Source organism: Echiichthys vipera, assembly GCF_963691815.1.
Source record: "Echiichthys vipera genome assembly, chromosome: 11".
NCBI lineage: Eukaryota > Metazoa > Chordata > Actinopteri > Perciformes > Trachinidae > Echiichthys > Echiichthys vipera.
In genome coordinates this window covers 26017007-26131264 of record NC_139836.1, presented here as the reverse complement: position 1 = coordinate 26131264, position 114258 = coordinate 26017007, and the positions used below count along the sequence as shown (strand labels likewise).

At 43.2% G+C, this 114258-nt stretch overlaps 3 protein-coding genes across 3 annotated transcripts in view; 2 read left to right on the top strand and 1 right to left on the bottom strand.

The window, feature by feature from the left end:
* The window catches only part of ehbp1 (EH domain binding protein 1), a 173861-nt gene extending 142968 nt beyond the window's left edge, over positions 1–30893 (top strand). Inside the window, 4 exon segments of the mRNA XM_083923469.1 lie at positions 18035–18134; positions 20016–20089; positions 29208–29322; positions 29749–30893. Of these exon segments, the coding sequence (XP_083779595.1) occupies positions 18035–18134; positions 20016–20089; positions 29208–29322; positions 29749–29839 (380 nt within the window). The 3' untranslated portion in view covers positions 29840–30893.
* Positions 30894–37417: 6524 nt separating this feature from the next.
* Positions 37418–41241, top strand: otx1 (orthodenticle homeobox 1; the record flags this gene model as incomplete). Its single annotated transcript, XM_083922554.1, has 3 exons — positions 37418–37514; positions 38587–38738; positions 40495–41241. 3 exons carry the CDS (start codon positions 37418–37420, stop codon positions 41239–41241), a joined length of 996 nt encoding a protein of 331 aa, XP_083778680.1.
* Positions 41242–50276: 9035 nt separating this feature from the next.
* Positions 50277–113839, bottom strand: wdpcp (WD repeat containing planar cell polarity effector; the record flags this gene model as incomplete). Its single annotated transcript, XM_083923379.1, is given in 20 exon segments — positions 50277–50622; positions 53949–53980; positions 55283–55374; positions 58169–58286; positions 67456–67555; positions 77876–77939; positions 79514–79637; positions 79950–80138; positions 84270–84858; positions 92696–92733; positions 92736–92753; positions 92756–92834; positions 92836–92886; positions 95130–95266; positions 101725–101839; positions 102338–102397; positions 103887–103957; positions 106784–106834; positions 111008–111052; positions 113779–113839. Coding segments are annotated over 20 exon segments (2085 nt in total). The 3' UTR covers positions 50277–50571.
* Positions 113840–114258: the final 419 nt, after the last annotated feature.

The window sequence follows — 114258 nt, the reverse complement described above, 5'->3', positions numbered from 1 at the left end:
CGGAGACTGGTGACATTGGTGACACTCATCTTGAAACTATGCTGGTTGTTTTGATCTTTTCTGCTGCCGGGACAAAGATGTGTGAAGCATCCACGTTTCACAATAAATATACTTAATACAGTTTATCAAAATTCCTTCAAAGTCTTCCCTACATTTATTTTGTGAGTCTGGACAGTCTAGATGTAAACTGCAACTTTGCTGTTTCTTGGAGGTGTACAACAGCAAGGCAGTAATTCTAGTTAAATGTCCAAAACATATACGATCTTAATATACATAAAATAACCTTAAACTGCCATTATTTTGATTTAAATCAAGAAATATCCCACTAAAGAATAAGTCGTCCGCCTCGTCTTCACTGAAAGAATGTTGTCATTTGATACCTAACCCTACTGTACCTGTGTGTATTCCCTTAAAGCCTGTTAAATCTGACTCCTTGCGGCAGATGCATGCCGATGTTTGTGTTAAGCCGTCCCAATTAACACCATCAACAGGTACCGAGGTTTACACTAGCACTAAATCAACTCATGTTCCTCCGCCCCTCTAAGCTCCCCAAATGGTTCACACCTCAGTGTGTCTGTAAACACATACTCAGGGAGCTAAACCACCTGGCTTAACCTTAGCTTAGCCCCACCGAGCCCCGGCTTATCTGCACATTTCAACAGTGCTTTTAGCTCTGAGGCTGCATGTGGCAGAGAGGAAGGCCTCCGCGTTTAGAGGCGTCTGATAGAAATTAGCTGATCGCAGAAACAAGTCACGTCGGTTTCTTTAAGACAGATTTTTTTACACTCTTTGTTGCTGTTTATAGCAGATGTTGCTTTCAGGTCAGAGCTGTTATATTAAGGTACATTTGCACCTTTATGTCACACATGTATCTACTTTTTTCTTTGTCTAGAATAATCACAGTGTGACCGCGGCAGATGTCATTGGTTGTAGCTATTTTCAGTGTAATTCAATAGGAGTCAGACTCTTTATTTTATTTTATTTGAGTTTATTTTAGTTTATTTTATTGATGATGGTGATGAGGTTAAATTTAGGTCAGTAGAGATTCACAGTGTCGATAGATTGTGTTTATTTTAAGTAGATTTATACATTTCTGCATGAAAATATCAAGACACAAGTTGTTTTTTTTCTGGTTTCCATGTACGACTGAATTCAAGTCAAGTCACTTTATTGTAAATTCTGCAGTGTGCACCGGACAAACAGAGGAATGGAAAATACGTTTCTCTCCGACCCACGATGCAATAAGTACAAAAGCTAAGTAATATAAAGAATAAATACCGTATGTTCTAAACGTATGGCAAAACCAAACGGTATAGAAAACGAAATACCGTAATTTCCGGACTATAAAGCGCACCTGACTATAAGCCGAACCAGCTAAATTTAGGGTAAAATACAGATTGCTCCATATATTAGCCGCACCGACTAAAAGCCGCAGGCGTTTTGATGTGTAATTACCGTAGTATATAGGGGTTCCTGCTACCACGGAGGGGATTGTCGGGACAGAGATGACTGTTTGGGAACGCAAAGCGTCCCATTTATTAACAATAAATCTTTCAATCATTCAATCAAACTTTCACATCTTTGACATGGCGAACAGCATTCGTGCAGAGTACAAATAATACAACGGTGCAAAGTAATACAAAGTGCTCGCCTGTAACACGGCAGTAAAAGTGCAGTCGCGCGGCCGTTTACGTTATCAAAATAACCAGCCTACTACCGGTGAAAAGTCAGTTCTTCATGCTGCCTTCTCCAACGTCTCACCATTGATTCATTGATGTCAAGGGTACGTGCAGCAGCTCTATTTCCTTCTTTGACAGCCAGATCGATTGCCTTTAACTTAAAAGCAGCATCATATGCACTTCTCCGTTTGTTTTCCATGTTGAGGGTGTTTGCATGAACACTTCCTTCGCGCAAACTGTCGCTGACGCTCTCCTACTCTTTGTTTTGCTCTCGTTACCTGGCGCCAGATGTCTGCCTCGGTCTCGCGCATCCTCGGTAGTGCGCGCCCCTGGTTACCGTAAGCCGTAGAAAAGCCGCACCGTTGAATAAGCCGCAGGGACCAGAACGAGGGAAAAAAGTAGCGGCTTATAGTCCGGAAATTACGGTAAATTGAAAATGTACAAACTAAAGGACATAAAGTGCTAATAAATGTAAAAGGCACTGATGAAAGTGAAGACAGTGTTCCTGAGAGTCTTTCTTAATCTAGTGAATTCACTGTCGTGGTACTAAGGCAGAACGGTTTCATCATATTCTCTGTTTTTGTTGAGTTTAATTGAATTCATCAGTTGTTTGTGTTTTAACTTAAAAAAAAAAACCTATGTCTCAGTTTAGTATTTTTTTGTGGCAATCAAAACAAACAAGGTTACACATTTCAGCTTTCTGATCAGCATTGTAGACCCCCTCCACATGTGTCTCTTCTAGCTGTACTGATTATGTAAACCCCCCCCCCCCCCCCCCCCTCGAGCACGGCCACACTCAAGCAGAGCAGTCAGAGGAGAAAACGAACCCAGGGCCTAACAAATACATGAAGGTTCGGTTTAACTAAATCCCACAGATAATGGCTACTGTGTCAAAGACTAAAGATAGCGGGAGGGGTGGTGGTGGATGGTTGGAGGGGGTGGGATTTCTCTGGCGTTTTGCATCAGTTGCTTTCAGCTGGGTGGCCCTGCTTGTCAAAAAAAAAGAAGGGAGAGACGGAGGGAAAGAGAGAAGGAGAGAAAAGCATTTAACGCGGCACATTGAGAAGAAGAGGGCTCTTAATGCCATCAAAGCAAGGGGAGAAATCAGCCATTAATTTATTCTGGCCCTCACGGACACACACACACACACACACACACACACACTAACACACACACACACACACACACACACACACACACACACACACACACACACCGAGTCTGTTGTTCCCTCCAATTGTAGATCATTTCAGTAACATCTGGTCCACGCCAGTCTTGGACGCCCACCAGGACCATGGTTGACAAAATGTTACCACTGATCCCCTTCCCTCTGCACGTGTGTGTGTGTGTGTGTATGTGTCTTTGTGTGTGTGTCTGCGCGCACACCTTTTATGATTTGTGTGTGGATTGAATTATAGTCCTGACGTGTGGAGAAATTTTTCACCCTTAGATTCAGGAGGAGGGGCAGATGACTGGGCTATTCATTGGCCGATAAGAACTGATGGGGAGGTTAATAAGCTACACACCCAGGTCATCACAGGCTTTTTACTGGGCTACAGAGGAGAATGGAAGACGATGGTGTGTGTGTGTGCGTGTGTGTGTGTGTGTGTGTGTGCGCGTGTGTGCGTGTGTGTAGCAGGTTGTCAGCCCGTGGAGTTGGAGGGAGTGCATCTCTTTCGTATCTGTACCTTTTAAAAGTCCCTCAAAGTTTTTCTCTATCACACTAAATTAGCTACAGTCAGACTTTATGCAGATGAGTGAATGCGTGTGCGTGAGTTGGTCACGCAGCACACCCGGTCTTATAAAAGCATCTTGAATCTCTTAAGAATATTACCTTTATTTAAATTGTTTATTTAAGGGTGCACCTGTATGAGCAGTGGGTTTGGAAATAAGGGAAATATATGGGATTTTGGGGCTGATACTGATTTTAGACGGGGGAAATTACCAATATGGAGGCCAATATAGTGTGAAAATAGTCATTTTCTGTGGGGATTGTGCGCCAATATGAGTCCGCAGAGGTACATTGATATAATAGACTTATAGGCTGCTTTCTCAAGCAGATAACCTTTATTAAAAATATTTTAGGTATTATATATTTTAGATACAATGTATTCAATTGGCAACAGTCAGTACCAGTCAGTTGAATTTAAATAATATATGTAAAAATATATAAAAACATTCATTATATGTTCTGTAAAAAAGGTTTCATATTGGAAAACACATCACAGTAACCGATACAGATATGTCTCTGATAAAATATCAGCCTGGCTCTACCAGAACGTTCTCCAGTTTGAATCAGAAACAAACGCTTAAAAAAAAATTATAAAATCACCTTTAATACCTTTTAAACAGAGTAAGGAGAAAGTCTACGGTGGTATAATCATGTCTAGTATAGTACGACCTAAAGCATTGTTCCCAAACTCACAAACATACTGTACATCATGAAGAAGTGAGGGAACCTTACCCCGTATTTAAAATGTCATGTTTTATTCCAGTGTGTCTGTTTAAACGTTTAAAGCCACCATGTGTGAATAATATCAAAGAAGGAATTTTAGGATTTTTGTGTTTTAACCATCAGGCGAGTTTTCAGAATCTTCACGTTTTTCACGAATTAACCTCCGTCTAAAACGTCCCAATGGAGACACGCTTGATAATTCAGTGGTCTATTCGTGTGTGTGTGTGTGTGTGTGTGTGTGTGTGTGTGTGTGTGTGTGTGTGTGTGTGTGTGTGTGTGTGTGTGTGTGTGTGTGTGTGTGTGTGTGTGTGTGTGTGTGTGTGTGTGTGTGTGTGTGTGTGTGTGTGTGTGTGTGTGTGTGTGTGTGTGTGTGTGTGTGTGTGTGTGTGTGTGTGTGTGTGTGTGCGTGTGCGCGCGCGCGCGCGTGTATAAAGCAGCATTATCTCTATGGTCATTGTCCAGACGAACCTCGGCTTTGCACTCGAAGCTGAGAAGGACGTCTATTTATGTGTTTTTGATCAACTGTGGGACGAGCTTTAATCTCTATGTTGCCAATTTCTAAATCAGACACGGTCAATCAGTGAAATGAAAGGTCCTATTTCAACAAAGTTATCATTTAAGACACTGTAAACTAGAAAAACAAGTACAGGGGAGGGTGGAGAGTTTTCTAACAGAAGAGTTATTTATGAATGAGATGGATTTCAGTGCCAGGAGGAACTACTTTTGTCCCCTGTGTGTATTTTTGTTACATTAGCTTTATTATCATTATTATGTATCGCACAATGAGATGCAGTTGTAGTCTAAACACAGACAAACACATAATCAGATCTTCAAATATTTCAATTATAACGCAACAATGAAACAAACAAAGTATATAAAAGTTGCACTTAATTAATTCTACGTTACATTTGTATTTATTAAGCAGCTTCACCTCTTCAGCGCGTTTTAACACCAAGCCCCTGCATTGCTGTCATTCACAAAAACAGCTCAGGCTACTTTTTTTTTTTCCCACAATCCCCCTGTGTAACCTGAGGCTAGAGGCAGGCACCCCCACCGAGCTGAAGACAAAACACTCAAACAGAAAAACACACTAATCTCTCTTCCTCTCACTGGTCTCTTTTCCCTCCCTGACGATTTCAGCAATGCTCCTGTTGGACACTGAGCTTAACACAAACATGTTGCCCCGTCGCCATTTTACATTCTCCAAGTCTGTTTCCTTAACTTTTATACCCGTCGAATTCGTTCACGGAAATCGAAACACTGACACGTAATTGCTTCTGTCAAGTTTAATTTTTTAACAACGTGGTGGCGCAGAGCTAACGTGTTTCTTCACGTATAAACGAGCCACAGAGACACGGGAGTGGATTTATCAACATGCACACTCAGTGTTTTTAAGTTCTGTTACAGCTGGAATAAACTACAGTACGGACAGGAACCTGCACAGTGCAGTGTTTATGCTTTTTGATTCATAATCATTCAATTATTTATGTACACATCAGCCATCAAGTGTGTTGCACAACAGTAACGCGCACTGCCATGGATCAACTGTTGTGCTCACGTGTAGGAAAACAGAAGTTCTCTACGGTTGAGAAAATGTAGTCCCAAAAGAAAAGGGCTATGAAAAGATTGAAAATATAGCGTGCACTTACACTTACACTACTCACTTACACCGCCTTTTTCCGTGGCTAAAATACGTTTTTGCCGCTGCCTCCGTCCCCAGCCGTACATCGGTCGACATTTACTGTAGGCACATAGCCGAAATATTACTTTTTTTGTTTTAAGAATATGTTTTTTTTTTTTTCTTTTCATGCCTTTATTCGATAGTGACCGCTTTGAAGAGTGACAGGAAACAGGAGAGAGAGGGGGAGACATGCAGCAAAGGGCCACAGGTGGGAATCGAACCCTGGCCGCTGCGTTGAGGACTTTAACCTCTGTATATGGGGCGCTTGCTATAACCACTGAGCCACCAGGCGCCCCGAAATAGTACCTTTTAATATAATTTATATGTGTGTTAATTTAAAATGTACCCCCTCCATGCAGTAGTCATGTAGCTACAGAGGCCAAAACTGTTTTGTTGGGCATTTTAACACAGCGGCCTTTTGGAGCCAGCCTCAATTTTAACAAACTGCAGTTTTCCACGTTCACTTTATTTATTTATTTATTTTCTATAACCCTGGAGGTTACTGCTTGAGCTCGACCCCAGTACAAAATGAAGGTAGAGCAGGCAGCGCTGCAGCTTCACTTTACTTAAAATCAGAATCCCCTCCATGGCTGATCCCTGACATGTTAACTTAGGTTGTAGCGGTGCAGTTTAAAAAGGTGGAGCTGCGGATGTTTTCCCATCATCACACCGGCCGTTTCGAGGGGCTTGATTGAAGAATCTCCCCCACCTCGTGTTGTATCACTGCAGCCTAATAGAAGCCAGCCCCCACAGGTCCAAGCAAAGGCTCTCGTTGTGAAGAATAGAAAAAAAGCACCTAGCAGGAACCCTAGCATGGGGTCTCTCCTCTCCCCCTCCATACCTACCGTTGTCCCAGGGCTAATAGGGAGGCGCCTATCACCCACTCACCTTAATAATAAGAGAGAGCCCCCTGTGGAAAGGAGCTAGCATGAGCTGGTGAACATCACGCTGTTAATAGGATGATGCCTTTTTGCCTTTTGTCATGAGATTATGAACGGGGATAGCCTCTCCTCGCTTCTCCTCCACTCTTCTTTGCTCTTCCCACACACAGCCAAAGGCCTCCTGGAGGGCCCCGTTGAGTTGGAGTGGAGACAGGCGTAACCGAGGCTTTGTTCCTCTGCTTGTATGGTAAAAGACTCGCTAATGAAATACCTTTTAGGGGGTATCGGCAGGTGAGCTCCCCAATCAGGCAGTTCAGCAAAAACACACACACACAGGCGCACGTACACTCTCACATATTCTCCATCTCCTCTTCTCTGCCCCCTCTCGCTATATTAATTACCTGAAGTGCTCCGGCCTTGTGAAAAAAGCTCTCGATTCTGACGCTCTCCTTCGTCTTTCTCTTCATCCAACACGACAGCCACGGTGGCCTAAAGTGGGAGGGGGGGGGGGGCAACAGAAAAGGGAGGATGATAATAGCAGTAATGAACACGGGTGACAATAATGAGAAAGGTAATTGAGAAATGGTGTATGGCAGGGCCCCCTGATTCTCCTTTTCCAGCCCCGAGCTAAGTGGGGACAGGTTGAAAATCATCTTATTTAGAGCTCAGTTAAATGGTTCTCGTGGAGCGTCTGAGGATTTCTGACGCTAAGGCTAAAGCGAGCTGACAAGCGCAGAGCGGCGATGCAGCGGCCTAATGGGTTAGGGAGTGTTTAAAGTCGCATGGATTTTCTTTTTAATTTCTTATTGACGTTGGAGCGGCGCGGTCAAAACAGCCCGTGCTTTACCGTTGAGGTTATTGTTAAACACTTTAATGCTTCACTGCTGTTTCTTTGCTTTTCCACTCCGCTCACTTTGATTGTTTTCCGTGTTTTCCGTGTGAAAACGCTCCCCATAGGACCGCACGTGCATCCGAGACTCGGCGTTTGATCACCGAGCGTGTCTGTTTTGTGTCCGCATGTATTCTGCTTTCATCTTACCTTCGCCGCGAGTCCTTGTTGCACTGTTTTTTTGTGTTTGCGTGTGCGTTTTGTGTGTCGTTGTGTTTCCTCCTGGCCTTCTCACCCAGGCTGTGATAGAGACAGGGCGGTCTGGGCTTTAACAGACAGAGGCTGCCTCCACCAGCCCATAGTCTGCCACTCTCTGATAATGTTTATTGATTTGTAGCAAAAACACAATTTGATGGAGTGGGGTGAAGGGGGGAGGGGAGGAGACGTGGGGGAGAGGATTGTATCTGTGTGATTGTCACAGCTTGGATGCTTCTGCTAGACAAATAGAAAAGCACAACAGAAATTACTTTAGTTTTTTTGTTTTTGCTGCTTTATCCAGGCTGTCTTTATTCACTTTTTTTTGTTCATACATTACGGAAACGAATGCACTCTAATTTACACTCCGTGGATTTATTTCTGCAGCAATTACGTCTGGAGCAAATAAGGACATCAGGTGACGTAGTTTAAAACCCAGTTCAAACCAGGGTTTTCGCGACAAGATTAAACGTCTCGACTCGAGCCAGTTGACGGTGTTGCCTACGACAACTCAGCTTGTGAAGTCAGTTGGTTTAAGACCCCCGTCACTTGTTTCAACAGCAAATCTTAGCAAAGTCCACTGTTCAGGTCTGTTATAAATTGTCAGATGGTATAAAACGGCAGAGATTTGGTTTGGGACGAAGCCCGACGAGCACAAGACACAGAGAGAGAGAGGGCGGGTGAAAATAATAATAATTTTTCCACAAATGCAGTGTGTCTCGCTTCCTCTGTTCTCATTCACATTAAAATGTTGGAAATTATCGCTCAGAATTGATTGAAGGACAGAGTGTCGCTGCTATGGAGAAGATACATCGTCTCGGCTCGTCTAGTTGGTGTAAACTGGCAGGTTTTAAGCCGCTGCAGACCTGCACATCAAGAGTAGTGGCAAGTTTCAACTCTTTGGTCTGAACTGGACTGAAGAGCGCTCGTCTCCACGCAGGGAGGAAGGTTTGGACCAGTGTTCGTGACCCAGAAGTAATTAGCCAAACCACAACCAAACAGGTCGTTTTGGTGCTTAAGCTTAACCATCACAGTTACGTACGGGTTTCCGCTTCAGGACGTGGAATAGGACGTCATATTTTGTAAGATATACGTAACGTTGAAGAATCAGATCCTTTCTTATAGACACACATTTACTCACAGTTAAAACGAGAAGGTAGAGAAAGGTTGACAGGGAAGAGAGAGAAAGCTGCATGAGTTACTTCTCTTCACCCCTCTGTACGAGCAACAGAAAGCGTGTGTTTGTGCGTGTGTGTGTGTGTGTGTGTGTGTGTGTGTGTGTGTGTGTGTGTGTGCGCGCGCAAAGTGAAGTCTCCCAATATGAACATTTCATCTCCAGAGTGAGTCTATTATGTGAACTCTGTTTGCCCGAGCTCCCACCTCTTCTTAACCCCTAAGTTGGAGGAATGAGAAGTGTCTGGAGGTCGGTCTACTGTTAGCTCTGAGGTCAAACGTGTTTGCCCAAGTGTGTGTGTGTGTGTGTGTGTGTGTGTGTGTGTGTGTGTGTTTCTGTATACGCAGAGGAGAGCATCGAGGCGTGTGTGTTTAAGAGCGAAGAGGATGAGAGGAGGAAACATATTAGCAGGACAAACCTATCGTCTGTGTTTAACGCGGTCTCTGAACACAAACGTTCAAACGGTGACATGAGAGGCGCTTCGTGTGGATTCTCTCCCCCGCTCATTAAAAAAGGCTTTGGCAGTCCCACCGTCCTTAGTTCATCTCCCCTTTGAAGCACGATCAGGGCTGCATGAGAACAGCTCAAACTGTCATGGCGCTTATTTTTGCAAGATATTCCAGAGCACCAATCATTGTCGTGATTATTAAGAAAGGCTTGTCTCTACGTTTGTACGATAGAAAATACTTTTTGAGAGAAACGTCCTTTGTTGAGACAGGGACACTGAAGGTTTCTGCGGTGTGTCCCTGCCACATTGGCATTAGTTACTGAATCAGTGAGCCGTTTTTATTTTCTCAAGATAAATCTTTAGAAGATTTCGATAGTCACTCTATTTTTTCATTTTACACACACAGGCCCGAAATACACACACATGCACAAACAGGACCTATATATATGAAACTAGTGGAGAGATGTCCGAGCGAGGGGGCTGCCAGTGACCGGCGCCCCGAGCAGTTTGGGGTTCAGTGCCTTGCATAACAGCACCTCTTCAGTGCCTTGCACAACAGCACCAGCGACCCTCCATTTCCCAGCCAAGTCACCTATGGACTGAGCTACTGCCGCCCCTACTTATATTTGATTCACCGTTAACGCCTCAACAGTAACAGTTGTCATCTGCAGCCATTTTTAGAAAATTGCCAAACAATTTTCAGCCTTTGTTTGCATTTTGTGTCGACTTTTTTTAATGCATGAACCCCAAAATACATGTATTTTCTGATATTTGTCAGTGATATTTAAATATTTCTGTTAATATCAGCTGCTCTTGCATCTCTTTTTTCGAGACAAAGGTGAGAAATGAAAGAAAGTTTCTTAAGAACTTAAATTTTATTTCAGTTTCTGTAGTTTTTATTCTTGTATTTTAGATCCTATTTTCATTGAAGCTGACTTGTGACTGCAGAGTCGCTGTTATTTAAAATCTAAGGTGACTAAAAATGCCAACCTCATTTTCAGTTTCCAACCTGAAAAACGCTTTTAAAAGTTAGTGTTGCTTTGTTTTATTGGACTTGACTTTTCCCTCAGCAGTCTACTTTTAATATTTTAACATTTGAGTCCTGCAGATTTCCTGTGATTATCGATCATGGAAATGTAAATCACGACACACGATCTTACATCATAAATTCAGACGCTCCGCTTGTTTCTTTTCCAGCGTCACCATAGTGACTGAAAGGTCGACCTTCAACATTAAAGGTTCCACATTGGGCTCATTTTGTCGTTCGTACTTGTATTTTAGGTTCACATCCTTTTGTTTTTTAGGAAATAAACCTTTTTTTTTCTCATCTTGTCTGAATGTACCTGAATACACCCTCCGTCTGAACTTCCTCCTGTAAAAGCCAAGTCTGCTCTGATTGGTCTTCTGCATCTGCAATCCCTGCACTGTCATTGCAGCCGGGGAATGACCGTAACGTCACTGTAACTGCGCCTTTTACCTTTCTCCTGACGGCTCGTTTACAGAGTGTGTTTCGATACTTTCGCGGTATTTATATATTTCTATAGCAACTCGAGCTGCTTGTGGGCGACACGGTGGTGTGGTGGTTAGTACTGTCGCCTCACAGCGAGAGGGTTCCTGGTTTGAATCCCGGCTGGGACCCTTCTGTGTGGAGTTTGCATGTTCTCCCCGTGTCTGCGTGGGTTTTCTCCGGGTTCTCCGGTTTCCTCCCACAGTCCAAAGACGTGCACGTGTTCGGTTCATTGATGACTCTAAATCACCCGTAGGTGTGAATGTTTGTCTGTCTCTGTTCGTCTCTATGTGCCCTGCGATAGACTGGCGTCCTGTCCGGGGTGTACCCCGCCTCACGCCCGATGTCAGCTGGGATCGGCTCCCGACAGGGACAAGTGGTTGAAGATGAATGAATGAACTCAAGCTGCTTTATAATTTTAAAAAAAAGACACAGAAATCTCATTTTTTACAGTATTTTAATACACTTTTTTAATTAGAAAACAAATAATTATGCAACCCCACTTATGATTATGGAAAAGATCCCATTCACCCCTCTGCCAGTCACACCCCACTCCTGCCTCTCTACCTCCACTTCCTTTATAGGAGGTAAAGCAAGCAGTGGTTGACAAATGACACCGGTGGAAAAGGCAGTCATTGTGCCTCATTGAGAGAGAAGGTTTTTCCTTTTTTATCCCCTCTTTCTTCTTATTTTACTTTTCTCCTTTTTCTAGCCGGGGAGGAGGGGGGGGGGGGGGGGGGGGGGGGATAGGCAAAGAGGTGAGTGTGAATCGGTTAATGTGCTCCATTCACCAGACATTATGCACAGGTTCAATAAAGCAGGAATCCGCTCTATACGCTGGGACCATTGTGCCATTGAGGGCGGCTAAAAAGGCTTCGAACAAGCCTCTCCCCCCCCCCCCCACCCCCGGAAAAAATAGCCCTCAGCACCACTCCAGTAGAGAGGCGAACAGAAGAGGAGAGAGCAGGAGGACTCACATGTGAAATGTAGAGGAGTCGGAGGTGGGGGGGGGGGTCGATTCTTACACATTTCACTAAGTGTCGTAATGCTGCTGAACTGGAAACTGCTGCGACTGCTGCGCTCTGTTTATTGCTTTTTAAAAAATGTGATTCTCTGACGGGAGCACGCTGTTGAATCTAATATTATTAAATTCATGTTAAATTTAGTTTTGACTGATTTTGGCTTTACTGCAAGAAGCTGCTGCAGGTTTTAGGTTATACTTCATGGCTGAAGCTACACTCTCCCTGTGTCTCCTTCCTAACAAGACACTCCTCTACTCACATTAATTAAATCAAGTCTCCAGTAGGCTACTTACGCACAAACACCCCCCCACACACACACACACACCCCCCTCCGGTCCTCGCCACAGCCCTCTCTGATTAGGCCGGCCCCTGTCATGCATATTCACATCGCTGCAGTGACGGCCTTTTAACGAGCTCTTACCTAATCACAGGAAACAATGTTCATCCTGTTCTTTTTATCCCGTCTTTTTTTTTTTAACCACGTTTCCTTTCATGCGTCTTTGGCTTTCATCTTCCTCGATCCCCGCTGATATCAGACGGACGCGACAGTCGGACGGAGATAACGACGGGAGAGACACAAGTGCGGCTCGTCCCTAAATAAACAGCAATTCAGAAAAGTGACTTGGACACAGAAGAGAAGTTCGGCTCCACGTCCTCCCTTTTCCTCTCCCTCCTCCTCCTCCTCCTCTTCTTCTTCCTGCTCCTCTTACCCGCCTTTTTACATTTACGATAGACAAATTGGATTAGCAGCTATTGGATTAAACGGCAAAATGGTGGGATAAGAAATGAGTTGAACGTGCTGTGATCTCAGCTTTTAATGTTTTTCTCTGTGTCTCGTTCATTTCTCCCCGTCATCCCTCCCTCACAGAGAAAAGGAAGTTTCTGTAGGGTTTCCTGCTCATCCACTCACCATATGTCATGTAATGATTATTTATGTTTAAACAAATACCTGTAGTTTATAATTGGACACGTGGTCTAGCGGTGTAAAGGCTATCCCGCACTGGAAGGTCAAGGATCGACCATCGAACGCTGTGGTGCCCCCAGAATCGACCCATTGACCCTGAAGCAATAAGTCAATTTATCTAATTCATGTGAGAATAAATTAACAACAAGTTTTATAATCATTTAATCATTTAAGTGATTTATTAAGCAAAAATTCCAATTTTTTGCGATTTCCCGCGTCTCACTTGAAGATTTGAAGACGCCACCTGGACCCCTGGAAGGCATTTATGAAAATATCAATAAAACAAATGATTAACAGCGTATATGATGGTGAAAATAATGATTAGTTGCAGCCATCTTGCACCATTTGGTGGCTGCTGGAGTCACTAGGGGGGTAACTCACAAGTTTTATCACGATAAAATATTAAATCGATTCTTTGGACATTTTATCACTGAGCTCTTCCAGACATTTAAATGACAACACAAACTTTCAAAATAGAGGCGTATCTTAAACATAAATATCAATATTTTCATTTTGCATCGATGATATTGGATCATTAAACCGATGTATCGTTACGTCCTTATTGGTCACCGGGCAACAACCACGTGTGTGCACCTTTAGAGGCAATACGACCCTTCAAACTTGTCGTGTCGGCATCAAACTCAACCTGCTCTACAGACTCCCAAATACGTTATATCGACAAATATAATTGTTTCATGTGTGCCTGGCAGCTTTGAGCTCAGCAAATGAAAAGAGTCCATTTACAAGAGTGTTTACTCACTAAAACTACCTCGTGCATGCATGTAGTGAAACCTAGCATCACACACTTAATTAAAAACCAGAGCAGGCCACTGCCAGCAGCAGCAGCAGCAGTCTGACCACCTCAGGGTGGGTTTCATTATTCCTATCTACACTGAATGGAACAGTGGCCAAGATAGTTATCTTAATCTTATTTGGCTATAGAGGCTCACACTGTCTTTTCACCCCTTCTACCTGTTTCTTCCTTCTGTTTCTTACTCTCACACGGACGCATACAGACAGACACTGACCCTTGCTAACCAGCTGTTTGTTTTTTTTTTATTCCTCAAGGATAACAGTGCACACGCAGCAGTTCCTGTAATCGTATCCCAGTTGTGTTTGTGAGACAGAGAGAACAAGGAAAAAGGGAGACAGGCAATCAGATAGAGGGGTTGTCAGGATGTGTGTATCACTTGTATCTGGGTGTGTGTGTGTGTGTGTGTGTGAATTGATTGTATCTTGTGTGTTTTTCACCATCGCAGCCACACTGATAGCTGCGGTAACACCGAACACGATATTAATGACGATAAAGTTTCCTGTAGGTAGGGAAACCCTGTGTATCTCCGTCAGACATATTTCACTAATCCTTTGATGTCCTGATCAAACATTATACTGCTGCCAAACTTATTGTCTCAGTAGATGTGTTTCTTGCTCTGCCCCTGCTCTGTGTTGAGCACGGAGAAATGGCTTGTAAGGCGAGCAGCGAGACCCAGAATGCAACCTGCCAAAGCGCCAGATGCTTTGATCCAAGATGGCCCCCTGAGAGCCAGCATGGATCCACAGCTTCTCACAGCCAAGGCTGGATTCACAGACACAGTGTCAGTGGGGCTTTGCCAGGGATATTTATACCATTTGTCTTCATACGACAACATTCACCCGTTTTATTTTGTCCTCTGTTGTTGTTGTTGTTGTGACTCACATATGCCATTTGGTGGTTGTGGTCATCACAGTACAGCGGGTGAGACTCAAACCCCCAACCCTCCATAATTAATGCATCGAGTATCTGCTCTTTAGTAATCGTCTGCATGTAATAAACTGAAACAGACATTAGTATTACCTCATTTCACTTCATTTCCTGGTCACTTTCAGTAACACAATGCAGTTAAGACCGTGAACTGATAAAATAATGTAAACATCAGTGCAACTAATGACAATAATGACAAACGTTCTCTGGTACCAGCTTCATAAACGTGAGCATTTTCTGTTTTTTGTGGGGATTTGTTGCAATCTCAGTAAACATAGCAGTTGCTGTCCTTACTTAAATTCTTTGTATTGTACCAGTGTGTATGTTTTGAATGCCACTCCCTCTAATTTCCCCATTAGGCGTCTTATATTTAATGTAATGGGTATTAAAGACGTAAAGGTAGAGCCATTAAATGTGAAAGAACTGCAGCCACACCTCTGTCTCTTTAAGAGTCAGGTAGTATCTGGAGGTCGAGTTCAACTCTGGAGAGGTTGAGTGAAGGGAGGAGGATGCTGAGCAGCTGTCAGGCGTCCTGCGCCACTCGTCCTCCATCCCCTCCTTTCTCTTCTTGGCTTTGAAACCGCTCACCTGCTCGCCCTTATTCCCTCCGTCACTCCCTCCCCTAGTCGCTTCCACATTTTCCCTCTGTCCTTCCCTCCTTCCTTCTACCCTTTCTTCCCTCCTCTCCTACTTCTCCTCCGTCCTCCTTTCCCTCCCTCCCCTCGCTTCCCCTCCCTCCCTTTCATAAAATGCGGCTGGTGGTTGGCTGGTGGCTGCTGGCTGGCTAGCGGTGGGGGATATAGCTTTATAATCCCCCCTCGTCTTCCAGCCCACCTCGCCACAATGTCACAGGAGCTTAATATTTGCCATTATTATTTGCTTGTTTTATTTGACTTCGAGGCAGCACAATGACCTGTCAGCGCTCGCTTTATCCCCCCTCCGAGTGTCGTCCGTTTCAAAGTTGACTACAGTAATCCACGAGCCCCCGATTCCGCTAAATCCTGAAGCTTTTCTTTCATTCGTTCTTTTTTCTCTCTCTCTCTCCCTCTCCCCTGCTTCACCCTCCTAAATGAAATTACATACATCTGCTGGCTCAGAGTATCACAAATGTCCACACGCTCACCGGTGTCCGCGCACACATCCACGCGCCTGCCTTTTGTCGTCAATGACGCAGCGGCCCACTACTCCCTCTCCTCTGCAATGATGTGTGTGTGTGTGTGTGTGTGTGTGTGTGTTTGACTGGTTTTCTCCTGTCCTGAGAAGCTGAATCAGTCATTTACGCGCACATTGTGATGATATTAGGCTCCCATTCAGCGTGCGACATATTGTTTCTTAATTGCAATTAAAGCACAAGTAGAATCAGTGCAAAGCAGCATTTTAGAGACAGTTCTTTTCTATATGGAAGAGACTCCGCGTGCATGTTTTTCCTCCATCACACGGCGCACCAGTGCCTTTCTTCTTATTCCAACCAGCCCCAATTAATAAACAAGTGGTATGAAATGTCTTCTTAGTGTTAATTCTGTTATGATGCCTGTCGTAGCTTCCATAGCTATTAAACCTTCCTCTTGAGAAAAGGTGAAAGAGAAGAAGAAAAAAAAACAGCGAGAGATAATAACATAAGCCTTAAGACCATCTTTCATCTGGCGTTCTCCGTTCTCATCCATTTCTTCTCTTCACAGACGCGCTGAGTGTCAGATTAATGCCGCCGTCGCTGTTTAAATGGCCTCCAGTGCCACAAAGCTTATATCCCAATTCCAGACATAAACAGCGCTAAGTGAACTGACCGCAGCAGAGTTTATTTACACGGCGACGGGGAGAGAGGAAGACAAACACGTAAAAATAAAAAACACATTTGTTATTTTGTATAATCCATGTGTCATCTTCAACCACGCACATTTCTACGTCTCATAACAGCATTTACTCCGCTGTCCTTACTCTAATTAGGTCGTTATTGCTTTAAATTGTATAATTAATTGTAGGAGACTGTTAATAACACGGTATTCAAAGACACAATCCTGTCACTTTAACCCTCCTGTTGCCCTCAAATTTTACAAACACAATTTAAACATCCGGAAAATGATCAGAATCACAGTTTTCATGTCAGGTTTTCTGTGTATTTGATGAGAACCTAAATAGCCTTTTAATTAAACACAAATCCCCAAACATTATACATCCAGAACACCCTTAGACCCACTTTGATTCCTGTTGCAGTGAATGTAAATGACATCAGCTGACAGGAAGTTAACAAGGACCCAGGTTGTTGTCTAGAAATGATGAAATGTCTTTAACGTGACTTTGAAAATATACGATCTTAAATTTGATCGAGGGATATGTGTTTGTGTGTTTAGTATATTTGTAATTACTATTTTGTGTTATTTATAATAAACGTCCCCATAAAATTAGGAAAAGTCGTTAAATATGAAGCAAAAACACGATGTTTTTAGAGAAGTTCAACATTGAATGGGGTCAAATCGACCCCAAGCATAACGGGAGGGTTAACTACTTACATTTATTTTATGTAATTGAATATTTTATATATATAAACCTGAGTTTTTGTGTTTGTCAAGGGATCATATTTGAATATAAGGGGCTCAGTTTACTGCTGTTGTTGTCTCATACTAGTCTCTGCTGTGAGATAACTCCTCCATGATGTGTCTTCATATCACTGAACCACCTTTAAAAATCACCACGATCGTCCCGGCTGATGTCAGACTGACGGGCTCCCATAAGTCTTTCACTCACGGTCGAACACGAGCGACGGAGGCTCTTCCTGTGCCGAACATTTGAAGGTTTTTCCGTTCAGTGTGCTTTGTCGGTATCAGTAACCCTGTAAGTAAGTTACAGCACAGAGCTTTAGCCCCAGGCGTGGGCGAAGCTTACATTAGCCATGCATCTGAGCCTTGCTAGCTCTCCGTGTGTGTGTGTGTGTGTGTTCAGCAGGTATTACACTACCTCAGACGTGTTTGGTTTTTTTTGAAGGCCCGCTGAGTGATTGGTGGGATATGTATTGCCCTACAGTGAGAGGCTCCACTCTGTAAAGGGGCTTGACGGTAATCGCTGAGTTAATCCCGCCCCGGTTGAAGCCGTATTGACGTTGTGAAGACATGGTGTGAAGTATGAATGTTTACAGAAGGAACATAAGAGAGCCGTGTATTTACACACATAAATATCTGACGGACATGCTGTATAGACTCCGCAGTGGCAGAAAGAGCGAACAGAGTTGATTATCTGCATCATCTCTCTCATGTGTGTATCTCTGTGTACACTGTGTGCTCCAATTTACCGACCAGAAAATGACCTTTGACCAATCTTTACAGCTTTAAACTGGGGGATAAATGGTGAACTGCCGTGTTTTGTAACTCTGCTTGTTTTTCTGTGCGTTTGTTTGCTTTTTCCAGGCAACAACAAGGAGGAGGAGGAGGCCATGATGCAGGAGTGGTTCATGCTGGTCAACAAGAAGAACGCACTCATCAGACGACAGAACCAGCTTTCTCTGCTGTACGTATCACCTTTTTCCTCTAAAATGAGTGTGCATGTGTAGGGTTTCCTCTCCCGTTGCCAGTAGCTGAGTGTTTTTTTCTGGTGCGTCACGTTGGGCATCACAGACGTCGCAGACACAGCATGGAGGCGAGTGGCGGTGTTATGGCGATTACTTCATCAGTCACATATTGAGTCTGACTTTCAAACTCTGTGAAAATTAATTTGGAAAGATGGTCGAGGGATGCTGTAGGCGGGGACGAATTTGTGACTGAGGTGGAGATTAGTGTGTCCACAAGCGATAGACCGATTAATTGGTTGGTCGATTAATGCCTTTTTGAGATGATCAGCATCGGTCGACACCTGCGCTCACGAGGCCGATTAACACAAATGTCTGCAGACACAAGCAGGGCCTGAAAAACTATTAAAATGGCGTCCGCAGACCCCACTCCTTCTCCAGACGAGTGAAACATTCATCAGATTTGTCTTCTGGGACGGTTGTGGGACAGTGTCCACATGTCAGCAGAATGTTTTTGCAAAACTTTGCTGCGTGTTTTAAGCCTAATACTGAACAGAGACGATGCAAATCCACAACAGTTTTACATGAATGTTTAAGTTCAGCAACGTTGTGTCTAATTTGTTGCGTTTTATCTGATGTAAGAACAAACAAACATGATATTGGCGTTATATGTCAGCTGCCCTGATCTCTAAATATCAACATTAACCACTGAAAAAAACACAAACGCTAGTGGTCGACCACTAGCGTCCACCCAGGTGTCATGTTTCCATCACAACTGATTTCTGCAGAACATTTGGGACTGAATGCCCATTTTAACATTTCCCACTAAAGGACAAAAGGAAAGACACTGTCCTATAATGCCCTGTTTCTAAGTCGCCATTAGCACCTTTCCTGTATTTTTTTGTGCACTGAGGAGCGTTCAAAACCTGGAGACGTCGCGCCTTTTCTATCCGAGCGTCGCCTCAAACTCGTCCAAGCTACATGGGAGTGTACTCTCTCCACTCCATATACCCCCTTCTGTCTATGCGCTCATTGATTTACATGCGGACGGGATATGAAATCAATAGAAATGTGGCGATCATCACTCTATCGCTAGTCTCTTTGTATGTGGTCAGCTGCGACAGGTGGACACACACACACACACACACACACACGTTCACGCTGCCTTTTTTCTTCATTTGCGGCTGTTGGGATTTCACCGTGTGCGAGTGGAGGAGAGATTGAAGTATTCATAATCACATTATATCGTGGGAAAGGGGAGGCTTTTAAAGTGGCCAATTGACAGAAGGGCTGATTATGAGCCCTTTCTGTTCTCTCTTTGTGGAGGCGAAGAGAAAAGGCGCCTGTGAAGGACAAATTCTATTAGGGACCGAATAAGCTCATTTTTTAATATGGCTGAAAGAGGAAAGAATTTAATTTGTGCTGCACACACACACACACACACACACACCACATCATGCATACACACATGCCGACCACACACACTCGTAGCATTTCCATAGATGCACATTTATTCCATTTTCTTTTCTCCTGCTCCTCTATGCGTCCTTTCTTGTGCATTTTCACCCCCTTTCTTCTCTCTTCATATTCCTTCCTCTCACACACACACACACACACACACACACACACACACACACACGCATTCACCCAGGGCTGTGTGAGTATGTGTATCAGTTATGTGCAGTAGATTAATGCGAAGCTGGAGAAGGTCCAGGCGAGTAGCAGAATCGATGTTTATTGCAGGTTTCTTTAAGTGCTTAATGATTTAGTCATTAACATATTGATGAACTTTGTTGTGTGTGTGCTTTTTTCCCACTCTCTCTCTCTCTCTCTCTCTCTCTCTCTCTCTGTCTGTCTGTCACTCTCTTTCTAACTTGCCACAGGGAGAAAGAGCACGATCTGGAGAGACGCTTCGAACTGCTGAACAGAGAGCTGAGAGCCATGCTGGCCATCGAGGGTAAGACACTCACACGCACACACACACACACACACACACACACACACACACACACACACACACACACACACACACACACACACCCACACACACACACACACACACACACACACACACACACACACACACACGGGAGGTCTCTGGATAATAGTGTCTGCAGGTATCAGGATCAGGCAGTAGAAATGTGTCATTTCTCCTCTGTTTCATAAACAAAATCTAACTTTCAGTGTTTCCAACGCTTAACTTTGTGTCATTAGATGGATTTTGACAAACCAAATCATTCCACATAAATTCATCATGAATCACCACTGATTGAGAATAATCTTCTGGATTTTATAAAGCGAGATAACAGGGCTGCAACTAATGATGATTTTCATCATCGACTGATGTTTTCCCAGATGAACTGATTAACCGTTTGGTCCATTAAATGTCAGAAAATAGTGGTTAATGTCCATTTCTGCCTCTCAAAGCCCAAGCAGACATCTTTAAATGTCTTGTTTTTCCCCAAAAACTGAAATCTCTGTTTAATAAGATATAAAACAGAGAAAAGCAGGAAACATCTGTATTTGAGAGGCTGAAAACAGTATTTAGTCTGCGATTATTTCCACTAAATGATTAGTCATTGCAGCTTTACAAAGGGTGACAAACAGACAACAGGTCCTGGTGATGAAGAGGAGGTAAAGCTCCTGTGAGGCCGTCTCTGTGCACCTGTACGGTTTCATGAGTTTTGTCCGGCCTTCATCGAAAGCCCTAAAGCAGGTTGATTTGAATTCTGCGTCGGCTTCTTGATGAGGATTAAGATGCGAAGCTTGTGAGGGATTTCACTCCCTGATACTTGATCAATGCTATCTGTTTCCTAGCTGGACCCCGGCTAGCCGATGCCTGATTTGAAATCCAGCCACATTGAGAAGACTGTTGGCGAGGTTAAAAAAAACAAAACAAGAAAGAACGATGCGGTTTTATTATTGAAAGCTTGTTAACTCTACCGCTGCCAGAGAAGCAGCCATTGTGTCGTATCAAAGTTGTCAGGAGGCCAGGGAAGTTTAATCCCCTTCGACTGCGTCCTCTTTGGCAAAATGAACCTTTTGCCAATCAATGCTAATTGATTTTGCCATTCGACATTGACCACCGCCGCCCCCTTTCCACAACCCCCCTTTCTCCTCACAGCCTTCGGACACCCATTGTAATTTCACCGGGCACCTGATAAGATACCTGGTCCATAATAAATCAATTGTAATTAGCAAGAAAGGAGGTGGGGCGGACAGGGGGGGGGGGGGTGGTTGGGAGCAGGAGCTGCAGATGGTGCTACGCTGCCTGCGTCCAGCTTGATTTCTTCTGTCTTCACGCGGCCGTTTTATTTATTTATATTTATCGAGCTGCAGCTCCAGTCAAATGGGAGGATTTCACATTCTCTGCTGTGTGTATGCGTGCGTGTGTGTGTGTGTGTGTGTGTGTGTGTGGCTGCTTTTGTCTTGTTGTGCCTCTGTAAGTGCATATTTCTTTATATGTTGGGTGTGTGTGTGTGTGTGTGTGGAGGTGAGAGAGCAGAGATAGTGTGTGAGGTGAGGTGGAGAGGTGGTGTGTGTCGTGTCACCGCGCTCCTCTCTGCCTTCATGTGGACTTGTTGGATTTGCAGCTGACTAACTTATCAGCCGGCCTTATTTTCCTCCCTAAGGGAGGCACTTAACATTCACAGGCTCTACCTTTCTGTAGCAGCCACAGATAGTTCTGAGCTGCTGGGGAGAGTGTGTGGGTGTGTGTGTGCGTATGTGGGTGTGTGTGTGTGTGAGAATGTGGGTGTGTGGATCTGTTGGTCAGGTGTGTTTGTGTGTCCACCTGTGTGTCGTTCTTTCTACATCTGTGTATATTTGTAACCGTGTGTGTGTGAGAGTGTGTGTTCGCCGCCCATCTCCCCAGCTCTTATTTGGTGCTTGGGCAGGTCCATTGAGCGATGGTCGGGCGTGCGAGTAATTGCTGATTTGGTTGGCCAGTCGATGACACAGAGAGAGAGATGCACCGTGAGTTCGAGCAGAGGGGGGAAAAAAACGCACATCACTAAGATACACCTGCCCTAACACACACCCACACACACACACCCACATACACACACACACACAAACACACACACACACACACCTCCTATCTCTCTCTCTTGGTCGTGTGTCCAGACCAATGTGTGCTACAGCTAACTAGCTAACAATGCTAACAGTTCCTGTGTGTCCACACTGGTATAAAAAGTTATTCAAATAGCAGCTGTCTATTTGCAGCGGACGTGTATGATTTTATAAACAGACAAAAAGACACATCTTGCGAACAATCTGCGTATTAGTGTTGATGAGAGAATAAATTAAGAGATATTAACTATCAGCTGCTCGACTCACTCCCCTCTTGATGCTGCAGACCAGAACACAGTGAGAGAGAGAGAGACGGACAGAAAAAGTTATGACGTTTTATTCTGCATTTGTGTTGCTGACTTGAGCTGCGTGACACATGAGAGGGAGGATGAGAGGAAGAAAGACCAGAAATGCTTTGAGGTGGAAAGAGGAGTCAGGAGGAGAGCGTCCCTCTGAAATCAACTCTGGAGCTGATATTCTGCTAAAGAACACACTCTTCAAAAAGTTTTTTCTCCGACTTAGAAGATCTCTACAGTCATTTCTGGTGTTGTGATAAAGCACACATTTCAAACACTTATAGAAGTCGCAGAGGGGAAGAGGAAGAGGAGAATCCTTCAGAGGTGCAGGAGCAGAGAGGAAGTTCTAATCTTACATTCACTGCTGTACAACGTTTAATCATTACTAAATGGCAATAATACTCTAATCAACATAAACTACACTGAAGACTGAAATGCGTACAATCTCACTTATAGAGAACACAAATATGACTTTAACACCACAGAGCCTCCGAGCATTAGTCAGGAAATATTCATTCATTCATTTTCAACCTCTTGTCCCTTGTCGGGGTCGCGGGGGGGCTGGAGCCGATCCCAGCTGACATCGGACGTGAGGCGAGGTACACCCTGGACAGGACGCCAGTCTATCACAGGACACATAGAGACGAACAGAGACAGACAACCATTCACACTCACATTCACACCTACGGACAATTTAGAGTCATCAATGAACCGAACACCTGCATGTCTTTGGACTGTGGGAGGAAACCGGAGAACCCGGAGAAAACCCACGCAGACACGGGGAGAACATGCAAACTCCACACAGAAGGGCCCCAGCCGGGATTTGAACCAGGAACCCTCTCACTGTGAGGCGACAGTACTAACCACCTCATCACCGTGTCGCCCACAAGCAGCTCGAGTTGCTATAGAAATATATAAATACTGTGAAAGTATCAAAACACACTCTAACTAACTGACAACTACCCTAAAGCACTGGACACGGTACGGACTGACAGTGTGAGTGCGCCCTTAAAGACCAGATAGACCAAACAACTCATCAGGAAATAATCAAGAATGGAAATAATTGTTGGTTGATTGATTAGAGCCGCGAAAAACTACAATGTGGCCTCGTTTGTTCGCTCCAAACCAGTCGATGGAAACACAGCAACGTGTTTCTCGATCATCGTAGTGTTAACGAAGAGTTTTCTGATTCTGCTGAAATGTGCAGATGTTGCAGAATGGCTGTTGGGACGGCGTTGATGCTGCTTATGAGCATGCTCCGTGATAACCACCTCGCCTGTTCCTTCTTGGTGTGATGCCAGGCAGGAAAATGCCATCTGTATGCCACACTCTCGTCTCCCTGCCACAAAATTGATCCACTATGCCCTCTTTATCTGCTTACGGATTCACACCTATGTATGCACACACACAAAACTGTGTCTTGGCTCCCTTCGAGGGCCTTAGTGTGTGTGTGTGTTCGTGTGTGTGTGTGTGTGCGTGTGTGTTTAAAGTGGACGCCCTCTCGCCATCTAAAAGGGATTTATGCATAGCCGGGTCCCAGAGTTTTTCCTGTTACGGTTTGATATGATAAGCTTTTTTATATGTTTAAAATCAATATGTAATCCTATGCAGGAGCTTATCCCTCTCCACACCCCCGACACACACACAAACACACACACAAACACGCACACACTTCCCATTTGTAAATCTATTTGGGCTTTGTAACACATCGGGGCGGCGTGCTACAGACCCTGATTGATTAGGTGCACTGTGGAATCCTATCACATGGGCGACTTTTGATGATGTCGCCGACTCTTTCAGGGTTGCTAGTTGACTGGAACCGCTGATAACAAGTAGCTTCGTTCCACGAGTTGTCGGACTTGAGTTTTTGGGAGGAATTAAGTAAATAAAGTATTTATTTTGTTTATGTTTTTGCTGCGAGACAGTTTGTGCTGCTTCATTCAGGTGACACAGAAAACGAGGATGAAGTACTTTAAGGGCGCACTCACACTGTCCGTCCGTCCCGTGCCCCGTGCTTTAGGGTCCTTGTCCCCCCCTCCAGGCCCGTTTGTACTCACACTACCTGGGCCTCGGTGAATGCTTCTTGCCGCCTATACGTCATCACGCCGTAACACGTCACATGCATTGATCGCGTGTGTGTGGCTTTGTTTACAAATCTTTCCATAGACCTCTGAGTTTTTGTGCGTCTTATCGACTGTTTTTGAATCTTTTCATCGACCAAATCTGCAGTAAACACTCCACCTCCGCATCACACCAACGTGAACCTTTCACCGTCATTGTTTTTTGGACAAAAATGGAGCTCAGAGGAGGAAGATATATCAGGAAACACAGACAGTACTTAAATAGGAGCGTTATAGTAGCACCTGATAACTATAGAGTCCTAAAACCCTGAAGTGAGGTAGAGTTTATGCACTTCTGTTTACGTCATGCTTAAGAGATTATAATGTCTTCGTCTCTACAAGATAAAATACATCAGTAAATAACTCACTTGTAAATGTTGAAGCTTGTTCGTGTCTTTGAAAGATACGGCTGCTAACACTTCTCTAAATGAGACTACAAACGTCATCACGGCGTACAAGAGAAATCAGTTCAACGCAAGCTTTTTACTTCTGGTGATTGCGTTTAGTGGCGTTCATTTGTGAAGATTTTCTTCATCTCATCTTCAGCCTCTTATCCAGGGTCGGGTCGTGGGGGCAGCAGCTTTAGCAGGGGACCCTAAACTTCCCTTTCCGGGGCCACATTAACCAGCTCTAACTGGGGGATCCCGAGGCGTTCCCAGGCCAGTGTGGAGATCTAATCTCTCCACCTGGTCCTGGGTCTTCCCCGAGACCTCCTCCCAGCTGGACGTGCCTGGAACCCCTCCCTAGGAAGGCGCCCAGGGTTCATCCTTACTAGATGATCCTGAACCACCACAACTGGCTCCTTTCAACACAAAGGAGCAGCGGCTCTACTCCGAGTTCCTCACTGATGCTGAACCCCCCCCCCCCCCCTCTCTCTAAGGGAGACTCCAGCCCCCCTCCTGAGGAAACACATTTCAGCCGCTTGTACCCGCGACCTCGTTCTTTGGGTCATGACCCAGAAGATTATCTTGCTAAAGAGAATTAATCGTAAACTTTTGTTCTTATTTTCTGCAATAATCAAGAATCCAGTGGAAAAATCCTGTTGTCTTTTTGAAAGTTAAAGTTCCCTTTAGTCAGATAAATAGTTCTATGGTAAGGACGTCTTCTTACCTTTTCATAAAACACGTCAAACCCGGAAGAAAACGGCAGCTCTGAGGAAAAGCTGGAGTTCAAACGAAACTGTTCGCTAAGCAAAGGTGAGATCTGTCTGTGGACAGTTAAACTAGCTAGCCCTGGAGGCGAGATATGCTCCGAGTGAGAAGAGGTGTTTGAATGAGGCGGTGCCTTTCACCAGCCAATCAGGATTGGCGTAATGAGATAAATGCTTCTGAGGGCTGCAGCGAGGCGTGCATCCCATAGTGAGACATCGAACGACATATTATGAAAGAGAACTAATCTGTCTGACTAGAAGAAACTTTAACTTTCAAAATGGATGATGAAGACATCAGGAATACAATCGATCAATCCTGTCTTTTTGTCGTGGGAGCCGGGGCGACGCTAACTTCCGGGTCGGCCCACGGGACTCGGCCTCCCTGCAGCGCCGCTAAACTTCTTGATTTGTTCTTTCTGTTAAACTTTAGCTTCAGTTTTCAGTGTTTGCGTGCAACGTGACAGAAAATGAGATCTCTCGGCTGCTGTTGAGATAGATTATATCGTCAGCCTCCCACCCAACGACTTTCTTCTTCTCTGGTGACGCTTTTTGTCTCTTGACTCCACTTGGACGTCAGCCAAAACCAGCTTTTTTTACACGAGAACAAGAGGCAGAGAGGACGAGGAGAAGAGGAAAGTTTGTCGTCAGAAATGTCTGAAGAACATTTTCTCTCAACAAATGAAGCTGTGGATCAAATCCTTTCATGTCACGTGTCGTTGTACCGTGTGTGTGAGAAAGAGAGAGAGCGAAAGAGATGGATGCACGTAAGACCGTCTCTCCTCGCTTTGAGAGAACGGGGCTCTGGACCAGTTTGCTCTCTTGAATAAATTTAGCGTCGGAGAGAGACCGGGGCGGGGCGGGGGTTCATGGGGATTTGAACCAGCGCATTCTTGTGTGCCTTGTGCAGACTCACATGGTTACCGTTGGCGTGCACGGCGAGGGTTATCTGAATACGCACCCACCATGTGAGTTGAACACACTCCTCCAAGTCTTTAACCTCTTTCTCTCTCTCTCTCTCTCTCTCTCTCTCTCTCTCTCTCTCTCTCTCTCTCTCTCTCTCTCTCTCTCCATCTCTCTCTCTCTCTCTCAGGGGGGAGGCGGGGTTTACGTGCAGGGGGGGTTTCTGAGGGGCTGCAGGGTGTTTTGTTTGTTCCTGGGTGTCTGGTTACCCAGCCTGCCCCGCTCTGGTGTTGCCTGGTCACGTCTCTCATCGGCTCTCTTTATTGTTTACCTTCCTAATGAGGGGGGCGGGACTCTGAGACATGTGATTGACAGCAGTGTGCTCGCCCCCAATACCCCCCACCTCCCTCCCTCCCTCCCTCCCTCCCTCACCATCACTCCCACCCTTCGACCAGGACTTTGGCTTCTTGGCTGAGATGTGCTCTGGAGGATAAGGAGGGCAGGATCAAGAGGAAAGATTTTTTTTTTTAGTACATACCTCTCTGTGTTTTTGTGGGAAGCCCCCCCCGTCTTGAACCCTCCTGTGGGCCGGCCGTGTCGAGAGAGAGAGAGAGAGAGAGAGAGAGAGAGAGAGAGAGAGAGAGAGAGAGAGGATTGTGGGAGAGTGTGGAGTTACGGCGGATACAGACACATTCCTGTCTCATAATTATCTAAAGATGATGACTCACTAGATGACTCATCTGCTTCTTTTGACACAGTTTGTCTCGTTCGGTTTCCCAAAGTCACAGAAAAAGAAAAAGGGAAACAAAGTGCGTGCGGATTGAGGTTTGGACGAACTGTATGTTATCATAAAGTATTTGTCGACCCCCCCGCGAAGCTTTCAGGAGAGTAAATTTGCTTCACTGAGGGGAGGAGGAGAAAAAGACTGAAGGAGAGAAAGGAAGAGAGAGGGAACGTAGAGAGCCAAATATTGGGACTGTGTTCATTTCGCTCTGTGGTCGACTTCAAAGGGACGAGCGGGGCCAATGAAGAGAGCGCGGACCTTTCAGGACGAACACACTGGGCTCAGCGTGACACACACACACACACACACACACACACACACACACACACACACACTGACTGCCGCAATTTGACTCAATGAGGGGGGGATATTTATTTTTAATAAAGTCACACTTATTTTGGGGAGTGACATTTTACAACATTCCTTTTATTCTCGAATCAATAGGCGCTTAAATATTGATGCAGGGGCGAAGTTGCACACGTCTCTGCTGCGTTTGAATCCTCTCTCTTTTCTTTTTTTTAAAAATGAAACGACGGCGGCTCTTTGAGGGGGACACGTTCTCACACTGAGCCCAGGAGTAGCTGGAGACTTCCTGCCTCTCCTTCAGCTGTCGGAGACTTTATTTATCAGCGTGAGGCGCTTCACAGAGGAGCGAACTCGCCGCCGTAACAATAAAGTTGACTCTAACTTATACCTGCACACCTGTTTTCACTGGATTACTGTTTAAATCGTGCAAAAGGGAAGTTAAACAAATGAAGTGTTGTAATGATGTCAGCGTTGAAGCACAGTTTGGTGTTTGGGGGTGAGAGAGGGAGGAGTGCTGCCCCGGTGTTGGGTGAATGTAGAGCCAAGGGCGCCAGGCGGATATTTGAGCCCCAGGGGGAGTGAACGCTCTCCTGTGGGCAGCCCCCCCCCCCCCCCCCCCCTCCCCTCCAGGGAGAAGCTGAGGGGATTTGGATCGGGGTCCCACCTGGACCCTGTGGGGCCCTGTGGGGCCCCTTCCTGCAAAGACCCTGGAGAACTGAGAGTCAGGAGCTCACCTGTTTGTTTGTTTGTTTGTGTTTAGCTGAGGTCTTAAATGTTTGTGTGTATTTAAATGTTTAAATGGAACAATTTCTCTCTTTATCCAAGTTAATTTTACTTTAACCTCGGAAATGGACCCAAAATTTGAGTAGTTTCCACCTTTTTGGGGCAAAAATATGAATTAGAAATGCTTCGTACAATATGGTTGTCCGTCACTTTTAATAGGAAATCATTTTTAAACATGAAACAAAAATCAAATAATGATTGAGGACGTGACACAAGCGGCGTTTTCCCGTGAGAATGAGCTTCTTCATACGTCCCTGTGTGCATCATGAGGCTGCAGATTAACACGACTATATCCTTCAAGTGTGTTTGCTCGGGTCAACACATCGTGACTGTGCACACACACACACACACACACACACACACACTCGTCCATACTTGGAGCTGCTGGTCTCCAGTGGGTTCATGAGAAGATGAACTTTTACCAAAGTGTCCGTCACTCCCAAAACAAGTGAAGCCACAGTGTTCAAAAGAGTGCGGACCTTTCTTTTCCTGGAGGGTCCGAGTTTACGCTGTACAGGTGTTTAATCTCTGCTGTCGTCGTTCCTGACAAAAACAAAACGTTTCATCCGTGTGACAAAGAGTCTGGAGCTTTTTTTAAAGTTATAAAAAGTCCTCAGCGTCTCCTCCTCTGACCCAGTTGGTTCCTCTGGTGTCGTTTGTTGCAGACTGGCAGAAGACGGAGGCCCAGAAGAGACGGGAGCAGCTGCTGCTGGATGAGCTGGTCATACTGGTCAACAAGCGGGACGCGCTGGTCAGGGACCTGGACGCCCAGGAGAAACAGTAAGTTACCCACAATCCTCCAGCACCACACACACACACACACACACACAACAAGGCACAGTGTAAAAACGTACACGTGAGATCTGGGAATATGCGGTGGATCCTATTTTGGTGAGTTTGTGCGAAGGCGTTTCAGAGGTCCTCCAGAGAACCGTAGTCGGAACACATCGTGTTGCGTTCAAGTCCGCAGTGGTCCTGCAGCAGCAGCAGCAGCGGCGGTGCACCTGCACGGGCGAATCTGCGGCACCGTCCGCCAGCAGGGTGCCAGGCGGGTGAAAGGTCGGAGCTCGGCCCCTGGCGCTAGGCCGCTCCAGAGGAGGCACGGCGAATACTGTTAGTGTGGTGCCCACTGTGTTACCTGTGTGTGTCTGTGTGTGTACCCCCCTCCCCCGACACACCTGACCTTTTGACCTCTGCCCTCCGCAGGGCCGAGGAGGAGGACGAGCACCTGGAGCGGACGCTGGAGCAGAACAAAGGAAAGATGGCCAAGAAAGAGGAGAAGTGTGTGCTTCAATGATTGTCCGTCATTTCAGAAACAAACACAACCAACAAATGTAGCCGATAAAAGAAATGTACCATTATTATTATTATTATTATTATTATTATGAATATTATTATTTGATAGTGGCTTTTCCCGGACATTTGTATCAGTCAGCGGAGTCCTGATGTGGTGGTTGTTGTTTTGGTCAAATGAAGCGTCAGAACTAAGAGGCTCTGATGTCTTTGCACCAACTTTATAGCGACTCTGACTCTCCACCTTATACTCTTTATTTTTAAATTCTCCTTTTCTTTACCAAGAACGGTACTTGATATAAATGTGTGAGAGAGGAGAGGAGAGCAGTGCAGCCCCCTGTGTGATATATGCATGAACCCATGCAGCAGCCTTCTGTGTGAACGCGGGGACCAGAGGGTCGGAGGTACAGCACAAACTGGTTTAACGGGGACTTTTTTTTCTCTTTCTCATCCCGTCGAGAAGACGACGACGCGTCTGTCGGACTTTTGAAAGGGATAAAAAAAAGAGTTATAATATCAGTCTTTTCAAAGCTACTTCATTACTTGACTGTGTGTCTTTTAATTATTTTTCATTTTACAGTTTTTACTTGTAAAATATCTTAAATGGGGGGAGGGGGGACAACATTCATCTTAACTTTCCTATTGCTTTGTTGCTTTTTTTGAATTGTCCTGGCTTGAAAGCAGTTTACCAAAAGAAAGATCATGTTTAAAAGAATAAAAAAGAAGTGTCATGTTGTATATTTTCACCACGGTTTAGCTCCAAACATCCTCCTGTGTGTTTGTTTCTCTCCATGTCAGGATCCATGCAGTCAAAAACAAAAATATATATATTATTTATTGCCGTTTGTCCTTTTTAAAGCTGCTTGTAAGTGACTCTACCATCACGTTTCCATGTGCATTTCTCTTCTTTTTTTTCTTTTTTTAGCTCAACAACTTTTAATTTCTATTTATTGTATTGTGAAGAAGAGAGACATGCTTCCACGTGCATCACTTAATTAGAGCTCCACATCCGGTGCAGTTTGTCCTTTTTACGTGTTGAACATTTATCTGTTTATTTATTCCAGTGTCATAACCCTTCAAAATAAAGTCCTTTGATTTCATACTCCACAAAGGCCGCGTGGCGTGTTTTTAACCCTTCACTTTGCTGCTGCAGGGGTTTCATTTGCATTTGGAGCCTTTTATTCTCGTTATAATATTTTATTTAATACATTTTAACGCAATCCGTGGTTTTAAAGGCTGTTTTTCATTTATAGAATCGCGCGCACACTCGTTAAACTTGTAATCCCAAACACTTCCACTCGTTGTGTCCATTTTACCTCCAATCCCACTTGATCCACGCCGTATTCCTGATTTGTTTCCCCTTTTTCTTTGAACACAACAAAATCTTATTGAAATGCACGCAGGCCTTTGGCTCCGGAGCTGCACATAAGTGGCCCCTATCACTGCTTCCACCGGCGAGTGCTGCTCATTATTCCGCGCTCTGTTCGATTCCCCTGCGACTTCTGCGCGTTTAGAAATTAAAATTGGCGTTGGTGTGTTTTTGTTTGAGGTCGGTGCTGAGCGGGTTCCTCCGAGGAAGATTAGAGAAATCACTTTGTACCGAGCAGATGTTTTTTTTTCCTCTCTCTCTCTCTCTCTCTCTCTCTCTCTCTCTTTGGGCCGCTTCTGTGCGCGCCGGAGACGGGGGGCAGAGCTGGAGAGGCTCGGTCCCCCGCAACCAGGTGTGGAGAGGGGAATAAAAACAGTAGGAATTTTCACATGTAGAAATAAAAAACATTTCACCATCTTAAATTAGTCGGTAATTCTCATAATTTCGCAGTATTGGTGTCAAAGTGAACAGTGGAAATCAAACCCGGGTGTGTGGTGTGTAGCCCTCCGCGGCAGCAGCCCCGCAGGCAGCCTCCCATCCCCGATTAAAGCAGGGAAATCGGTTGTGACAGCAGACGTCCTCCCCGGCCTTTCTAATACTTTCAAATTAAATTGCTGATTCGTTTCTTCTCTGCTTGGGACCGACTGTACGTGCACGTTACGCACTTTACGTCCCCCGAGGCGCTTTGTTTTAGTTTGTGTTACAGCGCGTTTATCCCGGGGTCTGTGAGCTCAGAGCCTGAGCAGTGAAGGACGCTCTGCCCGGTGCCGTCAGAGAGCTGCATGTGTGTGTGAGAGTGTGTGTGAGTGTTATTGAAACCTTTAAAAATAATAACATTACCAATCACTTCTATTTGTATTTAAACGTGTTGTTTAAATATTTTCTGTATTATTTTAAAAGCTGGTTGAGTTTTAAAATAAATTCATGCGTAAAACTTTGACTTTAACTCCTGAATTACACTAAAGTTTGTATGTTTCTTCCTCTGAGCATCAATATTAGTTATGTTCCTCCTCTCGAATCACTGCAGATTTACCGAAAACGACTTTAACTCCTAATAAAACAAATAATTTCAGTTGAAAAATCCAATATTTCAACATTTTGCCTGCGTTGTTTGGCATCCAGAGAGAATAGAAAGCGCCCCTTCTTACCTCCGCAGCATCACTCTGGTGTCTCTGATGTTCCTGTTGAAGCAGAAGGAGTAAAAAAAAACATTTGGAGTAACTTTCCTATTTTTCAGTGATTGAGAGCGACGCGCTGCGTAAAAGGCTGCGGTGCCTCGGCGCTGCTGTGCAGCTGAGGATCCTTCAGCTGAATGGATTATCTCCTGAGCTTTGATGTCTCCTGGCCTCACCTCACAGGTGCTCAGCGCCGCTCGGCCTCTGCTTTACTCCCATTCCCCGCCGCCGTCCAAAAAACCTGCACCTGAGGGAGCCCGGGTCTCTGTGTGCAGCGCCGGGGCTCCGAGAGCACTGTGTTTTTATGCATCATCGTTTTAATAAGCACCGACAACATCCCCGCAGATCCCCGCTTCCAATCCTGCCGGCTGAAGGGACAAAACTTTTCCCCCTCCTCTCCTCGCCGCCTAATCCCAGGCTTTACCAGCTCAGCATTAAGAAAATTCAACTGCAATTTGGGATTAGACAAAATACTCTTATTACAAAAGGTTGGTGCAACTTGATAACTTGATACTTGTTCAGGGGTTTATCTCGGGGTCTTACTCACATCGAGAGAGGAGGGAAAAAACAAGAAATGTGGGGGAAATGTCAGAATAACCCGACTCTTTTGTGTTGTGAGGGCCATATTTGTTGAATGGCCTTTTGCATAATTTAACTGTGTGTGTGTGTGTGTAGAGGAGAGGAGGGGTGAAGGTATTTCGGTCAGACCCTCCGCGGGCCCTCTGGCTGCTCGGACTTCAGATGTGGTGGAAATAAAAAGGTGCGTAAAAGTGTTTGACCTCCAGTCAGCAGCCGGGCAACACAGACCCAAATCAATTAACCGCCGAAAAACGTCACTTTACGACGCGTCTCCTCTCTGCGCATCACCTCAGTCACGCATTTGACCGCACAAACTGGCACCGTCAGCCTGATTTTTACGTTTAATTCTGACCCCCGTGCGTAAATACGTGGATTCATTCATTCATTCATTCATTCATGTATATTAAGGTGCGTTCAGGTGCACTCATCCTCCACTGTGTCTGTATTCAGCAGCATCACTACAACCTCCAAACATTACTTGGTTTACTTTTTTGTGGTCGACTATTGATGTCTAAAGTGCTCTCGTCGATGACTTTTAAGGCCTCCGCTTTAATACTCCTCCTCCACACACACACACACACACACACACACACACACACACGCACGCACACACGCACGCACACAGACGCACGAACACACACGCGCGTAAAATGTAATTTCCATCCCTGCAGCTTCTCTCTCTGAACATTAGCTCGCTTTCAGCTCAGGCCTCATTTACAGAAGTTGCTGTTTTTTTTTTGCACAGATCCATAAAAGGATAGCCGGCCCTCTCTGACACACGGGGGTAAAAAAAGAAAAACAACAACCCCCAAAACAAGAAAACGCAGTTTGTTGTGTGTGTGTTGTGGTTTAAACCACATTAAAAACATGGAGATGTGAAGCGCAGGATTTGATTCAGTGACCGCAGATTTTTCTCCTTCTGCGGATTCTTCTTTTTCCTCCGCGGTGAGTTTAAGGTCTATCCCTATTAAACTTTACGTCAACCATCCTCAAATGTAATTCTAAATGGGGATTAGAGCTCATTAATATTCATGAGGACTGGTGTGTGTGTGTGTGTGTGTGTGTGTGCGTGTGTGTGTGTAGAGAGGGAGAGAGAGAGAGGAGGGGGTGCATCACAAACAAAATCAAAACGGATAAATTTAACTTCTTTCCTTAAATTTAATCACAACAGTAATAAAAGGAGGATGCGTAAAAAGCTGCACGGGCCTTTCAGGAAATGTGTTTAACGGTGCTGATCAAATAAAAACGCGGCTTTCTGTCACAACTAAAACATTTAAAGCCTCAAAACAACCCCCTTCTCTCTTTTGCAATAATCAGAATCGTGATTTTTATTTCATTTAACAGCCGATTGGAGGTTTTTGGAGGGAACAGTGTGACGCTTTACGCACCGTGAAGAGCAAGGAGGAAAGAAAACGGGCCGATTTTAATGGAAATAATGTTTAAGATGGGAACAGATTTAGTTTCGTGTGAGCTGGAAATAATAACATAACAATAAAAATAATAACAGCCTTGAAAACTCCTCCTGCAATTCGTTTTTTACGCGCTTTTTACGCACAGCCGAGCTCAGCGTCTCCGTCTCTCCTGCAGGCCTGAGAAACATTTCCATCTTTTTTAAAAAGCCTCAGTGGTTCTTCTGGTCTCGGGACCGGGACCGAGAGGGGGAGGAGGAGGAGGAGGAGGAGTGGGGGTGGGAGTGGGCGCTCCCCGGCTGCCTCTGCGCGCCCATAGGCCGCCCCCGCCGTCCGTCAGCCGGAGGACGCGCGCCTATTGGCTGGAGGAGGCGCATCCGCAGGTGTCCTCCGCTCATAGAGGCGCAGGGCGGAGAGAGGGTGATCAATCTCCATCCGTCTCCATTAGAAATCACCTTAACACTCTGACAGACAACGACAAGCCCCCTGAAAGCAAATGAGTTTGATTTATTTGGCTGCAAAAACACCCGGAACCGCACCGAGGACGAGGCGGTGACGCCCGCGTGTTGCAAACGGCGTGTTTTCCCTCCGTGATGCCGCTCGGGCTTTTTGCGCACGGTTGTTTGTTTTTGATCAAGTCTGCCGCAGTTTGAGTTTTGTGCCCTGCAGACTTCCTTGCTCCCTTGCTTCCTTCCTTCCTCCTGCTGCTGTTGGATAATTTCACTGCTGCTGCTGCTCGTCCCTCTCGCGGCTCCGAGAGCTCGGGAGAAGGAAAGAGGAGGAAAACTCAAGGTAAAGTCCGTTTCTACTCATTTAACGCAGTTTTTTTTTTAAAGTTTGTTTTTACTTTACTCCTTTAAAAAAAGACGTATTTTGGCGTTAAATCGTGACGCGCTGAGTGCATGGATTAAACTCGCACTGCAGCTTTGTGCGCTTTTTTATTTGAATTTAATTGTATTAGCGGGGATATCAATGAATCCGCCCCGGGGAGGACTCCGACCTGCGCAGGGTAAATTGACTCTACTTCCTCCGGAGTAGATAATTTCCATCTTTCTATTTCAGTTCATTCCTACAAGTTTTTATTTTATTGTATTTAATTTGAGCGCAATTGTCCGTTAAAGCGTTTGCACCACTTAGTAGATAATTGGAGAGGCGTGTTTTTGGTGTTTGGTTAATTTATTTTGCAGATAAGAGCCCTACCCTTCCCTTCCCTTCTCTCCCCGGAGCTCTAATCTAAATTCTAATTGAGTTCATTTGCACCGGGATCTCGGTCCTTTCTCTGCGGCCCGGCAGGCTCCAAACGCGGCTCTGCAATACACGTTTGGTCGGTTCGGGTTTGGTTTGGTCAGTTTGGAGCTCTTTGTTAAAATAATCTGCTCCTCACACGCGCTAATTTAATTCACACCTCCTTTTTTTTTTTTACTGTGGGGAGAAGTTTTTACTTTAGAGGTGAAAAATACAAACTTTGGGATTAGTTCATAAAAATCACCTTTTTTTAGGTTAATTTAATGTGTTTTAAAGAGTTGTTGATGAGCGCGTTAAGAAAGGTTTATTTTTTAGTGTTTGAGGAGAAGTGTGTGTGTGTCTGTGTGTCTGTGTGTGTTGCCTTTAACTTTAACTTAATTTAAATTCAGCTGTATTTACTGAGAGAAACAAACAAAGCAGGAAGGTAAATAAGCTGTAATTAAACAGGCGACACAACAAAATAAAGCCATGGGGAATAAGGGGAATAATAATAATTATAATAATAATAATAATAATAATATAATTTAATAATATTATAATAATGGTGCTGGACTGAAAATATAATGGTGCAAATGAAAAAGTGTTTACGTTTGCGTTTGGTTATTTCCCCCTGAGTTAAAGTAAATAATAAAAGTTAATTTAACTTCTAAACTAATAAATTAAGATCTGATTTAAGCTGCAGATGTTTTATTTTTATTGTTTTTATTGAGTTTTGGCTCCAGATCCACGGGAGCCCCGTTGGGTCAAAATACACACAAAGTTTGAAGCAACGAAACAAACAGAAAGACTTGAGACTGAGATTTTTATAGATTATCAAAACCACATAATCCATCTTTTTATACACACACACACACACACACACACACACACACACACACACACACACACACACACACACACACACACACACACACACACACACTTTAAACTCTGCATTTAAAACGTATTCAAACACAAACGCAGCAAAACAAGCGACAGAACAATAAAAAATTATAATAAACATTTTTTTTTCATTTAAACTCTTTAAACTTTCATTTTAAAAGTTACATATTTTAATATTTTTTTGCATGTGTACAAATGTGCATTACATCATAAAAGCAAATACATTTAGCTTTGTGCTGAGAAAAATAGTTTAAACATGGGAAAATGTTTTATTTAAAATAAAAAAAAGACTTAATCTGCAAATGAATGTGTCCTCTGATATTAAGCATTTTTATTTGTTGACATAAACTCGCGGCGTGAAATGACTTTAATGTAGTTTTTAATTATTATTTCAAGTTAAAAAGGTTGAAAGTGTGAATGAAAAGCGCGTTGGGGTGGTGAGCTGGAGCCGTTTGACCCCGTTACCCTCTCACTAAAACAAATCCAATATCGCTGAAGGGATGTAATCTGCGTTTCTGCTTCTAATCCACTAATTCATGCTTTTATATCCCAGCGTTTACTAAATAATGGATTTCAGGAACTTAATTTTGAGAATGAGGCTTTATTTTCATCCTTAATGTTCAGTCTCACTTTGAGTAAATCTGAAAATAGGTCAGATTTCCATCCACTTAATTACAAAAAAGTAAAATATAATGGGAATAAAAGCATGTTTAGAAGTCATGGTTGCTTTAAAATCAACACATTTATGAGTTTCTCTTGATTGTTTTTATGGTAAAAATAGTTTTTTCTTCCTTTTTTAAATGTTTCTAATATATTTGTCCCGTGTGCAGTGACTTGGATCGGCCCCCTGTCCCGTCAAGCTGCAGCATCGGGGGAAACCGAACCACTGGCCTGAGCTGGGTGGAGCAGTGACCGCCTGTAGCATGATGTCCTACCTCAAACAGCCCCCCTACGGCGTCAACGGCCTGGGGCTCAGCGGCGCTGCCATGGACCTGCTGCACCCCTCAGTGGGCTACCCATGTAGGGACCCCAACACACACTTTATACAAACTTTATTAACATGTAGGGACCCCAACACACACTTTAACACACTTTATACCCATGTAGGGACCCCAACACACACTTTAAAAACACTTTATACACACGTAGGGACCCAACACACACTTTAACACACTTTATACACACACGTAGGGACCCCAACACACACTTTATGAACATGTAGGGACTCAAACACTCACTTTGACACTTTATACACACGCAGGGACTCTAACACACACTTTATACACACGTAAGGACCACAACTGAAACTTTAGCACACTTTATAAACATGTAGGAACTCAAACACACACTTTATACACACATAGACCACATCACACACTTTATGAACATGTAGGGACCACAACACACACTTTATGAACATGTAGGGACCACAACACACACTTTAACACACTTTATAAACACTTAGGGACCCAAACACACACTTTATGAACATGTAGGGACTCAAACACACACTTTAACACACTTTATTAAACATGAATGCACCTAGTTTGGGGCAGTAACTGGTGGCTAAGACATGAGAAAATTGCCAAAATATTTAGGTCTATTCAGTTGAGATGTTTTTGGATAATATTATAATTAATAATAATAATAATAATAGTCTAATAATAATAGTGATTGTTTGGGGCTTAAGTGGAAACAAGTAAACTACATTTATATTACGTGAAAATACAAATGAAACCAATTTAACACTAGCATTATATTTTTATTTGGCATTACTGTTTAAATGGTAGTTTATTCATTTAGACGTTTTTCTTCAGTCCTATTTAAAAGGACATATTACACATGTCTTTAAGTAAACGCTGGTGCTCTTTTATTAATGTAGACATTAAATAAATAAATTATTTATTTTATTTAATACATTATCTTGTCACCACAGTAAAATTAAACAGGCCTACAAGACATTTCTCACGTAAATAATGAGATAAAAACAAACAAACAGGTGTTTTTAAAACCAAGACCTGATGTCGAAATAAACATTTATTTAATGTAAAATATTTTATTTACCTTTCCGGTGTTTTTCCTTTTTCTGCAGCGACTCCCAGGAAGCAGCGGCGGGAGCGGACCACCTTCACCCGCTCTCAGCTGGACGTCCTGGAGGCTCTGTTCGCCAAGACCCGGTACCCGGACATCTTCATGCGGGAGGAGGTGGCGCTGAAGATCAACCTGCCGGAGTCCAGAGTCCAGGTGAGCCGCGGCGGAGCTTTTTCAAACGGCCCCTCGGTGCGTCCATGTTCCCCGGGCACACAGCTGCCCGGGCCAACGGTGCTCACACACGCCGGCTGTCCGCTAACATTTAACAGATTTGTGTTCACACCAAACCACCGTATTACCAAACCACCGTATTACCAAACCACCGTATTACCATGGCCTACCATTAACCAGCCTGCTAACAGTCAAAGAGGACCTCAACTGAAGCTTTTGAACTGACGGACGTTTTTAAACTAACGTTTTTAAACTGACATTTTTAAACTAACGGACGTTTTTAAACTAACGTTTTTAAACTGACGGACGTTTTTAACTGACATTTTCAAACTAACGTTTTTAAACTGACATTTTCAAACTGAGAGACGTTTTTAAACAAACGTTTTTAAACTGACATTTTCAAACTTAGGGACGTTTTTAAACTAACGTTTTTAAACTGACATTTTCAAACTGAGAGACGTTTTTAAACTAACGTTTTTAACGGACATTTTCAAACTGAGGGACGTTTTTAAACTAACGTTTTTAACGGACATTTTCAAACTGAGGGACGTTTTTAAACTAACCTTTTTAAACTGTGGGACGTTTTTTAAACTGCCGTTAATGTCAGTTGAGCTAGCGTTAGCTGTTTAGCTAGGAGCTTGTGTTGCACTTGTTACACTGCAGTCATTAATGACTTATTTATTTTTTAAACGGGGATAGTTACACGTTATTTCGTTGCTTCCCGCTGTTTGAGAGCAGGATTTCGGTGGATTTAATACTAGCTAACTGCTAGCTAGCTAGCTATATATGACTCAGGTGTTCAGTAACATTATGTCGACAGATCAGATTAAGATTAGTATTTATAGTATATATGTGAGTTTCTATGACTAAAAAACGACTTTATGTGTAATGTAACATGAGGATTATATAAATAACCTACAAGGAAAATACTGTGTTGACTTTTACACCTCATAGCTGGTGATTTTAGTGATTTAAGCCCCTTTTTAAGGAGGATAATAACTGACATATGGATAACGGTGAGATTATGACTGGTGTGTTCATTATTGCTGCTGGAGTAAATGTAAAGTTTAAACCGGTGAGGAAGGGCAGTTTAATATGGATGGTTGCCTTCAAGTGTAATTTAAACAATCAATATTTTCAGGCAGGCATCCATTAGGATAAAACGACTTTCATTGATGCGAACCAAACTACATTTCAGATTAGAAAAGCTTATTTTCAGACAAATGGGTGGATTATTTCATTATTATTTGATGCAGCCTCACTGAAGGTTGTGTCATTTGATCTGAAATACGGGATTTCTACCAAAGAGGTGAGGATGTGCCAGCAAATACTCGACAAACAACTCACGGTGTTGAACAAATACTACTCTTGAAAGGCATTAGGGGGAAACCAAGGCAGGCCTCTCTCTCACACACAATTTGAGTTATTCTCAGAATGTGTGTGAAACAAAATGCTCTACATGATCCTACCCTCTCTGCGCTCTAGAGTTACCCTACTGTGTGGGGAAACCCAATAGCCTGTTATCTTAGAGCCGTCTACCAGGTATGAAATTGGACCCCTGGCTGGTCCGAGCCAAGGGGCCGGGTGGAAATGAACCTTGATGGCTAATAACCCCCAATTTTCCTCCATAATGTAGTCCCAGCTTGGCCTGGGAGTATTTTTATTTTTTTATTTTATGAAGTGCTGAGGTTGTTTGTGTATACGGTTTCTAACTCCTGGCCCGTGTCCTCGCTCGCAGGTGTGGTTCAAGAACCGGCGGGCCAAGTGTCGCCAGCAGCAGCAGAGCGGCAGCAGCGCCAAAGCCAGGCCGCCCAAGAAGAAGTCTTCCCCGGCCCGGGAGAGCACGGGCTCCGAGAGCAGCGGCCAGTTCACGCCTCCCGCCGTCTCCAGCACGGGCTCGTCCTCGTCCTCATCCTCCTCCACCAATCACACGGGCCCGGCGGCGCTCAGCAGCACCTCTACCTCCATCAGCACCGTCTCCTCCATCTGGAGCCCCGCTATCTCCCCAGGAAATGCTCCCGCTCCGGCCGTGGCCCCGCTCCCAGAGCCCGGACCTACTTCTAACGCTTCCTGTATGCAGCGTTCAATGTCGGGCTCCGCCACCGCCGCCACCTCCTACCCCATGTCCTACAACCAGACGCCGGGCTACGGCCAGGGCTACCCCGCCCCGTCCGGCTCTTACTTCAGCGGCGTGGACTGCGGCTCCTACCTGGCCCCCATGCACTCCCACCACCACCCCCACCAGCTCAGCCCCATGACGGCCTCCTCCATGTCAGGCCACCCGCACCACCACATCAGCCAGTCGTCGGGCCACCACCACCATCACCACCACCAGGCCTACGGTGGCTCCGGCCTGGCCTTCAACTCCTCCGACTGCCTGGATTACAAAGAGCAGAGCGCGGCGTCCTCGTGGAAGCTCAACTTTAATACCACAGACTGCTTGGACTACAAAGACCAGGCCTCCTGGAGGTTCCAAGTCTTGTGATTTTTTTTTTCTTCTTCTTCTTCTCCTCCTCCCTGCTCGCCTGCTCCCTCTTCTTCTTCTTCTGTTTTTTGTTTGCAGATTAGCATATCGCTCGTTTTTAAAAGACAAAAAGAGTTTATGAACCATAAGATAACATGACAGCAGCAGGAACGCGCAGCAGCAGCAAATCGGACTTTGTTTTGTTTTGGTCTCCCTCTCGTCCTCCACGTCTTTTTTTAAAAACAGTTTGAAGAGAAAAACATCAGGAGCCGTTTCCTGACGACGGAGAGTGGGTTTTTAAGACGCCCGTTCTTTGGATGACCTTAAGAAAAACTGTTTTTCAACAGTGCAAAAAAAAAAAAAACAGAGTAATTTCAAACCAAACTCCTTTGACACCAGCTCTCTGGATGGGAGGAATATTTTCCCCTCTGCTGCACTCGACAGGAACTGCCTGCAGTGACCCCTCGTTACCTCCGACCCCCCCCCCCCAAATCAAACCCTGTATAGTTTTTATTTCTGAAATTTGTTATTTTAGGATGACAGAGATTTTTAGTCAGCTTACGCCGAGCAGCTGAAATATGTAAATATGTATTTGGGTCAGTTACAGTGACCATGTTTAGTTGGTGTTTGTTTTTATTTTTCCGAATTTGAAAAAATTGTTTATCACCACTTTGGGAGAGAGAGATAAAAAAAGAAAAGAAAAACCTGTATGTAAATCTTTCCAAATATTCCAAAGAGAACAAATTGGCCATAAAGTTCAGCTTTTTTTTTATTATTATAATCGTTGTTTTACTCAGAAAGGTTAAAAAAAAACATGTTTTGGCAAAATTGAAATGTCTTGGGGAGGGAAAACTCAAAAACACAGAACGACTCTGGACCTTTCGTCCAGGTTACAGTTTGTTTTCCGGCTGATATTATTATTATTATTATTATTCTTCTAAGCTCTATACATTTTCAAATCCAGACCTCCTCTCTCGGGCATTTGTCGTGATATTGGACATGTTTGAACCGCAGCACTTGGCTTGATATTGGAGTCAGAGCGTTTTAATTTTTGTTGGAGAGGAAAATGTGGATTTCTAGCTCCGAGATGACAGTAAGATGTTGAATGTATCTTTAAGGCGAACCACCCTTACATACATGTTCATCCAATAAAGATCCGTTAAGTCATATTTATCCCCCTCAGTGGATTCTGTGTTCGATTCCCAACCGGGAGTCAAGTTTTTGTTCCTCTTTTATTTTAAGAAGCATGTATTACAAACTCAAGATTCCTGTTTCCTCTCATTTGAATTAGTCACACTTTTATTTAAAGGCTTGTTGAATGTTTGTATTTCTAATTATAACGGGGTAAAAAAATGCAAATGAGGCCATAATTAACTGTAAACCGTGACCGCGTGTAGGCCCCCTCGCGTTTCCATTTTGGAGCAGCCAGTTTTAATCCTCTCTGTCTCTGACTTGAAGTGAAACACTAACATCTTTCTTCGCTTTAGGGAACTCCAAGTGTCTTTTCTGCGTTAAAAAAAAACAACTAAATATTGAGCCCGAAGCTCTTTTATCCGAGGCGTAATTGAATGCATCTCTGTAATGGCGTGATAATTACTCCTGCGCCCTGAGTTGGTTTGCTCCAAAATAACCTGCAGGAATTTCACTGCCTCTGATGCGGTAATTACGTAGGTGGGGCCAGGTTAGGGGGTCAGATGTAAGTGTGTGTGTGTGTGTGTGTGTGTGTGTGTGTGATGCTTGCAGGCATAAACGCATTATAAAAGAGGAGGAGGAGGAGGAGGGGGAAAAACTCGCGTCAGTTCTCTGGCAAGGTTGTTTTGGACGCGGGTGTTTGTTTGTGTTGCAGTGAAGGCCGCACCGAGAGCACAGGAGCAAAAACAACCAAAAACAGGTTTTAATGCAAATTTACTGCTCTAATTATTTAACAAACGGCCCTGGAAACGAAACACTTGCACCTGTTTTGTTGGTTTTCTAAGACAAACACGAGTTTTTCCAAATTATTTCCAACAAGAAATGAAACAGAAACAGGTTTTTGGATAATTATTATTTGCTGCATTTGTTGTTTTGTCAAAGGGAAGAAATTTAAAACAGAAAAAAGCAATAAATCAACTATTCTTTAATTCTATAATGAGAATAATCTACAGTGCAGGAGGAAACAAATGTGTATATTTGCTTTTTTCTATTTAAATATGAAGTAGTTTTACTTCTCCAGGCCTTTTAATAAAAATGTGTCACAAGACAAAACGTGTAGATGATTAAATAGATGTGAAATAGAGTAAAAAATACGCTAAACTCAGATTATTTTGTTTTATTCCCCTTTTTTTCCTGCAGCGTGCGTCTTTAAAAAGCCTAAAATGATCGATACATGTGCACGCACACCCCTGCCCGTGCACAGTTTCAGCCCCTCTCTCTGTGTGTGTGTGTGTGTGTGTGTGTGTGTCTGTCTGTGTGTAAATGAAGCTTCCAGCAGCTGAATAAATATCTGCAGACCAGGGACATTAAACATGTTTGCGCCAAGACGCGGCGCAAACAGCGCAGCGAGCATCAGCGGACAGCGGCGGATTTGTTCGGATTTGCATCAAACAAACATTTGCCACCAAATCTTGTGGGATTGTTGAATAAGGAGGTTTACAAAGACACACGCACGCACACACGCACACACACACACACACACAGCTGCTCACCTTCAAACAGCGACGGCGCGGTGGAAACGTTTCTGAGATATCCGTTTATTTAATGTTTCCTCTGCAGCCAACATGGCACACGTGCACGCGCACAGTATACCTAATTAAACAGTGAAATCAACCACGAGTGCGCGCGTTTGGAGATAACGAATAAAAGGCTGCACCGTGTTGTGCGGCCGCTGAACACGTGTTTGCAGCATGAACGCGCACAAAAGACACATGTAATGTTTGTGGGTTTGTTTTGAGTTAAATGTGTTTTATTTTTAAAGAGGGAACGTTTGAATCGCGTGATGGTCTTGTTTTGAACAGGTAAATGATTTCATTACCATCGCGATTTCCTGCAGCTGTTTGTGCAGCAAACACTTTCTTGGAGTCAGTATTCAAATCTCTCTGCAGCCTATTTGTCATCAAACATGCTATCAAAGATGCAAACGTGTGTGTGTGTGTGTGTGTGTGTGTGTGTGTGTGCGTGTGTGCGTGCGTGCGTGCGTGCGTGCGTGCGTGCGTGGCAAAGGTGAAAGAGGAGCCTCGCTTTAATTTACCTTTGTTGCTGGTGAATTTACTTTTTAGGGGTTAAATTTACTGATTCAGGTCAAAATAAAAGTCTGAAATGTGAGAGAAAGGTGAATGAAACATGAAATTAGTTTATTTAAACCTAAAACTACAACAAAACAACCTGAAAAGACCATTTTAGCAATTAAAACTTTGTCTTTTCTTCGCATAACACGTAAAATATTTAGCGGATTTTTTGCTGCATTTGATGCCAAATGTGCCAAAATGTAGAGTTAATTGTTTTAAATCACAATAATCATGAGAGCACAGTCATGTTAGTAAAAGACTGTCAGCTTTATTTACCTTTAGGCACTTTCTTTATTAAAACACCTTAAATCAACAGGTAAATGATCCCTGAATCGAATCCTGACAGATGTTCAACACGAGACACAGACATTTAAAGTTATTAGTTCCTGCTGAACTTCCTTTAAATGTGCTGAACTAAAAGGATAAATATGTTAAAACCGAAGTGTTTACGGCTTTAAACCGCAAAGAGAAGAAAACAAAAATACACCTTTAAAAACAGAGTGATTACAAGTCGATGATACGATTAAAAAAGTTTCTCTCTTTGTTTAACACACTTTCTTTAGATCAGAGTTCAACCAGCGCACGTTTTTATATATAATATTATATAAATATATAAATTCCAAGTCCCTTAAAACCTAAACGCAATCAGTTCTTTCTTTAAATCCTCTAAAACGAGCCGAGGTCGTAAAATAAAACACATAAAAGTATAAAAATCTGGATTTCTTCTGCAGCTGCGTTCAAGAAAGTCCGTCACGGCAGATACTTAATAGCTCATCACTTGTGTGCACGAGTGTGTGAGGAGTTGTCGTGTCAACCTGAGCTGAGGGTCTTCACACTTTAGTTCAACGGGATGATCGATCTGCGCCGTGTCCCCCCCCCCTCTGATGTCGACCGTTGACCTTTTGGCCCCTCGCCTGAATGTGGGTGGACTGGAAACTGTTGACTTTTTGTTCACACTTGTCCAGGAGATGAACCGGAACCGAGCTGGACTTCTTTGTTTTGTTTTGTTGACGTTGCATGAGCGGCTGTGATTTGTATCTAGACGCAGAGACAGACGGGACAGATAAAGACGGTGTGAGACCTTTACGAGGCCTCCAGATTCGAGGGACCAGCAGATGCGGCGATAGCTCGCCTGCATGCTGGGGCTGTTTTCTGTTTCCATGCAGGACAGGGAAGGAAAACTCGTCTCGTCATTGGCTGCAGAGTGTCGCCAGACTTTGGCATCCCCGTGTGTTCATAGGCTGCGGAGAGGTGATACAGAGGAGGATTATATTTACCCGGGAGGTTAATCTGGGGTCAACTGTACGCCGGCGACATGGGTGGAGTCCAGGTCAGTCTCCGGTTTCTCTGCTTTGTCAGAAAAGGCTTTTTTTCCCCTTCTTGTTGCGTCTTGTTTTGTTTGATATCGAGTCTAAGCACAGGAAGCGGGTGGTTGCAGTAGGTTTTCTTTGTTGCTATGTTGTTTTTGTGCCTTAATAAAAGCCTCCAACGTGAATCCAGACTCACAGGAGGGGAGAGCGGCGTTCACAGTGGAGTCCAGGCGGAGTTAAACGCAGGTCACTCATCCCTTTAGGCTCTGAGAGGTTTTAAATACTGGAGGTTTAACGTGTCAAAATCATCACAGGGTCTGTTTCAGCACTTACACACATCAAATAAGCATCAAGGCAGTTTTTTGTGTATGAACTATTAACAGAGAAATCCAGGAGTGTCGCTAACAGCCGGACGTGGCTAACAGTGATTAGCTCGGGGCAGTACGGTGAAGGCATTCAAAGGTCTTTTTTAACGACTAATGCAGCTGAAAATAACAGCAAACCTCTGCAGCAGCATGAGAAGAGTCCCTACACAGAAAACAAAGCACCAATGGGCTCCTTCCTTTGGGACTGACTTTGGTAATCCACTTGAATGGACTTTACTATGAGAGGAGCTGGTACAGGGGCCAGTAGGTAAGTCTTTAAAACACTCTTAATAAACTCTGGGTTCACTAACTACGCTGTTGCTGCTTTGTTTGGTGTGTAGGGACTCTTCTCATGCTGCTGCAGAGGTTTGCTGTTATTTTCAGCAGGATTAGTGGTTAAAAAAGACCTTTGAATGCCTTCAACCTACTGCCCCGAGCTTATCACTGTTAGCCACGTCCGGCTGTTAGCGACTCTCCATGATTTCTCCGTTAATAGTTGTTACACGAAAAAAACTGTCTTTATGGTTTATTTGATGAATGTAAGTGCCGAAAAAGACCAGGGGAGGACTTTGCGCCAGAATTACACTTAACGTTGAGGACAGAGGACGATGTTGAGCTCCTTTCTTTCATTTTCTTCTGTCCTGAGTCCGTGTGACTTTTGGGGGGACTTGTCTTATTGGACGGCTGACCAGACCTGTCTCTACATGTCAAATAGACTTCTCTTGTCACAAACCGTATGACTATGATCACATCTAACCCCGTCAGGCTTTGGAAAAAACGTGTAAAATAACTAAAATATAATAAAAATTGACACAATTTAAAATTAAAGCCATTTCAGAGCAGAGGAGTTTACATTTTCACATAAAACTACTTACTTTAAATCCATAAATCGACGGCCGAAGTTCACTTGTTACTAATAATTAATCTGCAACATGCTAACCGCGAGGCAGGTGACGTGAACGCTAACATTAGCGGCTAACATGCTAACAAACAGACAAAAACAGCTGCAACAATCGGACCATTAATGATTAACGGAAAATTAATTGTAACTTTTTAATTGATTAATCATTTAAGTTGTTTTAAAGAGTAAAAACCTTTTGTTCAAGCTTCTCTAACGTATAAATGTGCTGCTTTTACTCATCTGAACATTTTATATTGTTGTGATTTAATGACATCACCTCAGCCTCAAAGGCATTATGAACATAATCCTTAGTTGCAGCCTTAGTGAGAACCAACGTCGTTTACCGCGTTCAACATCTCAGCGTAGCGTGTTAGCATGCTAACATCTTCTAGTTGGCACTGAACACAAAGTGCAGCTGAGGCTGAATGTCATTTGTTTTGCAGGTATTTGATCAGTGGGTCGAACTCCCACGATTCAATGAAGTTATTTAACAGTAAATCAGTAAACTAAAGGACCTGAAGCTGTTCTGAGGTCAGCGGAGGGCACTCACTTCCTGAAGTTGAGGGGAAATCAGACAAGTGGTGAAAGCACTGATGTCTTTCCTGACGGCGTCCTCACTTCCACGCTCCTTGTGAGTCCGTTGCGTCAGGGTAAGGAGGGACGGAGTGGGGAGGTATTTGAGGAGGGCTTTATATTATCTCATGTGGAAAGGATGCAGCAGACCCTCGTCCCAAGTCACAACTTGTCTTGTTCTCCTTAAGCCCTCCGAGACGTGGGGAAGCTTAATGGAGGCTCGTCGGCCTGCAGGCTTTGGCGTTTCCCACCGAGGACGTCGTCTCCATTGTGTTAAAAGATCGCTGTCTGACGCGTTGGTCACATTTCCTCGTCCATTCAGTTTGTTCCTCACTGACAAACTTCTCTCCACACACGGAGCCACAGGGCAGCAGCTCAGAAACATCCGTGTCCGTGAGTCACACACACAAACATCTGAACCGTACCCGTGACCTTTAAAAACGTAAACTCAGGTCAACTGTTAATGTGTAAAAAAAAAAAAAAAAAATCAACCATTCCCCCTTTTTTTCTACGACCTCATTAAAACCCAATATGTAGTAAAGTATTGAAGTGGTCGGCCATATCTTAACGTGCTTATTTATATCATAGAAGGCGACAAGGACACACTGCTGGGGTCTCCGCCCCAACTCCAAAGACTCCAAGAAAACGTCTGAAACCTGTTATTGGTTCGAGATCAAATCGTAAAATCAGACAAAGTCAAGAAGTATCGGTGTGATAAACAGTGTTGAGGGTCCGGCGTCTCCTCGACTCCCACCAGAACATTCGTGTTGAGGATATTCGACCAAAAGTCGACTACAAATACGACTTTTATCTCAACGTTATTCTCAGCAGAGTCCGTATGTTTCTGTCTGAGGTTGTGTTAATCACAGTATCAAATTCTAATGTTCAATACAGATACGCTGAGCCGTAGTTAAGTAGTAACAATTGTAGTATGAGAACCGAGAGAAACTCACACTACTGTGTATTTTTCCCTGGGAATAAGATCTTTGCCATTACCCTCAGTTGTAAGTTATCGTGTTTCTTTGATTTCTGTAATGGTCCCGGACATATTGGTCTATAACAGGGGTGGGTGGCAATTCTGGTCCTGGAGAGCCACTGTCCTGCATGTTTTAGGTTTCTCCCTGCTCTAACACACTTGAGTCTAACAATAATCAAACTGTGACGAGCTTCAGCTGCTTGATAATGAGCAAATCATTAGACTCAGGTGTGTTGGAGCAGAGAGGAACCTAAAACATGCAGGACAGTGGCTCTCCAGGACCAGAATCGCCTACCCCTGTTCTATAATGCTGTGGTGGATCTGGCTTGTGGAGATCAGCGAAACAAACCTATAAAATATACAACATCCCCTTGAGGGGAGAGCGTATCAGTCCAATCAGAGCCATCATTAGATGTGATCAGGCCTCTGCAGAAACACTGCACAGCAGTTGCACAGAGGAGAATAAAAAAAAACCCAGATAACCGGGATAATAGCGAGCGCCGGAGGGTTGATTCATTTCCAAATGTTAACAAGGCCGTTTCTCAGCTCCAGCATGCAGCACAGTATGTTAATGCCGCTAATAAGCCTATCTCCGCGAGTCATCTCGGATGGCAAAGATTTGAGCGTGAGGCTGTGTTTTACATCAAGCTGCCGGCCACATTTGAAATGAAGCATCACTATTTATGATTTCACAGAGCTGACATAATTGCTTAAAGGGTAACTGAGGAGAGCGTTTGGTCTCCTACTTTGTTTTCTGTATTATGGGAGAGGAGATTTCTCTGTTTGCATGTCAAAAAGGCTACTGTGTAGGCCATCGGGGAGATAGGAGGGACTCGTGCTCGCCTGTTAAGCAATTTTGCAGCTTTTTATTCAAGCTGTCAAGTCAGACAATCAGGAGATAATGCGGCCTTGGTCTGTAAATTATAAACGTGTCAAGAGATGCACTAAAGGCAGCGACAGATGCCACTTATCTCCTGCAGTGTGACTGTATCATCAGAGGGGAAATATAACATTTTGATGTTTACATAAGAGAAGTATTAGTATCAGTCAGAAATGTAATTCCTTTCACCCGTCCCTCTCGCAGGGGATTGACTCCCCGAAAAACATACAATGATGTTTTTTTTTTAAAAAGCTAACAAAAAAAAAAAAAAAAGAGGAGCAGAAAAGCATCCTCGCTGATCTTCTGTCCATTTCCAACATCGCTTCTTGTATATTTTTTGGTGGAAATCCTCTTAGAATGCAAAGTAAATAGATTACGATACAGTGAGGGATTAGGGCTCGCGCGGTGCTGTCAGATTAGTCGGTGAGCGCAGCGCGTCGACAGCTCTGACACGACCATGGCTGCTGTTCAGGAAAGGGGCTCCGCGCGATGCTTTAAAGACGCTGGCTGGCTCCTATTCATGAATAAAACTGTGGCCCGTAATCTCGGCCAACACACACACACACACATTTATACAGCACACACACACACACACACACACACACACACACACACACACACACACACACACACACACCAGACGCACGCTCACACACGCACAGGATGGAAGTATAATACAAGTCTTTATTTTGTTCGGGCTGATTGATGGAAAGCTTTAAAACGTTCTCAGTTGTGTTTTAAAGACAGAACCCGGTGTAACCGTTTTCCTTTAAGGATCATTTGTTTGACACTTCACCAAGACAGGAAATAACTTGAATTTACATCAAAATATTACAGATTTCTTAATTATGACAGGTCTGAAAAATAAAGGCTTTCGGTTTAGCCATTAAAAATGTGCAATTTACAAAGTGTTCATACAAAACGTATGTATTTATGTATAATACGTGTGTGTTATTCCACTTTTATCAGACATCTATACCGACGTGTACTGTTCTGTACAATGAAAAGCATTTAAGTCCCTATCCTGGTGATGTGACAGGTGAGTAGCTGCTTTGTAAATAAACATATAGATGTCTTGTTTCTTCAAACCATCCCTAAATGGACCACATGGAGCACCCCGAGGTCTTCATCGTCCTGAGAGAGAGGGAAAAGCCGAGTGCAATGATTCATGAACACGAAGAACAGAGTCTAACAGGGAATATGCAGAAATCTTTGCGTTCAGTGTGAGATGGACTTGTAAGTGTAAAGCATTTGGGGTTCAGTGTCTTGGCCAGGGACACTTTGACATGTGGACCTGGAGGAGCCGGGGATCGAACCACGAACAGGACGACCCGCTCTCCCTCTGAGCCACAGCCACCCCAGGACTGTTCAAGACCTTTTTCCAGACCTTTTAAACCTCATTGTTTTCTTTCTGTTCTGTGAAGTTCTTTCAAAGCCCTTGGTGTATGAAAAGTGTGTTACACATAAAGTTGCCTTGACTTTTAATGACTTTTTACGACATACTATGACTTTTCGATATTCTATACTATGACTTTTTATGACTTTTCGATATTCTATACTATGACTTTTTATGACTTTTCGATATTCTATACTATGACTTTTTACGACTTTTTCGACAAACTAAACTAGGAATTTTTATGACTTTTTCGACAAACTATGCTAGGAATTTTTATGACTTTTTACGACTTTTTCGACAAACTAAACTAGGAATTTTTATGACTTTTTACGACTTTTTCGACAAACTATACTAGGAATTTTTATGGCTTTTTACGACTTTTTCGACAAACTATACTAGGACTTTTTATGACTTTACGACTTTTTCGACATACTATACTGGGAATTTTTATGACTTTTTATGACTTTTTAGACAAACTATACTGGGAATTTTTATGACGTTTTAGACAAACTATACTAGGACTGTATGACTTTTTAGACAAACTATACTAGGAATTTTTATGACTTTTTGCGACTTTTTCGACAAACTATACTAGGAATTTTTATGACTTCTTACGACTTTTCCGACAAACTATACTAGGAATTTTTATGACTTTTTACGACTTTTTCGACATACTATACTGGGAATTTTTATGACTTTTTAGACAAACTATACTAGGAATTGTTATGACTTCTTACGACTTTTTCGACAAACTATACTAGGACTGTATGACTTTTTCGACAAACTATACTAGGAATTTTTATGACTTTTTACGACTTTTTTGACAAACTATACTAGGAATTTTATGACTTTTTACGACTTTTCCGATAAACTATACTAGGAATTTTATGACTTTTTCGACAAACTATACTAGGAATTTTTATGACTTTTTAGGACTTTTTTGACAAACTATACGAGGAATTTTTATGACTTTTTACGACTTTTTCAACAAACTACTAGGAATTTTATGACTTATTACGACTTTTTTGACAAACTATACTAGGAATTTTTATGACTTTTTACGACTTTTTCGACAAACTATACTAGGAATTTTTATGACTTTTTACGACTTTTTCGACAAACTATACTAGGAATTTTATGACTTTTTACGACTTTTTCGACAAACTATACTAGGAATTTTTTACTTTTTACGACTTTTTCAACAAACTATACTAGGAATTTTTATGACTTTTTACGACTTTTTCAACAAACTACTAGGAATTTTTATGACTTTTTCGACAAACTATACTAGGAATTTTTATGACTTTTTATGACTTTTTCGACAAACCATACTAGGACTTTTTATGACTTTTTACGACTTTTTCGACATACTATACTGGGAATTTTTATGACTTTTAGACAAACTATACTGGGAATTTTTATGACGTTTTAGACATACTATACTAGGACTGTATGACTTTTTCGACAAACTATACTAGGAATTTTTACGACTTTTTACGACTTTTTCGACAAACTATACTAGGAATTTTTATGACTTCTTATGACTTTTTCGACAAACTATACTAGGAATTTTTATGACTTTTTACGACTTTTTTGACAAACTATACTAGGAATTTTATGACTTTTTACGACTTTTCCGATAAACTATACTAGGAATTTTATGACTTTTTCGACAAACTATACTAGGAATTTTTATGACTTTTTAGGACTTTTTTGACAAACTATACGAGGAATTTTTATGACTTTTTACCACTTTTTCAACAAACTACTAGGAATTTTATGACTTATTACGACTTTTTTGACAAACTATACTAGGAATTTTTATGACTTTTTACAACTTTTTCGACAAACTATACTAGGAATTTTTATGACTTTTTACGACTTTTTCGACAAACTATACTAGGAATTTTATGACTTTTTACGACTTTTTCGACAAACTATACTAGGAATTTTTTACTTTTTACGACTTTTTCAACAAACTATACTAGGAATTTTTATGACTTTTTACGACTTTTTCAACAAACTACTAGGAATTTTTATGACTTTTTCGACAAACTATACTAGGAATTTTTATGACTTTTTATGACTTTTTCGACAAACCATACTAGGACTTTTTATGACTTTTTACGACTTTTTCGACATACTATACTGGGAATTTTTATGACTTTTAGACAAACTATACTGGGAATTTTTATGACGTTTTAGACATACTATACTAGGACTGTATGACTTTTTCGACAAACTATACTAGGAATTTTTATGACTTTTTACGACTTTTTCGACAAACTATACTAGGAATTTTTATGACTTCTTATGACTTTTTCGACAAACTATACTAGGAATTTTTATGACTTTTTACGACTTTTTCGACAAACTATACTAGGAATTTTATGACTTTTCACGACTTTTTTGACAAACCATACTAGGAATTTTTATGACTTTTTACGACTTTTTTGACAAACTATACGAGGAATTTTTATGACTTTTTACGACTTTTTCAACAAACTATACATGAATTTTATGACATTTTACGACTTTTTCGACAAACTATACTAGGACTTTTTACGACTTTTTTGACAAACTATACCAGGAATTTTTATGACTTTTTACGACTTTTTCGACAAACTATACTAGGAATTTTTATGACTTTTTACGACTTTTTCGACAAACTATACTAGGAATTTTTATGACTTTTTACGACTTTTTCGACAAACTATACTAGGAATTTTTTATGACTTTTTACGACTTTTTCGACAAACTATACTAGGAATTTTTGACTTTTTACGACTTTTTCGACAAACTATACTAGGAATTTTTATGACTTTTTACGACATATGTGATATCACATAGATATCATTTTGTGTAGCATCATTTTCTACTGTCCTCACGTTGGGAGGGGACCCACTGTTCTGTGCTAAATTGCTATTACCTAACATTACCATGTTCACTATTAGATCAGAACGTATAATATGATTCTAGATAACTTGATAACTTTTCACAGGCTTGCGAATTCTTTCAACAGAAATAAAAAAATAAAATAAAAAACTGAGAGCAATCAACTCACATTCCTGCCGCCTCTGTCACTGTCACTGCTTCCTGCACAACAAAACGAAACGACAGCAGATATAAGAGGATGTGAGACGTTTCTGGGAACCAGCCGTGACACTTTAAACAAGTACAACGACCAAAACATTAGACATGCATAATCACACACGACAGCCCTACAGCACATAAACACAGACACGCAGACACACACACTCACAGCTGAATGCCTGAGCAGGTTACATGCTCGCTCAGTAGGTCGGACATGTCGCCTTTTCTGGGTTTTAACGAATGTAAACCGTTGTCACTCATGTCGATCTCTCTGGCTCTGAGCGCTGAGGATATGATTGACATTAAAACCCTGCTGCGCCTTATACAGATATTTAAAACGATGATGCTAATTCCCTCCAACAGCCTACAGTCCGGATTATCGAACGACAGAGCGATTTGATCGTGAAACAATTGCTAATCACCTGAAAAATGGAATTATTAAAATTGAGAGAGCAGGAAGGAGGAGAGGAGGAAGTGGAGAAGAAGCAGTGATGTTTTCTTAACGGGTGTTTTTCCAGAATGACCAGTTACTCGTCTCAGACGTGTGAGGCTGAGAAGAGCATTCAGGCTACGATTAGAGAATAAAACAGGCTGAATATCACAGGGGAACTGATGCAGAGCTTAAAAACGTGGCCCTGAAACTGACGACGTGTTGACCGTGATGAGATTTAACGTAATGGTCCGACTCGTTCTGTCAGCTGTTACTGAGGACGGGCTGAACAGGCTCGTCGTAGGTAGAGTTAAGAGCAACATTTAGGCTTATTTTGTTTAAAATCAAATCAAAGAGAGTGTAAATGTTTCATTAATTCAAAGTGTATCCATTTGGAAGGAGTGTGAGTGTTTAAAGTCGGTGTTTTAGCATCAATTTGTGTCAAAATTGGTCAGATTTGTTATGTTCTTCTGCTTTTACGCTATGAAGTAACCACCAAAGATGCACTTTTTCCCACCAAATCAAATCTTTTTTTAATTTCAAATTGCATGAAATGAAAAAATGTGTAAAAAAAATAAAGATTTTAATGCCCTAAAGTTACAAACGCAACAATTATTAATTATTTAACAAGGTAGAAAACATATTTTGCAATGCTGTTAAAGTTGCAATCTCCAAGATCTCCGTCGACGATAAACATTTGTCTTGTTTATCGTCGATTCTGAAGCAGCAGCGGATAAATCTTCAGGTTTAAAGCTGCTCATTTACATTCTTGTGATTCTTTAATGGACGGTAGATAGGTGCTCGATTAGATAACTCTTCCCAGAGATACAGGTGCTTAAAGTATGACTGACAGACAGACAGACAGACACACACACCTGTTTGTCTTAGTGTCCTGAACACATTCGGGTTCACAGTCACATGTAAACTCTCTGCCTGCGGTCTCCTCTGATTGGCTCTTTCATCAGCACTGAGGAACAAAACCAAAAAGAACAATACGGTTAAAATACAGAATATAATAAATGCTTTTATTTTGAAATGTCGAAACCTTTTTGCTGTGCTAACTCCCCCTCAATCTACCTCATCTAAATTCTAACCTAGTTCCTGCGTTTTCCAGAATAAGAGACAAAATGGGTGTTAAAAATATAATAACAATAACAAATGACTTTCCATGTAAGTAAGTGTACCTGAAAAAGCATCACTTTTGCTGCTGTGGGCGGAGGATTTGAATTGTCCAACTCTTGTTCTTCATCATTGATTTACATGCATGAAATAATTAGTCCACTGTTATTGAGCATCATGTTCTTCCCTTGTTAAATGAAAGAAAACTGAACTGTTGTCTCTCTGCATCAGTATCATCAACGCAACTGTGCGGCAATCGTCCGCACACTTGCTTTGATGATACTGATGCAGAGAAGGATGTTTCTGCTCCTGCACTGAAAATGACCAGATTTGATTCTTCTCTCTTCTACAGAAAAACATAAAACTGCTTCCATTACAATTTCAGACCATCTTCAGGACACTGACGCCCACCTGTATCAGATGAAACATGTCTGCTAAAACTTCTCTTTTCCCCTGATCTTAAGTCATAAACACAGGAGAGAAAACGATTAAGATCAGACTGAGAAAATGGATCAGGGTACCCGTACATTTGTGTTATTGTTTTTAAGTGAGTTGTCTGTTAAATTTGTTAAACCTGCTTTCGGAGCCTCTTGTTGTATCAAAACTCCAGAGTTGTCTGTTGTTCAAATACACGAGAATCAGAGGATGACTCCACGTTGAGATTTACTCTCTGTCAAGAGGCAGAGGATGACGTTGAAGCATTTAGTCGTATGTTTTATTAAGCAGAGCGATGATCGTCCCAAAGAAGTTCAATAATCTGTCCTGTCCCCAGCAGATGCAGCAGTGACACTGAACTCACAGATTCGTGACATAAATGTCAAATAAATACGTAAAAATTGGAAGTGAATTTAAAAAAGCATCACATTAACTTTGGCCTCCTTGAAGCAACATTAAAAATAGCCTCTATTCTCCTTCCTGCACTGACAGAGGAGTACGTGACGAGTGAGAGGCCAGCAGCCATCAAAGGAACGTTGGGATGCTTCCCAGATTCCCGTCTTGTTCTCCCTCTCTCTCTCTCTCCCTCTCTCTCTCTCTTTCCTCCGAGTGCAGAGTCGGATTTGGGGAATGCAGGAATCGACGAGGAGCCCCCAAACTGCCATTGTGCTCGCCTCCCTCTCCTTCTCTGCTCTTTTCTCAGCGAGCCAAACGGGAGAACGCCCGCGCTACAATGCCTCCCCTACTCCATCTCAGCTAAGCTGTCATTGGCTTCACACGGGAAACAATGAAACTTCATCGGAGACCAGATTACAAAAAACAACAAAAAAACGGAGGGGGTTCAATGTAAAAAACTGTTCTAAAGGAGGGGGGGAATAGTGGAATAAAAAAAACAGAAGCTTTTGTCTCTTTCTCTCTGTGGTTATTATCTTTTGGGAGGTGTGGGGATCTGCTTTCTTAGCCTCTGTCACAGTGCAGGGGAAGACCTGGGGTTGTGCGACCGGGCTTTTGGCTGCCAAATCGCCCTAACCCTCTTTAACACTCTTTTTTTCTCCTCTCGCTCCTTTGACTGTTTTTTAAAAAGAGCTTAGGACAGAGCATCTCTCTCTGTCACTTCCCCTCTCTGTCTCTTCCCCTCTCTCTCTCTCTCTCTCTCTCTCTGGACCCAGCTTGTTTAAATTGGCTGATACGAAGGGATTTGGGATGGATGGAGGGGGCTTAGAGAAACGCAGAGTGGCGGGGTTGGAGGTGGGGGAGTGCAGAGAGTCATCAGTGTTACAGTCAAACAGCCATGAAAAGCCTATGAGGATGAAAAGAACAAGAGCGCCTTTTTTATCTAATGCACACAAATCCCATATAAATACTCCAATATGCTAGTTGGGGTATGACAAGGAATGCCCCTCCATCACTCCCCTCCCACCACCCCGTCCCACAATAATAGAGACGTGGATGGCTGTATTTGTATGTATCTGTTTGTGTGCGTGTGTGACAAAGCGAGGGATGCTTTCTTTAGTCACGCCGTTTCAACATGTCATTCACTTAGACGAGTGTATTAAACAATCACTCTGAAACAGGGAGTTTTGTCAGCGCTCCGGAGACTGAACCGTGGTGGAAATGGACTCCGGTGGAGTTTTAAATGTGGCTCAGGGTTTTCGGCGTTGGGATGGCTGGAAGCGTAAGACACCGGAACTGATGTGGCTTTGACATTTGAAATGTCACTGGGAGTGGAGGCTTTTAGGCCGCAGATGGGTCATTTGGCCACAGACGCTCTCATACAATTCATGTGCAGACAAAGACGGATCGCTGAGGGAGAGGAGATGACGAGGACGAGTAAAACAGTGAATCCTCTGCACACAAAATCTGCCCGGGGCTTCATTTAAGGCGAGTTTTATTTAAAGCTGCTACAAAACAATGAACCAAATGACAGCGTGACAAAGTGAAAGGGGTTTGAGCTCGTTGTCATAGCGTTGTTTACGGCTGCAGCAGGCGACGTGATAACATATAGTCTTTGGAAACATCGTGCATCTATTGACTTTTTAAAAAGAAGCGTCTTTTCAACAGTGGAAGTGGAGCTGTAAGCTTTTATCAGCAGCTTAATCATGAAACACTTTTAAAACGTCTTTCTCTCTCTCGCAGACCTGAGTTAAACACACGTAACAGGTCTCGTACCTAAGTACCTGGACTAAGAGAGAGAAGACGTAACTCACTGCGTCGTGGGAGTGTCTGGGCACGAAGGTCCGGCTGCACTTTGGTTCCTCTCAGTCTGTCGGTCCCCGAGGCTCGAACCACACAACAACGCACCGGTTCTGCCGCTCAGAGGATCTTCTGGGACACAAACACAAACACAGAGAGGGAGAAGGATGAGGGAGAGCAGCCGCTTTCTGAGAATAACCTGAATATACAATAAAATCATGACCCAGTTTGTCTACTTGTTACTAGTGTGTAAAATACTAGACACATGTTTGAAAAAGTTAGTATAAAATATTGGAAAGTTATTGAAATAGTTGGATAAAAATACTGAATAAAGGGTCGAAAAAATTAAAAAAATTGGGTAAATGGTTGAAATAGTTAAAAAATATCAGATAAATGGTCGAAATAATAAAATAATTTGGATAAATGGTTGAAACAGTTAAAAAAATTTGGATGAATGATTAAAATAGTTTTAAAAAATTGGATAAATGGTCGAAATAGTTTCAAAAATTGGTTGAAATAGTTTTTAAAAATTGGATAAATGGTCGAAATAGTTAAAAAAAATTGGATAAATGGTCGAAATAGTTTAAAAAAATTGGATAAATGGTCGAAATAGTTTCAAAAATTGGTTGAAATAGTTTTTAAAAATTGGATAAATGGTCGAAATAGTTAAAAAAAATTGGATAAATGGTTGAAATAGTTTTTAAAAATTGGATAAATGGTCCAAATAGTTTTAAAAATTGGTTGAAATAGTTAAAAAAAATTGGATAAATGGTCTAAATAGTTGAAAAAAATTGGATAAATGGTTGAAATAGAAATATAGAAATATTAGATGAATAGTTATGGATATAGAAACATTGAGCTTCTAGTAGAATTAGTGAGCAAATCAACCTAAACCTTTTTTATTTAATATACATAATATAATAATATAACTTTTATATCTATTTCATCGAGCAGGATGAAGGTTGGTTATCACTACATTACGTAGATCACCTGATGAAGGCTGGTGGAAACATTACTAAATTACAGCACTAAAAAAAGACCATATATACTGTATATTATACTGTATATTATCAAATCAAGTCAAGTCAGTTTTATTGTCAATACTTCACATGTGTTATACATACAAAGGAATCGAAACTACGTTCCCCGCTATCCCATTCTAGACATACTGTACATCCAGACAAGACAGAACATGACAACAGTTAAGTGCAAAAACATACAATAAAGTGCAGAAAGCTTAAGGCTTGTTCCATTATACTGTATATTATAATGTATATATGGATGGGTGAGTGTTGGCTTTTGCTAACTTGAACATCACACAAACGCACATTCATGTTTTAGAAAAACACGTCGTGCCAGAAAAGTTTCTGAATTGAGACGTGAAGTTGAAGTGGAGGTTGCGTGTGATCGTAGCTGAGCTGTGAGGCGAACAGCAACACACGTTCCGCCAACACACACTGGAGCTAACAGGCTTTCACCGTAACGACCGAGAAAAGAAGAGAGAGAGAGACAGAGAGAGAGAGAGAGAGAGAGAGAGAGAGAGAGAGAGAGAGAGAGAGAGAGGAGGTGGAGAAGTGGATCTTCAGATAAAGCTCTTGTCTCGTTGCCCGTTGAAAGGCCCTGCAGTCACATCAGCCTTTGTGAGGGGGAAGACAGAACCATCAGGCAAAAACAACTTGGCTTCTCCTCCTGGCAAAGAAAAACACGCTACACCAAAGAAAACGAGATAGAGAGGAAGAGAAAGACACCTTCCCTCGCACTTGTTCGCTACTCTGCCTCTCACAATGCCGTATCTATGCGAATCAACACACTCGTGAGCCAGACAGCTATAAGCGATTTCCAACGCTGTTATAAAAAGGGAGCATCTCTAAGCTGAAATGCGTGTCCTCTATTGTGAGTTTATGTGTGTGTACGAGCGAAGGCAGCATCTCTCTTCGCCAGGGTTTACAATGCATGCACATAAATATGAGAAGAGGTGCATAGAAATGCGGTGGAGTCCAAGACATCCACCTTAAAGAACCGCTCTGGTGCAGAACAAGTGGAAAATCATACAAACCGAAGCAGAGAAACGCACTCTTCTTTCCAATGTTTCTCCTTTCCAACGCAGATCAACTTGTTTCTATGATTTCCTTGAAGTGAGATGAGATAATCCAGGTCGGCCTACATCGGCTGTTTTCACTGCTGCTCCTCAAGAAAACACTTTACACTTTATTACAGGTGTTAAACAGTGTCGGACCCCCCCCTGTTTCTCCATAGATGTTATCAGGATATCTTCGGATGAGACCCGGGATCTGTAGCGTGATGTCTGACACACCAGCCGGACTCACAAGGTTGAGTAGTAGCAACTCACTTCTACCGTAATGCCTTGTGGCCGGGCAGGCGGAGATGATGTCCAGGAGAAACAGGAAAGGTAGCAAAAATAGCCATATGACGCAAAAAAAGATCCATGTCACTTCAGTCACAGCTAAGTCACTTGGGATCTTATTATCCCAGACACAACAGACGTAAAACAATAGAACACAATTAAAACATTAACAGCCAAACTTTTCCTGCCGGTCGCAGCGTGTGCATGCGCCCGATCTGTCATCATGCCAGCAGATTTCCCTATTCCTGAAGACCAGAACTTAAACTCAATGATATCAGATTAAAGGAAAAGTGTAATATTCTGAATAGTTTGCCGTCTGTACGCTAAATATAAAACTATATTCAGCATCTGGCTCAGTTAGCTGAGCTTTAAGACTGAAACCAGCTAGTGTGGCTCTGTCCAAAGGTAACAAAATCCATCTATAGTCACCTTTAAAGTTCAATAATGAATACATTCTATCACTGTGTTGAATTTGCATGAAAACGACAATTCGCTGGTGTTTGTTGGTGAAAATTAGGGCGCACTCACACCGCCCATTCGTACCGTGCCGTACCTGTGCTTTAGGGTAATTGCCCCCCCCCCACCTCTGACTTCTTTCCCACTTGTACTCACATTACTTGAGATGCTTCTTATACGTCATTCGCCCTCAGAGATTTTGTTTTGTTTCTGTTTTTGAACGTTTCATCTGACCAGATCTGCAGCAAACACTTCAACCTCCGCATCAGACCACCGAGAACTGTCCGTTGAACAGACGCATATAAATAGTCTTAATACTCGTGCACATACAGGTGCGCATGCTCGTGGCGGTAGATCTGCATCCGTGCTTTACTAAAGCCCACCTCTATTAACCGGGTCGCGGCCAGCAAGCGTGCCTGGGCGCGGTACAGTTGTCCTCACACTGGTTGAACGAACTAGACTTTTGCCGTGTTCTCATTCCCCACTCGCTCACTTTTTGACATTCACACTTTAAAACACAGAAAACAAAAACGATTACTTAGGTTTTAGGCATCAAAACTACACTGTGGTTTGGGTAAAATGAAGTCTGTTATGTCTTGAAGTTTCACTTTCACAAGCGATTGGTCTCCACGGAGAAATTCCGGTGTGTGTGTGACCCATAGACTGTAAATAAAGATGGAGGACGCAGCTCCACTTCCTCCCACTGCACAAAAGTGAAGCCAACGTTTCCCCTGTTTTTACAGCATCATTAAATCAAAACATATCACACGACTGATGCTTGAACAAACATCAGTGTGAACTAGCTTAAAAAAGATTTAGATTAAGATTTTAGCGATTTTAAGGAGGACAATATACCTCACAACTAAAAAGACGACTAACCAGCAAAGCAAAACAAAACTAGAGGCGTCAAAGACTTTTCAGATCAACGCTCCTGTGGTTGGCAGAAACATACAATGACAACGTTTATCCACATCTGGCTCAAAGAACCCAAAACATCCACAGTCCTCCAACTCTAACAGGCCAGGTGGGATACATAATCCCTCCAGTGTGCGCTCCGTGTGCCCTGGGGTCTCCTCCCAGTCGGACATGCCTGGAATACCTCCACAGGGAAGTATCGTCCTGATCAGATACCTGAATCACCTTAAACACGCTCATTTCAATGCAAAAGGCGTCGGAGAGCGTCTCCGAGCTTCCACCTGCATCTGAACCGCTCACTCTCCATTAAAGATGCACGTAAATGTCTAAGTGAAGGGGGTTATGGGTCACTGTTTAACATGCAACACCTCGCAAATGTCTCAAAACGTTTTGTGCAGAGAAAAGGTGCTGGAGTTGGTTGCTCCAACTCCAAAAACAGGTATAAACAGTATAAACAGTATAAAAGCAAAGAAACAACAATGTAAGCATCTCTAAACAACCTTTGTTTATCCAGAAGCCTCTTTAAAAAGATATAAGGCTGTGTTAGTGCAGACTTTTCACTGTTTCACTCTGTGCACTGACTTTTTCTGTTTTTATTTGGGTTTCTATTGGAAGAGTCATCGGGGTCCCTTTGGTATTGTGTGTGCTGTCATTTGTTTATTGGTAAAAAAATTAATTCAGACCTCTGTGCATGTTCTTCGTGCAGCACCTAGAGGCACGTTTCAGCTTTTAAGCAGGGGATTTTGAACATTTTGAACATTTTCTTGTGAGGTAATCTTACCATACGAGCTATTTTACTGCCTTAAACTGTTGAAGCTGAACTGAAACATAGTCCTGTTATATCACCGCACCAGCAGAATCATTTAGAAACTATTCCCCGTTTGTAGAAAACGTGAATAAACATTTTCACCCACAAAATAAAACCAAAAAAAAATCAGTGGCCACAATAATCAGGCTGTCATTTAGGGTGCACTCACACTGTCCATCCGTACCGTGCCCAAACAGGTTCTACGGGTAAAGTCTAGTTCGTTTGACCAGTGTGAGTGCAACCGTACCGCGCCTAGGTGCATCACGCTTGCCGGGCACAGACCGTTTGGAAGAGGTGGGCTTTTGTAAAACACGTTTGCTCATGTAGGAGCACGAGCGTGCGCATGTGTACGAGCACAAGTCCTACAGTGATTCTGACGTCATTTTATGTGCGCCTGTTGGGACATAGAAAAAAAGAAGGACGGATGTGCGAAAAATTTGAAACAATGGCGGCGAAAGGTTCACGTTGGTGTGATGCGGAGGTGGAGTGTTTACTGCAGATTTGGTCGATGAAAAGATTCAAAAACAGTCGACAAGACGCACAAAAACTCTGAGGTCTACGGAAAGATTTGTAAACAAAGCGACGCATCGCGAAGACGTCATCAATGCGTGTGACGTGTTACGGCGTGATGATGTATAGGCAGCAAGAAGCATTCGGCCCAGGTAGTGTGAGTACAAACGGGCCTGGAGGGGGGGAGAGGGAGGGGGGACAAGTACCCTTAAGTACAGGGCAGCAGCACAGTACGGACGGACAGTGTGAGTGCGACCTTGGTGTTCGTTCAGTGGGAGTGTCCCATACGAACCTGGTGATGAGAATATGTTGCGATATTAAGTGTGTGTAAACCTCACAACTAACATCACTTTCGACACAGGATTATTACGTACTTGGAGTAATTTTCTTGTGGTAAAAGTGCAGGTTTTGAAGGAGTCAGTAAAAACACTTAAGTTTTAACAATATTACAGTCATTAATTGCTCTTGAGGCCCTGAAGTACAGTGCTGCAGGCTTTAACGTACACTGGTGAAAGATATCTCCACATCTAGTTGAAGAGTTTAAACTGTACAGACGTCCTTTGTGTGTGTGTGTACAGTAAATGTGTGTATTTGCCTTCGTAACAAGAAGTTGAAGTGATGCAGGTCATCCACTTGTTTGTACAGGGAGACGTTGAACACCTGCTTTACATTAACAAAACAGGCTGCGTTCAAAATTTCTGTTTAACGACTGATAATTAAAAAATGGTCGGTGCAGTTCAGGTTTACGAGCGCGTCACGCCCAACTGCACACATACTGTACACATATTTACACAAACACATATGTTTCCGAGGGCTGTTTTGAATTTGCGCTGTAGTGTGTGACTATGGCTGAGAATAAACAAATGTCAGTCATGTGTGTGTGTGTGTGTGCGTGTGTGTGTGCAAACAGAAACATATTTAGTCTGCGCCAAAGGATCCTGTAGCTGCAGCGTGGGAACTTGTGTTTGAAAGTCATGTGTGCAGTCTGTTGTGTATTGTTGTAGTTTACATTAAAAGACTGACTGACTAATGCACGAATGTATATGAAGCATTTTACTCTTGTAGCCGGTCGAGTGGCATCGTGTATTTGTTCGATTAGCGTGAGCGCTGTGTCGTCGATCTGGGCACTTGAAACGGTGGTCCCGAGTACGGTTCATGTGCCCACGGGTCCGGTTCATGTGCCCACGGGTCCGGTTCATATGCCCACGGGTGCGGTTCACATCAGGTGTGAAAAACAGCTGTGATAAAAGACGTAAGTGGATTGATATTTAACGCGAAAAGCAGGTCTCGTCCTTTGAACTGAATGCAAATGATTAGTACGGTTACAAAAGTCCCAGCAATCACACTTGATTAGATCAATTGTGGCTAAAATGGCCGGTGCAGATCTGTGGCTGACGGCCGAGAGTATGTCCGAGCCTCCCCGAGGGGTGAACCGGGACTCCAGTTATCGAGCATCGGCTAACGATCATAAAAAAGTCCAAATTAACATCCGTAATTGTAAGATGATTAAGGAAAGAATAAAATATTCTGCATTCTGTGTGTGAAATAAAGGGAGCTAAAAACATCTCACTATTTTCTTTTTACTATTCTTTATTCATTAATTTTTTCTTACTTTATTCACTCCCTTCACTATAGACACGAAAGTTTCAGTGCCAACTCTCTTGTTTTGTCTTTTAACTTCCTGTCTGCACAGGAAGTGGGGATGTGTTGCTGCTTGTCAGCTGACACCTGCTGTTTGTCGTCTTCTTGTTCTGACATTTTAGCAAATATCTGATCTTATAATATAACGTACGTTGTTTGGGAGGTAAACATAGGCCACTATTTCTGTAGCGACTTTATATAAATCAAATGCAACACAATGTACGCTAGATGTACGCCCGTTGCACGGCCGTTGTACGCCCGTTGTACGCCTGTTGTACGCCCGTTGTACACCAGTTGTACGGCCGTTGTACGCCTGTTGTACGCCCGTTGTACACCAGTTGTACGCCCGTTGTACGCCCGTTGTACGCCAGTTGTACGCCCGTTGTACGCCCGTTGTACGCCCGTTGTACGCTATTTAATTGCGTCGGTAACTTTGCACCAAAGAGCATCTTCCAACGTCTGCGGTGTTATCAGGTTTGTTTTCAGCTTTGAGAAATGCAAAGAAGACTGTGTGAAATGATCAGGAATTTTTGTTTACTTTAGCTTTGTTTTAACAACATCAACCTGAAGTTGAAGGACGAGTAAAGGAACGTTAAAAAAAAAAAATGGCGAGCTGAATATGATTAATACTCTTCGTTTAATTTTCCAATGTCAGATTCAGATTTCTTAATTTACTCTTGACAACATTTATTCAGATAAAACAAAACAAAGCAGTGGTACAGAGGTAAACAGCCCGAAGGCATCTTAAAAATGAAACGCGCAGTAACTCGCCACTTCCAGTCATTTCATGGAGTGGAGGCGGCAGACGGGAGGCAGTTCTGATCACAGCAGGAGGTCGACGCCCACGTGAACGAACCCAGACGGCCCCCCGAGTTCACCGAGCTGAACTTCGGGCGGTAACCGTTTTTTAAAGACGCTTCGCTTTTTTGGGAATCGCTCTTAAAAGGAGGTGGTCGTCAGGGCGGTTGACGCACAGCGGTGTCACCAAATCTATGTTTCATTCTTGGTTAAAAGAATGAGACAACAAGTTTAAACAAGTATTTTGGAAGATATTTCTCTCCACAATATTTTTTTATATTCATATAAAACATCTATTCATCCCCCATGCAGCTGCTATTATATTCCTTTATCTCTATCTCTTATCCCGTAACGCATTCATATTATTCTTTCTTTTCTTCTTCATTAATTGATTTCAACTTCTTTCTTTCCTAATTTCTACTTTTATCTTTATCTTATTTTTCCTCCCTCTATTTCTTTCTTTCCTCTTTTCTTCCTGCCATCATCCCTCCTTTCCTATTCCCTCTCTTCTCTTCCCCTGTCCCTTCCTCCCTCTTTCTCTGCAGCGCTGTTGTCCAAGGATAGGACATGCTGCAGGTGATGGAGGTAAATCATCTAGGACATAATTAAGAGGCTTATGAGGAGGAGTGAACGTGTTATGCATCACATTAGAAAAAATAAAAGTGCACGCAAACAGGCCTCATAGTTACACAAACGCTCATTTTCATTCACAGACAAAACACACTCAGCCTGAGGAGTCTGACCTTATACAGTGAAGTTAAATACCTCTCTCGCCTCATTTGGTTGTCTGTTAGTACACACACATATATATATATACAAACACACACACACACACACACACACACACACACACACACACACACACACACACACACACACACACACACACACACACACACACACACACACACACACACACACACACACACACACACACACACACACACACACACACACACACACACACACACACACACACACACACACACACACACACACACAAACACACGAACATTGCCTTCCAGTGTGTTTTAAGCACCAATGAAGGACTCATCAGACATGTTCATCTAGTTCCCTCACAAATTTGAATGTTTTCTGCTTACCCGTTGGCCCTTGAAGCCTCTGTGAGGAATTGTGTGTGTGTGTGTGTGTGTGTGTGTGTGTGTGTGTGTGTGTGTGTGTGTGTGTGTGTGTGTGTGTATGTGTATAATCAGGAACTCGGCTTGATCCCCTCTGGTATGTGCTTTCGGGAGTGTTTGTCAAAGAGCAGCAGCACAGCCTGAAGTAACGACAAAAAAAAAAAAGGGCCTTCGCTGGTTTTCCTCATTTTGCTTTTAACTCCAAAACAACATCGGCGTGATGTATTTAATTAGCCTGATATCAAAAAATGTGTTTTTCCGCATTTCACACTTTAGATCGCCGCACTTTTTATTTAATTTGGGGGCTAAAAAAACTGCAACAACATAAGGAACCTTAAGGTGCAAATGCTGCTCGTGATTCTGTTGAATTTGTACACTTTCTATTTAATTCTACAAACTTTGTCCCACTTTTAATCTTTACTATAGATGATATCATCTTTGACTATTCCCCCGTCAGACAAGATCTGGTTTAATTCTCCTTTGTGTTGTTAAACGAGGGCGAGAGCCTGAGAAAATAACCTGGTGTTAGACATCAGAGGAGTGTGTCAGAGTGGGTGAGTTACCGAGGTTATCGGGGGTCCGCCTCCCTATTTCAGATGGGAGGAGAAATAACGAGTCACATTTGGTGTCTTTTTTTTTTTTGGTCAGACATTATGATTATTTTCTTACCTTTGCTCGCGACGGTCTGGGCCTCGATTTCATTAGCTTTCCTCTTGGCCACCTCCGCAAGCACCACCTCGCCCTTATCGCTGGCGACATAATGGAGGTCCTTTGAAGGAAATGCAAGAAAGAAAGAAACACGAGCGTTAATCTAAAATGAATCTAGGCTCCGATGACAATGGGTTTTTTTTTTGGGGGGGGGGGAGTGGTGTTTTGGCGGGAGAAGGAAGGAACAGATGAAATGACAGGAAAAAAAAATGAGTCCTTTGAAGCCCAACATCAGAAAAGAGCACTGGTTGGATGAAATGCCGGTTCCTCCAAAAACTTTGAAATCAGCCTCCTCCCCACCTCACACCCTCGTCTCTGTGGGCTTTTTTTTTTTTGAACTAGGGAGGATGTTATCTGTCACATTTCAAAAGTGGGAGAGCAGGCGAGGGACTGTTCACCTTTTCAGCATCGCTGGTATTCTCTCTTTGCAGAGAAACATATCCAGCCGAGCGCATTACTATATCAGCCCGCGACAATATTGGAAACAGCGTGTATCCTCTGTATCTCTCTGTTTGAGCCTTGCGGGGCCATAAAGGGAGATAATATTGCTAAATGATGTCTGAGGGTGGCTGATTTAATGCTCAATGCTGCCGTATATTCATTAATAACCACACTGCATCAGACAGCTGTTCCTGTTTTAAACGTGCTCTGGACTAAAAGTAACACCGAGGTCAATTCATCTGTTTAAATACCTGAAAAACAGGAATGAATTCTCAAAATGGAGTTTTAATAAATAAGTTTAAATTCAACTCTTAATTATACTTTGTATTAACTCTACAAAGGTTTTATATGCATGTATGTAGTGGGTTCAACCTGGAACAGTGACTAAATTAAAGCTACTGAAAATGAGTTTGCATAATAAAAATGATTAGAAAATAAGAGTTTTCTGATACATTTTGAACAAAATCATAATGTATTATGACGCAAAAGTGAAGGGCTGCAACTAACGATGATTTGCATTTTTCATTATTTTCCATTTTCATCGTTTGGTCAATAAAATGTCTGAAAATAGTGAGAAAATCTCCTTTGCGGATTTTCAAACTCTAAGGTGATAATGTCTTAAAATGTCTTGTTTTGTCCAAAAACCCAAAGAAATTCTGTTTTAATATTTTATAAAACAAATAAAAAGGAGGAAATCTTCATATTTGAGAGGCTGAAAACAGAAGTTTTTGCACGACAGTTTACTTTAACGCTTAATCGATTATAAAAATAGCTGCCGATTATTTTTCTGTCGCTCGATTAATCATTACAGCTCTATAAAAGATTTATTTTATTTAAAAAAAGAGTATCCTGACATGAATCAGAGGACATAAAGAGTTCAGGGCTTGTGCTCGACTGAGCGATGATCTAAACTGTGACCGGCAACAGTTACAACACATTTCTCCATCGAAGAAGCAAAGTGCAGCGGCAGCGTAGCGGTATAAAACTTGGTCTCGTGTCAGAAAGGTCACTGATTTGAATCCCATGAACGACTGTGAAGTAAATGAAAAACACACCGTTAACAACAATCAGCATGTTGCCCCAGTTGCTCCAGTGGAGCCCGTCGATAACCAGAAGGGACGGCTGACAATGTGCTGGTCCGATCCCAGACGCTAAAGACGGATAATGGAGGAAGGAAATGTGTATACATGATGTGGAGAACGCGTAGACAAAAAAATACAGTGTTAAAAAAAAGACTTGAAGAAGAACAGTGAACCTCTTAAAGTGATTGAACAGAGAGTGAATCACACCCTCATCCTGGCACCCAACGAGGGGCTGCTCAGGGTCGCAGGGTTTCCTCAGGGCGATTGCAGGGCCCGAGGGCCCATCAAAGACTACAGCGTGTTAAGGAAAGTCTTCCGCCTCAGCGACATCACAGGACATCAGTGCCGTGACTCAGGGCTCGCCATGGATAACCCTCAGCTGGCTAAAGCCAACCCCCAGCTGAGCCTGCACCCGGCCCTAATACCCCCATATTGTAACCCCGCTTTTGTACCCCTGGAGGAAAAAAAAAAAAAAAAAGAAGAAGAAGAAGGGGGTGCTGGTTTCCAAAAGAGGTGGGGAGCAGAGAGGGATTGAGGCAAAGGGGAAGAGGGGGAGTATAAGAGAATGAGAGCGAGAGAGGTGCTGAAATTGAAGAGTATGAATGGGAACAGATTGGGTAATTATAGTGTGGTGCCTGCCCTCTGTGGCGCGGAGTTAGGAGGAAATGTGAAAATGGCCGAAGACAAAATGGCCTCAAAAGAAGCTAAATCGGCTCCCAGGACCGAGGTTTGGCTAATTCAGCCGCTGTGAACGAGGACACGGCCTCTCAATTAGATATGAGTGAGGCTTCCTAATTGATAACAAACAGAGCAGCAGAAGATTAAAGACGGGCGAGCAGGAGAGGAGGCATTACAGTGAAATGATAGTGAGGTGAGTGTGTGTGTGTGTGTGTGTGTGTGTGTGTGTGAACAAGACATAAAAGACGGGAAGAATGCAAAACTCACAACAAGGGATTTTATAGGAGAGAGAGAGAGAGAAGCAGGGAGAGAGAGAGAGAGATTGTGTGACAGACAGAACAGAACAATATGAACATTTGATGCCGGGGCGCTTTATTCCAGCTTAGCTCCTCATAATACTGTCTGAATGTGGAGAGAGGGGCCCAGAGAAAGAATAAACGAATGAACAAACGAGAAACGAGAGAGACAAACTGAGCACTGAGAGAGAGAGAGAGAGAGAGAGAGAGAGAGGGAGAGAGAGAGAGAGGAGTATCAGCCCGACTAAGAAGGGATAACAATAATACTGCATATAAAACCATCAGATATTACACCTCTTATTCCCAGACGCTCAAACGCGACACTAATCTTATTTATATAAGAGCTTTAGGGGTTGCGGTGCCCGATAAAGAGGGGCGTTTTAGTGGGCCATTTTTGGGGGAGAAGAGGGGAGGTGGTGGTGGTGGTGGACACTAAGAGCCAGATATTGACTGATATTTTGGGTTACCTCCAAATAAACGAGGGATTAGGTTAACTGGCGCACAGCAGCGCTCACGACACATTAATAGACGGGATCATGTCTGAATGTTTGCGGTCTGAGGGCTACTGTCAAACACGATCGATGGGAAGTACAAACGTGAACATTCAGGGTGGATTTGTAGCTTTTTTTTCAGGCATTAAGTGCAAAGAATAAACGTTTTATTGACGTGCGGACCTTCTGCAGAGTTTGACCTTTTCTGTTTAACCTGTAATTTCACTTGTTGCATTTGCTGTAGAGAGGCGGAGGTGCAGGAACAGCGATGGCAGCAAAATCACTGGTTAAATCACAATATTGTCTATTGGGTCTAATTTCTGTTGAAATCACTCCCTATTTTCAATGCAATGCACAATTTTTCCTTCCTTTCGTAAGATATTGTACAAAATTTTGTGCAGAACATTTTGTACGATATCAAACGTTTTCTCAACAGCAGGTTCGTACGATATCGAAGGAGAAGATGAGCACAAAAAATCGTATGAATGACTGGACGAATGAATGAATGAATTACTGGAAGTTGTCGGTGTCCGTTATGTTTAAGCACCCAAACTACCATCACGTGACCGGTTTTGTCCAATAAAAGGTGACGGTTACGGGTTTGGCATGAAAAGCACTGGAGAAGGTTTTGTGTCTTGAGATCCACCGCCCCAACCTGCCTCCTTCAGCGGAGATTCACTGTCTGATAATACATCTCCTGCTTCAATGTGTGGAATACACACAAAATAAATATGTGGAAATGCGCGAATTACTGCACATTACTTTTCATTGTTAAGTACCAAAAATGCTTGAGAACAGTCTGTGAGAATACACTGACGTTAATGTGTTCCCAGTGTTTGAAACAGCACCTGTGAGCTCAAGGAGCGTCATGCTTTTGACCCACGAGGCTTCCCAGTGCAGCAACCCGTGAGCGCCGTGTGTTTTACAAGTTGGGATGAGAACGGATTGATGTATTTCTTCATGTGTGATTGTAAAAATATCAGCTCTAGAGAGAAGCTTTCCCTCTGTGATTCGGAGGGACGGACATCAAATCAAGAAGAATTACACCAAATGTTTTTTCCTGTGCTGAGATGTTTTAGGGTGGATTTTCCCCTCTGCCAAAACACACGCAGTTAAACCAAATATTGTCAAGGAGACCGGACACAAATCCACAAAGGCAGCAAACATGAAAACACACATTCGCTAATCAACACGAGGCGTAATCCCTGGACATGAGCACATTTGCAGAACCTGCGCACACACGTGTTTTCTGACACACCTGTTATCCAGGAGCCCTGTGTTTGACTAACACTTCTATCAGATAGGTGTTAAGGACTTAACGTTTTAATAACGCTAATTACTCATCTGAGCGACAACAATGAGCTTATTGCCGAAAGACGTGCGATACCACCTCCTCCTCCTCTTCCTCCTCCTCGTCCTCCTCCTCCTTCTGCAGCGCCGCCAAGCCCGGCGTCAGATAGAGGAGGAAGATAGGAGGTGAACCCAGCAGACGCAGCTCGCCTTACTGCTAGCGTATCTAACAAGAAACAGTACAAGCTCTCATTGGGGAACAAAAGAGCCGGCACCAGATTGGGCTATCGCACGATTTGATTTAATTAACAAGCTACATCAAGACCCAAGAAGAAGAAGAAGAAGAAGAGGAGAAAGGGGAGGGAGGTGGAGAAAAAAAACAACTTGTCGTCGGCTTGACTTGGCTGATGAATGACCTAATTGGTTACATTATCAACTCATTATCAAAGGCTAATTAGGGAGCTACAGAGCAGCGCCAATTATGAAAAAAAAAATGCAAACGACTCAGTAACCCCCTGCTACTTCCTCTACATACATCCCCCAACCTCCACCACCTCCACCAAAACACCCCCCCCCCCCCCCCCCCCCACCACCGATTCCTCCTCCCCCTCAATTTAGCCTGACACTAAAGTGTTTCATTTTAACAAAAGCTTTCTTTTTTTTAAAGAAAAGGCCTTGGAGGGCCTCTATTGTTATCTGGGAAACAATGGTGCTTGAAGGGAAGGGGGTCTGGTGCTGACAGAGGGGGGTGTATCATGCTGGGTGAGGCCGCGCATGTTATCTGTGTGTGTGTGAGCATTTTATCAGGTCGACGGTGCGTTGTTGAGTTCTGCAGGCAGGTTTGGGAGTTTAGAGAGAGTTGGCCGAAGGTGGGGGTTGCCCTCGTGGACCTCATCTCAATCAGCTGACCAGCAGGTTAAAGCAACAACACAACCTAATTAGAGCGGAGAGGACAGAGCGAGGGGTGAAATGTCAACGTCCTATTTTTCTTCCTCTTTTCTCTTTATCGCTCTTTTCAGACGATGAGTCGCTGCTCTCTTGGTCGCTGAGGAAGAAGGTGCTGCTCTTAGTGAGCGGGAATTAACTTTGTTACGGATCCAGGATGAGTAGAGTAGGGAAACTAGAGCCTCTCCGCCACATCGGTATCTGTCGGCATTTACGTACGAGTTTTCAGCTGTGAAAACTTTTTCTACTAAACATAAAATGCAGAAAACGATGCTTGGGCGGATTTTGAGACACTGCTTTTTAATTTATTTGAATTTATTCTTCATTTAAATGGTCAGCAGTTGACTGACACTGAACATGACGTTTATTTAGCTATTTATTTTATTTGTATTAATTAATTTAAATGGTCAAAAATTGCGTGATAGTGAACATGACGTTTATTGAGCTATTTATTTTATTTTTTATTATTTATTTAAATGGTCAACAATTGAGTGACACTGAATATGATGTTTAGTTAGCTATTTATTTTATTTTTATATATTTTTTATATGGTCAACAATTAGATAATACTGAATATGATGTTTATTTAGCTATTTATTTTATTTTTTATTATTTATTTAAATGGTCAACAATTGCATGATAGTGAACATGGTGTTTATTTAGCATTTTTTTAAATTTGTGTTAATTTCTAGAATTGTATGACAGTGTTCACAGGAACCATGCCCATTTTTAAATAACAAAGCAGTTTTAAATTCATATAATACTTCATTTGTATACATTTCCTACTCGACAACTCAGGTTCACGAATCGTTATTCTTGCTGTAACCCCTGAATGTGATACATGTATAATAAAATGTTAATTATTCTTTAATAAAGTTATTTATTTAGGAAAGCAGCTTTCTGAGCACATTTGCAGTCATATTCGTGCAAAATCCACAAAGAAAAGGTTTATTTTCATTCCAGCTCAAACATTCACTATATCGCCACCATATCGGTACATTTTCAGTACAGTAGCTACTTTTCCTTGGGTCTACTTTCATAAAGGTTGAAGCTAATCATAAATGCTTATTAGTCTATTATACAGTCTCCGTTTATGCTTGATTTTGGGCGTTATCAACAACGCAGAGCAAAACGCTTCTCGACAAAACTGGACCGACCAACAACCAATTACAGCAAAAACAAATGCACTGCTCTCTCTGTGGGAAAGAATGGCGGTTGGGTCACAAACTCTTATTTTAAGGCTAAGCGTTAACTAAAATGTGTTTCAGAAAACATTTTATGCAACACAGAAACAGAGTATCAAGTCATATGTGATCAGAGGTGTCTACTTTGACAGTTAACACTGAGCGGACGTGCGGACTGGACGGTGACGATGAGATAAACAGCTGTGATTGGTCCGCACAATCTCAAGCTGCTGAAAATCTGTCTGAATGGGAGAGGGGCCAGACATATCTGCTAGATCGTCTGATTTCCAGGCTATGAAGATAGAGGATTCACAGGATCCATGTGGCTGTCAGGTGTAGTTTTGAGGATGGGGGGATCACATATCTCTCAGATTGAAGTGAAATGGACGAGTGAATCTGCGCGATAATTGGAGGTTTTGTAGTTTTGGGGTCACGCAGCCTGAAGAACCACTGGACAGCGACGCACCCGTTGTGGATAACATCACAGCAACTTCACACAATCAGGCTTGAAGATCAAGTGCTGCAGTGATCCAAATGATTCCTGTTGATCTTCAGCCTTTATGTGAAAAATCTGTGCTCCGGGAGCAGAGGAAGAGTCCGAACCCACAATTTGAGATGTTGCCTTCAGGCGGTAGGTTCAGGAAGCCAAATTTCATTGCATTACATTGTGACTTCATTATTTATCATCTGGGTTGGTTGTACCTGGTTTTTATTTTAAAGAACGACCGTCTCACACACAGCATGTGAATATAAGCACGTGCACAGGTGTATGTATGATTCTATATTGCGCAGAGGCTTGGACCCTAACACAAATGTCCCTGCATATATACATAATAAATATAAATTATATCTAATCTCATGAGTACCCTTCTTTAATTGACTGTGTCTAAAATGGTGGCTTATGATTTGGGGGATCCTTTTCTTATCATCAAGGAACAAAGTAGATTCCCATACACAAGTATCAGCTCTGCTTTGATTTATTAAAAGTCGACGTTACGTCACAAGGACCTTTCTTTTCTACTTTTTCCTGTTGTCATACACACACACACACACGCACGCACACACACACATGCGCAAACTTATGGAAAACACAATGAAAACAATATGAAAAAGTAATACTTCTATCTAAATGTGTCATTTGCACTTCATGTCTTATTCCATGGTCAATAACTTGGCAACAAATTTTGGATATGGGCTGCTATGATATGATATGCTTCAAATCCACTATCTCGATATCGATACATCACCATGTTCTCTTGTATTTAAATAAATAAACAGTCTTTATGAAATAACCACATGTAAAGCCTATTTTTGTGGATTAAATACTTCACAAATTGCGAGTATTTCCTCATTTAAGGAACTTAAATGCTTTATTTCACATCAGATCTGCTTTGAAACATTGTGCCTGTTATTATCAGTTTAGACGACGCTGTTGTGTCACGATATCTCAATGTGAGATTTTTATCACGTTGAATAATGCCCTAATGTGAGGGGTTATGTTTTGATAATTGTTCCTGACATATTATTCTTTCCCTGTTAATATTTCTGAAAATAAAATAAAAAAAGAAGGAACCAAAATATTTAGCGCAAGAACAAATGTGTCATGAATTAAGTTTTAGGAAGACTTAATAATTAACACACAGTTAAGACAAGGATGTTGAGAAGCCCGCATGCAGACAGCACATGCATATGAACATATAATAATATAATAATCATTGTATTATTATAATTACATTGAATTATTAGCAGATATGATTCAACCTCCACGTCTGTACACATCCTGTTTCCTTCTTCCCCTCCTCAATCATCTCTCCACACCTCCACAGTGACAGAAATACTGTGTTTCCTTTCTCTCTTTCTTTGCGTCCGTCATATAGCTTTCCATCCACACCACTACCCCCCCTCCCCTCCTCTCCCCTCTTCCCCTCTCTTCCTCCCTCCCTCCCTTCCTCTCCTCCCTTTGCGCTCTTTCAAGGTCCACAGGCTCGACTCCACCTTTTCAATTCGGCTTCCCAGCAGCACTACTTAGTGGGGAGGTAATTGGAACCAGTGCTATCAGTGTGATTGAGGGAGCAAGTGTGTGTGAGTGTGCGTCTGTGTGTGTGTGTGTGTGTGTATGGGGGTCTGTATTAATGTCTAGGGTGTTGGTGAAGCATGGAGCAAAAGGGGGGCCCCATGAAAAAGGGGGTCAAACACATAGAAGAGCATTTCAGCGTGGAGTGGAAGAAAGAGCGAGTTAGAGGGAAGATGAGAGCAGAGGAAAAGGCCGAGCCGAGGCCATGGAGGTTGTGAAAAGATAGGGGCCCATACTGAGATCACACCTGCTCTCTGACATGCAACACACACACTCTCTCACACACACACACACACACTCTGATGTGGCTTACAAATCATGTGCAAATTAACAAGTACAACAGTCACTGAACAATTAAAATGGGTAACAGAGGCTGGAGTACACTTACACCTTTATTTCCTGTGCGTGTCTTTACTGTCGATAGATGCCACAAGAACCTCTTTAATAAAAGAACAACGTCTTATATTAAGTCCGTCTTGATCTGCATGAGTTCTGGAGCTGAGGTGAAGCATATTCTTAAAACGTTGTGACAAAAATATTATATAGTTTCCACAAAATATGAACGGAGGAGTGTTGAAGAGTGTGTTTACAGTTTATGATTAATTTCAAGGCTTCAAGTGAAATGTAATGCGACATTTAAGACCTTTTACCACCACATGACTGAAACAGAGAATGAGTTTGGTTTTATCATCCTGTCTGTGAGGATATAAGATGTGTACTTTGTTTGTGCACCGTGATTTGTTTTGGTTGGAAGACTATGAAAAATTTAAAGCGTCACCCAAATGATGAGTAAATATCGCTGTAACAAAGTTCAGCTGCTGTTTCTTTTGTCATTGCCATAGAAACAATATCGAAAAATATACACAATAGACATTTTTATATCGTTTAACAAATTATATATACATCACCATATCGTCCAGTCTTCTTTTAATGATATAATTGAGTAAGTTAATGCAACCTGGACCCGGATAAGCGGTATAAAAAAGCCCATTATGTGATGATAAGAGCAAGCGTTTGTGACCGGTCTGATGGTGACGACTGAAAAAGTATTTAACAGCCTCCTGCACCAACAATCCACTATTGCAACAACAACAATGATGAACTCGAAGTTTATCAGTGCATAAAGTAACTTACATAACTAAAATTACTGCCTACAGTAGGCAAAAGAAAATATTTAAGATTTCTTTTAATTCAAATGAACACCGGTTAGCACTGTCGCCTCACAGCGAGAAGGTTCCAGGTTCGCATCCCGGCCTGGGCCCTTCTGTGTGGAGTTTGCATGTTCTCCCCGTGTCTGCGTGGGTTTTCTCCGGGTTCTCCGGTTTCCTCCCACAGTCCAAAGACGTGCAGGTGTTCGGTTCATTGATGACTCTAAAATTGCCCGTAGGTGTGAATGGTTGTCTGTCTCTGTTTGTCTCTATGTGTCCTGCGATAGACTGGCGTCCTGTCCAGGGTGGACCCCGCCTCACGCCCGATGTCAGCTGGGATCGGCTCCAGCACCCCCCGCAACCCCAACCCAGGGACAAGCGGTTGAAGATGAAGATGAAGAGACCTTCTGGGGCTTTTTTTTCTTGGGAAACTGAATTTATAAGAGTTTTTAAGACCTGCAAATTGTAATTTGACTGAATCTTATTTAATTAATTTGTATGTATTTGTGTGATTCTTGCACTTTCTGGGTGGTATCTTCATGGTTTAATGCACTTATTGTAAGTTAATAGGGATAAAATAGTCGCTAAATTAATGTAATTTTTTGTAATTTGATTCCATTTCTGGCCATGATAGTGTCGTAATTTTGTAAATTATTATAAATTCCTTTCTAAAGATCCCAAAGTGGATTTTACTACAATGTCAGCAACCTTTTTTTCGATATGTGCGTCACAGAAATGTACTTTCCACTCACCATGAATAAATCTCTGGCTTCTAAATCTACGGCGAGGAGGAAGGCCTTCTCAAAGCGCTGGTGTCTGCGGAGAGAGAGGGGACAGTTAAATGACAACAGCCTGACAATAAAGAAAAGACAAACATCAGTATAGAAAAATGCACGCTGTTGCATTTAGATTTGCAGATGGAAAGGTCAGTAGAACATAGTTCCTCCTCCTTTCTGTCTGCACACAGACACACTTCAATCAACCCATTCCTCTGCGCACAAGACTGTCAATAATTGAACTGAGAGTAGCGAGCCCTCGTCCTATTATCCAGAATTAAAGCTGGGAGAGAGAGAGAGAGAGAGAGAGAGAGAGAGAGAGAGAGAGAGAGCTGTATCTCCCAGCACAAAACACCTCAACTTTCCCTGTCTAGAGCCAACATGAAACAAACAAACACAAGCGGCGAGAGGAGGTGTGTGGGGGGCTTCCTTCATTTGATGTTGATGGAGAGAAAAAGAATGCAGGTAGGTGATAAGAGAGGAGAGGAGGAGGGATGCCAAACAACGCTCCGGCTCTGCTACAGAGGAAGAAGAAAGAGAGAGAGAGAGAGAGGAAAAACGGGAGGTAATTGCAGGATGGAGAGCAGCGAGCAGCAGTGTGTGGGAACAACAGGGTCTATTTCAGTCAAACAGGCATTTCAAAAGGCTCTCATGGCAGAAGGGAAAATGAAACAACAGTCTAAACAGGTGCATGTGAGGTGCTTTGCCTTATGAATGACTCAAAGCTGCATCAATTTCCTTTTTAGATTTTTTAAAATAGCAATAGTGAGCGGCAAATAGGCAGTATTAAATTGTATCTGCAATGGATGTCATGTTTTTTGGACGCTATTTATTATTCTAATTCTGCACCCGATTAAATGTTCTGGTAATGCCTTAAAAATAGTCTGGTTGTTAGTATATTAGTCTGTTTATGTAGAGCTTTCATGATCATACGCAGCAGCTTTCAATCACTGATTAGATAATTACTGATCTGTAGCACGATGGAGGATCAATAAAAGAAACTCTTACTCGACCGGGGCTGCAGCTAAAGATTATTTTCATTGTGGATTCATTTCTCGATTTCTTGATTACTTGTTTGGTCCATAAAATGTCAGGAAATGCTGAAAAATGTCAATAAAAAGCCCAAGATGACGTCCTTAAATGTCTTGTTTTGTCCACAACTCAAAAGATATTCATGAAAGAAACCAGTAAATATTCACATTTTAAATGCTGGAATCAGAGAGTTTTGACCTTTTTTTCTTAAAAAATGAATTAAAACGATTAATTGATTACCAAAACAGTTAATATAATACTTAATGTCCTATTGGTCGACTTATTGATTAATCTATTTAATAAAGAGATCTGTAAAACTGAGTTTCTCCAAAAAGAATAATGCAAAAGCTCTACTTTAAATATTATGTTTTATAGAGATCTGCTTAAAAGTTTCTTGAAGATCAGCATGAAAAAGCTTAAAAACGACTCATCAGCTTAAGAAATCTTAGTAAATGAAGTTCAAAACAATCGATTAGTCGACTAATCAACTAAGAGAGGGCAGCAGATGCCTAAAACGGCATTTATCTCACTTCAGATGATCAAATTTTGAGCACAGCAACAGCACAGAGAAGGTGGCGATACCTGAGAAGGTGGTGAAAAAAGCGGCGGGCACAGCTGCTGATTGGATCCCTGTACTCCAGCATCACAACATCAGAGAGAGGAGCAGCCGGGGCATAAAACACACCCAGAGCTGCTTCCAGTTGGGCTACAGACAAAGCAGAAAAACACACAGAAATATAAATAAATGACAATACAATGCATCAGGATTTAGAAGATTTAGTGCATTGGGAAAGATAGGAAAGATTATTCAGATATAATAACGTTTCAAAACAGAGACCCTCGAGCAAAGAAAGCCTTATTCATTAAGTTCTAATTAACAGCAACAGAAAGTTAAATATAATTTGTATATATATATATATTTGTATTTCTATTTTATCTCCTTTATTTCTTTGTTACGACGCTAGAAAAATAAATCTGCTGCTACTGACGACTATCTAACAGGAAGTGCTGGACGCACCCTCTCTCTCCGCGTTCAGCTCCAGCCTCAGCAGGTGATTGGTGATTGAGCTCAGGCCTCGGAAGCACTCGTCTCCCATGATGCTCCAGTCCATGGCCTCCAGGAAGCCCAGTGCCTCTCTGACCTGGCCACAACGCAGCCGCTGCTGCAGCATCTCCTCAGGACCCATCTGGCCTCCGGTCAGAGCTCCTGTCACATCAAGTCAGGGTTTTAGTTTATTATTATGTGAACTACAGCAAAGAAAACGGCACCAGGATCTCTTTCATGTCTCTGACAGTCTGAGGAAATGATATAACATTTATATATGGGGACCTCCTGTCCGGTCTTTATGTCTGATGTAACACCCTTTCAAAATACTTTGTCTGGGTCCGAAGACTCTGCTTAACAAAACGCAGCTTTTAAGATCACTTCTTTCTTCAGTGAGGCAAATTTTCATCAGATAGGAAAGCCGTAAAATGACAATTCAATCAAATTTGTTTAAACAACGGGGAACACAGCCTCGCAGCATTGTTAAAATACGAGGGTTGGACCGGCTTGGACCTGGAAACAGTGTGTTGAAAAGGCAAAAGTCACAACTTCATGATTGGAGATCAAGCGTCAACTCTGAACACTGGAGAGCCAAAAACTGCAGTCCCTCAAACGGCCACTTGAGGCTCTAAAAGCAAGTCAGTCCCCAAAGACCTACATGTTAACATCCCCAACTTTACAGCAGGGGTGCATTTTTAAAAAACTCACCATCTTGAATCATATTAAGGCTTAAAGTTATACGTAATTAAGGGTGTGGTTATGTGAGTGACAGGTGGGTGCCTTCAGAACAGCCTCATCCACGCTCCAGCTTTTAGGCCGTGTCAGGCACAGACATTATGTGCTTATTAATGCTGTTTAATAAATAGGTATTAAATAATGAATAGATCACTGTGCATTAGCTCTATTTTTTTCTGAGCCAATAACAAGACCCAGCAGAACCAGAGGGGCTCGGACTTGTCGACCAAAAGCGATAGAAACAAAGTAAGAAAAGTGTGTTTCCTGTTTGAAAATTAAAAATGTACATCCAACTTAATAAATTATTTTAGGTTTTGTCCAAGTAAGACCTTCTGATCATCATAAGAAAGTCAGTCAATTTGATTTTAAACTGGTTTGTGTCGCTGATAAATCTCCACAGCACTGATGTTAAAGTACTAATCTGCGAGTTTCAAATGCAGCTACTGAAAAAACAGTTTATACTTTCATCTAATTTTATGTTAAACAAAAAAAGAAAAGCTTGAATACAGAGGCACGCAGCAGCCCTTTCTGTGTGTGATCATGCAGATTATTCCTGAAGCGTCCAGTGGATCGGTCTGAACTCTGAAGCAGCAGTAGATTGGTTGGACGGACATCGACTTGTCAATCAATGAGTCTGTTTAATCCTTGGCGTGTGTGTGTGTGTGTGTGTATGTGTGTGTGTGTCTCCTCCTCACCATCTATTTAAACACATCTGAAAAACAACATCGAGCATACACTATGTATGAGAAGAAATGCTACAACTGATTAGACCTTTTGACCAGAGGTGATTGATTATGCTTTTGTCTGTGTGTGTGTGAGCACACTACGACTCTGCTGAATAATGGAAGGACACGGGTTTTGTACTCTTCCCGGTAGCAGAGGTGTCTCGTTCTGCGCGTCAAAATGCACGTGTGTGCTTGTGGCTTTAGGGAGCACACATACGGGAGGTGAAGGTGTTGAATACCAGGGGTGATCAAGTCACAATGGACAATTGAATGTGCAGAGTGCTACTTCTTTTGGGAGAGGCGGATGTGTGTGTTGACAAGTGTATTTTAACTGAAACTGGCTTCACTGCCAAATAAAATGCTAATATTTCCACATAAATGCTACGTTAAGTTGAGCTTATATAGTCACTGAACAGTGTAGGTGACTGCTGACAGCAGTACTGTCAATGGGCCAGGCTGCAGGAAGGCAAAGTCACCACCGACTCTTGTCTAATTAATTGGAGAAGTTATGTGTGTATATGTGTGTGTGTGTGTGTGTGTGTGTGTGTGTGTGCGTGTGTGTGGAAAGGGGGAGGGGGTGTTTGAGCAATTAAAATGACAAGCTGGCAATTAGCAAGCCCCCAAATCCCCTTAAGAGCGGGCTAATGTGGCTAATACATCAGCTGAGGGTAGTGCGGTTTGTGTGTCTATGTTTATGTGTGCGTGTGTGTGTGTGTGTGTGTGTGTGTGCGTGTGTGTGTGTGTGTGTGTGTGTGCGTGCGTCTAGGGGTCCTTGAGTTGGGCGTTAACGTCTGCTCTAAGCGAACTCTAATCAGAGACAATGGATCATTGTAATGGCAAGGACAAGTCAGTTCTCTCCCACACCTGTCTACACTAACTTATTTGAGCAGCACCGTCAATGCTACTGACAAAAGACTTGAACTGTTAGGATAAGTATTAAATTATTAAAGACAGCAGAGCATTAATGTCTTCTTAGATGAGATAATTAGCCATTAAAGTGTTGCACATTCATTCAGTAAATCACAGTTTGGTTTAAATGTGTGTATAAGAGATGGAAATATCAAGAAATTAGAGATGAGACGAGTCAATAATTAACATTTTTGGGTTTAGTAGACACACGAGTCGATTAAAAGCTGTTTGTTTCCTTAGATAAACTTATAAAACAGCAGCTTGTTCAGTTTAGGCCCTTCTTTACGTTACCTATATGCCTGCAGAGAATTTTTTCCTGCTTCAGCTTGCGCCCCTTACTTTCTTTTTTTAACACTAGTTATGTAATTCTTCATTAAACATCAAAAATATTTCACATCCTGTCAAAAAAAAAGGCTTTGCAGCTCATTCCCTGCTTTGCCCTTCGTCAGCCTGTCCCGGTGCAGGCCCAGCCGTGGCCAACGTGTGCCCAGATGAGATAACTCGGTGCAGGCAGGAGGGTGGTGTGTGTAGGGGGGGTGGGGGGCACAAGGGAGGGCTGCCTCCTATGGAAAAAAGAGACGTTGGAGCACGGCCAAGTCTTTCTTCCTCGCCGTCTCCCGACTCAACTCCTTCTGTCATGTAGCGGGCCTTATGAAACAAGTCAATACAGAGAAGGAGCGCGAGCAAACAAACAAACGTGTTGGAGTGTGTGTGTGTGTGAGCAGAGAAGCACAGAAATAGAAGAATAAGCACACACACACACACACACACACACACACACACAAGCACGTGTTGGGGGAAAAATTATCATCGAGAAAAGACGTGCAGTGACTTTCTTCATCAAAACCTTGGCAGACGATCAGAGGAGGGGAAGCTATTGTTGGAAGACACCCTCCCCTTTCCCTGCACACAGGCAAACACAGTTGGACACACACACACACACACACACGCACACGCACACGCACACGCACACACACACACACAAATTCAAATGCACAATCTTCTACCTTCCTCCATCCACCCCCACACTCCTGCTTTCAAACTTCAGCAGAGAGCCGCGCGCCACTGTCACATCTTCTTTCCAAAGTCACAATTAAAGACGCTGAATGTGTGTGTTTTTGTGTGTGTGTGTGTGTGTGTGAGTGAGTGAGTGTGTTAGAGGGTGAGGTGGCTGCTTCGGAAGTTTGATTGGCAAACTTTATCTGGGGGCCCCGAGGGACTGCGCAGCCACTGTAAACGATTTATCGGAAAAATGCATCCCAGGATGCACCTGGGGGGCTCTTGCCCCGGGGCGATTATTGAATGACCTCTGAGAGCATGACTCCTGCTAACCTTCCCGCCCGTCAACAAATTAACTTCCCTCAGCAGTGGAGAGGTAAGAGGACGACCCCGTTCAGCAGCCGTATTTACACAGCGGGGTTCAGACAGAGTGTCAGATTCAAACAGAGAAGGAGCGTCTGACGGAGGAGGGGACGCCTTCACCAGGAAGAGACGATTGTGGTGGCGTGGAAGCTTCGTACAGGTTCCCTATTTTGAATCACTGCATGTAAGGGGGGCTACTCTAGGCAGCATCTTAATCCGTGCGTCCGAAGACAAGTTCTGGCTCGACTCGGTTTGACTCGGTGTGTCAGCACAGCTCGACTCGGTTTGACTTGACGCATCATCACAGCAAGGGTTTGGGTTTCCATTACAGCAGGACTACCGGCTTGAGGTGCGTCTCCGGTGGCTGTTCGGGACAGGCTTGAGGTAGCTCAGTGCATTTTGGCAGTTTTTTATATTTTTAAACATTAGTATTTTTGAAAGTATTTCTAACGTCATAGAAATAACTGAGAGTGAATCTTGTGTTTTGGATTAACATAAAGTCTGTTTTTGTTGGTTTCTATTCCACAAATATTGCTATAAGTCATTTTGTCATTTCACCCACCTAGTCTGAATCTCAGTGCTGCCAGCGGTCCCCCATGGAAGGCCAACATCAGTACATCTCCTTCCAGGCCTGCCGTCCACTGCAGTCCCTCCAGGTCTCCACGGCAGCGCAGGTGCTGATCTAGTCTCAGCGTGGCAGCTGGAGCTACCTCCTCCGCTACCAGTGCCATGCTCACAGGTGCCAAGCCCACATCAAAGCACATCAGGTCCCCCTGCCCTCCCCCTACCACGACCACAGCCCCAGCAGGGTGCCAGGCGAGGAGGGTAGGCGGCACAGGGCAGGAGGCCAGTAGAGAGACCCCCCGTCGCTGGTCATACAGGACCAAGGAGGAGTCACTTAAGCCCAGGAGAAGAGTGGTCTCAGACGGGTGACGTAAGCAGGAGACAGGACGGGATGGAAGCGGGATGCGGGTGACAGACATGCGGTGAAGGCGCCCTCGGCCACACTCGTAAACACAGGCTTCGGCCCAGGAACCGTCTCTGGATCCTTGGGGTCCTGCAGGTAGCTCCACTGTTAGCAGCTGGTAGGGCTGCAGCAGGCTGAAGCGGCAGTCCAGAGGATCGCCTTCTGTCCGCAGAGAGCCGAGGACCTTTGAGAGGAAGAGAACGATTTCAGAAAGTGTTCAACTGATACTTAAACATCTCACCTATAAATCTGATGTGACCTAGCGATGCACAATAACATCTAATGCAAACTGATTTCTCTTCTCTTACAGTTATTATGACACATTCACACCAAATATGTTTCAACAAATGCATGTATGGATGGATGATTGGATGCATGGATGGATGGATATCAATAGAAAATAAACTGCATGAATCAGAATCATCCATCTGATATAATTGTTTTGCAGTATTAAGCTTAATGTGGAGCCATGGGGTAAATTCTTTTTACACCAAGACGTCTCGAATATAAATGGCCAATTTAACAGAATTAAGAAATCCTGTATTCTGCCACAGTGGCCTGGGAACGCCTCGGGATCCCCCAGTTAGAGCTGGTTAATGTGGCCCGGGAAAGGGAAGTTTTGGGGTCCCCTGCTAAAGCTGCTGCCCCAACGACCTCACCCCGGATAAGAGGCTGAAGATGAGATGATGTTCTGCCAGAGATGGGAGGGGTTACTCGATTTACGCACTGACGTCATCTCCCCGTCTCCTTCAATCTCCTTCTACAACAAAGTTAAGTAAACACAAAACTAATTGACAGAATTGATTATCTAAAAAAAAGAAAAGTGATGGGTGCTTCTACAAGAGCTTCCATTCTCAACAAAATGTGGAAAAATACGCATTAACGGGATATGACGGACTATGAAGATATGTTTTACAGAGGGTCGTATTCAGATGGGACTAGTTTTACCTGAGGGATTCTTTCCGGATGGTTTTACAGAAGGTGAAAACCATTGTATCTTTACTGACATTCTCCAGAATAATTACTGACATGAAGCATTCTGACGGGACTAAAACCTCTGGTAAAAATGACCTTACCCTACGTCCCCACATTAAACTAATCGCGTCCGAATAGAGCTTTAGTCAGACAACTGAAAAGACAAAATAAGTTATATTTACATCCAGGGAGCATAACATCGACCAAAGTATTGTTATGTTATCCAGTATGAGTCTATGTTCAGCATACTGTAAATGTTAAACTCTGAAAAACAGCGGGAAATAATACTTCACTACAAGTCTACCAAGCTTAGATGAAGTCCGACGTTTTGTTTTTATTCTTCCTGTATCGTCCTTAAATCTCCCTCCTGAGTTGCGAGTGGGTCAGAGGGAGTTTTCAGCCGATACCCTCTCAGCAGTCAAGTGCCACTACACATCTTATAGGCAACACAAAGCAAACTTGAACTTGTAATTTTTTTTTTTTTTAAGCATATTCTTCTATTTAGGGATTGTAAGATGCTGACCTGTGCCAGTACTGTTGATAAAACCCGTCTTTGAATAAAATACGTATAAGGAACAAGTGTGAGAAAAAAACAGAGACGAATAAATGAGCCATACCATGACAGCAGCCCCGAACCCCCCCGGAGATGGAAGAAATAGAGCCTTCCACTTTGCTCATAAACAGCAGGCTGTCAATCAAGACAGATGATGATAAGAGCTCCATTTTAACTCAAGGTCAACAACATCTTCTCCCTGAGCATGCCGCGGCTTGGCACCCAGCACCCGGCGATAAACAACCTCCTCTGTTTACCTGCGTGAGGAGCCAAGAGCTCAACACTAGACATGGTGACGGACAAGAAACAAGCCCCCTTTTCGAATATAAAGAGGATGAGAAAGCTTGGACTTATTAGACAAATGGTCAAATTCATAACTCAGATTATTCGCTCCACAGCCAGTTGGTGGTGGGAGTGGGCACAATGGCCCTGCCAATGCAAGCAAGCAAGCAAGCAAGCAAGCAAGCGAGGGTTGACACTGATGTAGAAAGGCCGTGTCACGGGTGGTAATGTCGATAAAACACCCACAAGGAACCAGGAAGAGGAGGCGGATGACAGGAGACGTCAGCCTGTGCTAAATTGCAGCCCAACAGTTCCACAGTCACTAACAGAGCTTTGTAGGAGGGATTTCACCTAACCAAAGCCTCTATCAGAGCACTGCATTGACCATGGCAGCTTTGGCTAAATGAGCCCATTTCTTTTCGCAGTGTAGACAGAAAGAAGGATCGGCTGCCTGCCTGTCTTTCCTTTCCTTTCGCAAAGCTGCCCGGCCCAGTTTTTTGGCAGGCATTGCCAAAAAGGGACTTAGAGGGAGGAAGGGAGTTTGTTTTTTTTTTTGCCGTGGTCTACAGCAGGAGAGAAGCAGATGACTGTCCTCCTGAAAGCTTTTTTCTTCCTCTCCATAATCCCCCAGAGCTAGCTCCTGCTGCTCCCCAGGGGGTGGGTGCTGTGTGTGTTTGTGAGTGCGTATATTCGAGGGGCTCAATTCATGTACGAGGTTGGGTATTCCTCGGGAGGGTGCGGTTTCTCTGGATGGCTACATTTCCTCAGGGACAAAGTGACACATGCACTGAGTAAACTCGCGGACAAACACATAGCGAGCGAGGGTCCGTTGAGTCCATCACCACAGAATGCTGTCACAGGAATCACAAGACCTACTTCCACTCCACAAACCCTGACCCCCTCCCTCCCAACCACATCTCATCCTCTCAGCTTTTCATCCCGTCCCTGGCTTGCTAGTGCCCGCTGTGCCAGCATGCCACCGTGGCACCATCAGGGATGAGGTGCAGCTGATTCAGCTTTGCCTCCCCCGATAGGTGACCCTTCAAGGGAACGAGAAGGGGGGCAGTGTCAGCTAAAGCTCAGAGGAAGAACAGCAAATACTGCACAGCCTGGTTCAACCTGCAACCGCCAACATTTCAAAGAGTTCGAGATCAGTGTTTGTTACTATTATGACACAAAATACAGACAAAGTTCAGTCACTTTATTATTCCAGATGGGAAACTTAATCTGAAGTTTGGTGCACGAGATAAATTAAAAAAAAAGGGGGATTAACACCATTATTGTCAGAGGAGATGTGGTGGTTAGCACTGTCGCCTCACAGCAAGAGGGTTCTTGGTTTGAATCCCGGCTGGGGCCCTTCTGTGTGGAGTTTGCATGTTCTCCCCGTGTCTGCGTGGGTTTTCTCCGGGTTCTCCGGCTTCCTCCCACAGTCCAAAGACAAAGACGCGTGTAATTGATGACTCTAAATTGCCCGTAGGTGTGAATTGTTGTTTGTCTCTGTTTGTTCTTTATATCAAATATTCAGCACCTAAACAGCAGCTACATGATTTGTGCCTTGAGCTCAACAGGACCTGGACTTTGAATGCCTAGTTGCCTTTTAAGTGTTTCATAAAAGTGCGATATCTAAAAAGGATGCAGTCTGTAAATCTCACCAGTGCTACAGTGTAACATGTAGAGCATAAACTGCATCTCACACTCTTTTACAGTCACATTTATTTCAGTCAGCACAGCATCATTTTGACCCCGGTTCATTTTTTACGGCCACACTTCACGTTTTTACATTCTGTGTGGACCGAGCAAAGGCGAGCAAAAAGGCCCCTGAAGGCAACACAGCTGATTAGGAGATTAAGAGCATGGCACTCAAAGACTTTCAGGGGTTGTGGGGTTTCAAGAAACTGCAAACACTTGTGCTGCAGTAAGCATGATGAGACATGAACACCGGACAAATGATGACAGACAGATTCATCTGTGGGGATGGGAATGGAGGAAAGAATTGAGTAACAAATTGGAACCGGTATAATTTTCCTCCGAGCTTATCATTTCCTTCTATAGGTGACGGCATGTTTTTCTGGCAGTTGCACGTTGCAGAACAATGACCTCAAACTCTTGCGTCGACGCTGCTGGAAACTTTCAGCACGAGGGAGAAGAAACAGGTCAAAACATTAGCGCCACGACGGCAGGTTTAGCAGATTTTTCAGGCAATCGATAAGGAATCGGACCGTAAAGAATCAATAATGGCACTGGTTTCAATGAAATCTGCAGCTGATTAGTGGCAGGTGGCAGGGAGGAGTATGAGAGTACAGCTCATCCTCACAATACTGAGGTTGTTCAGTTTATCTCCAACTCTTTTATCATTTAAAGACTTTGCACCTCTGTTAAAAACTGCTACATGAACAAAGTCTACTGGAAGTCAAAACAACAGGCAGTCTTCGAAAGCAGTGTGGAGAAAGGACCTCTGATATACAGTACGCATGTGTCATTTTAATATATATATATTTATAGACTCTCCAGAATATAAAGTGACATGTTAAGGTACTGTTATCGCTGGTTCTGAGAGCACAACACAGAAAAACGATGAATAAGGTCAGAGAGGGAGCGAGCGAGTACGTGAAAGGATGTGCAAGAGAGACAGAAAGAGAGGGATGCAGACGGACCGAATTATGCACAAAAGATGATGAGAAAGAGTGGAATGGGAGTGAGTAAAAGAGAGAAAAAGAGGGTGGAGACACGGAGAGAGAAGATGCAAAGAGAGCAGAGAGAGCGAGAGAGAGAGAGAGAGAGAGAGAGAGAGAGAGAGAGAGAGAGAGAGAGAGAGAGAGAGAGAGAGAGAGAGAGAGAGAGAGAGAGAGAGAGAGAGAGAGAGAGAGAGAGAGAGAGAGAGAGAGAGAGAGAGAGGCCTCTAGTAAGTAGCTTTCTCCTGGTTATTGGTTTCAGTGACTGGTCAAAACTATTCTTCTCCATTCTTCTTGTCTCTCTCTCGCCGGCACCTTTTTTCCCCCTCCGTGGCGTGAAAGATAAAGCGGACGGGCCCAACTGTGTGGCTGGCCCTTGTTCACAGCAGTGGCCTTTTCAAGCCAATTTTCAGCTCACGGAGCAGAGAAAGACAGGGAGAGACGGGCAGAGAGAGACGGAGGGACTCGGAGGAGAGTCGAGGGATGAAGGGATGAGGAAGTGTTGGCGGGGAGGAGGAGGCAGGAGGGGGGGACTGGGAAGTTTTAGGTGTGTGAATTAGGGTTAGTGTTGAGGTACTGATGTGAGGAAAATGCACAGGCACAGTTGGATTACTAACCAAACTATTCCTCACACCTTAACTGTCATAATTGGTACCACTGATCATAATTGTAGCGCAGAGGAACATTATCCACTGGACCTGAAACTGTGGAAGCACTGGGATTTTTTAAAAGCGGCGGAGCTTGGGAGTAATTCTGCACTTTGGATTCCACACCCGACCCTTTCATGGTGCACATTATGATTGCAGTGCATTGCTGGAAAATGTGCTTTCTAATGTACCAATTCAGTTCTGCAGCTTTTTATGGTTAGAGGCCATTTCATACTGTTAATTTAGCTTCTGGCATACTTTTAATCGTAGTGTTGTCGAGGAGATGTAGTACAGATTGAATGATTGCAATTAAATCTTCCTTTTATGCTAATTATTTTAGTTAAGGCTGTATTATATGTTTAGGGTTTTCTTGTTTTGTGAGATGTAAATTCCATGACGTCGCTCATGATGAACAGAAATCACATGAATGCAGAGAAACTGTTTCGTGACAGATAACAGGATAGTCATGTACGCTTTAAAATGAAGATACTCACATACAACCACAAAAAAAACATACAACATTCATTTGGTGTTTTCTTTTCAATAAGATTAATAAATTCCAGGGAATGGTTTGTGTGTTTGTGGGGGGGTTAAGGAGGGAAGCATTAAGGAAGGATAATTAAAAATGTTAACTGGATGCATACAAACAAACTATGTATGTGTTTTTCTCTCCTTCCCACCCTCCACCCCCCTGCATGCCACAGCTCCACTTATCAGCGTGAGGAGGAGAGAGAGAGGGGGGGGGGGATACGAATTAAGACCACATAGGGAAAGAAATCAGACTTTTTTAATGCCGAGAGACTGGCTAGAAAATTGGCTTAGTGCGGCAGATAGCGAACTGAACAAAAGGAACATATATATGAGCTTGAAGTGATTGAAGTAGCTGGCGTCTCCCGATGTGTGCCCGGCGTTTGATTCCCGCCACGGCTCTTACATAAACTGCTCGCTTAATTTCACACCGCGCATCTGAAAATGACAACAAACGCTTTCATTAGAGCGCGATGCCGCAGCCCCACGAAGACACTTTAATGTTCTTGAAGCGTGGAGGAAGAAGGAGGAGAAGGACGACTGGGTGGTGGTGGTGGTGGTTGTGGTGGTGGGGGGACAGAAGGAGACGGAGAGAATAAACTAGGTGAAGGAGTGTGATAAATGTGAAGAGCGTTCCAAAAACAAGAAGCGGTAAAGCAGGGAACAGCATCTGCTTTGCTTATTTCAATATTCATGTGGCCCCCCCTTCCCTCATTCCCTCCTGCGTGGATTTGTTTTCCTAGCATGCGATTGGTAACGCTCATCTTTCCTCTCTCTCTCTCTCTCGTAGACTTTCCTCTCTCTGGTGCGGTGAAATACTTTGCATATGCTTACAGTACGTGGAGTATAGACTTAAGCCCAGTTTGGTAATTTGGGATCTTTCATCTGCTTTTGGCACGAGGACAAATCCTACGTTGACATAGAATCGAGTTACGGGGTAGGGGTTTTTGCCAGAGGCCATGACAATATGTGTACGTCTGAGTGTGTGTGGATGTGTAGGCGTTCTCCTTCACGCCGTACCTCCCACCCCAGCGTGGCCTTCACATTATCAACTTAAATCAGTGCAGCAAGCAGGTGAATGATTTTCTTGAGGCAAAAAAAGCATTACAGTGAGCATCATTTCATTTGCTTTTGTTGAATATGTAAAAAAAACACAACAAATTAGCCAATTTTCTTCCAAGTCAAGGGTTAAAGGTCAAAAACAAAGGCATTAATGGACCAATGGTGAATACGAAATACCCCATATTTCCATCTACGGTGAAAAAAAAGTCTGTTCTGGACACGAGAGGACCCGCTCGTCATGTGGATATAAACGGCTCATTCTACTTTCAGGTGATTCTACTCTGATAAAAACACAATTATGAATATTATATCATGAGGTCCTTTGAGTGAAGTCAAGGCAACAACATATTTTAGCAATCCTTTCTGGTTTCTGTCACACAGCTCTGTATCTAAGCAGCCATGTCCTGACGGCTCAAAGGTGGGATATGTAACAGTTACGATGTTTTACAGGGTGCTGACTCGACTCGAATTGACTCGACTTTGCTTTTCTGTTGAGGCGGCGATCCGCGTGAAGGTTTATCTTCAGTGGCGTGGCATTTTGGGTCAACAGCTCTATGTTATGGTATGGTCTATGGTGTATTTTGGACATTTTTGTACGTTTAAACATCAGTATTTCTCATGTCACAGAAACAACTGAAGTGAGTGAATCTTTGCGTTACTGTGTGTTGTGTGTGATGTTTTTACTCTTATTGCCGGCTGTCTGGAGCTCTGTGTGCCGCTGTTGATGGCAGTGAGGTCCGCTGGTAGACAACAGCTTTATTTTTAGGTTCCCGAATATGTAGGATACCGAATTCACGAATATGTAGGTTATTACTACAGACACTCCTGTTCTTACGTCACAATACCTGGTGTTGCCAAGCTTTGGACCCTTATTTCCTCTCCACCATGACTCCTTCTAGTTTCCAGCAGCGTAGACGCATGATTTTGACGTCATTGTTGTAAAAACATGCGGGGTATTGATGAAAGGAATCGTGCGCTCAGCGGCAAACGATTCCAGTTCCAATTCGTTATCGGTTCTCAACTGGAAGTGGTTCTCGAAAAATGGTGAATGGCTTGGTACAACAGTCCACCTGGTGATTTAATGCTCGATGTTAGAATAATTGTGACTTGAATACTTTAAATCCTACATTTAATTCTAGCTTGTGGTTGGAGAATCAGAAACAGAATCTGTGACAAGCCAACACTCACCAAGAACATACTCAAGTTACTGCTGTGAACATCAACACAAGAACTCCCCAGTTTGTGTGTGTGTGTGTGTGTGTGTGTGTGTGTGTGTGTGTGTGTGTGTGTGTGTGTGTGTACCTTGAGGCCTTCAGTAGGTGAACAGCTGAGCAGTACCAGTTGTTCTTGTGTGTGTTCGCGGAGTCCAGGGCCACAGGTCATCACTGGGCTCTTCCGAGTCCCACCAGCAGAACGCCACATCCTGGAGACGGTTGAGGACCCACGTGTCTGCGGAGCCTACGACTCCGCCCACTCACCTCTACACACACCACCTGGACATGGAAACACACACACACACAAGTATGAATGAGTAAAAACATCTCTTAAGGACGACGGGGAAGTTATCAGAGTAACTTAGTGATTCACCTACTGTAGTGGTGTGTGTCGACACCTGAGGGCTCTGAAACTTCCACATCTGTAGCCCGAAAAATCACTCATGTCCTCCCCCATCTTGTTTTTGTTGATGTCTAAGGTTGTTTTTTTATCCTCCATTATTAATGTATGTGTGTGTGTGTGTTTTGTTCTGTCGGGCTTGTTGTTTTAGTGATGTGCATATTTTTGGGAAGGTCCGCCACGCTCTACGGGCCACAACAAAGAGACGCACAGTAATGAGCTCTCGTGGCGCTTGGGGGGTGGTGGTGGTTGGGGGGGCACACACACTTACACAGAAACACACACACACACATGAATGCATGCATGTATGCACATATATACACATGTACATGTAGAGGTATAAAGCGCACACAAAGTGAGGACACACACCGTTAAACAGATCCAGAAGCACTTTTAAAGCAGGTGAAATTGCAGGTCTTACTCTGTAAGACACACACACACACACACACACACACACACACACACACACACACACACACACACACACACACACACACACACACACACACACACACACACACACACACACACACACACACACACACACACACACACACACACACACACACACACACACACACACACACACACACACACACACACACACACACACACACACACACACACACACACACACACAAACACAAACACACAAACACACACACTTCATACACTCTTTATCTCCAGTCACACTCACTAACACAATGAGCCAGCTACCAGAGCCGATGGCTAACACACACATTAGCGCACGTGCAGCCATACACATGCATGTCAACGACCTCGGTCGTAGAAGACGAGCGGCTGGGACCTGACTGAAAGGCAGAAATACGGGAATTCCTCTTTGGAAATTTATATTTAAAAAACAAAATACCCCTCAGTACAAAAAAACAAAGTTTCAAGCACAGAAACATGCAGAAATTAGCAAATCGACAAGCTGGAGGTTCAGTGGTCCATGACTGCCCTTCTTGCCCCCTTGGGGGAGCAGGAGGGTGGGGGGGGGGGTGAATTTGCTTTGGACACAAAATGCAGAGATGAATTAAAATGGTGGGAGTACATCTGATGATAAAGGGAACAAAGAGTTGCCCCAAACAGCTGAACGGGAGATCACTGACAGATTAGAAATGGAAAAGAAGAAAAAAAAATCTGAAAATCACCGGGTTAATAACACACTATCTCTGCACCCCCCCACCCCCCTCTCCATCCCTACCCATCTCTTCCCTCTTCTATTTTTTTTTTTCTGCTGGCGTTTGCTGGTCAGCAATAATCAAAAACCACTTTCTGTGGGCCGGATTAGTTTAGCCCCCCCCTCAACGCCCCCCCACTCTCCCTTCCCCAGCTTAGCCCACTGGACCAGGGCGATGTGTATGTGTGCTTCTGTGTGTGTTTGTTGTGGGGGATGGGTCGTTTGGCGTGCGTGTGCACACGCAGGTTGTATGCGCATGCATTGACGGAGGTGTGGGGTGTACAATATGGGGTGGTGGTGGAGGGGGGTGTCTTATCAGGGCTCTGCTTCTGGAGACGGACGCACGGCAGGAACGATTGCTTTTATACACACCAACATGCACGGACACACACACACACACACACAGACACACACACACCTTAACAAAAGGGCCTGGCAGTAATGTGATAATGCCAGGGTTAGTGGTTAGCCAGCTAGTGAAGGAGGACACTGTAGTTTTGTTTTGGGGGAGGGAAGAAGGGGGACGGCACATGATGAGACCTGTTACTAACACCTACAAAAAACACCTGCAGATCAGACGGCCTCTCAATGCATCACCTTTAGGAGAGATTAATACACAGAGAGGCAGAGGCACATTTACACCAAAGGGCCGTGTTTCCATGGTGATTACATACAATCTACTCAGACTCTGTGCACCTGTTGTGGAGAGGATATACGGGTGTCAACAATCCACACAGAAATCTTAGCTAGGATTGATTCTGAGAGCGGGTAGCTAACTGGTTTAACTCCTGACATGAACAGTAACATTCTCGCTAAATTCACGCAGTTGTTCCCACGATAGGATACTCAAAAATGTGTTTCTGAAAACATTTTATGTAAGAAATGGTCAATACAGTATCACATTACTCATGCGCACTCCTTCCATGCGTTCCACTGCACCTTGATTTCAGAGGGTGAGAGTTTGTCTGTTAGCCTGCCAGTCTCCGGGGAGCCCTGGTTCTTCTGGTTGAGGTAGACTGCAGCCACTTGGCTCTGCTCCAGGAAGGACATCAGGATCAGCCGATCGCTCAGCACCGCTGGGGATGACATCACCACAAATGTCACTGAATGTCATCATTCAAAACAAAACTAGAATAACCACTTTCCAGTTGTACGCCCCCGCCAACCAGTCAGCGCGCTGTAGCATCTAATTACTGTTCGGGGAAAGTCCCCTATAAATGCGTCTTAACACCTTCCCTCATATTTGAACGCTCGTGAAAAATGTTGCACGAGAGGTTTGTTGACAGTTCAAATATGAGAAAGATATGAATGTGTTACAACACCTCAAAGTCGATTTTATAAAGCAAATTAGGACTTATTTTGTAATCTCACATATAGTAATAATAATTATAATACATGTTATTTATTGGCACCTTTCAAACATCCAAGGTCACCTTACATGTAAAAAAACAGAACAAAACAGAAAACATGAAATACAACAGCACATATAAATACATACACATATACACCAAAAATACAATGTTGCTAGATAAATAAATGATAAGGATAAAACGGTAAGTAGGACTATTTAAAAAGGTGTGTTTTGAGGTGGGACTTGAAGGTGTCAATGGAGTCCAGAGTGTGTGTGTGTAACGGGTTCCAGAGAACGGGGTGGGATATAAGGGTGTAGCATATTAGAGAGATATGGAGGGGGCGTGGATATGGAGAGCTTTTAATGTTAGCAGAAGGAGTTCGTACTGTATATGCTGTTGGACGGGGAGCCAGTGAAGTTGCATGAGGATGACTGTGTGATGATTCACCCAGACTTCATATTAAACAAGACTTGAAGATGAACTTGATTTAAAGTGTAATTCTGGCACAAAATCATCCCAGGGTCTTTTTCAGAACTTACATTCATCAAATACTATTGAGACAGTTTTTTTTCGTGCATGAACTATTAAATCCTGGAGAGTCGCTAACAGCCGGATGTGGCTAACACTGATTAGCTCGGGGCAGTACAGTGAAGGCATTAAAACCTCTGCAGCAGCATGAGAAGAGTCCCTACACAGAAAACAAAGCACCAACAACGTAGTTAGTGAAGCCAGAGTTTATGAAAAGAGTGTTTTAAAGACTTACCTACTGGCCCCTGTACCAGCTCCTCTCATAGTAAAGTCCATTCAAGTGGATTACAAAAGTCAATCCCAAAGGAAGGAGCCCATTGGTGCTTTGTTTTGTGTGTAGGGACTCTTCTCATGCTGCTGCAGAGGTTTGCTGTTATTTTGCACCTGTTTTTTTTATTCAGTAAGGTTCAGAAGTTATTTATCCATTTAATTTTAGTCACTCTTGCTTTCTTTTTTGTCGTTGTGAGATGTCTGCTCTACATGCCTTACCTTTAATTACCCCTTCGGGATAAATAAAGTTTTCTTGAATCTTGAGCAGTATAGTGGTTAAAAAAGACGTTTTAATGCTTTCACCCTGCTGCCCCGAGCTAATCAGTGTTAGCCACATCCAACTGTTAGCGACTCAGATTTCTCAGTTAATAGTTCATAAACAAAAAAAAAACAGTCCTGATGGTTTATTTGATGTATGCAAGCACTGAAAAAGACCTTGGGATGATTTTGCGCAGGAATTACACTTTAAGATGTGTGATATAATGCAATAAATTACTAAAACGGCAGTCTTTCTTTCTTCTTCATCAAAACCAAACAGCAGCTGAGCACTGAAGTGCCATTGGGCAGCGGGACAGCGTCGCCTCTGCTAAAGCGCTTTACTAAACAATTTGCCAGTGTCACCTCTCTGGCTGCTTATGATTTATAAGAATATATAGATAAATTAATGTGACCAACATTAAACAAGCAAATCAAACACCATACTGTGCAAGACAAGCCGAGGAACTAGACTCAGAAAACACAAAACAAAGACAGAACAACAACAAAAGGGATGAGTTTGTAAATCTATATGTTGCTCTTCTGATGCATGGAAAAAATATAATTCACATATTTCTGCACTTTGTAATAAACCATAAAGTTCTACATGTACTCTGTGTTTTGCCTTTGCGTTACGACCGAACCCTGTTCTACTGAATAGTTTGGATAAGTTTGGAGTGGGGGGACAGAAGTTTCAGTCGTCCTCCCTTCTCTCTTCTTTTCTATTCCTTCCCTTTAACCTAATTTCCCCCGCTCCTCTCTCCACTCTCCTGCATCCTCCCCACTGCCTCCTGCTGTACTCTTTGTATCTCTTTCCTCCCCTGTTCTCTTCTCGCTCCCCCTGTCAGCGTACTGCGGGCTCTAAAGGCCTTTTTTGTGGTAGAAGAACACACTTGATCCTGTTCAACTCTTCAGGAGCTGCATGGAAACGCTGATTAGCAATTAAGCCCCCCTCTCCTTCAAATTAATCTGTTTATGAAACCAATTAAATGGAAAAGGGGGGGGGTTGTTACACATGTCTCTCAGATATCCTGCTTTGAGTTGAACGAGTAAGGCTGCACCCCGAGATTTAGAAATCTAACCGCCAATTAACCATGGCGTGTGTGTATTTATAAACGTGCCGGTATTGGTACGATTACACTTCAAATCATCCTGTTGTGTGAACGTTTCAAATTAATATGCAAATATTCACGAGGGGAAGTGAGACATCGCATGAAAATACGTGAAAAACTTACATCTCAAATCAGGTCAAAGTGAGTCAGTCTGTCCTTACGCTGAAGTTGGATTATAAAGCATTTGTAATGAAAACTGGTTCAAGGCTTAAACCATTACAAAATACCGCCATTAACGGGGCCTTGGCGTTTACAAAACAACATTTAATGCAGTAGTAAGCGTCTTTGTAATAGATTACAGACAAATCAAGTTAAATGCAGTTTAGTATTGATCTCTATGGGTGTCTATAAACGGGATTAAATTTAATCCCATTCATTCCCAAATGAAGGAGGGGATATGAAACCAGGCTGTTGCCCAATCTGGGACCAGGTGGCTGATTTGGCATTAAGGGCCAGACCTTCATGACCCACACACACACACGCACGCGCACACACACACACACACACACACACACACACACACACACACACACACACACACACACACACACACACACACACACACACACACACACACACACACACACACACACACACACACACACACACACACACACACACACACACACACACACACACACACACACACACACACACACACACACACACACACACACACACACACAAACGCACATGCACACACACCCCTATATATATATATATATATATGCATACATACATGCACATTTAGACACATGCACAGATACTACATTCATACATGCAAGCCTGCAACCATTCTTTATGCATCCTCAGTTACACACATTTACACCCACAAGCACAAAACAAATCACATGTTAAAGCATGCACACATCCTCCTTTGCACACACACACACACACACACACACACACAGGGACAGAAACACTCACACACAGTCCCCTAAATCCATTTAATGCCATCTCCTCAGCAGCATGTTGACATAAGAGGCCAATGGGCTTAACCAAAGCACATTTAAAAATGGGTAAATGAAACCAGCTATGAAAAATCACTTAAGGATGCCTAATCGTGGAGCATATGTGCAACTTGGCCCAGCCATCGGCCAAAGGAAGCCGGTAATACTTTGATGGTGTAAAATATATGTAATCTACTGCGGTGGGTGATGCAATCTGAGCTCATGGTAGAAAGAGGAAGGTAACCGGCGTTGAGCACACAAAAGTTTAAGAGAGGGAGGTAAGCCAGCTTTGTCACATCGCGAAACAAAAAAACTGTTCTGGCTGCCGCTGCTTGTTGTCTCACAGAGACAAATACGCAGCGGGCCTCACATTCAGGCGAATCCATGCAAATCAGAAAGAGGATTTTCTCCTGCATTCAGATACTGTAACCTTTCCGCTTTAGAAAGTTGTCAAATCCTGTTTCCAAAAACGTAAACGAATTCTCCGTCAGCGACTCACATTTTAATTTTAGATTTGGCTCCAGCTGAAACAATTAGGTGACTAAAAGAAAATTAGAAGTAAGTCGTGTTTCTGCTACTCAGATATGAATTAAATGATAATGGATTCAATACTTTTTTGGTTTTTGGATTGCTGGTCGGATAAAACACAAAACAATTTAAGTTCTCAGTGAAGTCGTGATGTGTATTTTTCACCACTTTGACTCGTGGACTAAACAATTAATCTAAAATGAAAATAACCCCGAGTTGCAGACCTGTATTTGACTTTTGATCTGACATTGCAGTGATTGAATATACAAATGCATACAGACAAGAATAAGACAATTCTACCTAGCATTATGTCAAAGCACCACACACACAGTTACATAATGCTAATCGGTATACCGGTATGAATATCCTGTGTTTTGTCAGGTGTTTATATGTCTGTCCGTCGCCGTGATAGCGTCACAGCCGTGTGAGATACTGTCATGAAATGTTACAGGTGTGTAGTTGAGATCAAAATGAAGGTTGAGTTGAAAGATGGGTGCGGTCCGAATAAAGGTGGAAGAAGTAGAGGGGTAGGAAGCAGGGGGGGGGGGGGGGGGGCATCGGGCTGTTTAGACGTGACGTAACTTCCTTTCAAATATGATTTCTGAGTCCAAGCGTATTTCTTCAACGCCGCAGTGCCGTGGTCCCCGGTGTTTGAACAGATCTGAGTTTTTTAAAAAACAACGCAATTGTCGTTTTACCTCTTTCTTATGGATGACAAAGACGTCTAACTGATGAAAGAGGTGATCGTAATTGTTCACATCTTCGGTGGTTGTTGTCTTTTTTGTTTCAACGGAGCACTTGGACCTGGAAATCTTATTTTGAAAGGGCGTTACATCAGACTTAAAAGACGGATAACCCCAAAACTTTATGTCCCGGGCCGGTCAAGTTTTTTTTTTTCTTTTTGCTATACACAGCTATTTAAACTCTGCTACAGTTTCCTCCATTCTGATTAAGTCATATATTATATTGTGGGGCCAAAAACACTCTGCAGTAATCAAAGCCTTCAGAATACATTATGATATCAGTACTCTTTGTGCTCCTGACAGCACAATAAGACACAATAAACTACTGTGATAGACTGTGAAACCGGCAGAAGTGTAAAAATACCTAATACTTGGTAAATACCCCCCGGCACTCGTGTTTCACACGTCAAAACTCGACTGTAATTGTAAACTGTTCCAGTAATTGTGCGTTGTGAATGTTTTTGACAGGGTTATCTGGTTTGACTCTCTACTTTAAATTGTCTAAAGGCTAATTTAACAAGTGACAGATGTGACAACAGCCTCTAACCTGCTATACCCCCCCCCCCCCCCCGCACCACCACCACCACCACCACACACACACACACACACACACACACACACAATCCCCGGAACCCACCCTCTCACAACCATTACTCTAATAATTAGTGCCTCTGAGGCTTTCAATGGGGCGCAGCGGGAGGTGAGTGGGTGTACGTGTACCTGTGTGTGTGTGTGTGTGTGTGTGTATTTCAGTCTCTGTGTGCCTGTAATTTCTGAGCAGACATACAGTAAGTGCTTGTTGGTGTGTGTGTATAAAAAAAATGAGTCTGTAATTACATATGTATACATGTGAGAACGAGTGTGTGTATGCCTGTGTGTGTGTGCCTGTGTGCCTGTGTGTGTGTGTGTGTGTGTGTGTGTGTGTGTGTGCACTACAGGGGCTTTATCAGGTGTCTGGAGACCCCGGACGGAAGCAGGGAGGGCGGTGTTATGAACAAATAATTGATACAGAAAGAAAGAAATAATTAGCAGATTTGGGCCGGTGTCCACGGTCCCTTATTCTCTCCTGCCAGGTCTGTAGAGCGAGGGAGCGCAGTGTGAGGGGGGCGGTGCTCCCTGGAGGAACGCGCGATGGAGGGAAAAACACTGATGGATGCTCTTAAGGGAAGGCCCCTGGACACTCGCAGCACAAAAGGATTTGCCCGCAATTAGCTGCCAGAGTCGCCTCGCTCACCTGTGGCACCTGTTATGTGTGTAAGAGGGTGTTTGTGTGACAAAGTGGCGAGGAGAGTGGGCCGAGTGTGGTGAGCAGGTGTAAACACACAGACGGCGCTGATAGTGTGAGAGGCTGATGGTGGTTTTAGAGGTTTTAAAATACAGAGTATCTGGATGCAAATGTCTCTGTTTCTTTTTCTGTGTGTGCGTGTGGGCAGAGGTAGGTGCTCCAGCCATGTGGTGGAAACACCGATTTTTGCGTTCTTAAATCTGCTTAAACCACAGTGAACCTCACACAACCATAATGTCATTCAGTGAATACGGGAGAAAGCGTTCTCTACTGCCACACCAGGCGAGGTGGTTATGCAACAGCTCTAATTAGTGACCAAAACCCCAGTCAGACATGTCCAAAGGGTTCACTGGGATTAAAGAGGAAAACACATTTAAACACATATATTGTTTACCAAAGACTAAAAAACAAGCTCTGTGTGTGTGTGTGTGTGTGTGTGTGTGTGTGTGTGTGTGTGTGTGTGTGTGTGTGTGTGTGTGTGTGTGTGTGTGTGTGTGTGTGTGTGTCTTACCATCAGCCACAGTGTTAGCTGGTAGTCGGCCCACTAACGTGCGGTCGACAAAGACTTGATCTAGCTGAGGTCCATTTAGGGTCAGGGTCACCAGTACTCCACTGCTCAGCAACACCTGCAAGGTAACGCACACACACACACACACACACACACACACACACACACGCGCACACGCGCACAAACACACGCAGACACACACACACACACACACAGACAGACAGACACACACACACAAACATGTACATTTGAACATGTTGATGTTTATTTGCTTCAGTTGTTTTTATCTTCTGATCTCTTTCCTAAATCTCTTTGGTCCGGAGCAGTACTCCTAATTTTGTTGTACCCTGTACAATGGAAATAAGGCTTTTTTATTCTATTCTTTATGTACAATGGGTCTGTGATGTTCCTTATTAGCTTGAAACGACCTGTTAACTGGTATTACAGCCCAGTGAAGCTCTTTATCAGAGGTGAGGTCGGGGTGGACCATGGGAGGTTCGTTCAGCTTCTGCCACTATCTGAAGCTGAAAGGAAGTGTGTGTGTGTGTGTGTGTGTGTGTGTGTGTGTGAGAGTGTGTGTGTGCACAGTGGGTGGTGGGCTGAGGTGGGTGTGTACCTGGCAGCAGTGCTTGTTCCTCCATCTGGTGCGAACGCAGGTGTTGGTCTGCAGCAGTTCCTGAATGAGCGTGACGGATAAACCGACAGAAAGACGGAGAGAAAATCAGAACAAACGGAGGTTAACCGGGGTCCAAACACCCAATGCAACCAGTAACCACGGGAACACAGACCTGAGGTTGAATAAAAGGCAGAAAATGTAATAATCGAGGGCATCTGCTTGCTGCTACAGAAGTTAAAAAACTTTCTAAAATGTTTCAAAACAAAAAGAATCTCCGTTGAGACCAACGTTAAATAAATACATAAATAATCTCCGTCCATATTAACACACCTGAAAACACACATCACATGACCATTTGTGTACATTTGTGTAATCATGAAGTTGAAAGTAGAGAAAATACTGCAGAGGAATAACAGTGAAAACTAAGACTAAGACTAATTAATTTGCTCGGACCGACTGGGGACCCCACATTTTCTTAATTATTGTATTTCCTAAATGCATCAGTTATCGTGGATAATGGAGGCTGAAGCTTTTATTTGTCATTGTTCTTATTGATAAGAATATGAAGAAGCGGCTGTGGTGCGGGTTAGGAGAGAGCGTGGGAGAGAAGTACACTCTATTTACTATTATATTGTAAATTCAGATGGATTAAGATTCGCTGTCAATTCGTCAAATTGCTCTGAAAGTGATCCCAATGATATCATTCAGCACTGCCGTTTTTATAGATGCGCTGTGACGGCCTGAGTATGAGTATAAGGCAGTAAAGGTGGAAAAATACAGATTGGGAGTTGCTGCAATTAAATCTAAAACGGGCTCCGCAGCGTTTCCAAACGTCTCTGTTTTAGGGGCTCAGAAGCGCCGGAGTAGTGTAGAGGCGAGGCGTTAACGCAGGAGAAGAAATCAGTTTTTAAACGGAAACGTAGTAGTGTGGATGTAGCCTGAGCGTGTGTGTGTGTGTGTGTGTGTGTGTGTGTGTGTGTGTGTGTGTGTGTGTGTGTGTGTGTGTGTGTGTGTGTGTGTGTGTAAGGTCAGTCATTCCTGCCACATTCCTAACCCAGCTGGGGTGATTGGATGGGAGGAGAGGGACGGAGAGGGAGGAGGAGGTGAGCCGGGGTGTTTCTAGTTTCAGACAATGGTTACGGGTGAGAGGAGGGAGGTGGTCGGGTGGGTGGGGAGCGTGCGTGTGTGTAACAGCCACAGACAGGTTCCAGCAAACAAAGCTAGGTCTGTACTGCCACAAGTACAGAGAGGACGAGGGTGAATGAGGGGAGAGGGAGGGAAGGGAAGGAGGAGGAAGAGAAGGGATGAGGGGGCGGCCTGCAGCCCCCTGATCCCCTCAAATATCCCCCTCGATGACAGAGCTCGGCCGAAAGAGAGGTGATGAGAGAGGAGAGGGAAAGAGGAGAACAAACGGGAACGACAGGGAGAGTGAAAAAAGAGAGAGAATGCCCCTATTTGTTAATCAATCGGCCGTTTCGGAAAGGGAAAACTCTGAAAATCCCCAGAGGGAGGAAGAAGACAGTGGGAGGAGGGGGGCGGGGGGGTGTACCTCCAACTCCTTCAGCGAATCGCGTAACTTCTCCGGTCGGCGGTTCCTGGGGGTCCACGAATAGCCTCGAGCTACGGAGGAAAAACACAAGAAGAATCTAAAGATCATGTGACATGTAACTTTTAAAACACAGACATGTGCCCTCATGAGGATTCAGAAGAATGTGGCATTAAACATCGGAAAGGGTGAAAGGGTTGAACTTTGTATCGGAGTTGAGATCTACGTAGGAAAAGGGGTGACATGAGGAATAAAGGGTGGTGACAAGACGGTCAGGTGGAGTAAAGACATGCAGGTGTACAAAAAAAACATGCATCCCACAATGCAATGCTGAAGAGACAAACCCTGAGTCACAGTTACTGCTGAGACAGTTATTTGATTAATCCAATAGTTGTTAAATAGAAAGGTTTTAAACAACTATTGTGATAATGAGTCGTTTTTATAAAGCAAACGTTTCCAGCTTCTCGAACATGATGATGTAGCTGGATTTCTCTGCTTTCATACTGATTTTAAATCGATTGATTTTTAGTTTTGGACAAAAGAAGCAACTTGAAGTCGTCCTCTGGAGCTCTGGTACATTACAATTGGTGTTTTTTCTCTAATTTCTGCCAATTTAAAGACATTTTTGCAACAGAATCAACAGGTTAATCATGTATCAAGTATTTGCTAATTGCAAACATATTTAAATTGTGAAGCTACACTTTAATTCTCGAGAGCGTCTTCAAGTATTTATTCAATATTTATGTTTTTATAGGGGCAAGTGTATAGAATAAAGCAATGCTACATAAAACAGCTTTGTAGGCAAGGCTAGTTTGAATGCTTGTCCATAGATGGGCCTTTACAAATACACAAAAATGAACAAAACTCAGTGAATCAATAAGTCTCAGTGACAAGCTCCAGATCACTCATGACTACACGACATGAAATGATCCCAGTGACGATCCATTTAAAGCTCCATGGGTAAGAAGTTCCACATGTTGATCCCACAAACAGACAAAAATCCAACTGAAAGGACACTTTAACGTCTAAAGTACTGAGAGAACCTGAGAGGAAGATAGATAGATAGATACTTTATTCATCCCCTCTGTGTCCGTGTCCCATAGCTCACAGTACACAGTACACATATTAAGTACACCATAAAAAAGATAGTCATTCAACAATAAAAAGAAATATGAATAAATAACAATATAAATAAAGAATGATACAGTAATTAAAGAAGTGAGGAGGTGGAGGGTGGATTGGGTTGGGCCTGGCACCAGACCAACCAACCGGCCATCGATGAACCTGGTTATTGAGGCATTTATGGATTAATTTGATTTTAATTTGATGATTTTAAACACTGCACAGCATCGTTACATACATTTAAAATAAAGCCTGAACACTAATTTCCATTGTGAGCTTCAACACGTTAATAAAAAAAGACAATACAATCAAGGTATACACAGCAGGTGGTGGGGAAGCTACCTCAACATCCACCTTATACATTTAATATTAGAATATTTAATTAAATGAACCAAACTTCACATAGTTAACATATTAAGTATTGGGGCTTTCCTCAATTAAAGAAGGTCTTACCCCAGAATTTTGCCGACCAGAGTTTCTCCAAAGAATAACGCAAAAGCACCAATTTAAGTCCAGATATGGGCTCATAAGTTTCTTGGAAAGCATAAAAAATGACGACTCGACAACAGAAATCTTAGTCGACTAAGAGAAAAATGATCGACTCATCGACTAAGAGGGGGAAACCCCATTAAGTATATGGCCGTAGTGATCAGTGGTGACTTGTGAACATGGTCAAAGGACTTATTTTTCTATCTATAAAGCACCTTTTTTAGTATTGGGACAACTCAGGGCGCTTTTACACTAATCGCCAATCTTCTGAGTAGTGGACAACCCGCTCTACCTCCTGAGCCCCAGCGTTTGACCCCAACATCGTCAATGCAAGAAGGTTAAATCTAAATGTTTATGTTTAAAATCTAAACTGAAAAAAAACACTGCTTACTATATAGAAACTACATTGATGTGGTCACAATTATAGTCCGCACTACCGTATCCCCCAAAGCAGCCAAAGTCTGAAATGTGCTGCTTACAGATTGATGAAGCTGCACTTAAAGGGGTAAAAAAAAAAAATAATATTCAAGTGAAAGCAAAAATGTCCCTTCAAAAAAATAACACACGCACACTGGTCCTGGAGGAGAAGCGAACATTCAAATCGCGAGGACTTTTGGTGCTCTTGAGTTGAGTTATCTCCCAAATGCAACCTCACAGTCAGCAGCACATATCTCAACACGTAACCACGCCAAGGCCCCTTCATTTTTTAATTTCCCAGCCCTCCCTCACCCCCCCACCCCCCTCTCCATCTCTAGTGGTTAAACAGAGGGAGGAAAGGATATGAAAAAAAAACAGCTAATTGAATTTGTGCATCTGCTTCTGCCCACACACATACATGAAGTTCAGTGAGAGGAAGGGAGGAGCGCTGTTTTCAGTATGGAGCAATCTCTACGTGTTTATTTTACACTCTTTTCATCTTAACTGAAACGCACCATTAAGGAGCGTCTCTATTAAGAACGAGTGGGAAGAGGAGGCAAACAGATGCATGCAAATGAAGGTGTAGAGGGGGTGTGTGGGTGCACGGGGGGTCAGGGGAGAGGGGAGGGAGGGGAGGGCGGCGGGATGAGTGTTCGTTTCCTGATAAGGGTGTTTGTATTCCACTACTGGGTGAGAGTGAGGGGAAACGAGGGAGAGAGAGAGAGAGAGAGAGAGAGAGAATAGAGGAGGTGGGACAGTTGACTGACTCGGACAGAGATTTTCTGGAAGATGGTCGTCAACTCGTAAGATGGGTAGGGCCCTCACACACACACACACACGCACACACGGGAGAGTCTCTGTTGGAAACTTACCTTCACAGAATTTGAGTTTCTCGTTGTAGTAGTGATGCTCCAGTGAATTGGCTGGGGACAAAATAAATTAAAAAAAGACCAATTAAAGGGTTAGATTTGGGGTAAAAGTATGAAAACAACACGGTGTACACGATAGGTGATTATGTCTATGTGACGTGGCTAATGAGGAACAGAAAGCTGGAGCTTAAACCCTCCCTCCCCCGTCTTTTTAGCTCCAAGAAACCTTGTTGGCAAAGTGTCGCCCACCACCGCGCCCCGTGGCTCGGTCACTGTGAGCAAGAAAGTGGCCCGTCTGGTGGCCGGCCTCTCTGGCAGGCAGGAACACCTCCAGGATTAGTAGTATTAATCAGATAAGGGGGTGAGGGGCCAGACAGACCCAGACATGGGCACCTGCTCTGGGGCTGGGTGGGGTGGTGCGGTGCATGGGAGGAGGGGGGGTGTTTGGCTGCAGGGGGACCCCTCGGAGCGGCTCCAATGAGCCTGAGTCTACCTCTAGTGGGGAGATGTGGAACTAACACATCAGAAATCACAACACAAGGAAAACGATCAGAGGGAGAAGCGACACTTTACTTCGAAGCCGTTTCTATGACGCTGATGTCCAGAGAGAACGTCGGTCCATCATCAGTGCAGTCTCACTGACACACACACACACACAGCGCTGCGTTAGAAAGGCGTTTTTTAACTGTAGTGCTGTTGGGAATCGTTGTTTTAAGGTTTGTTTAGTGATGTGTTTATTTTGTGGGTATACAGTATGTTTATGATGCTGTTTATGAATAGAAGAAGGGGTAGGAATTTATTTTAAGTATAGTTTTCCTCCTACTCCTTTTTCAGATATGTAAGTTTTGTGTTTTAGTGAAATTTAGCCTATTGTTTCCTGTTTTCTTTGTTTTTTTGTTATTGTTTACTGACATGTTAAAAAGAAAGAAGGATCCTCCAAAATAAAAGAAAGAAAGAACTACATCCTCCAAAATAAGAGAAAGAAATAACTAGATCCTCCAAAATAAAAAAAAGAAAGAAAGAACTAGATACTCCAAAATAAAAGAAAGGAAGAAATAACTAGATACTCCAAAATAAAAGAAAGGAAGAAGTAAATTATCCAAAATAAAAGAAAGAAAGAACTAGATCCTCCAAAATAAAAGAGAGAAAGAAATAACTAGATACTCCAAAATAAAAGAAAGAAAATAACTAGATCCTCCAAAATAGAAGAAATAAATAACTAGATCCTCCAAAATAAAAGAAAAAAAGAAAGAACTAGATCCTCCAAAATAAAAGAAATGACTTGATTCGGCAAAATGAAACCAAAAACATTCATAAATTACTTATTTTATACCATATTTATTTTGTTATATTTCTCTTATTTTCTTTTATAGACTCAGAGTTAGATTTTTATAGTGTTCAGTTTTTAGTTTTATCCTGAAGTCATAAATATTTACTCTTATAGAGAAAAACTGAGGCAGTATATTGGGATCTCAAGCTGCAAAATTTCGAAGAAACAAAAGTTCAACTTATCTAATGTAATCTACTGTATATGCATCATGATTGTGTGAAAATGTTGTGATACTTCTGGATAGTGATTCTGGCTCTCTCTCCCCTTCTCCTCCTCCTCCTCCCCCTCTCCTCCCTCCACTCTGATATCAAGCCACACTTTAGTAATCCTCCAAATGAAAGGATTTGGAGCGAGAGCATCGTCTCTCCACTGAAGATTGGAATGAAAGAGAAGCTCCTCAGATGAGAGAGGAGGGAGAGAACCCCGTGATGAGAGTAAGAGAGAGGGAAGAGACGTACTGTACACAAAAAAATGACAAAGAACAAAAATATACATGGTGAGAGAGAGAAAACAGAGACAAAGAGGAGGAAATCAATGAAAGAGAGGCATCTGAGACAGTCAGTGACAAAAGGGAAAACATGAAGATGGAGAGAAAGACGCTAAAAATACACTGAATAGATTGAGGAAAGAAGGTGATTTAAAAAAGATGGATACTTGCTGTATGTCTTCAAGAAGAGAGAAAGAAAGGCAAGTTAGGGTTTATGCACTCAGAAGTTAAAGCTGCTCTAATCAATGTTTCACTCATTGTGAAGGGCCCACAGAGTGTCTTTTATCTCGTTGTTTTGGTTTTAATGCACATTTAACTGTTTAAAGGTAACTACACAACTTTTCATTCATCTTCAACTGCTTGTCCCTAGCCGGTCCCATCTGACATCGGGCGTGAGGCGGGGTCCACCCTGGACAGGACGCCAGACTATCACAGAGCACACAGAGACAAACAGAGACAGACAACCATTCACACCTACGGGCGATTTCAGAGTCACCAGTTAACCCAACACCTGCACGTCTTTGGACTGTGGGAGGAAACCGGAGAACCCGGAGAAAACCCACGCAGACACGGGAGAACATGCAAACTCCAAACAGAAGGGCCCCAGGTGGGATGCGAACCTGGAACCTTCTCGCTGTGAGGCGACCGTGTAGCCCCACTACACAACTTGCTGTCCTGTAATGAAGGTCTTCACACTACAGGGTTTTTCCTCCCAGATCCGATCTTTCTGCCTAAACTGTTCACCTTCATCTTTGAAGTGAACTGAACCGTTCTGTACCCTTTAAACGCCGCACACTCAACCAATAAAGTCACACAAATGCGTGAAACACCAATGAAAAACGTCAGCTGGAACGTTAATTGGAGGTCGATCTTCTCTCCGGAGCTGCCGACCGGCCGCTCTCCTCCCTTTAAAGGAGGTGGAGGGACCGGCGCTTCAGCTAATATTCTTTAACCTGTGACGCGTTAAAGCAAGGCGGAAAAATCAAGCTAGCTGACAAACTAGCTAGCCAGCCGCTAAATGAGTAAAAGGTTGTCACACACTTGGCTACAAGATCTTTCACCATGAGGAGTCCCCGATAATTATTGTTCAATTCAATCCAATTATATTAATAGTGTTTAAGCTTTTCAAATGTATTTTCAGCGCATGTAAAAATAATTAGACACTTTTTACATTTGTAAAATGTCCAAAAAGTTTGGACAAACATTAAAGCAATTCTTACGTTTCTGGCAGGTGTCAGTTAGAGCACTCAGCGCTGCCCTCAAAAGTCCCACCCCGCCCTCTTCCCCCCACCTGACCTCTGAGGCTCCCTCCTCACCTGAAACGTGCGATGAAAGAGAAATGCTCTATCCGAGTGCCATGGGAAGTCCGAAGTTTTGGACCTCCAAATTGGCAAAATGCACTGGAATGCCTGTCAAAGTGGAACCTCCTACTAGCAAATTCGGAGATTAACCCTCCATGAATTCCAGTGTACTTTGCCTAGTTGGAGGTCCAAAACTTCGGACTTCCAATGACACTTGAGCAGCGCAAGTGAAACGGAGAGACGGATGACAGGCAGGATGCAAATCATTTTACTCTGACTGAATAAAATGATTGGTCAGACTTTTATCAGAAATATATGTGCCATCTGTGCCATATGCTTATTAGGAGCATTTTACGATTACAAAAGAAAAGTGTAAAAATGCCAGAAAGGTAAGAATTGCTTTAAATCACATTATATTGAGCTGTATTTTTGTGGAGTAACACCAAGTTAGTGTTATTTTGAAATGGTTGACCTTCTGGAAATCCGTACAAATCTGGTCAACGGAGTCTTTTTATTAAGGCGTGGCGCACAGATGAAGACAAACTATGTAGTAACCTTTCTCGGGGCCACTCGGGAGTAAATTTTAAAACCCTTGAGAGATGCATAATTTTCAGGCGGTGGGGGAGCACTTCCTGATGGTAAGGGAAGCCTCCAGGCCTGAGGCAATATGAGGCTGGACTACACAGGGCCTCTTGCTATATGATCTAGGAGAAAGTCAACAGTTTAGGTTCCCTATCGCTGTGTGGCGAGACCCCGGGTCAACAGGAACACAGTCAGCGTTAGAGATAGAACCACGGAGGCCTAATAACCTGCGCGTATGTGTGGGTGTGGCATGTGCGTGTGTATATAAGGCTTTAGGGTATAAATCCTACATACTAATGGCCTCTGTGAGGACAAGTGTATCTGTGGCTAACAGGTATAAGACGCTGAAATACGCAGGACCAATGATTTGTATGTGTGTGTGTGTGTGTGTGTTTAGAGCTTATGGGAGCGTGGGAGGCGGCAGAAAGCCCTTCCTCATATATAAGCAAGTCACATGCGTTCCAAAAAACAAGACAAATGCAAGTTATCTTAAACACAAACACACATCCAATATAAACACTATTTACCTGGCTCTCCTTTATCATAGTACTGATAGGTGCCAATATCTGTATCTGTGGGGCGAGAGAGAGGGAGAGAGAGAGAGAGAGAGAGAGAGATGAACATCTAGGTGTCAGGGAAAAGCAGAAGACAGATCAGCAATTTCGCACCGTGGGATAAACAATCGCTATCAGCCAGTGGCCTGTCCCGTCTGCCAGCACCACAGTTTAGATAAGACCCTGTGAGGGAGGAGGAGGTGGAGACGGGAGGGTGGTGGTGGTGGGGCGGGGGGTCCGAGCCAGCAGAGGGGTATTAATAAAGACAGGAGTGTGCCTTAACCCATCCCACCTGAGGGACAGACTGTGATTTACACACAGACACATATGCAACATATACATTTAAAAGTACACACACACACACACACACACACACACACACACACACACACACACACACACACACACACACACACACACACACACACACACACACACACACACACACACACACACACACGCGCACACGCACACGCACACGCACGCACACACGCTCACACACACACAAACTGCTGAGCAGAGATTTTTCTGTCGGTGTTATTCCCGCAGGCCGAAAACCATAAGCAGCCAGACTCAGATTCGCACAACACATCGTTTCTTTATCGCTTCACTACTGTTGCCGCCGCCGCCGCCGCTGCTGCTGCTAATGCTGCTGCTGAGGCCGGGTCACATAAATGCAGCAGGAGAGCTGATGGGAAACACGCACACATCAACACACAAACACACCACTATTACTAATGTCTTGATGTTCATTTCTGATTCTCTAACCTTTTTGTCCTTTGAACAAGAAGTTCTTAAACTATTTGTATGAAAGCACTTAAACCTGCGTTAATATTGAATCAAATAAATCACCTCCACATCCAATGGTATAATTTACCACATTTGGCTCATTGTTAGGGCCTACACAATAACTACATGAAGTCATAACTGCAGGCTTCACCTGCCCAGGAGGAAATATCAGGTTAGGTAAGGAGCACATAACACATTTTAAAACAGAAAGTTACTAAAAGTGTGGAGCATTCACATGAAGTTTCCTCTGACCAAAAAAGGGCATGTATGTGACTTGGGGGGAGGGAGATACGTCCATCTGACTGACGTTTACCTCTGAGGAGAAGTGAGGGCCAGCGGCTAGCTGTCACTCAGTGTTTTCATGGAGATATGACCTAAATATACGGACTTTAATGTTTTTTTCCCCCCAGCCTTAAACAGGTTTAATGATGCTGTGAAAACGGTCTGTTTAACATGGGGGTCAATGAGAAACTGCTCTGTAATGAAAACTGCCCCTAGTGGACACTGGACGAACTGCAGTTTTTGGCTCTTCCTTAGTGGATCAACCAGGGAGTGGCTGCGGTTGGGGCTTTGTCCTACTTCACTACTGAATGCTGATTATTGATATCTGATTGGCTTCCAAAGTTGTGTAAAAAAAAATTAAATCCTAAAAGTAAAAAGTAAACGGCAGGCTCCCATTAGTGCATTATCGGGCTTTAAAGCCAATTTCACATAGTGGCCAAACGGTGGAATTGAGACCGGGTCCGTCATGTGACGCCCTCTGGCCAGAAAAGACCTCTACACATTGACTTACATGGCGAAAGAGACGTCTGTAAATCCGTGGGTACATTTTTTGGAGTGTTGCAACTTCTACAAAATTACAGAATTCCATCCATTCGGTCCGATAACATTGTGAAAGTTAAAATAAAATAAAAAAAACTGCCAAAAGATAATCTGCCAATTACCGAATCCTACTCTTAAACAGTCAAACTTAATAACAGTCCAAACTCTAGTCAGTCTGTACTTAATCCTAAACTAGTCTTTTGTGTTTTTTCTCACAATAGTTTGAACTGAGGTTTTCTTGTGCAAAGCAATAAGTCACTGTCAACTGTGATGCTGCTCAGTGTCCAACAGTAGAAAGCTCTTCTGCGGCGTGCAGCTGCACAAACGTGATGAACGTATGTAGAACGAAAACCACATGGAAAACATTTGTTTCATAGCATTAAAACAGCAAATTCTGCTTTTTATGAATTCATATTTTTGTTTTTTGAGGCTGATGTATACGATGTAAAGGTGGTGATAGGGAGCGTCACACCTCAGCGACCAGGCCTCGTCGTTCAGATGTATCCATCCACATTTCCACCAAGATAGCACAAGACACACACACAGCAGGAAAAAACAAACAAATAAGGATATGTCACCGTCACCTGGGATATACACCCCGTCGTACCTTTGTGTATACACATAAACACACACACAGTCAGCCTCCGAGAGACACTATCTTTGTCTGAAGCTCAGCAGACTGTGAAAGACACGACAGAATGGAAGGGAGGAGAAAACAACAAAATGGAGAAACGGAGCATTTCCTTCTGACAGAAAAGATGGACTGATAGGTGGCGAGCAGGAAAACGCACAAAAGTGCCAGAAAAGTCAAACTTACACCGCACTCACTCAGCATCCCAAGGAAGCTCGTTTCTCTTTAAACGCTGGACAAATACGGTTTAACGTCGTGCACGGTACGATGCAAACAGTCATCGATGGCATGAGAATTTAAGGAGAGCAAAGAGAAAGTGAAAACGGGCTGGTGTTGACTGAGAGTTAGATTGCTGAAGTAGACACAGGTAAGGTGTGGAGAAGGTGTGAAAACAAAGTGATTGATGACAGAAAGAGTGTGAAAGGAAAAAGACAAAGGAGAGAGAGAGAATTTTTGAGAGAGAGAGATGGAGAGAGAGATTGAACACGGTGATAAGAGCTACCTTTGACTTGGAGTGAGCTCTTGGTGGACCACAAGTGCAGCTCAACCAGGCAAAACGCCATCCGACAGAGAAGTGTAACCCGAGTCTGCGGGGAGAGACGAGTGAGAGAGAAGAACAAATGAAAAGAGCCAAACACGACACACAGATGCATATCTTGACGAGACAACGTAACAGATTGACATAAATGGGCCTAAGGGTCAAACAAAGTGTGTATGAAGGCACACACGTTCACATACGCAGATTTATACGACCAGCTGTTACTACCCGACTACTGTATGTGCCTAGACTTTACCTAACAATATACCTAGGAACACCTTACATCCTCTGAATGCCCTCGGCCTCTAGTTTGTCGCTGTAAAGTTTCATGAGGCTGTTATATGCTCAAGGTCACAACAGCTCATCTTAGTGATATAGGATTCAATAAATACTCTCACTACAGTGAAACGGCTCCTACGTGGACTAATATCATCACACATGATA